Genomic DNA, 144,179 nt, shown 5'->3' on the forward strand with positions numbered 1-144,179 from the left:
TGGCTCAAGCCTGTAATCCCAGCGCTTTGGGAGGCCGAGACGGGCGGATCATGAGGTCAGGAGATCGAGACCATCCTGGCTAATACGGTGAAACCCCATCTCTACTAAAAATACAAAAAAAAAAAAAAACTAGCTGGGCGACGTGGCGGGCGCCTGTAGTCCCAGCCACTCGGGAGGCTGAGGCAGGAGAATGGCGTAAACCCGGGAGGCGGAGCTTGCAGTGAGCTGAGATCTGGCCACTGCACTCCAGCCCGGGCGACAGAGCGAGACTCCGTCTCAAAAAAAAAAAAAAAAAAAAAAAGAACATTGCAGTGAGAATACGTAAGAATGCCATAGTTAACTATGTGTGTGTTCAGGGAGGTAAAGGAAGACAAAGGTTTTTAAAAGAAGAAAATGAGAAAGATTACACAGTTGTTTCAAGAAAATTATCTTTGGCTACAAAGATCAGTAACAAGGATAATGCCCTAACGCCAGTCCAGGTTTGGGCAGACAGTTGCCGGGCAGCTGTCCCCACAGAACTATTTTTTGTTTAATGTTGCGATGGCATCTGTGTAAGGTTGTGGTTTTTCCAGAGTCTTTTTTGCTACCAGGTATACAAGTGTGAGAACCCTCTTTTCAAGGCCTCCCCGGTCTTTCTTTGTTAAGGTTTTTTGTTTTTAAGTACTAGTGACTCTATTTTGATTGTGACAACATTCACATAGGTTATCAAGATTATCAAGATTAACATGTTTCTAGTATGTGCCCTTAATATAATATATTGAAAATTATACTTTATCTGTTTTTCCTCCCAAAAATTCGGCCCCAGTAATCATAGGGAAACATTAGCCAAATCCCAACTGAGGCATGCTGTACAAAATACCTGACCAATATTCCTAAAAACTATCCAGGTCAGCAAAAATAAGGAGAGTCTGGGAAACTGTCATGGCCAAGAAGAGAAAAAAGATGTCAGAAAAAAAACAACAAAAACACCTTAGGGAATATGAATAAAGTATGCACTTTAGTTAATAATTATGTAAAAACGGGGGCGCTCGGGCTGGGCGTGGTGGCTCACGCCTATAATCCCAGCACTTTGGGAGGCCGAGGTGGGCTGATCACTTGAGGTCACGAGTTTGAGACCAACCTGACCAAATGGTGAAACGCCATCTGTACAAAAAAAACAAAACAAAAAAATTAGCTGGGTGTGGTGGTGGGTGCCTGTAATCCCAGCTACTCAGGAGACTTACTTGAACCCAGGAGGTGAAGGCTGCACTGAGCTGAGATGGTGCCACCGCACTCCAGCCTGGGCAACAGAGCCAGACTTCCATCAATAAAAAAGTGCCAGGGGAGCTCTTTTCTCTTAGAGATGTATACTGAAATATTTAAGCATAAAATAATGTCTGAGATTTATTTCAGATGAATCAAGTCGGGTGAGAGAACGTGGATGGAGTTATAGACCTAAAGTTGGGAACTGCTGAGACTGGGTAATGGGTACATGGGGTTCACTACACTCTTATTTTTATTTTTGCACATCTTTTAAAACTGTCCATGATAAAAAGTCATAAACTTAAAAAAATCTAGTATGCTAATTTATATAAATCTGGGTGCTGTAGGTGGCTATTTCCTGTCATTATATAGGGAGGCAGGGAAAAAAAACAGTTTTGGGAGAAGAGAATAAATAAGAATGAAGCAGAGATAGAAGGAGAGAAGTGGAGAGAGATGAAGTTCGAGCTGTAAAATGTCACTGTGTCTGCTTCCCACCCACTCCCTGAGACCCTGCTCTTGGATTTTGTGAGCAAAAAAAGTACTGGATACTTTTATCAGCCCCCACCCTGATCCCCCGATCCCCTCCAAACAACTCCAATGCTATGTGTTTGTGAAGGTACAAGTTCAAACAAATACTGAGAAATATAAGGCTCGCTTTGGCACTTCACCCCAGTCTAGAACTCATTCTTCTTCTTTTTTAAGCTAAAGAGTAAAGGGTTTCCCACATGGGGGCACTTAGCCTAACTTAGGGAAAGTACAATCTGCAGTAGAGGTGGAGGACCTGGGTCCTGGTTTCGGTTCTGCTGTGCCGCCATGTGACTCTGGACAAGATACGTCGGGACTCTGTGCTTGCTCAGTTGGTCTTCTGTGTTGCTGTAACTGAGATAGGAAAAGCACTGGGGTAAAGTCAAAAAAAAAAAAAAAAAAAGCTGCAAAACTTCAAAGTACTGAATTCCTATTTTTAGTAGGACTCCTCAAAGTTGCAAATCATCAGAATTTGTTCAGATTTTTGCCTCAGAGAGCACTTATTAAACCTGAACTTTGGAGCTAGTTGCTCAAGAGAAAATCACGTGAAGGAAAGTTCTTTTCTTCCTTGCCCACCCCTCTCCTCTTTTCCTTTCAATTTAAGATAAGAGTGACATGCATTTTTGCACTGGATTAAAAACAAAAATAACAACAAGGACAGTGTGTTGTCATAAAAAGCCCACCAGGTGCCTTCCTTAATCTTCCCCTACGAAATCATCTACGAACAACTAAGATGTCCTTCCATATATACATCTTAGTTGTTCGTTAGCCCAGTAATCAAGTATGGTAATCAGCCATGGTGACTGTAAAACCAGGCCAGAGAAAATCTTCGCTTAGTTATTTTAGTGACTGTTTGGGGAAGTGCTAGTGGGGCTAACTGGTCTTCCAATATTACTGTAGTAGCGGCCACATTCAGCAAGTTACTATGAAGTAGAATGCATGATTTAAAGGACGTGGAGAGAGCCCTGAAACTTGAAAAAAGCTCTTGATTTTCAAGTGTGCGCAAACATGGAAAATGTATCCCACAGCCAAGATAGTAAACACACGACTCTACTGATGGCATAATCAATCATTGTTTGTGTGACCAAGGGAAGTTCCACACTGTTCTCGATCTATAACCAACTGGATCTCATTACTTATAGTAGTTGTACTCTATTTAATCGCAGCAAACATTGAATCAGCAAATCACATTACTCCTAAGGAAAATACAGGGTTAAGTTCCTGTGACCCTCTGGTCATAGCATTTTCGTCAGCCGATCAATATATAACTTTGTTTTATGTGTGTTTCTGTTTAAAGATACCTTACTAATATATATTGTTAATTCATTAACATCAAACAGCACTATAGCTCATGCCTGAATAAAACTTATCATACATCTGTATTTTCTCCATAAGGCACACCACAGCCTTTTGGTGCTTAGGAATACTGGACGGCACTTCAGCACTTTGCTTGCAGGTCATTTTAAACAGCAAAATCACCAACAGAAATGCAAAAAACATGATCAGTAAAAGGATCACACATTTACAATATGAGAGCTAAAACAAGAAAGTGAGCATCGTCTTCTCTGACCGCAGCTGGGAATGTGGGCTTCCAGTGACTCAAATCTTTTCCCTGCTCTGTGCATGTCTACAAATGACCATGAAAGTACTGTGAGTATTGATTCGGGGGTTACAAATAAATTTTAGCTAGTAGGCAAATTCGCAGATACAGAGTCCATAAATAATAAGGATTGACTGCAAACACTACATACCAGAGCCTGCTGTAAGTTGGCAAAATCCCATTTTTTGCCCCCATTATGTGAATTTTTAGGGATGTGAGGGGTTAAGTGTGCAATGTATTCAAATATGAGTCACTCACTGTTAGATTGGATAGATTATGTAGAAAATGGTATTGCATTTAAAATAGTCCTCAATTAAGAGTTCAAGACCAGCCTGGCCAACATGGTAAAACTCCATCTCTACTAAAAAAATAATAATAATAAAATAAAATAAATTTGCTAGGCCTGGTGGTGCACACCCATAATTCCAGCTACTCAGGAAGCTGAGGCACGAGAATTGCTTGAACCCAGGAGGTGGATGCTGCAGTGAGCTGAGACTGCATCACTGCACTCCAGCCTGGGTGATGGAGTGAAACTGTATCTAAAATAAAATAAAATAAAATATAATAAAATAATAAAATAGTCCTCAAATCAGGAGCTATTCTTTCATCTTAAAGACTTGATACCCATCCTCCAAATCATGGGTTCCCAAGCTTCACTCAGTATCTCACTTTTCATCTTTGTATCAGCCATTATCTACGATAATAAAATAGGTATGTACCCTTCGACTATTATGCAGTTTTCATTCTACCCACCCACCTGCCACATGGCTCAAAAGTATCCAATCTTTGTGGTATGGAACATCCTCCACATAAAAGTGAGGTAGCCTTTCAGACAGGACCTGGATGGTTCCCATCTTAGTCCCCTTTTCTGCCCCAGGGCCCAACTTAATCTTGCACAGTCTCCTACATGAGAGCTGGCAAGCTCTGTTCTCCATCACTATCCCTCCATGATGCATAAGGAACCAAGTCCTGTTTTATGCCAGATCTATTGTTCAGGGTGATATACGAACAACACAAGCAAAACTTTTTTCTTGCTCATGCTGTGTGACCACAATTGATTCATATTATGCTTAGGTATGCAGAGAAAATGCAGCCTCTCCTTTCTCTGTGACAGATCTAGCCTTCCTCAAAAGTCTATACTTCACTGGAAGGGCAACGGCTAACTCAGTTAATACCATCCTAGTCTCTTCAGTGAAAACAGTTTTCTTTTGGTTTACAACAGTTCCTTCTTTCATGAATGCTCATTTGTTCTGAGTTGTCTTCACCCTCTCGCCTCCCAAGATGGCTTCTAGGTATGTGCCTTCAAGGGAAGGGCAGGGAACCTTGATCTGCATCATGCGGGGCCTGATGCTGCCTTCTGACCCTTGCTGGCCTCTGTGGTGGTGCGTTCCTTGCTTACCCTGGTGGCATCTGCCATAGAAATGTTCATTCAGGGAAAGAGTGATCTAGTCTGTCTTGGCTTGGTCAGCACCTAGGGGTCCTCCCAGCTGACTTGCCTGCCTGTGTAACTAAAACCTCAAGCTAGATCAGACTGTTCCAGGGATAGGCAACTGGCTGAAGCAGGGCCAATCAGAGACCCTCCCTGAAATTTTTTCAAACTGGAGCTAAGCAATCTGGTTCTTCTCTGGAGGGAATGGAAGCAAAACTATGAGATGGAAGGCTCAGTGCAGTGGGCAACTATGCTTGCTGCCCTGTAGAAGTTGATATAGGCCTGCAAGAAGAGACAGAGAATGTGAGAGCTGAAGAAACATTCAGACTTCTGGTCTAGGCTGTGTCTGAGGTCCTGTATCTCCTAATTTCTTCCTGTTTTTCTGCGAAATAGCCACACATCCTTCCAGTAAAGTCCCTGAATCCAAGCTAATTTGAGTTCAGCTGCTGACACTTGCAACTGAAATTTTAAAAACCCAAGCAGTATGTTTTTAAATGACTTAATGACCATTCTAGCACTTGTGTATTTATAATTCCCATCAACCTTCCTTTACACCATTCCCCAAAGTATACTATGTTTATAGGTTGAAAATTATTGCTGGCAAACATGAGACAATTGAGATTTTTAAAAATTTCATTGGCCAGGTGCGGAGGCTCACGCCTGTAATCCCAGCACTTTGGGAGGCCAAAGCAGGCAGATCACAAGATCAGGAGTTCAAGACCAGCCTGGCCAATATGGTGAAACCCATCCCTACTAAAAATACAAAAATTAGCTGGGTGCGGTCGCAGATGCCTGTAGTCCCAGCTACTTGGGAGGCTGAGGCAGGAGAATCACTTGAACCCAGAGGCGGAGGTTGCAGTGAGCAGAGACTGCGCCACTGCACTCCAACCTGGGCGACAGAGTGAGACTCTGTCTCAAAAAAAAAAAAAAAAAAAAAAAAAATATATATATATATATAGTGAAATGTAATACCAATACAAAAAACTGCACAGAACATATATGTAACTTGCAAGGAATCATCATGAGGTTAACACAGCCGTGTCATTATTACACAGGTAAGAAATAGAACACTGCCTATACCCTTGAAGACCATCTCATTCCCCATACAAATAGTTACCATTTCCTCCTCCCCAAAAGTAATTATGCTCCTGACTTTTATGGTTATCACTTCCTTACTTTTCTGTTTTATCACCCAAGCATGCATACTTGAATCTTTACTTGAGTTCTACCATTCTTTGAACACTATGTAAACAAAATCATACAATGTAATTTGTTTTCAAAGATCAGACTTTTGCTTTGGATTATTTGAGACTTATCTAAAATTTACTGTAGCTGTAGGTCAGTCTTTTTTGTTGCTGTTTAGTATTCCATAACATGAATGACTACTCATTTACCTATCCATTTTGTTGATAGACATTTGGAGGTTTTTTTGTGCATTTTTGGCTATTATGAATAATGCTGCTGTGAATATTCTTGGTGAATACACGCACATTTTTACTGGCCATTTACATAAGAGTAGAATTGCTAGGTCATGAGTATGTATCTTTTCTCTTCTTTTTTGAGACACAGTCTCACTCCTGTTGCTCAGGCTGGAGTGCAATGGCGCCACCTTGGCTCACTGCAATCCCTGCCTTCAGAGTTCAAGCGATTCTCCTGCCTCAGGCTCCTGAGTAGCTGAGATTACAGGTGCACGCCACCATGCCCAGCTAATTTTTTGTATTTTCAGTAGAGATGGGGTTTCACAATGTTGGCCAGGCTGGTCTCGAACTCCTGACCTCAGGTGATCCACCCGTCTTGGCCTCCCAAACTGCTGGGATAACAGGTGTAAGTCACCACGCCCAGCAGTATCTTTTTAAATGGGTAGATAACACTGATTATTTTTTGTAACTGACTGTTCCAGTTTACATTCCTACCAGCATTTTATGAGTTTCTCTTGTTTCATATCCCCACTAACACTTGTCTTTTTAATTTTAGCCATTTTTGTGTGTGTGCTGTGGTGTATCACTGTGGTTTGAATTTCACTTCTTCCTTATTATTAATGGAACTGAACACCCTATTGCCTGTTTATTGGCCATTTGTCTACCTCCCTTTTTGAAGCCCATTCTATAGGCTCTCACGATTCTCTTCTCCTCTGGAAGTCTCTTGGCCATTTTTCTATTTGTTTGCCTTGTTTCCTTAATGATTTGTAAGAGCTCTTTATATATTTGGATAAGAGACCTTTCTACATTGGATATACATATAGAAAACATCTTTCGCCCTGTGGCTTGTCTTTTCACTCGCTTAATGGTGTCTTTTCAGTAAGAGATTCTTAATTTAAATGTATTCAGATTTATCAATTGGGAGTTTAAAACAATGCATCTGATAGAGCAACTGGATTCAGTAGTGCAAAATAAAATTCTAAATTCAGCAAAATGAACTTATACAGACTCTCTGGCTAACACTGCACATTCTTTCCTTGGAATGTCATTTCCGGAACGGCAATTTTTTTTTTTTTTGAGACTTGAGTCTTGCTGTGTCATCCAGGCCGGAGTGCGGTGGTGCCATCTCGGTTCACTACAACCTCAACCTCCTGGGTTCAAGCAATTCTCCTGCCTCAGCCTCCCAAGTAGCTGGGATTACAGGCGCCTGCTACCACGCCAGACTCATTTTTTGTGTTTTTTGTAGAGACAGGGTTACACCATGTTGGCCAGGCTGGTCTTCAACTCCCAACCTCAGGTGATCCGCCCACCTTGGCCTCCGAAAGTGCTGGGATTACAGGCGTGAGCCACAGCGCCCAGCCGGCAATTTTTTAAATAATAAAAAATTCCATTATTTTACATAGCATTGAGATACACTTACAATATTTAATTCTGCCTCTTGGTGGTGCCATAGAAAACTAAGAGTAATAATTTTTAAAATTATTGTTCTGAAAGTTTGCTAGACAGTGGGATCTGACTATGAGCAAATTGAAAACTATGAACATTTTTAAAAAGTTTGTAATTCTCTTACACACTACAATGGCTGAAAATTCACTATAAAATTCCTGGCTAATAGTCAAATAAAAATAGCATTAATACTTTTTTACTCATGGAAATTTTCAAGCATTCTAAAGTGCCAATATAATATTCCTCTACCTATTACCTAGATAATAAACGTTAAAATGTTGTTATACTTACTTTAAAAAATTAAAGAAATAAGGAGAAAGTTTATGCTCCCCTCATCTCCTTTCCCCTTTTCTCACTAAAGGCAACTACTATCCAGAATTTGATGTGTTCCCTTCCAGTTTTTGTTTCTGTATTTTTAGTACACGTGTCCATTAACAACAAAAATGTTACTTTGTATTTTAAAAAGTATCCTTTCATACTATAGTATACTGCAATTTGCTTTTTACATTTGACATGGTTTGCCATGTTTATATACACATATATAGATCTAGGTTATTAATTTTAACTGCCACATTGTAATTTATGGCAAACATATACCCTGTATTTACTAATTTCTCTATTAATGAACATTGTAATGCTGCAACGCATACAATACCTAGAACAGTATCTTTAAAACATTTAAATGAAGGAGGCAGACTTTTAATTCAAGCAATATCCGCATAAAATTTCTCAGGCAGACTATTTTTGCTTCAATTTTTTTTTTTCGCTGTTCATATCTACTCTGCATGCATAGAACGAATAAATACCTGGAATTTCCTAAAGGTCTTTTACTCAGTCCCCAGAAAAAAGCTCTGATGTGGTATGTGTAATGGGGGAGGAGTGGGCGGATGAGGTGGGTAGAGACGGACACAAAGAAATGTCAATGACAATATACAGGACAGTGAAAGTTTGGAGCCGGGGCCAGTGGCAGCGGCAAAAGTTACCAATTTGGGGGAGGTCTGAGAGTTTACAGTGCAGGTGCTATAATATGCGGATAACAAAATAGCCGAATACACAAATCTTTCCATGCTTGTGAAAGACGTAACGATCTAGCGACAGACGGTTGCCATGGAAACCCGGGGCTGCGGGGAGTCGGCCAGAATTCTTGATGCGCTTAGAATGTTTCTTCTTCCGGCCCTCTGCTCTTCGCAATTATCGTCCCTCTCCTAGGTCCTACGCCCATTTTATAGGCTCTCATGATTCTCTTCCCCTCTTGATTCTCTCGTTGTGCTTTCCAGGTCGCCATCTTGGACCATGCGTCAAGATGGCGCCCCATGGTCCCAGAGGTACAGCCCAGGCATGCCGGTGACGCTACGCACGCACGTATTCGGGTGCGAAGGGTGGGGCAGTGACGCCAGACGTCGCCCCGCCCCCTGTAGTCGCTCCGCCCCCGGCCCCACTCCGCCTTCCTCCCACCCCGCGAACCCGGAAGTGGAGGAGGAGGCGCGGCGGCGGCGGTGGCCAAGCAGGCAGAGACTCCCTGAGCCGTTCCCGGGAGCGTGTCTGGGTTTGGGGGCGGGAGACAGGCTGAGCCGCCTGGGCGGCCTGGCCTGTACGGGGAGGGGGAGGCCATGGCCTCGGCTGAGTTGCAGGGGAAGTACCAGAAGCTGGCTCAGGAGTACTCGAAGGTACCCATCGTGGTCTGGGAGTAGGGGGTCCCCCGCCCTGCGGCCTCGGGTTGCCGTGGCAGCGACTTGTCGGGACCGAAGGGTACTGCGGGAGGGGCACGCGAGCGCGCCCCACCTTTCCCCTCCGCCGCCTCCGTCCACCATTACGGTGCCTCCACCTGCAGCTCCTAGGAGATGGGGCCGGGCGGTGTCTGCGTCCGTGAGCGTTTCTGCAGGAAGGAGCTGGAGTTTGATTCTTGCTTTTCACTGAAGTAGCAGGCTTGGGACTGGGATGTCAGAAATTCTGGCTTCTTGCCTCTAATGCTGGCCGAGAAGGGAAGGGAAAGGTGTGGACCACTCCTCCCCTCGCTGATTCCTCAATTTTCTCAGCCTAGGAATGGGGAAGATCAACCCTTCTCCCCTCCCACAGGGATGATATGAGGTTAAAGAGATTTATCTTCCCCCGAATCAATTCGAGAGGGTGGAGACATTCGGGTAAACTGCTTCACTAGGGATGAGTGGTTATGAATGTATTCACTGCTTTGGCAAGAGGTTGTCAGGAATGATTGAAAGCTTGAGTGCTACGGCTCTATTCCTTCTCTTGGCCCTCGGTCACCTGGAATGGGGTAGACACCGAGCAGGTGCTCAATACATGTTAAGCAACATGGGGACCTGCCCCTTTGTCGTGTTTATGGCATCAGTCTCTTAAATGATAGAACCCTTTCCTTGGAAAAGGATGCTGCAGTTTCTGGGTAGGGTGTTTCTAGTTTAAGAATATTTTAATGAAGTTATTAAAGCAGAATTTTACATCTTTGGAAATTGATTCAACAATCATTAAGCTTAGTTTTCCGTGATCTTGGCATTCATGGAGTCAATGGGAAGATAGTAATCCCTTTTTGCAATTTGGAGAAACTGAGACACATTTTATACCTTAGGATTTCATTCAACAAATAGCAAGATGAAATATTCTTTGAAAAATAAAACCAGTGCCTAAACATACACACTTAAGTCCTCACCATCAAATAGGAATATTTTGAGATACTATACTTATTTCAGTGATGCTACCATTAGCAAAACTTTGTTGCATTTCCATTTGAAATTGTCTTAACAGCCTGTGGCACAATGTTAGTGATGGCAAGTCTTCATTTTTTGAAGGAGTATTTCCTTGCTTGAAGGGCCAGAAGTTGTTTGGAACAAATCCATGTGATGAAGGGAGGTGGGTGGAGGTTGGCAATGCTCAAATTTGGCTCTACTATTTTTGGTTGAAAATGTTTCATGATCAACACCTGTGAAAAGAAGGAAAAAAATAAGGAAATGTTTCGTGAGCATAAAGGGAGGGGACTGATTTTCTTCTCCAGAGAGCCAGCAAGCTCAGAAGGCCATTCCAAATGGCCAGAGGGGCGTTCGAAAAATGTTTTGAGTAGGGATTACATTGCTGAAATAATTGTTTAGCCTCCCAAAGTAATAAAAACTGAAAAGTTTTTGGATATGTAAGCTTGTTCAACACACAATATGTGTCCCCTGTGAGCAGTCTGCCAGGGTCTGTTGAGTGAGGCAGGGTTCCAGCTTAACAAGTCACCTTTAATGGAGTATTCTAACCTAGTACATAGTTATGATATAGTATGACAAGTGTCAGTTCAGTGGGACTACCAAAGACATTGGGTAAACGTTGAGGTTATAGTGAGGATTAGAGAAGAGGAAATGAGGGAGTGGTAGCTTTCCAGGCAAAGGGAACAGTCCATGTTTGCTGGTATGAAAGTTCATTAAGATTAATCTTAATGAGCCTTCACACGGCAGAGAGTGGTGAAATGAGGTTGGAGAGATAATTTGGACCCCATCGTGAAAGGTTGTGAATGTCAAGTAAGAAGAGTGAACTTTACCTTTTGAGTAATGGAGAGACGCCAAAGGTTAAGCAGGGGAGTGACGTTACTTTTAGGACACTGATAACTGTGAAGGATGGATTGAAATAGGGAAGGATTGGTGGGGAAAAGAGCAGACAGTAGACTGTTGAAATAGATTTTGGGAGAGTAATGTAGGTTTGTATAAAGTTAATGACTTCTGGGCTGTAGAGAAGGGGCTTGATTCAGGAATTATGGTTAAAAAATGCTTTTCAGCTTTCCTTTTTTTTGAGTGCCTGCTATGTGCATGGCACTAATGAAAGATATAAGGCATTCATCCTTGCGTCTCTTTCATTTTGGGACTTGGTGAGTGTGGGAAGACTCAGAGTTGTCCCTGCAGTTCTGAGCCACTGACACAATGAGGGCCAGTGGGAAGAAGAGCCCCTTCAGAGTGAAGGGCTATAAGGGAGGTTAGATACAGTCTAGGAATTTTAGGGTTGGAAGGCACACTAAATTTGTTATTCACGTATGAGGTGATGTTGGAAGTAATGACTGAAACTTTCTAATGGAGATGGACTGACTAAAAGTCAGGACAAAGGCTAGCACTTTTGGAGTAAGTCCCATCACGATGGACTTTGAGAGTTAATTAGGGTGGAAATTGGGAAACACCTGTGGGAAGGATGTGCCTGGAGGAGGAAGAGACGCTAAGGAGACTGTAGGAGGCCTGCCAGACTTGGGGTCATCTCCCCTATTGGACCATCCCAGTTTTCATTCTTTTAATTGCAATGTGATGGGAATTTTCAGAACACAAGAGAACAGATCCTGAAAAAAAAAGATTTCTTGTGCTTTTGATTCCCTGTCAATTCTAGTAGCAGGCAATTTCTGGATAAGATCTGTGCTCTCTCCAGCCCTGTGCCTAAGGGTATTCTGCCTTTTTATTACCTTCCCTGGTACAAGTATCGTGGGCTGATGTTGAAATCCAGTTGCATAATTTTTCTGCCTTATTTAGGATACAAAGGAAAAAGATGTCCTCTTAATCTGTAGAAGGAAGCCCATCAAGAGAGCAGCAAGCATGATCTCTAAGCCAAGGACACTGGCAGAGTCTTACTCTTCTTTAATGCAGATTTCAGCCTTTGTTCCAGGAAAGGTCCCACCACTCAAAATCTTTCCTCTTGAAAAGGAAGAAAAAAAAAAAAAAAAGAAACAAATAGTGGTCTGAGGAGCTCCCATTACAGAGTGTCCAGTTAGATAAAAGATGAACTGTGGAGGTCAAAGCAGATGAGAATTGCTGAGGCAAACAGGTTGCTAAAAGAAAGTGTTATGGAAAGGTTAGTAAAAAGGGAGTTTAAGACCCAATGGTTTGGGCAATTAGAGGGTCATTTGAAGTTTTTAAAATTTCAGGTTCAATCGAGTTTTGGGAGAGAGAATGAATGTATGTAGAGGTTGGTTTTCGGAGGTGTGTGAAGTTAATAAATAACAGATGCGAGTTACCTCCTTGAGATGTGAGGGAAAGTTAATCAAGACCTCATTTGCTACGTTATGGATTAAGGATGGACAACCATTTCTGACTTGCTGTTTCTTCCATGACCTGCTCAGCTTCTGATGCTCTGTTGTATCTCATTGTGGAGAAGAGAGGCAAAAAGTGCTCAGTTCTGGCTCATTTGATTTTAGCCTGCTTTCTTTATGGGAGCACTCTTGCCTGGCACCGTGGTATGTGTGTAAGCAAGTTTCAAGTTCTAACTGTCTTCCCAATGTTTGTGTTACCCTGGGTCAGTGATTCTCAAAGTGTGGGACCTGAAACAACATCATCTGGGAGTGGGTTTGAAATGTAAATTCTTGGGTCCACCCTGCACTACTGCATCTGAAGCTAGCAGTGAGACCCAGCAATCTGTGTTGTAACAAACCTATCCAGTGATTGGATTCATGCTAACATTTGAAAATCATTGCTCAAGGAATGGTATTGGGAGAGTAGCCTTGGCAGAAATAAAGATAATCTTTTTAAAGATTTTTTTTTTTTGTTTTTTTGAGACAGTGGATGCCAGCAGGAAAGCTAAACATCCATTATTTCTCTACAGTTTACTTTGCAATTGATGCTTCCTTTACTTGCAAAGGGGATTGCCTTTGGGAACTTTTTAGACTTCTACTCTTAGTACACAGCTCCTCATATTGAGAAAGGATCAGTTTTGATCCAGCATGTTTGCTCTCCAGATAACAGGATTTGGCAGTACCTGATTTATCACCCACTTTTATAGACTCAGGAGCTGGATAGGATTCAAATTGAGTATGAGCTTTTTTTTTTTTTTGACCCTGATGTGTAGGTAGAATTCACTAGTAAAGTTGGATTGGAAAACAGGTTTGTGTTCAGTGCTATCCAATGGAAGTTTCCAAGAGAATGAAAATGTTCTGTATCTGTGCTGTCCAGCAGAGTAACCACTAGCCATGCATGGCTGTTGAGTGCTTGAAACATAGCTAGTGTGTGACTGAGGAACTGAATTTTAGGTTTTATTTAATTTGAATAATTTAATTTAAATAGCCACATGTAGCTATTGAGTACTCTGTTGGACAGTGCTAGCTTAGACCCTGGGTCTGTGCATCACAGACATAAATGTCTAAATTACTCACTTGAAGACCTTGTTAAACTGCAGATTCTGGGTTAGTAGGTCTGGGGTGGGGCCTGAGATTCTGCTTCCAGGTGATAGTATTGCAGCTGTCCAAAACCACACTTGGGACAAGGCCCTGGAAAGACAAGGGGCAACCTCCTCTTCCTCTTTAGTTTAACTGATCTACTCACCGGTTCACGGAGGGTCAGCTAAACTGCAAGGCTTGGGGTTTTGTCCCAGTGAGTTTCCCTGCATGGGAGCAGGAGCAGGAGAAAGGATGCCATTTGAGGCAGATGTGAGTTTTTTCCTGCCTCAGTGACAAAGTAACCCCAGCTACTGCATAATATGTAGCCTGCACATACTTCATCCCTGTCCTGGAATAGGAACGAGTAAGTAGGCAGAAAGAAAGACTAAGTAGGATTCCCAGTAATTTGGAATACTTAAAATGTTAGAACTGGAAGGAGTTTTAGGGGTCATCCAGGCCAGATACTGCGGCTGGGGTCTGCACATGACTTCAGTATTCTGAAGCTTTGAATCAGGGTTTTAGTGTGGCGTGGGGTTGTCTTGCACACATCACTGTATATTGAAGAAAAGACTGTATGTTTAAAGGTTTATTTTATAGGGTTATAAAATATGTATAAATGTAAAAAAAAAAAAAGTCCATTGCATGAAGACGGTCATGTAAAAGTGGTTCTAACACAGAAGATTTTGAGATTAGCTGAGAAAATGCATATGAGTGGTTCATCTCACTTTCTCCACAAATTCTTCCAACATTTTGTGATTGAAGGTAATAAATCCCCAATCTTGGGCCATTTAGCCTGTCACATATTGTCAGAGTGGCATGAGAGAAGTGATGGTGAGCTTACCACCACTCTCTGTCCTAGGAGAAACAGCTGTGTGATAGGCCTGACTGAAGCTGGGCTATTCCAGAACGAGAGTTATAGAGAGCAGGTCTGGGCACTGGTCATTAGAGAGTTAGGCTCAAGCCTTTTAAGGATTCTTGGTGTCCAATAGGACCATGAGGTTCACATTATTTGGAGAGTCTTCAAAGAGAACTGTTAAAGTAATGGCAATCTCTTATATAATGTATTACATTTAAACACCGTTATATGTGGTATAACTTATTTATTTGATTTGATTAATTTGATTAATCAAATTAACTGATCTGATTAATTAACTAAAAATTTATTGAGTTCCTTCTCTATCCATAGCATTGATCTTTCATTGCAGGCAGGAAATACAAGGAAGTATACTGTAGTCTTTACCATGGAGAACAGTTTAAGTTGGCAGGTGGGAAATGAATACAGAAATTGATTGATTGATTGATTGATTTGCTTTGTCTCCCAGGCTGGAGTGCTGTGGTGTGATCTTGGCTCACTGCAACCTCTGTCTCCTGGGTTCAAGCAATTCTCCTGCCTCAGCCTCCCGAGTAGCTGGGATTACAGGCGCCTGCCACCGTGCCTGGCTAATTTTTGTATTTTTAATAGATACGGGGTTTTGCCATGTTGGCTAGGCTGGTTTTGAACTCCTGACCTCAGGTGATCTGCCCACCTTGGCCTCCCAAAGTGCTGTGATTACAGGCGTGAGCCACCGCGCCCAGCCTATACAGAAATATGTATATTAGTAAAATGTAAACTTTACTGATTTTAGAAGTGAAATTAAAACTGAATAGTTTAATAAGAGATGTTTTGTTGTTAGTAAGTGCCAAAGGAACTGAGGCACAGACTCTCTGTGGGCCATAGGGAGTCAGGGAGTGATTAGGAAAAATTATGGAGGACGTAGGGCCAGAGGTAAAAAGCAGGATCCTAGAGAACAGGTGGGATTTAGTTGGCCAAACTGAGGAAGGGCTGTGCTTTCAAAGTAAGGGTAAAATGAATCAGAAGATTACAAAACAAGGAAATATGAGATTTAAAAGGATTAAGAGGGATTCAGAGGTACTCTTCCCCCACTGAATGGCACAGAAGAGCTTGGTGCACAGCTGTTGAAAATAAGCTCTATCATCTGCCAGAGAGTTTTTCTGAGACTTCAGGGCAATTGTTTCTCAGTTATGTCATATGCATTGGAGTCTCCATTCTGGACTCCTAGAGGCAGTAGTGACCATCTGGTAATCTTATACCTACATCTGAAAGAGAAACAGCATTCATTTGCCTCCCCTCTGTGGTGAATACTGGTGCAGAGAAAAGATAAGATTCTAAAAGACCAGGCTGGCTGGATGTGGTGACTCACACCTGTAATCCCAGCACTTTGGGAGGCTGAGGCAGGCAGATCACTTGAGGCCAGGAGTTCAAGACCAGCCTGGCCAACATGGTGAAGCCCTGTCTCTACTAAAAATAAAAAAATTAGCCGGGTGAGGTGGTGCATGTCTATAATCCCAGCTTCTCGGGAGGCTGAGGCAGGAGAATCGCTTGAACCCGAGAGGTGGAGGCTGCAGTGAGCTGAGATCACACCACTACACTTCAGCCTGGGCAACAGAGTGAGAGTCAGTCTCAAAATAAATAAATAAATAAATAAGTAATTTTAAAAAATCAGGCTAATAAGAGCAGCTCAGCATTTATTTTTTATTTTTTATTTTTTTTTCGAGACGGAGTCTCGCTGTGTCTCCCAGGCTGGAGTGCAGTGGCGTGATCTCGGCTCACTGCAAGCTCCGCCTCCCGGGTTCACACCATTCTCCCGCCTCAGCCTCCCAAGTAGCTGAGACTACAGGCGCCCGCCACCACGCCCGGCTAGTTTTTTGTATTTTTAGTAGAGACGGGGTTTCACCATGTTAGCCAGGATAGTCTCGATCTCCTGACCTCGTGATCCACCCGCCTCGGCCTCCCAAAGTGCTGGGATTACAGGCTTGAGCCACCGCGCCCGGCTGCAGCTCAGCATTTTATAAGCTACTCATTCAGTAATGCAGTAGGAGTGGCAGAAGTGATGCTGAAATGCAGAAAAACGTCAAATGCCACAAAGAGTAGTTAAAATGGCAGTAGAGTATGCAAGCTTATCATCTTCCTCCATTTCTACCTACTAAGTAATAGAAAGGTGTTTCAGATAACAGTTTCTTAAAAAGCTGCATTGTCTGTTAAATGGTTTCATTGAAACCGTGTTTGAGTTACCAGTTTAGCAAAAAATATTTTCCAAAGGAAAATCCTAATTTTTTTTGTTATAATCAGTTATATTAAATTCCTAACAGCAATAGCTTGAAAGTTTCATTTTGCTTTTTAACAAAGCAGTCTGTTCAGTTTGCTTTAAATACTCTTCAGTGTGCCTTAGGAATGAAAGATGAGGTTATTTTTCTTAAAATTAATTGCTGTCGTTCTGGTCCTACAGGAAATTATCAGTTCAGTGAACTTCAAGCTTCGTTCTTAGTCCTTGAAGTAGTCATTAGGAGCTTCTAAATACCACACAATGAAGACATGTAAGAGATTACAGATTGCAGCTAAGACAGGGATATGAAATAAAATCTAAAGACTTTAGATTTATGAAATAAAATCTAAAGACTAGGTTTATAAAATAAAATCTAAAGACTTTAGGTTTATAAAATAAAATCTAAAGACTTACTAGAACACTGCTTCATGGAAATCAACATTAAAGTGGTATTTCTCTCTTTTGAACTTCTAGAGCAGAGGTTACCAAACTCTGTAAGAGGCCACACAGTAAATATTTTAGGCTTGAGGCTATGTGGTTTCTGTTGCAGCTACTCATGTCTTCCATTGTACCTCAAAAGCAACCATAGACAGTATGTAAATGAATGAATATGGCTGTGTTCCAATAAAACTTTAAAAATAGCATGCCAGTTTGGCCCTCAGACCTTAGTTGGCCAACCCAGGTCAACTACTTGGCCAACCCAAGTAGAAGAGAATTTAGTATCTTCTACTTTTTTTTTTCAAGCAGGAAATACTAGTATTGCTAGTTATCTTTTAATATTTTATCTTCCCTTTTAAAGTGTAAGTTCTTTGAAAATAGAGACCACATCTTTTACATCTCTCCCCCATATCAATCAAGGTGTACAATGACTTACACCATGCAAACTATAATAAAGGTATCTGTTGTCATTTTGAATCTGTTCTAATCATAAGTGTTCTGTTTCCATTTGTGGAGCATTTTATAGTTTAGAAAGTGCTTTGACATAGGTTTCTTATCTGGTTCTCACAGTAGCCTCAGAAGAAGGAAGATGGGGTAAATGAATTTACCCATTCTATAGACCATATAGCTGAAGCTCAGAAAGGTTAAGTGAATTTACCAAGTTTATATCGTCTAATAAATGGCAGAGCAAAGATTTGGATCTGCTTTCTATTGTGGTAATGAACTGTCATCTCTAACTTTCTAAAAATAGAAGAATCTCATCTTTTTAGTCTGTCTTTTGCTTAAAGTGTTGAATATCCTGCAGTATTCTTGCATTTTATCTCAGAATCTTAGCTAAATTTTCCATTGAGTTTTAAATACTCAGTTTAAGATTTAGCATGCAAATATGCCTGTTCTTTTGGCACAGAGAAGGGTCGTTTCTGTTCTCTGTTCTCAGGAGACAGATCTGAGTTATGCAGAATTAGAAAGATTTTTAAAATTTTTTTATTTTTAATTTTAGAAATAGATTTTTTTTTTTTAAAGCTCATATAGAAGGATGTCTCATTCTTTCAGTTTCTCAGAGAAGAACCTGGTCTTTCATGATATCTGCACTGAGCCCTGGGAATATTAGTCTGTAAACCTCTTGCTTCAGCTGCAGTGAACTTGTATATTTATACTTAAGTGCTCTATGTTCTTTTTGCTGAGAATATTTTCCTCTTACTACAGAAGTAAATTTTATCTTTTAAAACCCTGTCAGTGGTGGTTGTATAGATGCATACATAAGTAAAAATGCATTTAGCTGCATAATTTCTGATTTGTATACTTTATTTAAAATAACGTTGTTTCTCAATATTTAATGATTAACTGTGAAAAAAAGCCCAAGTTTTACCTCTTTCTCAAAAGGCATCTCTCACCTCTCCAGCTCACTGCTTTTTTCACTTACATGTAGCTTTGTGAAATAGCCAGTATTGTCTAATTGGCATTATGACTTTGGAGTCCAAACTGGTAGAGTCTGAATCTCAGCATTGCTAATTAACTTCTCTGTGCCTCAGTTTCCTCATCTGTAAAATGGAGGTAATTAGAGTACCCACTTCATAGGATTGTGAGGATTAGATGAAGTAATACATGAAAGTACTTAGGACGGTGCCTGGTTTGTAGTGAGCATTCAAATGTAAGTGGGTATTATTATTAACTTCTGAATGGAGCCTGCTTCTTAGTTGCTTTTGTATACTGCCCCAGCTGATGCCTGAAGCCATTGTCGATGATGACATTTGCATGTCTAATATTAGGCACAGTCTCCTGCTGGGTATGGTGATGCCCCAACATTTTTATTTTCTGTGGAATTCTTACTTAATAATTAGTCCAGTTGTATGTATTTTACAAATGAATTGTGTGTCAGAATTTCAAGGAACATGGCATATTCAGTACCCTATTATTTATTGTATTAGTTTTTATTTAGGGATGGGACTTGGTTTTATAGAAGGAATGACACACTAGAATTTAGGAGACTGGATTGTAGTCCCAGTTTTGCCATTGATTTTTGTTATGTCATTGGGCAACTCAGCCTGTGTGTCCTTATCTGTAAAATGGTGAATTATTCTATCTACTACCCTCTTTGGGTCTAATACATTTTTGTTCTCATATATTTGTGAGAAGCTACTTAGTTACTCAGTGTAATGTAATGTTGCCTGTAAAATTGATGTGATTTCCTTGATATAACCAATTGCTTTATATGAAAAATTAATTATTGCTTTCTCTGTTTTCAGCTTCGGGCTCAGAATCAGGTTCTGAAAAAAGGTGTTGTGGATGAACAAGCAAATTCTGCAGCTTTAAAGGTGGGCAACAGGATATTTGTGTTGTGAGGGTTGTTAGCATTTGGTGTTGCTCAAAACAGGTTCATTGGGTTTTCTGGGTTAAAGTTCCAACTCTGACACTGATTCACTAGGGATAAGGGACAGTAATACAGTTTTTTGTGGTTAATTTTCCTACTTGCTTAGGTAAGAATATGAGGTACTTTACTTTCCTTAGCTAAAAATTATAAAAAAGATATGTGACTTTGTCTAGTGCCTTACTCCTGTGCCTCAAGGCCTTCAATTAGCTCAGTTTATCTGGATTATTGAGGCTTCTTATCAGTTGTCATCAGACAGCTCTCTGAGGGAGGCTATGTCGTATTCCTATTTGAATCCCTCTCACTCAGCAGATGGGAGGTCTCTAATAAGTAGATTCCATTGTGTGAATCATTTAGTCCCTAAATCTTGCCTTTAGTTGAGCTATTTAATAGTAATAACCTGTGTTAATCAGGATACTCTGAGCGATACATTTTACCGTCAGCACTTTTGTTAACTGAGGGGAGAAATATGATAGACGAAGGCATTTGTTTCTGCCTCATTTCTAGTAGGCATGTAGTAAATATTGCTTAGTGATATTTTTAAATGGATAAATTAATCCTAGGATTTGGATTTCTTCTTGGCCAAGTTTCAGTTAAGTATACTGTCTAGCTCACTCTTTTGCTCTTTCCCTTTCTTGCTCCCTCTGCTCTCTTTAGACAGATGGGATTAGGATTCTTCTTACTCCCATCTCTTTCTGGAGAAGCCCCTGATCAGTAATATGTCTAAGGTGGCTCCACTTAGGCAACTAAGCCACAGAAATTGTCGTTTTACGTAGCCAGTTGTTGGATCCTATAGGAGAGAAATCTGTCTCTGAGTGTCTCCTCCTTAGGTGCGGTTAGCACAGTCTCAGGGCTGAGATGGTTCTGAACACCCCACCCATACTTCCAGGCTCTCTGCACCCAAGCCAAGATGATTAAAACAGAGGCTTTATAGTCAGGATTTATTAGTCAAGTTATTATTTTACCAAAATTGTTGAAGAAATGATCATTATATCTCCCAATAATATTTAAACTTATTGCTGGGGAAGGTCTTTCCTAGTTTGTCCTAGTAGCCTGCACTGGTGTTTCATACCCTCCTGTTGCTGGTTGTGTTTGATTAACTCTGTGATGGCAGCAATGGTAGGAACAGTGGTAGGAATGGTGACAGCTGGTTCTATTGATTGAGCACTCACTATATACCAGGCATTGTGCTAAGTACATTATATCCATTATCTCATTTAGTGTTCACAACAACCCTATGAGGTCAGATAACATTATCATCCCCATTACAGAAACTGGAGTTTAACGAAAGGCTGGGATAGATGTTTTCTGAAATTAATGATTGGCTAATGGGGTTGGAGTGTTAGTTCATTTTAAGAACTAGAAGCATAATTGTATATTATAATTATAAGAATATAAATTATGAGAAAAAATAAATTATTTTTTATTTTAATATTTATTACAGTAGTCATTGTAATTATAGTACACCAAGTGACAATATGCCAGTTTGCTAGACAGGAATATTAGGATGTCCTGTGTTACAGTAGGCTTTTAATTTTATTACTGGGTTTACCCCTTCAGTGAGGTATAATCAGTGTTCATTGATTTGAAGTTTTAAAATTTGAAAGACATGATGGTTTGGACATGGGCTCGGCCTAAATTTACCTTTGAGCTACAAGTGAAAATTAAGGTTTTACTAAACAAATGTAGGAAAAAAATGATTTTCTCCTTAACAGGAGCATATTCTATCCCTCTAGCACTGTTCTCAACATGCAGGTAATGTCAATAGAGTGTAGACACTAGTCTGTGGTTTTTAGGTTGCTGTTCCTTTTTTTTTTTTTTTTTGAGACAGAGTTTTACTCTGTCACCCAGGCTGGAGTGCAGTGGCACGATCTCGGCTCACTGCAACTTCTGCCTCCCTGGTTTGAGCGATTCTTGTGCCTCAGCCTCCTGAGTCACTGGGATCACAGGCATGTACCACCCTGCCTGGCTAATTTTTGTATTTTTAGTAGAGTCGGAGTTTTGTCATGTTGGCCAAGCCAGTTTCAAACTCCTGACCTCAAGTGATCCGCCCACCTCAACCTCCCAAAGTTCTGGGATTATAGACGTGAGCCACTGCACCTGGCCTAGGTTGGTGTTTCAATATAGTTAAATCATCTGTTCATTAAAGCATGACCTTCATGTTTTATAATTGTTTCAGTGACACTGGTAAACATACAGTTCTTTATTTTTTTATTTTTTATTTTTTTAAATAGAGATGAGGTCTCACTATGTTTCTCAGGCTGGTCTCCAACTTCTGGGCTTAAGCAGTCCTCCTGTCTTGGCCTCCCAAAGTGCTGCGATTACAGGCATAAGCAACCGTGCCAGTCCAGTTCTTTAAATATACAGTATTATATGGCCATCTGTGTTTGATAATCAGTGAATAAAAAGTTGTCAGAACATTGTAAGTAAAATATAGTTAGAATAATTCTTTTAAAAAATAGAGTAAAAGTAAATATTTCTCATTAGTTTCCCATTTTCTTACCCCATTATGGCATAAACAGAACAAAGTGGTCAGCAGAGGGTGTGTCAAAAAGGTTAGCAGAATATTTTAGATTTTGTTTCTATTGTCATTTAGCTTTAAAGTGAATTATTGTAGGACAGCATCTGAAAATATTTTTGGTATGATACTGATTTTTATCTTTGATATGTCAGAATAGTTGAAGAAAAATTAAGTGTGTTGCAAAGACTTTATTTTGACTAATTTAAATTTAGGGAGGATTTACAGAAAAACTGGAATACAGATATATTTCTTCCCATTCTTGTTCACTGAAGGGAATCATCAGTAAATCGGAGGTTCTTTTTAAATACCCAAGTTCGGCCAGGCACGGTGGCTTGTGCCTGGAAACCCAGCACTTTGGGAGGCCGAGGTGGGTGGATCACCTGAGGTCGGGAGTTTGGGACCAGCCTGGCCAACATGGCGAAACCCTGTCTCTACTAAAAATACAAAAAAGTTAGCCAGGCGTGGTGGTGTGCGCCTGAAGTCCCAGCCACTTGGGAGGTTGAGGCAGGAGAATCACTTAAACTCGGGTGGCAGAGGTTGCAGTGAACCGAGATTGTGCCGCTGCGCTCTAGCCTGGGCAATAGAGCGAGACTCTGTCTCAATAATAATAATAATAATAATAATAAATAAGTAATGTCTAAGTTTATAAACTTGTAGCCTCAATCTTTGTGTCTGTTCACTGTCACAGGATGTTTAGTTGATCATGATCTGTTACTTTAGTATAGTTGCTCTTATTTTTATGTTTACTTGGTTTAGCCAAAAGATTATCTTTTCACAAAGTGCTAAAAACTTAAGAACTGAAATGATGTATATACAACCTGAATTTCCTAAAGCAAGAGGTTTTGATTATATTTTGGTGAAACAAAAATAATTTTTAATAAAATTTCTAAACCTTACAGCTAAACTGTGAGGACCAATCTGTTTTCACTTTGATATAGGAGCAACTGAAAATGAAAGATCAGTCATTGAGAAAACTACAACAGGAAATGGACAGTTTGACATTTCGAAATCTGCAGCTTGCCAAGAGGGTAGAACTACTTCAAGATGAACTAGCTCTAAGTGAACCACGAGGCAAGAAAAACAAGGTAGGTTCAAATACAGGCAAGTTAGTGTGACCTTGTCATTAGTAACTGACACCTACAGGGCATCCTGGTTTTAACAGAAGACCCCACTGCTGAATTATTTGTTTGTTTGTTTGTTTGAGATAGGATCTTGCTCTACCACCCAGGCTGGAGTGCTGTGGTATGATCTTGGCTGGCTGCAACCTCTGCTCCCAGGCTCAGTGATCCTCCCATCTCCGCTCCCAGAGTGGCTGGGACTGTAGGTGTGCACAACCATGACCGGCTAATTTTTGTAATAGAGATGGGGTCTCACTATGTTGCCCAGGCTGGCCTTGAACTTCTGGACTCAAGCGATCCACCTGCCTTGGCCTCCCAAAGTGCTAGGATTACAGGTGTGAGTCATCATGCCTGGCCCTGATTTTTTTTTTTTTTTTTTTTTGAGACAGAGTTTCACTCTTGTTGCCCAGGCTGGAGTGCGATGGCACCATCTTAGTTCACCACAGTCTCCACCTCCTGGGTTCAAGTGATTCTCCTGCCTCAACCTCCCAAGTAGCTGGGATTACAGGCATGTGCCACTCCCAGCTAATTTTGTATTTTTAGTATAGACAGAGTTTCTCCATGTTGGTCAGTCTGGTCTCGAACTCCCGACCTCAGGTGATCTGCCCGCCTTGGCCTCCCAAAGTACTGGGATTACAGGCATGAGCCACCATGCCGGGCCCTAGCCCTGAATTTTTAATGTTCCATTATTACACCTGGATATTAGGTTGAGAAAGCAGACATTTATTATTAATATATATTAAATGTTAGAAACATTTTTATATGATAGTCAATTTTAAATAATTTATTAGGAGCAAATATACATAGTTGGTTAGTGACCGAGAAGAGACAATGGAATATCTTACATTGCTAAAATTGTTGACGTCTTTTGGTTTTACCAGGTTGCCATTAATCCAAGGTTGAGCAAATAGAATGAGGGAGATTGTCAGTGTTACTACTCTTATGAAAGTAGCAGTTGAAACACTCATACCTTAGGTTTGTAAGTTTACTGCAGATGTAATTTCTTAGCATTTATTCTTATGAGGCCAGTTTGGTGTTCTCGTCTTGAGGTTTAGAGATGAGTTTTTTTCCCTTATGGTTTTATATGGTGAGGCAAGATTGTTATTGCTCTAAGGTGGATAATCTGGTACTTTTGAACGCTGTGATTAAGAGGTTGCTGCTTTTTTTTTTTTTTTTTTTTTTTAAGGGGTAGAGGTACTGATTGAGTCTTTAAGTCTTGTATGTATATAGACTAACACTCCACAAATGTATGTATTGAGGCAGTAACAGTAGAATGGGTAGAAGGGAAGGAGAAGGCACACAGTGACTCTGAAGGAGTGCAGTATGGCCAGAAGAGCACAGGCTTCAGATTGAAGCCCAGGCTTGAATTCTTTGGTTGCCTTTAATAAATCTATGATTTTCGGCACAATTTTTAACCTTGTAATCTTAGTTTCTCCATCAGCAAAGTGACAATGAGCCTTTGAGGTTTGTTGTGAGGATTCTATGGGATCATGTAAAAGTGCCTAGAGCCATATTTCCCATGTAATGAGCAGTTGCCATAGTTATATGTTAATAGTTTTCCTATATACATTTTCCTACATAGAATAATTTGCTAGAGTGTTAATGTTCAAATAAAGGAGGCAACAGAGAGGGTATAACACATATGTGTTAGAATCACTCGGGAAACTTTTTCAAGATACACGTGCCAGGCCGGGCACAGTGGCTCACGCCTGTAATCCCAGCACTTTGGGAAGCTGGGGCGGGCGGATCACGAGGTCAGAAGTTCGAGACCAGCCTGGCCAGCATGGTGAAACACTGTCTCTACTGAAAATACAAAAAATTAGCCCGGCATGGTGGCGGCGCGGCTATAATCCCAGCTACTCAGGAGGCTGAGGTGGGAGAATTGCTTGAATCCAGGAGGCGGAGGTTGCAGTGAGCCAAGATTATACCATTGCACTCCAGCCTGGGCGACAGAGCAAGACTCCATCTCAAGAGAAAAAAAAAAAAGATGTACATGCCCTGGAAATTCTGAAAGACCCTTGGGGACACAATAGTTATTTGTACTTCAAACGTGTTCTTCAGATTCTTAATATCCCTGCCTAGGACTGTTGAGCAGAGGTTTGGGTGTGATACTTAAGAATTAATTTTAATTAAAGCTCATCAAATTTGGAAGCACTGAGGACCCCGAATATGTCATTCTGCAGTGTTCCTTATGCACTTGTTGTTTTTCAAACATGATGGATATTTAATTTCTTTTTATATGGCTACTCCATTTTCAAAGGGCTTTTAAATCACTGATTCAAATTAGATTAGTAGATGACTTCATTTTAAGTGAGAAGTGAGACTACAAAAAAAGCAGAGAAAGGGTGGTGACTGATGTTTGAACACAGTTTCATTGTTAGGCTGTTCCTTGAATAGTCTCAGTTCTATGTATTACATGAAAACAAATGCTTATTATTAGATCTTTTAAATAGTGCTATTCTTCTATGTAGAATGAGTTCATATTAGTAAAAAATTAAAAGAAAGGGATTTTTAAATAATCTTTGAGAATTTTCCCATTAATTTATAATAGCTTTATTTTATATTTTTTTAACTTAGAAATTTGTATGAACTTTTGTATAAACTTACCTTTGTGGATGCTGTTACAAAATTTATTACAATTTCTTATGGAGTTTAGCAACTCCAACTCATGAAATTGCTGTAACTCTGATTTCCCAAACCAAAAGATCAAATTGAAATTATATTTATGAGCTTATTTTATATTGCTGGAGCTTTCTAGGTCTGCTCCGTCCTCCAACAGAACTACTCATGAATTCATCTGCAAAGAATAGTAAGCCTTATCTGTTCTTTTCCCTCTCTTTTTAAAGCTTTCCTGCTCATTACAATATTTGCAGTTTCAACTTGTGTCACATAGGAAAAGTTAAATGATGAACTGTATACCTTTTGCAGGATTGTTTGAGAATGGTGAACACGTAGAAGAGACAAGCTTCTAAGGTGATAGAGAATCTGTGTACCTTAGGATGTTTCTCTAAAGGATGAAAGTTATGTGGACATAACTTATTCTTTCCATCAGAAAAGTGGAGAATCTTCTTCTCAGTTGAGTCAAGAACAGAAGACTGTCTTTGATGAAGATCTGCAGAAGAAGATCGAAGAGAATGAACGGTTGCATATACAAGTGAGAAAATCTGGTTTTCCATATGAATTAAAAAATAGGTCTGTGATCTGTTAATGTGGAAAAGCGAATGCAGCTGGAGTGTTTCGTGTCTGCGTGGGTGTTTTAATGTCTTCTGTGATCTTCAAGTATATATGTCAGTGTCACTTATTCATCTCTTAAATATCACACAATCTTAATGTGGATGTGTGCTTTGAAGTATATTCATTTGTTCAGAAGACAGCAGAATGGCTTTATAATTTAACAGTGCAAAAGTATACTGAGCATTATTCATTTTATATAGGAAGTGATTACATGTATCATTTAAATGGGAACTTACCAATAAGTGGCGTTTGCTTTTTTCCATCCCCGCCCCCCCCCCCCCTTTTTTTTTAACTGATGTTTAGGTCTTTAATTTACTGGTGTTTAGTTGGTTTTTATCCCTACTCCTGTTAAACTGTAAGGTCTCTGAGGGTATGAACCATGTATGTTCTCTGTGTCCAATCCCTGGACAGTGTCTTACTTATGTCAGGTGCTCAGATATTTATGGAATGTTGGAAAGTTAGTGCCTGCCCCCAAACCATTGAGCATATTCTAAGATTCATAGTGGGCCGGGCGCAGTGACTTACGCCTGTAATCCCAGCACTTTGGGAGGCCAAGGCGGCCGGATCATGAGGTCAGGAGATCGAGACCATCCTGGCTAACATGGTGAAACCCCATATCTACTAAAAATACAAAAAATTAGCTGGGTGTGGTGGCAGGCGCCTGTAGTCCCAGCTACTTGGGAGGCTGAGGCAGGAAAATGGCGTAACCCAGGAGGCAGAGCTTGCAGTGAGCCGAGATTGAGCCACAGCACTCCAGCCTGGGCAGCAGGGTGAGGCTCTGTGTCAAAAAAAAAAAAAAAAAAAAAAAAAAAGATTTGTAGTGTAGTGTATCCAACTATAACCTCCTGATTTTTTTTTTTTTTGGTCAAATGGTAGGAAACACACTTTTCAGTCTTTAAATGTTAATAAAGTTTTTGACCTCAGTGTATTTTATATCTAAGTATTCATAATTCCTTATTAGTGTTGGACTCTAATTACAGGAAAGAGCTTTACCTGTTTTAGGAATAACACCTGTTTTAATTTTGATTATTTTATGTGAAAGTTAGCTTAGTAGAAAAGTTATACTCTGATCAATTGAATTCTATGTATGCCAGACATTGTTTAAAATAGAAATTCATGAGACTAAGAGGTAGGAGGTGCAGGCTTTAGAGTAGGTTTCCTGTGTTCACATCTAAGTTCTACTATATTTTAGCTGTGAGACATTAGACTAGTTATGTAACTCGTTTAAGCTTGAGTTTCCATATCTGTAAAGAGGAATAACAGTAGCTACTTCTGATATACTGTGAGGATTTAATGAGATAATGCCTGTGTGGGTTTAACATAGTCAGTGTATGGAACCATATGGAAGTTGCTCAGTGAATAGTCACTGCTGTTATTTTTCTCATTTATGTATATTAGGATATTGTGAGAAGAGAAAATGGTCTTCTCTTTTTAGTTTTTTGAAGCTGATGAGCAGCACAAGCATGTGGAAGCAGAGCTGAGGAGTCGGCTGGCCACTCTGGAGACAGAAGCAGCCCAGCACCAAGCTGTGGTTGACGGTCTCACCCGGAAGTACATGGAAACCATTGAGAAGCTGCAGAATGACAAGGCTAAACTAGAAGTAAGCCCCATTGTGAGAGCACACTAAAAAATAATTACGACTTTTATATTAATAAATTGTCTGTGCACTTAGAGTTAGTCATTTCTGGTGAGACTATTGCCTGCAAGGTCTTACTAAGTGTGTTCCTGTCTGTAGCCTGAGCCATCTACTTTTCTTTTTCTTCTGAAATTCAGGTAAAATCTCAGACTCTAGAAAAGGAAGCCAAGGAATGTCGACTTCGAACGGAAGAATGGTATGTGGAAACTTGAATTCCAAGAGGGTTCTGAAGCAAGACTCAGAAGACATGAGTTTTGGTTGTAGCAGCTCCTCTGTCCTGTCTTACATTTAAAAGGAGGAAATGGGAGTCATCTCCAGGGTCCTTTTCAATTCTGGGATCTCCGGGGCCCTAGGCGTTCTTGATAGGGTGGCCTGTGTATTAGTCCTCAGCCTGCAAAGGTTTGGGGCTGTGGCAGATAGTGTTCTGGAGCTCCTGTACTGAAGACTGGAGACTTTCTGTTTGAAACTACTCTAAACAGAAGGGGCCTCTGATAGTCCCAGGAAGGAAAACTGATAATCACCATATCAGTCTTTTAATGGTACATTTCGAATAAAAAAGAGGTTACATGATCTAATTTGGAGAGATATAAATCTTAAAATCAAAATATTAGTAATGTATGGTAAAGGTATACTCCAACGTTTATTTGATAATAATATTGTAGTTTTTAATAGGATCAACTAAGTGAATTTCTCTGATCAATTTTATTGCATTGTTAGAATTACATGCGTGATTTAGATGTGTACCTGTGTGCATAATTGAACCAAACCCAGAAATTACCAGCTTTTGAGTTCAAGGGGAAAAGAAGGCTAATGTAATATGTACTTAAAAAAAGAGTCTACAGTGATACTAGGGTGAATACTTACGTGTTGTAATGAGAACATTTGTGACTTTGAAGTGGCTCTAAGATTACTTTGAGCTTGGGGAAATAAATGTAAGGTTGGCTAAGACACTGGAACCATGATAAATTCCTCCAGACTTCCACATCATTCTCCAGAAGTCCCTGGGACTTGAGAAGCCAGGTTAGCATTTTTGTTATCTTCATCTTTTAACAACTCTCTGCCAAGAGTATCCCAAATGTCAGGTGCAGTTCTCTGGAAGTCTACTACCAGCTGTTGAGGTAACAGATAAATGGGGATTCACTCAATGATTGGTGATAATGTGGTTTTGTATTTTTTTCTTGCAGTCAATTACAGTTAAAGAATCTTCATGAAGATTTGTCAGGTAGATTAGAGGAATCCTTATCAATCATCAATGAAAAAGTACCTTTTAACGATACAAGTAGGTATTATATATAGTTTTCCATTATTTGTAACTTTGAATCTCTCTGTGGTAGCCAACTAATTAAAATTTCTGATCTTTTGGGCAAAAAATTTAATTGGCCCAACAGAGGATTGCTTTCTTTTTGTTCATTTGATCAGCCGTGGCAATCATATTTAACAAGAAGATTTTAAATTGTCATATAACTACTCCACAGCCGGTCTGCTTGGAAGAAGCCCAAATCCACATTTTTTGATTGCATGTATTTAGCATTTCCCAAGGTAAAAAAACAACCTGCACATAAAATAGTTGAATATTTGTACAAGAAAAATTGTTGATTGGGGTAGGGGAAATGAGGCTTGGCGGTGGGAGTTAAATCTTTTCAAAGTGATGTCTTACCCTTGGTCAATTCCCAGCGATAGCTAGGAAGCTAACTTGGTTAAGCCTTGCTTCCTGTGCACCCTGGGAATGGTTTGGTAATTTACATTCCCAAGAGCAGCAAAAAAGAAGTGAAAAAATACTACTTTACTTGTGTAATAGGTGCCAAATTTGCAGCCTTTAGGTAAGAAGTCAAAACCTCAAAAGCAAAGAAAATATTTGCTTGTTTGGATTTTGAAACTTACATTCAAATTGATGCACATTTCTTTTTTCTGTAATCACATGATTGAAATTAATATTTTACTTCCCCTAAATTTGTTTAGGGAAGACCCAAAAAAAGAGGAAAAAAAAAAAGAAAAATAGCAGTTCGATTTAGGATTAAAATCAGCATGTCATCATTATATCAAAAATTTAAACTCCCCCTTGAAAATAACACCTGTTTCTAGCTTCTACATTAATGTAAATACTACTGGATTCACTGGATTTGAAACTGTGGCGTTATATTTTCCCTTTAAGCCTTGTCTCAATCATTAGGTTCTAATAATTTCCTTCTGAATCATGGATTTATCCTTCCTTTTGTAATACTAGTTGTCACCCTGTTTTAGGTCCCTTTCATGTCACATGTGGATTATTACTTTTAGTCCTGAAATATTTAAAGATCATTTGCCGAGTGCCTAGACAAGTCCGTAGCTGGTGGTGTGGTGTGGGGAAGCCTTCCCAGAGAAAGGGTGCTTTGAGCTGGGCCTGGATGTGTGAGCAGGTTTTATTGGGCAGAGATAAGGGTAAAATCTAAGGAATTACTTGAAGTATGGTATATAGGACAAAAAGTGTCATCATGCCCTCAGGAGCAGTAATCCAGTATCACAGGAGGCTTAGGGTGGGTGGGATGTGCAGGGCAATGACATGTTAAGTTCTGAAAGGTATGGTGGGATTGGACCCTAGTGTTCTGGTCTAAGGACTGGGAACTTAATTCATAAGGCCATGGGGTTGTTGGAGAAGTTTTTGAGCCAGGGAACATCATGTTGCTATATGTGTACTCACAAGGTTAATCTGGCAACAGAGTGTAGATTGCCTTGGAGTGGGACAAGGGAGTCAAAGACTATTGTGATGATAGTTCTGGTGTGCTATTATGGAGGCTTAGCCTGGGTTGTTAGGGAGACGTGGAAGATCTTGTGGAAGGAGAGGGAACAGATTGGTCCTTTCAAGGAGACAAGGGAGAAGGAGGCAGTGATGGGGAAGATGGTGATGCAGTTGACTGAAAGAAAAGAGGTAGACAGGAACAGGTTTGTGGGAGAGACGAGGTTAACTTTGTTGTTGTTTAATGTTCTGACAGATGGGTTCATATGTATCTATATAACTGTTAATGTATGCCTTTCTAAATGAAAGACTAGACTTCAGGAGAGAAACTGATGTCAACACTATTGGGCTGGAGAAGCCCTCATGTTGGGAGTGGTGGGTGCACAGTGCAGTCAGGCTTGTGTAGGGTCCTTGGTGAGTTCTCCATCCCAGTGATCAGGAGGCGGAGAGGAGCTGTGGAAACGGGGTGAGGTAGAAGCTGGAGAAGGGAGTTTCAGCAGTTTCAGCCTGATGGTGCAGGTCATTCTGCACATTGCTGTAGAGAGGTCAGAGGGTGATGCAGCAAGGCGACTGGGTTTGGTGACTGGATTTTGTGGCCTCGAGAGGACTAGTATACTTTGTGAGGAGCGCTTCTATGCAGGGTGTAGGTTGACACTAGATTGCCAGGACAGGGAGTTGAGGTGAGTGGGTGCTGAGGAAACAGGCAGAGCAATGCTATTTTTTGAGCAGTGGGAATGAAGGAAATGAAGCATGAGAGCCTGACAGGCAAAGTGAAAGAAAAGGCTGCATGTGCTGGGGACAGGAGTCAGGGCAGAGAATTAAGTGTGATTAGTAATGGAAGAGACTCACTGTGGAGACAGAGTTAAGTGAGCTGCAGCAAATGCTTTATTTGTAATGAGGAGATACTGAAGATAGAAGCAGGGAGTGATTATGTCCTAAGGTCCTGAGGGGATCAGAAGCAGAAGGGCCCAGGAGAACGGTTAGCTGAGGAAAGAATATGCAAGCAGTAGACCAAGGTGGAGGGTGAGGAGTGTAAGAACTCTTTTGCTTTGGCTGTGATTTTTTTGGTAGAGTAGGGAGAGGCTATCCTGTCCATTGGGTAGCAGGGAGTAGAGGAGGAATGATATTAGGAGCTTAAAACAGAAAAGGTTTGGGATAGATGTCATGGGAAATAAAATAGGCACACGGCAATGAAATTGTGGATTACTGAGTAGAGTTGAAGCCCCCTGGAGTTAAGCAGAGTAAGTTGTAGTGGACCTTACTTGGGATTTGTGTTAGCAAAAGCGTTGTTGAAATAATGGACCAGGCTGGGAAGCAAAACAAGCAAGGCTGAAAGATGGCTGATAGAAGTGTCCTGAGGTGTTGGTGGACAGGAGACCAAGCTGGTAATGCATAGCCCAGTGAGTAGCAATGGAGACATAAGAGGGAACTGTGTGAGTATGCCACAGGAACATTCCGAATCATATTTTTGGCACTGGGGTCATTCTGACTGAGAACCTGGGCAGAGAAGGGCAGGTTTGAGTGGCTGAAGGGATGAGTAGAGATGAGGAAAGATGCAGCTCATTAAGGAGGAGGTTGAGGAGGTATGGCTAGGTGTGAGGAAGCTACCAGAGGTTAGCGACAGACCAGGATAGAGAGGAAGACTGAGAAAGATAGTGATGCCATCCAGGAAAGTTAGGATTGAGTCATTGAGATCCACAGTGGCAGACAGTGATAGATTTTTCCGGTAGTGTAGTGTCAGGAAAACAGTGGTATTTTTTGCTGATGAGTGTGGTGGCTTTGTGGAGGGTTATTTTAGAAGGGAGAATGACTGAAAACAGCAAGAACATCATGAGCCTTTCTAAGTAGTCTTGATAAGCCCGAAAGCAGTGTTTGAAATGATTTCTTAGAAATGGAAACACCGGATTTGTTTGGGTTTTTTTAAGCCTGAAGTTAAAAAAAGATGGGAAGTATTACTTTATCTGAGAAACCACTGATTCTATGTAAATTCTGTTATTCTGTATTGTTCATTATTTTAAATTCTTATGCAAAGCTGATTTTGCTTCAGAGCATTCATTATATTGCATTTAAGCTATTTTCTGGTATATGTGAAATGAGAGACTTAATGTACATTATTTTTCTTTTGTAGAATATAGTCAGTATAACGCTCTGAACGTTCCACTCCACAATAGGAGACACCAGGTAAAGAATGAAGTACATGTTTTTATTTTCAGTTATGTATACATCAGACTTTCCAGAAACAAGAATTAGTTGTTTGGACCTCTGTTTAGTGCATTCAGTCATTGCGTTTAACTGTTGCTTTACGTGTTTCTCATACATTTATTCAAATGTAGCTTGCTTTTTATTACATTCATAAGTAAAACAGATTTTTGCTCTCTTGTCTGATAACATTAGAAATAAGTAATGAGATGCATTAATGGTTTGAGCCATACTTTCTTGTAGGTTGGTACACCTATATTATACTTAAGTGTTCTGGGTTAAGTACAGGAGGTGTATTTGCCAAACTGGTGGCTTTCTAATTTAGTTAGATAGGAATATTAAAATTCAAGTGGGAGCAGATGAATTTAAATTAAGGAATAATCACACTAGGATTCAAATGTTTTCTCCAGAAGAGACTGAATAAAGTTCTTTTCGGAGAATAATTTGAGAGTTGGCCTTAACTGTGTATTTTTCATTTTAAAGCTGAAGATGCGAGATATTGCTGGGCAGGCCCTGGCTTTTGTTCAGGATCTTGTGACGGCTCTTCTAAACTTTCATACCTACACAGAACAGAGGATTCAGATTTTTCCTGTTGATTCTGCCATCGACACTATATCTCCATTGAATCAGAAGGTAAATTTAATTCAGAATACATTTTGTTTGCCCTGAAAAAAATAGGGAGATATTATTTGTTTTCGGACCTCTTCTGTGCACCATCCAAGAACTGCAAAGGACATGAAAAAAACCCAAAGTCATAGTTTTTACTCTCAAAATAAAATATGGCAAAAATGGAGATTCTTAAGAAATTACATACTAGGGAAGTGTATTAGTCCGTTTTCACACTGCTGATAAAGACATACCGGAGACTGAGCAATTTACAAAAGAAAGAGGTTTATTAGACTTAACAGTTCCACATGGCTGGGGAGGCCTCACAATCAAGGCAAGGAGGAGCAAGTCACATCTTTCGTGGATGGCGGCAGGCAAAAAGAGAGCTTGTGCAGGGAAACTCCCATTTTTAAAACCATCAGATCTCATGAGACCCATTATCTATTGTGAGAACAGTGCAGGGAAGACCCACCGCCATGATTCAGTCGTCTCCCACTGGGTCCCTCCCATAACGTGGGAACTATGGGAGCTAGAAGATGAGATTTGGGTAGGGACATAGAGACAAACCATATCAGGGAGGTTTTTTTTTTCCTTTCCTTTTTTTTTTTTTTTTTTTTTAATTGAGGCAGAGTCTTGCTCTGTCACCCAGGCTGGGGTGCAACAGTGTGATCTTGGTTCACTGCAGCCTCCGCCTCCTGGACTCAAGTGATCCTGCCACTTCAGCCTCCCAACTAGCTGGGACTACAGGCGTGCACCACCACACTGGCTAATTTTTTTTTTCTTTTTTTCCCTATTTTTAGTAGAGCCAGGGTTTTGCCATGTTGGCCAGGCTGGTCTCAAACTCCTGACCTCAAGTGATCCGCCTGCCTCAGCCTCCCAAAGTGCTGGGATTACAGGTGTAAGCCACTGTGCCTGGCCTTAGGGAAGTTTTTAAAAGACCTCATTGTGAGCGAGTGAGTGGTATGGCCAGTAAGTGGTATGAGATCACCAGGGAATGGAAGTCGCTGTAGGCGGTTCTGTCTGGGAAAGATTCTTTGGGGATTTGAATGGGTCTTGAAAAATTAGCAAGGTTTGAATAGGGGAGGGGAGAAGTGGGATACGCTTTTTCCCCCGGAAGAGAATGACATGAACGAAATCATGGAGCAGGAAAGCATAGGGAGTGTGGGTGTTGGGAACAGGGGAGGCATGCGGAGGGAATAATGAGCAAACTGTCTTGACTGGAATGTGAAGTCCTCGGAAAGGGAGGAATGGGAAGTAAGGTTGAAAGAGAAAAAATGGCTCCAGATTCTAAAAGGCCTCTAAGGGCAGGCCAAGACATAGACCTTTACTTTGTTTGTAGGATTGAGGCCTCTATAGCTTTTTGATCGGGGGTGACATAAAAGTGCCATTTTATTGTTGGAAAAATTAATTTGCTGGCATTTCTCTCCCCGATGTAGTGTAACTTTCATCATTGGGCATGTTTAGGAGTAAAACAACCTGTGTGGTATAGTTGACCTTTTTCCTTCCTGCTGAGTTATGGAGTGGGAGACAAACTGCTTATCCAGTTGAGCTTGGGGGGCATTTTCAGGGTTTGTGAAGTTCAGACAGGGTTTAAAAATGTCACTTCCTTCAGTCTATGTGCTTTTTTTTAGCCATTAGATTTTGCTTCTTTTTTCTCCCCTGCTAATTCTAAAAAACAATAAAAGGTAGCTTACAAAATTTCATTTAACTGAAAAGGATAAAATAAATGTTGTGAGTATATTAGCTATGTATTGCTATGTAATAAATTACCCCAAAACTTAGTAGTTTAAAACAACAAACATTTACTATCTCACAGTGGCTGCGGGTCAAGAATGGAGGAGCTAGTTAGCTGGCTCATGATCTCTCATGAGATTTCAGTCAGGATGTCACTGGAGCTGGGGGATTTGCATCCCAGGTGGCCCACTCACATGCCTGCTGAGTTAGTGCTAGTTGTTGGCTGGGAACCTCAGTTTCTTATTGCCTGGCTCTTTGAGTGTCCTCATAAATGGCAGCTAGCATTTCTCATAGCGAGCGATCTAAGAGCAAGGTGGAAGCCACAATGCCTTTTATGACATAGCCTGGGTAGTCACACATCATCACTTCTCCAGTATCGTATTGGTCACACAGACCAGACCACCTTGAAACAATGTGAGACGGTAGTACACAAAACCAAAAATACCAGGAAGTGGGGACAATTGAGACCATCTTAGAAGCTGACTCTCACAGGGTGGAAATTGAGGGAAATTGCTATACATGTGTGCTCTAAGTGCCTCATGATGTGGCAGTCTGAAATGTGAGTCATGCCGTTCGTCCTATGTAACCTCATTCTTATTCCCTGCTTCTTTTGTGCATCATGCAGTATTTTCAGGGTTTGAATAGTGTTTATGTCTGTGGTTCCCAAGACTTGGACTTAGGAGTCAGACTTCCTGGGTTCCCAGTCCATTTCTGCCACTTTCTCAGTTATGTCCTCTTGGGAAATAAACTTACTCTCTCTGCACTTCAGTTTTCTCATCTTTAAAATGGGAGATAGAATACCTGCCTCACAGGTAAGCGTATTTGAGGATTTGATAAGATAATACATGTAAAACACTAAGAACAGTGCGTGGTGTGTAGTACTAGCACCCAATAAAGATTTGGTCTTAGGATCATCATCGTTATGCTTTACACATAGGAAGCCATCAGTAGGTGCTTGGCTTTCATGTTTTGGTCTGACTCTACACATCTATTGAAGTTTGTAAAAATTAAACAGTGGGCCTTTGAAATGTTCTTTAATATCACTGTGGGAGAAAGCTTTCAGAAGACCTGGATAGGGAAGACAGTACTGCAACAATTTAATGTAGTTATGCTTTCTTTTATACTTCCTGTAATATTAAAAAATATTTTCTGACCAGACACAGTAGCTCACACCTGTAATCCTAGTACTTTGGGTGGCTGAGGCGGGTGGATTGCTTGACCTCAGGAGTTCAAGACCAGCCTGGGCAACATGGTGAAACCCCATCTCTACAAAAAAATACAAAAATTACCCAGGTGTGGTGACTTGTACCTATAGTCCCAGCTACTTGGTGGGCTGAGGTGGGAGGATCCCTTGAGCCCAGGAGGTAGAGGTTGCAGTGAGCCAAGATCGTGCCACTGCATTCCAACTTGGGCAACAGAGTGAGACCCTGTCTAAAGAAAGAAAAAATAATGTGTGTGTGTGTGTGTATGTAAAAGTCCATCTTCACGCTGCAGATAAAGACTTGAAAGACATATCCAAGACTGAGAAGAAAAAGATTTAATTGGACTTATAGTTCCACATGGCTGGGGAGGCCTCAGAATCATGGTGGGAGCAAAAGGCACTTCCTACGTGATGGCGGCAAGAGAAAAATGAAGAAGCAAAAGCGGAAACCCCTGATAAACATGTCAGATCTTGTGAGACTTACTCACTATCGTGAGACTTACTCACTATCATGAGACTAGCCCAGGAAAGACTGGCCCCCATGATTCAGTTACCTCCCGCTGGATACCTCCCACAACATTAGGAATTCTGGGAGATACAATTGAAGTTGAGATTTGGGTGGGGACACAGCCAAACCATATCAATATATTGAATAGTGTATACACACACACACACACACACACACACACACACGCTAACCAGTGTTGGATAGTATATTCCATCCAATACTGGTTCTTTGTCCATTATTGGAATTTTATTTTAGCTTGTTGCCATGTTATACCCACATAGTGAGAATCAAATATATTAATCTTAATTTGTTTGAAACATTTCATTACTTTGAATAATTCATATATTTCTCAATACTTTACCTTTGGTGCTTTGACCTATAACATCCTATGTGATTTTTCTAATAAGTCTATATTATTGAAGGAGTTTCAGAAACCATTTGTTAAAAGACAACTGGAGTGCTTAAACCTGTTCATAGCATCATAAAATAGACTTTTAGACTTGTAAGCTTAGAGTGCATTGTGTTATACAGCTCTAAAGATTGAAGCCCAGAGAGATTAAGTAAGTTACCCAGGGCCATGTATCTGTGTAGTTTGTAGTGGATGGGGTCAGTTGAATCACATTTCTGCAAAATAAGATCTTATATTTCTATACTGAGAAATTGAAATTTGAGCTATTATGTAATATTAGATAATTATTTAATAAATGAAAATAATCTTTTTGCCTATAAATTTTCCAAATGCCTATAGGATTTTTTTCTGAAGCTATTCTTCATACTGAATTAGTCCCTTATAAATATTAAGGTTATCAGTGACAGTTACAAAAAGTTTTTAAGCTGGGCATGTTGGCTCACACCTGTAATCCCAGCACTTTGGGAGGCTGAGGTGGGTGGATCACCTGAGGTCAGGAGTTTAAGACCAGCCTGGCCATCATGGTGAAACCCCATCTCTACTAAAAATACAAAAATTAGCTGGGCGTAGTGGTGCGCATCTGTAGTCCCAGCTACTTGGGACGCTGAGGCAGGAGAATTGCTTGAGAACCCGGGAGGTGGAGGTTGCAGTGAGCCAAGATCCCACCACTGCACTCCAGCTTGGGGGACAGAGTGAGACTCTGTCTCAAAAAAAAAAAAAAGGTTTCTATATCCTCATTTTGATAATTACATCCTTGGAATTTGTTAACCCCAAATATTGTATACATTTAAAATAAGCTGTCCTCAGTAGGCTTGTTTTTTAAAAATTGGGTATACAACACAAACATTTTTGTCATACAGTCTTGATTTTCAAGTCTTTTTTGTTTGTTTGTTTTTATACTGGGACCCCTATGGAGAAGTGGGTGTTCAGGGAAGCTGACCTGTTGGTCCTAGGTTCTAATGCAATATTCCCTCCCTATTTCCTCTGATGCCTGGTTATTAATTGTGTCACCCCTCTTCTGGTTCCTCGATTTAGAATGGGATAGGGACTTGGGGGTATCATCTGGGACTATCAGAGGGGAGCATCTGTGTTTGGCTTTTAAGCCAGATTTCCAAAAAAAAGTTTCCAAAATTTGAGCACAGGAGTTTGAGGCTGCAGTGAGCCATTATCAGGTTTATAATTTAGGTTTATAATTTGGTGGATCCATTTAGAAATGTGTTGATGTTTGTTACTTTCCAGTGATTTAATTCACAATACTTTCCCTCCTGTTTAGTTCTCACAATACCTTCATGAAAATGCGTCCTATGTCCGCCCTCTTGAGGAAGGAATGCTTCATTTATTTGAAAGTATCACTGAGGATACTGTGACTGTCTTGGTAATTTTCTTCCTTGTTTTACTTCTGGGAGCTGGGAGCTCCTCTTTGTCCAGTAGCACTTTTAACCTTGAAATTATTTTTCTTTTCCAGGAGACAACTGTGAAATTGAAAACTTTTTCAGAACACTTAACCTCCTACATATGTTTTCTTAGGAAGATTCTTCCCTATCAGTTAAAAAGGTAGTTACCCCCAGAGGCCGGGGAACTTGGGAAATTGTGGGTGTAACCTGATCTGGGCTGGCATTAATAAAATAGTAAAATGTGCCTCTTGTCATCTGCCTGACTTTTCTGCTCCACAGTTAATTCGCACTTCTGTGAAAAAGGAAAGCATGGTTGAGCAGCATAAACTTAAATTTAAGAAAGTTGAATTTTAGCCTGTCAGTTATGGATTTTCAGTTGTTCTGTACTGTGGTTACCATTATTATTCTTTTGCAGTTGACATCTAGATGGGCATTAATAATAGTTTCCTTCTACGTTAGGATCTATAAACTTTAGGTTTCTTTGAAATGGCATATTTTCTTGTTTTTGTTATTAGTGACTTGTTATATACTAAAAACCTTATCTACTCTAGCCCTTATAGGATATGTCATTTAGTAACCTTTGATATTCTACCTTGAGTATTTCTAGAAAGGCAGAAAAGATAATACATATTTTTGGAAATTTGATAATATTGCTTGTAAGTTTTGATACTTTTGGTTTAAAACTACCAAGACACCTATTTCATTTAAATCTTTCCATTCTAAGATTTAGCCCTTGTTTAAAAAAAAAAAGGTCAGGCACAGTAGCTCATGCCTATAATCCCAGCACTTTGGGAAGCTGAGGTGGGTGGATCACCTGAGGTCAGGAGTTCGAGACCAGCCTGGCCAACTTGGTGAAACCCCATCTCTTCTAAAAATACAAAAATTAACTGGGCACTGTGGTGCATCCCTATAGTCCTAGCTACTTGGGAGGCTGAGGCAGGAGAATTGCTCGAACCCGGGAGGCAGAGGTTGCAGTGAGCCAGGATCGCGCGAGTGCACTCCAGCCTAGGCTACAAAGTGAGACTCCATCTCAAAAAAAAAAAAAAAAAAAATCAAAGAACAATACAACTGGAACATAAGAGAAGTAATATTTTATAATAAAATAAAATTTAGAAAATAAGTAGGTTGGCCAGGTACAGTGGCTCATGCCTGTAGTCCCAGCACTTTGGGAGGCCAAGGAGGGTGGATCACCTGAGGTCAGGAGTTTCAGATCAGCCTTGCCAACATGGCGAAACCCTGTTTCTACTAAAAATATAAAAATTAGCTGGGAGTGGTGGCACACGCCTGTAGTCCCAGCTACTTGGGAAGCTGAGGCAGGAGAATCACTTGAACCTGGGAGGCAGAGGTTGCGGTGAGCCAAAATCACATCACCGCACTCCAGCCTGGGCAACAGACTGAGACTATGTCTAAAAAAAAAAAAAAAAAAAAAGATTAATTACTTAAAGATACTGAAAATAGGCCAGCATGGTGGCACATGCCTGTAATCCCAATACCTTGTGAGGTCAAGGCGGGAAGATCACTTGAGGCCAGGAATTTGAGAACAGCCTGGGCAGCATAGGGAGACCTGTCTACTGAAATAAAAAGAAAACTAACTGGCGGTGGTGGCGTGTGCCTGTAGTCCTAGCTACTTAGGAGGCTAAGATGGAAGAATCACTTGAGCCCAGGAGTTTGAGGCTGCAGTGAGCTATTACTCCAGTCTGGGTGATAGAGTCCCTGTCTCTTTAAAAAAAAAAAAGAAAAAATATATAAGTAATTATATCATAGCTCCTTGTAAAACTAAAATAGTAAGCTTAGCGACTCAAACATAAAATTTTGTTAAAAAAATTAATATATATTAAGAGACATCTCTCCTAATTCTAACCTTACAAGGTATTTCAGTAACCAAATTCTATGATTTGTACCTATGATAGGATATTGGGAAATACTGGGAATCAGATAATTATGGCTTAAACTAATCATTATGAACTAATAGTTTTATTTTAGATCTTTATATGTTATAGTTCAGTATAAAGATTTTTTGAAAATTGACTCTAGAAGTTTAATATTAAAGTTGAATGTAACTTTGATTTGGCTTATGTTTAGGAAGAATCTGTTCAAGAACCATTGCACAAGTATTTACTATTTGAAAGAGTTATGAATTTTATCTTGCTTCATTTTTTCCACGATTATATTTTTTAAAACACTGTATGAATTCTTTCTTAAGCTAAGATTTCTACTTTTGGAATGTTCTGCCCCATATGCTTTCAGCCCTGCTTCATGAATTATTAATATTTTTCGGCAATTTTGGGGGCATTGGTTTAAATACCACTGTAATTGACAAGAGGACCTGTTGTTTATCAGTAAATGGGCTTAGAATGGAATGAAGCTATCTGCTGTAAATAAAGTAGAAGAGAAGTTGCAAGGGAGAGGAAATGAATATGATTATGGTTCCTATGTTACCTTTTCCGGCTTTGTCTAAAAACTTTTTTTTTTTTTTGCTTGATTACCTCCACATTTTAAAATGAATAGCTAAGATACTACATTTTTAAAAAACCTTATAATTAAGTTTTCCCAAGTAACTACTTAAAATAAAAAAATGGTAAAATGCATTTTATGAATGTTAAGCATTTACTTTTAAGTTTGAGCCTCTAGATTGTAAATCTGTCTGGCTTTTGAAAAACTGTATATACTGGAAAAGATTTTCTAGATTCTCTTGCTAGTGTAAGTGTTAATAATACCAGTTCCTGTTTAATTCATTTTCTTTAGGAATTTAGTCTGTGAAATTTTTTTCCTGCAACTATTTTAATGATTTTTAACATTTAGAATATTTAAAAATATGGCCGGGCACGGTAGTTCATGCCTGTAATTCCAGCACTTTGGGAAGCTGAGGCGGGCGGATCATCCGAGGTCAGGAGTTCCAGACCAACCTGGCCAACACAGTGAAACCCCATCTCTACTGAAAGTACAAAAACTAGCTGGGCATGGTGGTGGGCACCTGTAATCCCAGCAGCTCAGGAGGCTGAGGCATGAGAATGGCTTGAACCTGGGAGGCGGAGGTTACAGTGAGCCGAGATTGTGCTCCTGTACTCCAGCCTGGTGACAGAGCGAGACTCCGTCTCAAAAAAAAAAAAAGAAAAAGAAAATTAAAAATATTCTAATGTTTTGTGCTGCTCTCAGGATGGAAAGATAATGGACATGTGCCATTTTATCTGTTACTCCATTTAATTCTCTCTTATTCCATTGGTATTTGCAGCAAACAGTGTATGTATCATGATGTAAAAAAATGGAGCCATACAAATGAGATCAAGTTCCTTTTTCTGCAGTTTGTCTCTTTGGATACAGTTATTTGAGAATTCAGTTGACTGCTAATAGCTAATTGAAAATTGTTTAGGTTGCTCACTTCTTGAAAATCTGCCTATTCCTAGTTTAGAAGAAGAATGTGAATCCTCTCTTTGCACATCTGCGTTAAGAGCCAGGAATCTAGAGCTGTCCCAGGACATGAAAAAAATGACAGCTGTGTTTGAGAAGCTGCAGACTTACATAGCTCTTCTTGCCTTGCCAAGTAAGTATGTTTGTTGCTTAGGGGTCAACTTCAAGGACTTAAGAGTACAAGAAGCTGGAAAAGGGAGATGGTTTAGCTAAGTAGAGTGAGAGGAGCATAGGATCTGGTGTCAGGAAAACTTGAATTCAAATACATTTATGACCTTAGGCAAAACTCTTGAGCTCTCTGGACTTCTGGTTTTCCATTTGTATGATGGAGTTAAATGTGGTGATTATTGAGTTAAATTAAGAATGTACGGTGGGGCCAGGTGACTCACACCTGTTATCCCAACACGTTGGGAGGCTAAGGTGGGAGGATTGCTTGAGGTCAGGAGTTCAAGACCAGCCTGGGCAACACAGGGAGACCCCACCTCTACAAAAAATTTAAAAATTATCCAGGTGAGGTGTGGTAGCACTTCCCTGTAGTCCCAGCTACTCTGGAGGCTGAAGTGGGAGGATCACTTGAGCCAAGGAGGTCAAGGCTGCAGTGAGCTATGATCACACCACTGCACTCCAGCCTGGGCAACAAAGCAACACTGTTTCTGATATAAATAAGTAATAAAAAGAAAGTGTGTAAAATGTCAGGCATTGAACATGCATTAAATATTAATTCCCTTCCCTTCCTTCCTCTTTTTTGTATGGAAAGGAAAAAATCATAAGAATTTTTAGTAGCTTTCCAACAAGTAGCATAGGGGAGCTTTAGTAGTAAAAATGCCATTTGTTCCTGTTTGGCCTAACTTGGAAAAAAAGTATTTTCAGGGCTGGTCGCGGTGGCTCACGCCTGTAATCCCAGCACTTTGGGAGGCTGAGGTGGGCAGATCACCTGAGGTTAGAAGTTCGAGACCAGCCTGACCAACATGGAGAAACCTTGTCTCTACTAAAAATACAAAATTAGCCGGGCGTGGTGGTGCATGCCTATAATCCCAGCTACTCGGGAGGCTGAGGCAGGAGAATCGCTTGAACCCGGGAGGCAGAGGTTGCAGTGAGGTGAGATTGTGCCATTGCACTCCAGCCTGGGCAGCAATAGCGAAACTCCGTCTCAAAAAAAAAAAAAAAAAAAGTATTTTCGGGTAACTGAATGGAGCTCAGTTTAAATGACATTTTTAAAAATGCCATAATTTTTCTGATACTATGATTTTTTGTTTAACAGCATTATTGTGATGTAATTTACATACCATACAATGTATTAATTTAAAGTTTACAATTCAGTGGTTTTTAGTATATTCACAGGAATGTGCATTGTCACTACAGTAAATTTTGGAACATTTTTATCACCCAAAGAAGAGACCCTGTGTATTTTAGCTGTCTCCCTCCTATTCCCCTGTTCCACCTCTCCCTAGCCCGAAAGCCCTAGTAATTTACATTCTGTCTATATATTTGCCAATTCTACCCATTTCATATAAATGGAATAATATAGTATGTAGTCTTTTCTGACTTCTTTCACTTAGCATCATGCTTTTAAAGATTCATAGAAGTTGTAGCATGTATCAGTACTCAATTCCTTTTTATTGCAGAATAATATTACATTTTATGCATGTATCACATTTTACTTACCCATTTGTCGTGTAGTGGACATTTGGGTTGTTTCTACCTTTTGGCTATTACAAATAATGATGCTATTGACATTCATGTACAAGTTTCTTTGTGGACATCTCTTTTCATTTCTTTGGGGTGTATAACTAGGAATGGAATTCCTGGGTCATGTGACAACTCTGCTTAACTCTTTGAGGAGCTGCTGGAGTGTTTTCCAAAGTACTGTACCATTTTACATTCCTACCAGCAGTGTTTGAGGGTTCTAATTTCTCCACATCCTCTTCAGTGCTTGTTATTACTTGGTTTTTTTATTTTAGCCATTCTGGTGGATATTAACTGGTATTTCGTTGTGGTTTTCACTTGCATTTCCCTGATTGCAAGTGATGTTGACTATCTTTTAATGTACTTATTGGCCATTTGTATATCTTCTTTGGATAAATGTTTATTGAGATCTTTTCTCCATTTTTCAGTTAGGTTGTCTGTTTATTATTGAGTTGTAAGAGTTCTTTATGTATTATACATACAAGTCCCTTACTGGATATTTGATTTACAATATTTTCTTCCATTTTATAGGTTGTCTTTTAACTTTCTTGATAGTGTCCTTTGAGGAACAAAAGTGTTCAATTTTGATGAAGTCCAATTCTCCATTTTTGTTGTTGTTGTTGTTGCTGATGCTTTTGATGTCATATCTAAGAATCCACTGTCAAATCTGAGGTTATGAAGACTTACCCTATGTTTTCTTCTAAGAGTTTTATAGTTTTAACTCTTACACTTAGGTTTATGATTAATTTTGAGTTATTTATTTATTTATTTGTTTATTTATTTTTAGACAGAGTCTCACTGTGTCACCCAGGCTGGAGTGCAGTGACACACTCTCAGCTCACTGCAAACTCCGCCTCCCAGATTCAAGCAATTCTCCTGCTTCACCCTCCTAAGTAGCTGGGACTATGGGTACGCACCACTGCACCTGGCTAATTTTTGCATTTTTAGTAGAGATGGGGGTCTCACCATATTGGCCAGGCTGGTCTCGAACTCCTAGCCTCAGTTGATCTGCCTGCCTCAGCCTCCCAAAGTGCTGGGATTACAGGTGTGAGCCACCACACCAAGCCTCATTTTGAGTTAATTTTTGTATATGATGCCTGTGGCTATGCAGTTGTCCCAGCACCATTTGTTAAAAAACCTATTCTTTCTTTATTGAATGATCTGGGTACCCTTGTGGAGAATCAGTTGACTGTAGATATATAGATTCATTTCTGGATTCTCAGGTCTGTTTCATTGATCTGTCCTATACCAGTACCATAATATCTTGATTATTGTTGCTTTATACCAAATTTTGAGATCAGGAAGTGTGAGCCCTCCTACTTTGTTCTTTTTTTCCAAGATTGTTTTGGTTATTTGAGGTCCCTTGCAATCCCGTATGAATTTTAGAATGAGCTTGTGTCGATTTCTACAAAGAAGTCAGTTGGGATTCTGATAGGGATTTGCATTGAACTTGTAGATCATTTTGGAGAGGGTTGTGAGTTGAATTGTGTCCCCCAAAATAATATATGAAGTTCTAACTGTCAGTACCCGTATGTGTGATCTCCTGTGGAAATAGGATCTCTGCAGATGTCATCAAATTAAGATGAGGTCATACTGGATTAAAGAGAGTCCTAAATCCAATGAATGGGATCCTTATAAGGAGAGAGAGATTTGGAGACAGAGACACAAAGAATTTGGGATTTGGAGACAGAGACACAAGGGGGAAGGCCATATGAAGACAGATGCAGGGATTGGAATTATGCTACCACAGCCAAGTAACACCTAGGGCCAACAGAAGCTGGAAGAGGCAGGAAAGAATTCTCCCTTAGCGCCTTTGGGGAGAGTGTGACCTTTGCCAACACCTTGATTTTGGACTTCTGGCCTCTAGAACTGTGAGAGAACAAATTTCTGTTGTTTTAAGCGAACTTGTTTGTGGTACTTCATTAGAGCAGCCCTAGGAAATTAATACAGGGAGTATTGCCATCTAAGCTTAGTCGTCTGATTCATGAACATGGTATGTTTTTCCATTTATGTAGCTCTTTAATTTCTTTAAACACATCTTCTAGTTTTTAGCATATAAGTTTTGTGCCATGATGTTGCTTCTCAGAGGATTCAGCCTTGGGCATGCACACAGTCACCCTGGGATGACGATGGTGGCAGGGCTCTCCTTCACTGTCTCCTTCCTTGATCACACCCAGGTTTAAGCTCTGCTGATTGCTGATTGATTGCTCTCATTTTCAATATGCTGTGGGGCATCAATTGTCTATTCAGGGAATCAATTAAGTTTGGGCTCTTTTATAGATATACTTATAGACCTAGCGTACACCTAGCAGGGATAGTTTTTTGAGATCAGTGTTTGAGCTTCATTCTGACCCCAGGAGGGCTCTTCTTAGCTATTTCTGTTTCTGGTTCTCTCTGGTAAACCAGCCAGCCCACAGTTTAACTTATATCTCTAATAAGTCTATCAATTTCTTCTTCATTGCTTTCACCACAGCTGTAATTTTTTAGAGTACACCCTTAGGCTTGAACTTCTCCACACTCTATTACAAATTAAGTCAGTTCCTTAAGAAGAGATTCAGAGCTCTTGTTCTAAGGCTTGCTTATCTCCTGGGCTAAATCTCTGGGGGCTGGGGACAGTGGTCATACTTTTCTCTAAGTGGCACCCCCTTGTTAGAAACTGAGCACTTAGTGGAGGGGGTAGGCAGCAGCCTCCGGTCTCCTTGGTCTGCCTCTTTCACGGTGGAACTCCTGTTGATGAGCTGGGGCAAGGGTGATCAGGGTGATCACTTTTCTTGTCAGCACCATGCCCAAGGTAGAGCCTCCATCCTAGGAGTAGGGGCTGGGTGAAAGAAGGGGAACGTTCCCCACCTCTGTCCACACTTGCTCAGAATTTAGCTTCAGTAACAGGTAGCTGGGAGCAAGAGGAGAAATCCAGACCTCTCTAGGAGTTGGGAGAGAGGAAGTCCTGTATTCTTGGTTATACCTGTTGGGAATGGAGTTTCTTTCTCCCTGAGCTGTGGGAGGGAGGTAGTGATTCTTGGTTTAAATACCATAGACTCTCACTGTTATTACTGAGTTGTTACAGATTTTCTTGAGTAAATCATGTGCTGTGTTGCCCTTAGAACCATTTCCAGAGACTTTGTCCTTTTTGCAAATTTTACCAGTTTTGCAGAGGGCAAGCAGGTCCACAGAGCTCCTCATTGCTGACATGGCAGAAGCAGAACTCTGTGATATTTGGGTAAGATGTTTTAGCGACGTTCAGCAAATAATGTGTAGGGAATGAAAAATGTCTTATGTAATAACAAGGTAAAAATTCACAAAGACTTTCGTTTTACAAAGAATCAGGACAGACTTAATCCTGCCTAACAACTGAATTTTGTTTCTCAACTATTAAGAAATATTTGTGGACGTAGGAGATACAAATCATTTAGATGTGTTTATGTGTATCACCATTATGTCTGAATGTATCTGCCAAGATTTTAAGAGCCATTATTTCTAGCATATGACAAGCAATCTTCATTCTCTATCTTCTCAAAAGTAGAGGGGTACAGTGGGCAGTCCATTTTTCAGAAAAATGCTTAGATTTGTGATTTTGATTTCCTAGGTACAGAGCCAGATGGACTCCTTCGGGCAAACTACAGTTCTGTGTTAACAAATGTTGGTGCTGCTCTGCATGGATTTCATGACATTATGAAAGGTAGGCCTTGAAAAAGAACGTAAGCTTAAAACCTTTGCCCGACTTCCTTCCATCTGCCTGAATAAGATTTAAACAAACACTGCCAGGGGTAATAGACCCCAGATAAAGGCTTAGTAGCATTCGGCTTATGTTGAGTGCACAGCTCACTGCCTTCTGCTTTTCCCTTCTGCTTTATTTCTGGAGGTAAACAAAGTGCTGAAGAGAAATCCTTGTGTACTTTAGCCAGAAATACATTACACTGACTTTAGGCAGGTGTGTGAATTGTACGAAACCAGACATGCTGTTCAGAGGCCTTTTGCAAAATACATTGCACTTCTTAGAGCCCAAGCACAAAGGAATTGAGGAAACCAAGGCTTCAAGTCCCCAGAAGGAATACACTAACTTTCCACTATCCTGTGCATTTTAATGTTTTAAATGCCTTTTAAAGTCCTGTCTTGTTGGGCATAGCCATAAGAAAGGAAAGTCTGGTTTTACATTTTGGTCAGTTTTCAATTGCTTCTGTGCTCCTAAAAATGTAGTCTGCTGAAAGGCCAAGGGGAACCTTTTAAAGCATTTCATATGCTTCTTAGCGTGTGATTCTGAGTCCTGACTAATCTACAACTTTGCAATTGCTTGTAGGTTTTTTTCCCTTCCTTTTCCTTTTAGAGACTGTTGGGGTAGGGAAAGCAGGGGAAGGAGAAGAGGGACAGGAGCAATCATTAAGGACTGTTGGAAATAGTCCAGGTGCCTAGATGATTCATTGTGTTTAGTTAACAATTAGTGACCAATTACTAATTGCACAGAATTTAAAAATTATTTTTAAAAACCTAAAGCTGTGTTTCGTAACATGGAAAAGAGGGATATATTGGGGGACCTGATCTGTGGCACTGGGATTCATTCTTAGTCTCAGCAGTATTACCAAGCACCAGTTTACCATTCACACTAAAGTATGGGCCTTTCTATGGCTTGTATTCAATTATAAGGAACTTTATAATTTTTTTGAGATTGAGTTTCACTTTATTGCCCAGGCTGGAGTGCAGTGGTGTGATCTCTGCTCACTGCAGCCTTTGCCTCCTGGGTTCAAGTGATTCTTCTGCCTCAGCCTCCTGCGTAGCTGGGATTATAGATGCACACCACCATGCCCGGCTAAGTTTTGTATTTTTGGTAGACATGGGGTTTCGCCATGTTGGCCAGGCTGGTGTTGAACTCCTGACCTCAGGTGACCCACCTGCCTTGGCCACTGTAGTCCCAAAGTGCTGGGACTACAGACATGAGCCACTGTGCCTGACCCCAATTATAAGGAACTTTGAACGTCACTGTACTTACAGAATTAGCCTTGGTTTCAGAAATCACAAGTTGGATAGGCAATATGGGTGGTAGTTAATGATATTCAACTCCCGTCCTATGGAATTTAGTTTGGTCTATAGAAAAATCCAAGAGATGTTGCTTTTTTCCTGTGCGGCTTTTGGTTTGAGGAGCTAAGACTTAGTTGTAGTCCTCTCTTCCAGAATTTTACTTAGCCTAGAACCAGGCCATTGAAACCTCAAGTACCTCTGTAGCTACAAGTTTTTTAGTTTTGTTTTAAAATTTTTCCTCTGCTGGCTGGGTGCAATAGCTGACACTTATAATCCCAGCATTTTGGGAGGCCAAGTGGGAAGATTGCTTGAGCCCAAGAATTTGAGACTAGCCTGGGCAACGTAGGGAGACCCTGTCTCTACAAAATGAAACAATAAAGTGAAAAAAAATAAATTTTCCTATGCTAATACAGGTTGAGCATTCTTAATATGATAATCTGAAATCCAAAATGCCTCAAAATCTGAAACTTTTCAAGTGCCATCATGACACCACAAGTGGAAAATTCCACACTTGCCCTCACGTGACATGATAAAGTTGTAGTCAAAACTTAGTTTCATGCACAAAATTATTAAAAGTATCGTACAAAATTACCTGCAGGCTATATGTATAAGGTATATATGAAACATAAATGAATTTCTTATTTAGACTTGGATCCCATCCCCAAGATACCTTCTTATGTATATGCAAATATTCCAAAATCTGAAGAAATCTGAAGTCCAAAACACTGCTGGTCTTAAGCTTTTTGGATAAGGGATTCTTAATCTATTGGATGATAGGTTGGTCTCAGTGTAAACAGAGGAATTTATAAAAATATGTATCCTACATGGAATTAAAACAGAAGTGACTTAATTGTTTAACAAGTGGCATTTTGTTTTGTAAAAGAGGAGTATATGTAGTCACTTCCAAATGTTGGAGGAGCTGAGAAACCAAAGAATGAGGCAGACAGATCCACTTCGTTGGTATAGGGTGATTTACTGGGGTAGCTTATAGACAGAAGAATGGTGTTGAGGCAGTCATAAGATAAGAAGGTCTTTGTACTGCAACCTCCCAGGCACAGGGCTTATATCTTGAGGGAAAAGTACATGTGCTCTGGAAGGAATGTGTAAGTGGGTATAGCATCACAGCGTATGATTTTTTGTAACAGTATCAAGGGTTGTTTTGGAGGAAACTTATAGTGAATACATGTTTTTATATAAAGAGTAATATATCAACTAGACATTTTGGAGGTATTCCCAGACTCGGGGTTAGCCAGAAGTTATATAGCAGATTAGTATTTAAAAGAAAGACACTGTTTGTTTGTTTTTTTTTTATGATTTCTACTTTATTCTAAAGTGACTATAGTATAGTCTGTAGTTGTAGTTATGAAAATATATAGACCAATGTTTCCCAAAGTTTAGTATGTATACACATCATCCAATGACTCTTTTTTCCCCCCCAACTTTTATCTTAAGTTCAGGGGTAAATGTGCAGGATATGCAGGTTTGTTACATAGTTAAATGTGTGCCATAGTGATTAGCTGCACAGATCATCCCATCCCCTAGACAGTAAGCCCAGCATCCATTTGTCATTCTTCCTGATGCTATCCCTCCCCCCATCCCCCACCCTCCATCAGGCTCCTGTGTGTCTTATTCCCTGGCATGTGTCCATGTGTTCTCATCATTCAGCTTCCATTGACAAGTGAGAACATGCAGTATTTGATTTTCTGTTTCTGCTTTAGTTTGCTGAGGATAATGGCTTCTAGCTCCATCCGTGTACCTGCAAAGGACGTGATCTCATTCCTTTTTATGGCTGCATAGTATTCCGTGGTGTATATGTATTACATTTGCTATAAAATAAAGATACTTTTTTTTGAGATGGGTCTCGCTCTGTCACCCAGGCTGGAGTGCAGTGCTGTGATCTTGGCTCACTGCAACCTTTGCCTGTCAGGTTCAAGCGATTCTCCTGCCTCAGCCTCCTGAGTAGCTGGGACTACAGGTGTGTGTCACCATGCTGACTCATTTTTTTGTATTTTTAATAGAGACGGGATTTCGCCATGTTGACCAGGCTGGTTTCAAACTCCTGACCTCAAGTGATCCGCCTGCCTCGGTCTCTCAAAGTTTTGGGATTATAGGCGTGAGCCACTGCACCTGGCCCAATGTCAAAATCCTAAAATTCACAGGAAACCATAAAAGGGGCCTGAATAGCCAAAGCAAACAGCTCAAACAATAAAGCTGCAGGCATCACATTAACTGACTTGTACTGCTTTATAAAGTCATTTAGCAAAGTAGTGCACATAGTATTTTACCCTTCTCTGCCCTCTTCCTTGTAATGTACAATGAGAAACAGAACAGAGTACACTTTGTTCCAACCCAAAGTGCTGGGATTATGGGCGTGAGGTACCGCACTGGCCAAGAGTGTCTTTATTTTAAATTTTAATCCACCGTGTAACTTCTGACTAACCCTGAGTCTGGGAATGCCTCCAGAATGTCAATTTAATATATTACTCTTTCTTATTTTTTATTTTTAAAATTTCTTTTTTTTTTTTATGGAGGTGGGGTCCTTCTGTGTTTTCCAGGCTGGTCTCAAACTCCTGGACTCAAGTGATCCTTCTGCTTCAGTCTCCCAAAGTGCTGGGATTACAGACATGAACTACCGTGCCCAGCCTAATGTATTACTCTTTATATAGGAATACCTATTCACTGTAAGATTCCTTCAAAACGAACTTTGACGCTATTACAAATCATAGGCTGTGACTCCTGTAGCCACCCACACATTCCTTCCAGAACACGCAAACTTTTTCCCCAAGATATAAGCCCTGCGTTTGGGGGTTTGCCATGCAGCGATCTGTTTTGCAGCCACCGAAGGCCATGCTTCTGTCTGTAAGTTCCTCCTAGTAGATCTTCCTATACCAATAAACTGGATTTGCCTGCCTCGTTCTTTGATTTCTTGGCTCCTTCAGCATTTGGGGGTTGTGTTGCAAATACAGCCCTTTCAAGGAACATATTCTAAATGATAATAGTTTGATCTTTAGTCTCAGAGGTGTAAAGTTGGTAGACTCATGGGAAACGTAAAAGGAAAAATCTATGGTCTAAGCCACATGATTCTTTTGTACATTTTGGAGTTAAAATTTAATGTCAAAAAGCACTCTAAATAATTAAACATAAACTTTTTTTTTTTTTTTTTTTGAGACAAAGTCTTGTGCTGTTGCCCAGGCTGGACTATAGTGGCATGATCTTGGCTCACTGCAACCTCCCACTCCTGGGTTCAAGCAATTTTTGTGCCTCTGGCACCCAAGTAGCTGGGATTACAGGCACATGCCACTACACCCAGCAATTTTTGCATGTTTAGTAGAGATGGGGTTTTGCCATGTTGGCCAGGCTGGTCTTGAACTCCTGACCTCCAGTGATCTGCCCACCTTGGTCTCCCAAAGTGCTGGATTACAGGCGTGAGCCACTGCATCCTGCCAAGAGTAAACCTTTTGATTGCGAGAATGACTATAATCAAGCTACAATAGCATTGTTCTTAGGATTGTACTTTTTTCATGAGTACCTTAGTTACCATCAACCAAGATTGCTTACCAGCCAAATTGTATTATTATAACGTTGTATACTTCCAGTAAAATATTGAGTAAAACTGATGTGTAGAAAAAAAATGTCTGTTAGGGATGAGCAAGTTCTGTATGCAAAAAGCATTCAGTACTTATAGACTGTTGGTGGGATGTCAATTAGTTCAACCCCTATGGAAAGCAGTATGGAGATTTCTCTCATTTTTAGAGTTCTAAAAATAGAATTACCATTCGACCCAGCAATCCCACTACTGGGTATTAACAATCCCACTACTATGTTCACCATTTGGCTGATGGGCTCAATAGAAGTCCAAACCCCAGTATTACACAATATGCCCGCATAACAAACCTGCACATATACTCCCTGCCTCTAAAGTAAAATATAAAAAACATAACAAAAAACATTCAGCATCCTAATTGAATTTTTATACACTTGGACATCTTATGACTATATTGAGGATAATAATTTCTTTTCAAAAATATATTGAATGTAATAGTAATGTGCCAGTTGGTTGGTTCCTTTTCTGTGACAGCTGTACCATAGTAATATAATATGTTAACAATAGGAAAAACTGGCTAACGGGTATAATGAAACTCCATAACTTTTCTATAAGTCTAAAACTATCCTAAATCAAAGGTGTATTTATACAAGTGTATATAAATATAGGAATATATTAATTATTTTTAAATTCCCTAGTTTTAAAATGTTAGTGAAAATAATCTCATTCATGGACCATAGTAATTTTGAGTTAAAATATCATGATCATTTCAGGTTAAATCTCAAATACTATTTCTTTGCAAATAGTCTTATTTCCTCCATTAATTATCTATAGTCTAAAATCAACTAAATTTCTTGATTCTGAATGAATGATATTCTCTGTGTACAAAATGGCTATAAAAATTTTCATGTTTTGTGATTTACATATATAAATATATATAATTGTATATATTAGCTAATATATACAATTGTATATACAATTAATATATTAACTAATATATGCAATTATATATAATATAATTAATATATATGTGTATATATGTATGCCTCTTTTATGCTTTCCTAACTACAGGCCTTTATTGTAATATCCTTGGACTGGAGACAGTTGCACAGGAAGCCAGGCACTGGAGTATCCAATCCGTATTTGGCTGTGCAGATATTTCTCATTGCTGGTTAGGGTGTGCACTAGAAAACTAGCTATGGTCCAGTAAGGATTGTGAGACATTGTGGTTGTGTTGGCTATTCCTTTCCAGCCTCATGGGTTGTTTATATAAGTACAAGATCATTTCTCATTAATGCCTATTATACTATCAAAACAGTGGTTTTTAGCTGGTAAATACTGGTCAGGATCATTTACCCAATGTTAGAATTAATACTCCGATGAGGAAATCTTGGTAGCTGTAGTAAAGACAACCAAGATGGTGTTCAGAGATCCTTACTTCTCTCTGTTCTTTCCATGTAGATTTGTGACCTAATTGATACTCAGTGCAATCCTGACACTTGCACTTCTTTGTCAAATTTACTTTATAAATTTAGAAGAACAGATGTGAGAAATGAATGGGCTGGTTATCTGTATGTGACTTACATATAGACAATAATGAATTTTCATTTAATTGCTTTTATAGATATTTCCAAACATTATAGTCAAAAAGCTACAATAGAGCATGAACTTCCAACAGCAACACAGAAGCTGATAACAACTAATGACTGTATCCTGTCATCAGTAGTGGCATTAACAAATGGAGCAGGAAAGGTAATTCTTTTCTGGCTTGTATTGATGTTAAAACTCTTAAATATGTGCTTTTTTTCTGAATGACATAGGAAAATGGATCTGTAAAAGGATTTTGGAGTATAAGGGTTTAAGGTAAAATAAAGCTGTCTCCCTTTCCTCTGCTTCCTACCCAGTATTTACTCTGACGTATTATTTTAAGAGTGGGATTTCTCGCCATGTTGCCAGGCTTGACTCAAAACTGCTGGACTCAGGGGAGTCTCCTGGGTGGCGGGGACTATAGGCACATGCACTGCATGCTGCTTCCCTACCTAATGTTTAAAGCAATATGACAGTGACTGTTGAGCATTTGTCTTGAGTGTGTAGATCAGTCCCTGTTTATGTTTTAATGCAGTATTGGATGATTAGAAGATTCTAGGTAGCCTCAACATAGATCCTTGTGTATATGAAGGGTCTGCCACATACAACACTGGGAACATACAAAAAAAGAAAACAAACCCACCACAATATACGTTCCATTAATATTTTGTTTTTTTCCTCCTAGTGTTTTTGTATATATATATTTTTTGGTAATACTTGTGATAATACTACCTCTGTGGTTTTGTATCTTAACAAGCACTTTAAAGTGACTTCAACATGTGTCTTTTCGTTGAACCTTTAGTAGTAGGTCATGATCGTCTGGATCATTAAATACTTAATTTTCGCTGTAAACTGACTAAAGTGCAGTTTCTTTAAGAATCCTTTGATAAGCCAGATGCAGTGGCTAACACCTATAATCCCAGCACTTCGAGAAGCTGAGGCGGGAGTATTGCTTGAGCCCAGGAGTTCAAGACTAGCCTGGGCAACATGTCAAGACCTCATCCCTACAAAATTAAAAATTAGCCAAGCATGGTGATGTGCGTCTGTGGTCCCTGCTACTTGATTGACCCAGGAGGTTGAGGCTGCAGTGAGCCGTGTTTGAGCCACCACACTCTAGCCTAGGTGACAGAGCAAGACCCTATCTCCAAAAAAAAATGTTTTGATCATGGATTTTCCTGTTTCAGCAGAAGTTATATTCTCAGAGTATGCGTTCATGTGGCTGTCATCAACAACTTTAATGATTAAGATTTCTCTGAGAATGTCCTACATGTATAAAACCAAAAGGACTGTGTTCAGAACTATCTTAACCCATTTATTTCAACAGACTGAGCATGATTTCCAAAGGAAATGCTTATCTCTGTGTCTGTCTTTATATACTATTCTGCTTCTGACAGGTTGACCATAATAGGAACAAATATTCTTCAAGTGATTTACAAGTCAGAAATGATCATAGATCATGTTAGACATTCCAGTGTCATCTTTTTCAAAGTTGGACTGGTCCTGTGACCACTTGCTATACTGTGGGGTCGTGATTAAAACGTGTTATCTTCAGATTCCGTCAGCTTACAGATCTATGTGGACAGAATTCCTGAGCCAGAGGACCATCCCCTCTACCTTCTCTTTCACCTCCTTCATCCACGGCATGCCAGATGCTTTCGGAGGATAATCCTAACTTTGATTCAGTTGAGAAAAATTCTATAAAGAGAGAATGTTGGTATTTTATGAGTCTCTGTGTTTGCCAACTGTTTTGTTTTTTTTTTGAGACGGAGTCTCACTCTGTTGCCCAGGCTGGAGTGCAGTGGCGCCATCTCAGCTCACTGCAAGCTCCAGCTCCCGGGTTCACACCATTCTGCCGCCTCAGCCTTCTGAGTAGCTGGGACTAAAGGCGCCCACCACCGCGCCTGGCTAATTTTGTTTTTGTATTTTTAGTAGAGACGGGGTTTCACTGTGTTAGCCAGGATGGTCTCGATCTCCTGAGAACTCTGAAATAATTAAATACTTGTATATTTCATATTTTATTTTAGCTTTACTTTGCCTGAAACCATAAAATGTCATCTCAAGGAAAGGTATTTGATCTTCACTCTGGAATTTTAATAAATGGTTTTCAACTAAAATATTTGAACTAATGTTAGTTGGTGTCAGCTTAATACTAAATACTTAGCTGATATGATTTGATTAACCTAATTTTACAGTTCGTAATTTCCTTAAGAACCCAGTAGAATAGTGTAGTATATTCATATTAAAGAAAGTCTGGAAAATGTAGAAATATTAGAAAAAAGAAAATAAACCTCACAATATACTACCATGATCCAAATGCAAACACTGCGTGAATCCATGTCATTCACAAGGACTATATAGCTCAAGATTTTTGGAATCCTTACTTTATTGAATTCTACCTAATATAGAATTTCATTTGATAGAGTAAAATATCAGTGAAAAATATAACCTTTCAGACCATTAGTAATTAATTTTTGACCAATTTTTGCCAAAGTAGAATACTCTGTTTTACAAATTACTTTTTAAAATTTACCAAACTACAATATTCTTTAATGTATACAAGACTGTAACTTTTCTGGCTAAAGCATTTAGCCAGAATGGGAGGCTCAGGCAAGAAGATTATTTTAGTCCAGGAGGTTGAGGCTGCAGTGAGGCCTCCTACCTCAGTCTCCCAAGTAGCTGGGACCACAGATGCACACCGCCATGCCTGGCTAATTTTTCAATTTTGAAGAGGTGAGGTCTTGCCATATTGCCTAGGCTGGTCTTGGACTCTGGGCTCAAGCAATACCCCCACCTCAGCCTCAAAGTGTTGGGATTACAGGTGTGAGCCAACGCACCTGGTTTATCAAAGGATTCTTAAAGAAACTGCACTTTGGGCTGGGCACAGTGGCTCACGCCTGTAACCCCAGCACTTTGGGAGGCTGAGGTGGGTGGATCACGAGGTCAGGAGATCGAGACCATGGTGTAACCCCGTCTCTACTAAAAATAAAAAAAAAATTAGCCAGGTGCGGTGGCAGGTGCCTGTAGTCCCAGCTACTTGGGAGGCTGAGGCCGGAGAATGGTGTGAACCGGGGAGGTGGAGCTTGCAGTGAGCCGAGATCGCGCCACTGCACTGCAGCCTGGGGCGACAGTGTGAGACTCCATCTCAAAAAAAAAAAAAAAAAAAAGAAAGAAACTGCACGTTGGGCTGGGCACGGTGGCTCACCTGAGGTCAGGAGTTTGAGACCAGCCTGGCCAACATGGTGAAACCCCATCTCTACTAAACACACAAAATTAGGCCAGGTGCGGTGTCTCACGCCTGTAACCCCAGCACTTTGGGAGCCCGAGGCGGGCGGATCACGAGGTCAGGAGTTCAAGACCAGCCTGACCAACATGGTGAAAACCCGTCTCTACTAAAAATACAAAAATTAACTGGGCGTGGTGGTACGCGCCTGTAATCCCAGCTATTGGGCAGCTGAGCCAGGAGAATGGCTTGAACCCAGGAGGTGGAGGTTGCAGTGAGCATAGATTATGCCACTGCCCTCCAGCCTGGATGACAGAGCAAGACTCTGTCTCAAATGAAACGGACAAAAATACAAAAATTACCTGGGTCTGGTGGCAGACATCTGTAATCCCAGCTACTCAGGTGGCTGAGGCGGGAGAATCAGTCAAACAAACCCAGGAGACGGAGGTGGCAGTGAGCCGAGATCGTGCCACTACACTCCAGCCTGGGCAAGAGAGCGAGACACCGACTCAAAAAAAGAAAAAAAAAAGAAACCACACTTTGGTCAGTTTGTAGTGAAAATTAAGTATTTAATGATCCAGATGATCATGATCTACTATTAAAGGTTCAATGAAAAGACACATGTTGAAGTCACTTTAAAGTACTTGTTAAGATACAAAACCACGGAGGTAGTATTATCACAAGTATTACCAAACACTATAGATTCAAAATCATGGCTCAGAAAGTTATAGCAATAGATCTTTGTGGCTGCTTACACAGAGTTAACAAATGTTAAATCTATAAATGACAGTCTACTGAATTTTCAGTCTTTCTTTTCTGTATTTGTAATTTATAAATTGAGATTTATAGAATTAAATTTAAATGGAGGTTACATATTCAAGATACTGTGCTATATCTTCTGTTAGAATATGAAATATTCAAAGTTAAAATACAAATGGAATCTAGAAATCCAAACATGGATATTTTAAGAAGAGCGGCAGAAATCAATGAGGTAAGGAGCTCATGAAAGTCACCTACAGAATCAATGAGTATCAGTCTTGGTTTTCAGGAAGAATAGAAATTGTCTAGAAAAGGACATGTCAGAAATTTGTTCTATTTATACTGGTGTCCTCTTTTTATTATAATCCATTGCCTAGGTATTCTCAAATAAATAAATGTGGGCTTTGGGGCAGGTGTTGGAATTTCATTTCCATTTCCATTCTCAACATCTTTAAACTTTGCTGCAAAAACTATTAGATATATATTTTAGATATATTGTTGGAAAACAAAATCTGTTTTCTTGTCACACTTTGTTTAGATTGCATCCTTCTTCAGCAACAATTTGGACTACTTCATTGCTTCACTGAGCTATGGACCTAAGGCAGCGAGTGGATTCATCAGTCCTCTTTCAGCTGAATGCATGCTACAGTATAAGAAAAAAGCTGCTGCCTATATGAAGTCTTTGAGAAAGGTTTGTTAGCTGCTGTTAATGGTTAAATCACAGGAAACATCAGGAATCATTCTATAGAATGGCAAGAGTTTTTCTGCAGTTTATATTGCTGGCAGCATTTTATACGATATTGGGGTGCAGGTTGTTGGTGGGTGTTGGGGGAGGACTGTGGGGAAGAGGAGGTGACAGGACCCGGACTTTACCTGATAAGCAGCATTGCCTATATTCATAGGCCATGTTGGACTCATGTCCCAAGTGCCTGATAAAGTGCCTGGGGTGAGGTAGCCAGGCAAACAGTAAATACTGAACTTCAGAAACTCTTAAACTTGTGGAAACAGAAAAAAGGGAAATATGTGTGCGACTTTTTTTCTGAATAAGAATATGCGTTTGTTGCAAAAGAAAAAAAAAAGAGAAGATACTACAGTACATTAAGAAGAAAATTGTGGTCACCTGTAATCCTACCACCCAACTGTAGCTACACTTGACTTTGTTAGAAAACAATATATTTATATCCAAAAAATGTTAGTATATGTTGTGAGTGCACGTGCACACACATACTATAAAAAGAATGTATTTAGGTGCATGGACTGTTTTAGAATTTTTTTTCTCTTAATGCATTGAGGATATATTTATGTATATCTCAGAAGTGGTATCTATAAAATACATGACTCAAGGGACATCATTAAAAAAGAATAAAAAAATAGGAATAATAAAATATAAAATATAATATAAATTACTATTATATATTTTTATTTTTTAGCTGCTCCTTGTGGAGCAGGGCTAACTTATAGACAGTGCACCCAGAGCTGCCAGCTGTCATCATTATTTATAGTGTTTCCTTCTGTAAATGTATAATTTAATTCATTGCTGGTAGATATTTAAGTTGTTGCCTGTTTTTCACTGTTATAGTGGAGTGCTACAATGGATATTCTTGCACATGCAATTTGTGCATTTTACTTTTTTCTCATTGCTTTAAACATTTCAACTATGCAGTGCATAAACACGTTCTTATATTAAATTCGATCATTACAGGTAAATTATAATCCCTAATTCCAGTTCCTCTCTAGAGGTAACCATAGTTACCAGTTTGATGTGTAATCTTTCAGGCTCTTTGAGCATTTATAAGCATGCAATCTATAAACACTACACAGAATTTTTCTTCCTTCTTTCCTTCACTTTTCTTTTGTTCTTTTCTCTTTTTTTCTTTTCTTGTCTTTTTTTCTTACCAAATGCATGTTTCATTGTACAATTTGCTTTTTTTCTTTAAAATAATGATTTAGAGACTGTCTCTATCATTACATGTGGTACTCACTATATTCCTTTTAGATATGGCATAGAATTCTATAATATAGAAGTTCCATAGTTTGTTTAGGTTTTCCTTAATTGGTAGGCATTTAGGTTAATTCCACTTTTTTCCGTTACAATAATACTGCAATGGATAGCCTTGTAAATGGTTCCTTGAGCACATGGGTGGAATATGAGAAGTAGAGTGTTGTAGGCCATGTGGCTTGTACATTTTAAGTCTTAATAGTAGTTGCCAGTTGTCCTTCAAAATGGGTACGCTGAAGGATACTTCCCACAGTATAAAAGCTACCTATCTCCCTATGTGAATTGCTGGTTCAAAGTCTGTGAATGTTTCAAATTTTGGCATGTTTTTCCAGACTATACTCCAGGGAGGTTACCTATTTATAGTTTGCCAGTAGTAGAAATATGAATTTAACCCATGCATTTAATATTTGTCCATCTCAGAAGTTTCTTGCTGTTGTTTTGGTTTATGTATCTTTGCTTGTTAATGAGATGGAACATCCTTTCATGGTTATCACTTGTGTTTATTGTATAAATTCTCTATTCAGGTCATTTACCAATTTTTAAATAAATGTTTCTAATTAGGATTGAAAGAGCTCTCTCTAGATTAAGAATGTTAATTTTGTGTTTATGTGGGAAGTATTTTTCCCTAGTTTGTTGTAGTAGTTTTTCAAAATAGAAGTTTTTATTTTTGTATCATCAAATAGATTTTTTTCTTCATGGTGATCATTCTTAGCCAGGGTTACTTTCCAAGGTAGTCACCTCTATTTTCTTCCAGCATTTTGCAGTCTAAATTTTTACATTTGGACAGGCAGCCTGTAGTAGCTGGAAAAAAATATATAAATAAATAAATTTTTAGATTTGGATCTTTAATTCAACTAGAATTTATTCTGATACAAGATGTCAAAGAAGGATCTACATTATTTTTTTCAATAATTAGCTGGTTGTTTTTGTATCATTTATTTAGTCCATCTTTTCTTCAGTCAGAAATGCAATATTTGCCAGATAATAAATTTTTATGTATGCTTTTGTTTGTTTCTGGATTTTCTATTCTGTTCTTCATCTGTCTATATTGGTGCAAGTCCATATGGTTTTAGTTAGTGTAGCTTATACTGATGCCCCGTGACTTATGATGAGATTACGTCCTGATAAGCCCATTGTATGTTGAAAATGTTGCAGCCAGGTGCAGTGGCTTATGCCTGTAATCCCAACACTTTGGGACGCCAAGGTGGGAGGATCACTTGAGCCCAGGAGTTGAAGATCAGCCTGGGTGACATAGGGAGACCTCGTCTCTACAAAAAAAAAAAAAAAAAATTAGCCTGGCATGGTGGTGCATGCCTGTAGTCCCAGGTACATGCTTGGGAGGCTGGGCTGAGGCAGGAAGAGCCCTTGAATCTGGGAGGTCAAGGCTGCAGTGAGTCGTGATCACAGCACTGCACTCCAGCCCAGGGTGACAAAGTGAGACCTTGTCACAGAAAAAGAAAAAAGTCAAAAATGCATTAAATGTACCTAATCTACCAACCTAGCCTGCCTTAAATGTACTCAAAACATTTACATTAGCCTACACTTGGGCAAGTCATGTAACATAAAGCCTATTTAATTTTATTTATTTATTTATTTATTTATTTATTTATTTATTTATTTATTTTTGAATCAGAGTCTTGCTCTGTCACCCAGGCTGGAGTGCAATGGCACGATCTTGGCTCACCACAACCTCTACCCCCTGGATTCAAGTGATTCTCCTGCCTTAGCCTCCCACAGGCTCCTGCCACCACGCCTGGCTAATGTTTTTTGTATTTTTAGTAGAGACAGGGTTTCACCATGTTGGTCAGGCTGGTCTCAAACTCCTGACCTTAGGTAATCCACCCGCCTCGGCCTCCCAAAGTGCTGGGATTACAGGCATGAGCCACTGTGTCTGGCCTTATTTATTTATTTTTGAGATGGCATCTCACTCACTCTGTCACCCAGGCTGGAGTGCAGTGATGCAACCTCTGCTCACTGTAGCCTCTGCCTCCGGGATTCAAAGGATCCTCCTGCCTCAGCCTCCTGAGTAGCTTGGATTACAGGCATGAGCCACCACACCTGGCCTATTATTTTTCTTTTAAAAAATTATCTTTCTTTTCACATGTACTAAAGAAAATAGTCTACTTTGACATACATCTGAATTTATTGTCATATCTCGTTTAGCATTCTTTGTGTATGTTGGATGCAGGGGAGGGGTGATACAGTATTTTTTCTTTAATTCTTATGATGCTTTTTTCATAGCCCCTCTTGGAGTCTGTGCCTTATGAGGAAGCACTGGCAAACCGCCGCATCCTTCTCAGCTCTACTGAAAGTCGAGAAGGCCTTGCACAGCAAGTATGGCACTGGGAAAACCATGGAAATTGTTAAAGAACAGAAATGTTAAATCCCCCAAAGAAAGTTTTTAAGATATGTAGAATGATTCAAAAGTCTGCATAAACATGTGAAATGAATTGTTTAATACGTACTAAAAAGCAAATAGACATAATTTGTTGAAAAACATGTTTACACTCTAAGTCATCTTGATTCAATTGGTGTTATAATTGGAACTAAAGTACTATCAGCATACTTTGGCCATGATGATTAATTCTTTTTTTTAGGTACTAGATTTAAATGTCTGAAATACTAAAGTACAAGAGGGGGCAAGAGCTAGTGACTCTGAGTTATTTTCATTTCTTAAAGGAGCAGGAATGAAAAATTTGCAGTATTTAGTAGTCAGTTGAATTTGGGGAGTGGGTGGGAGTGGGAGGCACCGTCTTTTTCAGAAAAAAAGGAAAGAAAATATATATGTATATATTTGTCCATGGTTTCTGGCTCATAACTCCCATAGTCCTTGTTGCAGTAAATGGAATCTCTCTCTCTGATCTTCTCTTGCCCTCTTTTTACTTGCCTAAGGCAGGACTCTAATCTGACTATATGGCATTATAGGGCATAAGACCTTCATTCTAGAGGAGGTCTTGCCCCGTACCTTAGAGGAAGAAATGCTGCTGCACAGAGAAGAATCTAAACTGACAGGGCTTATTGGGTTTTGTGGGGTTTTTTTGACATGGAGCCTTGCTGTGTCTCCCAGGCTGGAGTGCAGTGTCGTGATCTCAGCTTGCTGCAACCTCCGCCCCCTGGGTTCAAGCGATTGTCCTACCTCAGCCTTCAGAGTAGCTGGGATTACAGGTGCATACGACCATGCCTGGCTAATTTTTGTATTTTTAATATAGACAGGGTTTCGCCACATTGGCCAGGCTGGTCTTGAACTCCTGACCTCAGGTGATCCCCCTGCCTTGGCCTCCCAAAGTGCTGGGATTATAGTCGTGAGCCACTGTGCCCAGCGGGACTTGTTGGATTTAGATCCCGTCACATTTCTTCATGGTTGTCAATTATGCCTATCCAGTTCAGTCTTCATAAAATGCCCAGGAGGGCAGGGTTTGGGAGCTTCTGAATAGCTGAACACATAGAGGCTTTTAGAGGGTGGCATGCCCAGGAAGGGCATGGAAATTCTGCACACCTTCCTCTGCTTCACTCTAAATCTCTTAATCTGTATCCTCAGTAATAAGCCAGTAAACATGTTTCCCTGACTTTTGTGAGCCACTCCAGCAAATTAATCAAACTCAAAGAGGGAGTTCTCAAGGTCCAGACTTGAGACTGCTGTCTGCAGGGGAGGCATTTTTGGGAACTGAGCTCGCAATCTGTGGGATCTAACACTATCTCCATGTAGATAGTGGTGGAATTAAATGGGAGGACATCCAGCTGATGTCCACAATAAAACTGACTACTTGTTTGTTGGTGGGGAAATATCCCCACATATTATGGGGTCACAGAAGTCTCCTGTATTGATTGTTAAAGTGTGAGAACAGAGAAAAAACGATTTGAGAGTTTTTTGTAGCAAAGATTTACCTTAAAAATTACTAGGACCTTAGAAGCCTTCCTCATGCCCATTTCCAGTCACTACTCTCCTCTCTCCCAAAGGTAGGAGAGTAGTGACTGGATACTCCTGATACTGAACTTTTTTATTTTTTATTTTTTTTTACCCGATACTGAACTTTTTATTAAATGCAATTACGCTCTTTCTGATCTGGCTTTTTGCGTTCAGCACAGTATATGGTATTAGGTTGGTGCAAAAGTAATTGCAGTTGTTGATACTACTTTTGAATAAATGGCAAAACTACAATTACTTTTGCACCAACCTATAGTTCTAATTGTCCACAAACATGCCCATTTTTGTATTTATTTTTTCTATTTTAGTTAGGTGGATGGTTGAAGTTGCTGTGCTTTGATAATTAGTGACATTGCATACTTTTTAATTTGCTTATAGTCTTGTTCAAGTCTTTTGTTGGATTTTTTTTTCTTTTCTTTTTTTTTTCTTTGCCTTTTTCTCTATTGAGTTGTCTATCTTACTGGTTTGCAAGAATTCCTTGTATGTTCTGGTTATTGGATAAATGCTTGGATAAATGCTTTACAGATTCTAATTTGATTTTGAGTTTTCTTTTCACTCTTGATGTTTTTCAATGAGTAGAGTTTTCTTTTTGTCTTACTATAGTTTAATTTCTCGATTTATGATTGTGCTTTTTATATCATGTCTAATAAATCTCTCCCTATTCTAGGGTCAAGCTTTATTATTATATTTTTACCTCTGTGGGGTAGTTTTGGTTTACATTCTGTAAAATAGTTTTTGGCCACTAAGTTTTATCTATATTAGTCTCTAAGATACAACACTGTTATTTTTCAAGGTTCAACAGAGTTTGGAAAAGATTTCTAAACTGGAGCAGGAAAAAGAACATTGGATGTTGGAAGCACAATTAGCCAAAATCAAGCTAGAAAAAGAAAACCAGCGAATTGCAGATAAGCTGAAGAATACAAGTAGTGGCCAGCTGGTTGGGCTGGCCCAGGAAAATGCTGCCGTGTCAAATGCTGCTGGCCAGGATGAAGCCACAGCTAAAGCTGTGTCCGAGCCCATTCAGAGCACCAGTCTAGTAAGTGTCTTCTTGGTTGCCCTCAGTTTTCTTTTTAAAATGCTGATTGGTAAGGATCTAATATTCAACATTAACCATTGTCTTAGTTCATTCAGGCTCCTATATCAAAATACCATAAACTGAGCATCTTGTAAACCACAGAAATTTATTTCTCACAGTTCTTGAGGCTGGGAAGTTCAAGATTCAGGTGCTGGGAGATTCACTGTCTGGTTAGGGTCTGTTTCCTGGTTCATAGACAGCAGCCTGTGTGAGATTGTAGGTACTGTCATAACTCCGTTTTATAGTTGAGGAAACCAAGGATCAAAGAGAAATAACTCACATGAAGTCACACACTTGATAAGTGATGTGATGTCTCATCCCATCCTTGCCCTCTTAACCAAGATAGCCTTGTGTCTTACCCATGTCAGAAAACAGATTAGCCAACATAAACTCATTTGTTAGCCGGGTGTGGTAGCCCACACCTGTTGTCCCAGCTACTCCGGAGGCTGAAGCAGGAGGATCTTTTGAGCCCAGGAGTCTAAGGCTGCAGTGAGCTATTATTGTACCACTATACTCCAGCCTGGACAACAGAGTGAGGCCTTGACTCTAAAAACAAAAAACAAAAATAAAAATCAAATAAACTCATTTGCTTACTGCTTGCCTTACTGAGGTGCTGGAATTGGTAACACTGGCATATATATATTTTTTATAAATTAATAAAAATTTTTAAATGTGGATTGCTTCATGAATTTTCATGTCATCCTTGAGCAGGGGCCATGCAAATTTCCATATCGTCCCAATTTTAGTACATGGGCTGCTGAAGCAAGCACAATGCTGGTATATTTGAGTTGTTAATGTCAATTGCTGAAAGTTTAGAATTATCTTTTTATTTGAACATTTTCAGTGGAAAGCCCTATTCTTACATATGTAAGTGAAAACAATTTCTAGGGACATGAAAAATCTTTAGTACTGAACACTATTGGGCCATGAGTGATAATGACCTTAGTTGGGTTTGGTGACTTTAGAAGTTGCTATTTAAATCAACTAGTTAGTGTAGGGGTGGAGAGGACCTGATACCTTTCCTCTCCATCATAAGGGTCACAGCCAGCACTCCTATAACAAAAGACAGGTTAACTACCAACAACAGATTTCTGCCAAAAATAACCTGGCGTCTTGCCTTGCACACAGTGCGCAACAGAAATAAAAAGAGATGGAGTTTTCTGCTTTCCTTGATGTTTCTACTTTTCAGCCTTTCTTTTAACCCCTATGTCCTTTAAGTGACCTTAAGGGAACTAAGTGTGTGAGTGTGTATGTGTGTGTGTCTTTGTGTCTTTTCTGTCTTCTTCCTCTTGGGTGCTGGGAGCAAGTCTGTGCTCATTTCAGTGTTAATTGATTAACAGAGGAAGCTCATCTTACCGGGAGATTACTTTGGTTCAAACAGTTTGAGGCAGAGGAAGTAACCTCAGATAGAAACTTATTTCTAACTCTGTAACATTTCAAGAGTAAAATGCTTGTAATTTTTAGCAAGATCTCTAGTATTATAATTTGAATATTCAGCCGTCTATTATATATTATAAAAAAAGACAGCAATAACCTTAAAGTAAAAGCACAAAACAATACACATTTCTGTTTTTTGCTGGAATTGAAAAGCATTGCTTAAATTAATAGAATTTTTAAACATATATTTTAAGTATAAAAATGACATTATCCTGAATAATCAAGCCACCAATGTTATCATTTTTTTCTACTAAATTTCATATACAGTTGAGATTGTACTACATAAAATTTCAAATCTTTTAGCAAAATGTGAAAACATAAACCTCCTGTTATGAGAAACTTAGTATAAACTAACTGATTTCATAGTATTCCATATCTCTCATACCTTAGTTTACCTATGATTAGACATTAGTGACAACTTTTAAATAATGTCTCATTTTTATGTATAAGATTATTTCTGCATGTTAAATGATTACCTCAGGATGTATTCTCAGGGTTGGAATTACTACATCAGAAGGCATGAATATTTTCAAATTCCTTGATCTTTATTACCAAATTATTTTTTAAAAGGACTGTATCAGTTTATACTCTTGTTAGTATCATATGAGAAAATGTTGAAGTAATCTGTGTTAAGAGTTTTCCTTGCATTGCTGGGTGTGGCGGCTCACGCCTGTAATCCTAGCACTTTAGGAGGCCGAGGCAGGAATTCGAAAACAGCCTGGCCAACATGGTGAAACCCCATCTCTACTGAAGATTAAAAAGAAAAAAAAATTAGCTGGGCGTGGTGGTGGGCACCTGTAATTCCAGCTACTCAGGAGGCTGAGGTAAGAGAATTGCTTGAACCCAGGAGGCGGAGGTTGCAGTGAGCTGAGACCGTACCATTGCACTCCAGCCTGGGAGACAGGGCGAGACTCTGTCTCAAAAAAAAAAAAAAAAAAAAAAAAAAAGCAAAAAGTTTTCCTTGCATTTAAACAATACCATTCCTTTGGAGGACTTGGTGCTGTACCACATTTTCAGATCATAACCCGGGAGTAAGGGGGTGAGGATGAGCAGGTGAAATAGATGTTTCCTTGCAGTTTATTTTTATAAACTACAGTCATATTTGAATATGTAAAATTAAATGACTGGAGTATTATTCCAAGCAATTTTTAACTAAAAGAGAGTAATTGCTACTTCTGCTTCATTGAGTAGAAAAATTATAGCTCTTCTATTTTGAAAGGTCTTATCGAAGACTCTTTTACAGCCAGGTGGGCATAACATTCATTAGTACACATTCAGTTTATATACTCTCAGTGTTGAGAACAGTACTCCAGAGAATACTATTTAGAATACATTAAAACTGTCTGTTGACTGGGCATGGTGGCTCTTACCTGTAATCCCAGCACTTTGGGAGGCTGAGGTGGGCGGATCAGGAGGTCAGGAGTTCAAGACCAGTCTGGCCAACATGGTGAAACCCACCTCTGCTAAAGTTACAAAAAATTAGCTGGGCGTGGTGGCATGCGCCTGTAATCCCAGCTACTTGGGAGGCTGAGGCAGGAGAATTGCTTGAACCTGGGAGGTGGAGGTTGCAGTGAGCCTAGATCACACCATTGCACTCCAGCCTGGGCAACAGGGTGAGACTCTGTCTCAAAAGAAACGAAAAAACAAAAAAAACTGTTCATTGAGTATAATCTCTTATTTACAGAATCCATTGACACTGAGTTTCCATTAGTTTCCTTGTCATTGTACCCAAGCACATGCCCCTCCACCTTGAACAATAACCAGAATTAAGTAATCATGACCATCTGTTTTTGAAATCTTAAACTATAGAAACAAACTTTTAAAAAATCTAGCAGCACCCAAGCACGGTGACTCATGCCTGTAATCTCAGCTACTCAGGAGGCTGGAGATGGAGGATCTCTTGAGCCCAGGAATTCGATGCTGCTGATTGCACCAATGTAATGCAGCCTGGGCGACAGAGGGAGACCTGTGTTTAAAAAAAATTAGAAAAAATCTAGCAGCATTTTAATGTGTTTAAAATTACATTTTTGTTTTCATTAATTTACATCTAAAATTTATACTTACTCATGTCATAATAACATTATATCAAAAGTGTATTTATTTCTTCTCTCTCCTTTTGAGCTTTCAACTAGAGTGTTTATTATTTGCATTTTCTGTTTCGAATGTTTAATTATTATAGTCACCGTAAAACTGTCTTTACCCCTTCTTGGCTACTGGTTTGGAAATAGGCGTAGAAATGGCAAGCTGTGGTTAAAAGCTGATCTCCTCTCTCCTGGATGATTTGTTGGGTTTCAGTGAGAATGACTAATCAGCATTTTGATAGAAGATTTAGTGATGATCATTATTGGTTACTGCCTCATGGCAGAAATAGTAAATGCGGTTAGCTATCTTCATGTCCTTGTAGTAAGAGACAGTCCGAGGATGATCTTCTAGTACTGTACCCTCAATGCTCTGTAAAACGGTGTGAACGGAGAGGAGAAAATATTACAAGTGTTTGACCTACTGTGCTTGAAATGTACACATTCTGTTCTAAAAGATTTTTCCCCTTATGTTCTAGATTGGCACTTTAACCAGGACATCGGACAGTGAGGTAACGTGTGCTTGTCATCATGTTGTTTGTTAGTAAATATCTGGCAGCGTGTTTGTCGACAAAGTCCTGTAAAAGCCGTCTTTGTCCAATTGTTGTTGTTGTTTTCTGACACTTCTAGCAAATGTGGAGCCAGTGTTTTCCACCTTCATTGATGGATCCATGTACCTTTTCTCTGGTTCTGTTTTGACAGTCACCAACAAATTATAGCCTGTTTTTATAGTTGCCTTGTTGACTGACTTGCCATGGAGATTTGACAAGGTGTGGCTCCTGCTTGGGTCTTCATTCGCTGGCATGCTACATGAGGCTGAGAGCTGTGTTAGTCCTCGCAGTGGGCAGCCAGGAAAGCAGGGCTTAGCAAGGGCTATCCAGGGCCTTGACTAAGTACAATATACTTGGTAGCTGTTTCCTGCCCTCAAAGCAAGTGAACCCAGGTCAGATTTGGCCTGTCGGATAGGTTTGCACTTTTGAATTTTGAAATAATCTAAGATGTAACCCTGTCTGTCTGTCTGTCTGTCTGTCTGTCTATCTATCTATCTATCTATCTGTCTATCTGGAGACAGAGTCTCATTCTATCGCCCCTGCTGAAGTGCAGTGGCATGATCTCAGCTCATTGCAACCTCTGCCTCCGGGTTCAAGTGATTCTCCTGCCTGAGCCTCCCAGGTAGCTGGGACTTCAGGTGCATGTCACCACACCCAGCTAATTTTTGTACTTTTAGTAGAGACAGGATTTCGCCGTATTGGCCAGGCTGGTCTCAAACTCCTGAGTTCAGGTGATCCACCTGCCTCGGCCTCCAAAAGTGCTGGAATTATAGGTGTGAGCCACTGTGCCCAGCTGCTTTAAGATGTAACTTTATAAATAACTGTTAAATAAACACCAAAGTCATCCAACTGACCACTCAGTATGGCAAACTGGTTAATATAGTTCAAGTAAGCTTGTAGATTCTTTGATTTCTGTATTTATTCTTGTAATATAGATAATCATGAACTTCTGTGTGTGTTTTTAAACTAAACTCAACAGGGTGTCATTGTTTGAGTAACTAGTAGAAATACCAGTCTGGGACAAAGGCCACAAACTCTTCAATATAGAAATAGTTTAATTTATTAGTATGTTTACAAGTATTAGTGTTGTCTTAAGATAATTTTGGAGAAAACAAGAATGTTTGATTTTAGTGGTTCCAATAAATATGCCCCTTTCCCCTGCCCTCTTCCAGTTGGAGGAGGGCATAGGAGTCAGACAGATGGACATTTTGAAAGTCAGGTTTGTGTTTCGCCGGGTGCAGTGGCTCACGCCTGTAATCCCAGCACTTTGGGAGGCCGAGGCAGGTGGATCACGAAGTCAAGCGATCGAGACCATCCTGGCCAACATAGTGAAACCCTGTCTCTACTAAAAATACAAAAATTAGCTGGGCATGGTGGCGCGTGCCCATAATCCCAGCTACTTGGGAGACTGAGGCAGGAGAATCGCTTGAACCCGAGAGGCGGAGGTTGCAGTGAGCCGAGATCATGCCATTGCACTCCAGCCTGGCAACAGAGTGAGACTCTGTGTCAAAAAAAAAAGAAAGTCAGGTTTGTGGCTAATAAAAGCTGGATGGAGGGGCATGGTTCCAGTGGGCTTCTCAATACTTTAGTTCTGTTCTCTTGAAGCCATAACTTCATTCTGAAATAGAAAGGATGCTAAATAAAATAAATTTGAAATATACACTTCCCTGCTATGTCTGAAGTTTCTTTGAGGGGTAGGAGAACAGTGATTCCTCATCAAACTTCAAGTGAAAATGTACAAAATGTCTTTTTTTTTTCTGGAAATGCTTCATCTCACTGGTACTTGTTTATTTATGTGTATTTGTGTTCTATTTAGGTTCCAGATGTGGAATCTCGTGAAGACTTAATTAAAAATCACTACATGGCAAGGATAGTGGAACTTACGTCTCAGTTGCAGCTGGCTGACAGTAAGTCAGTGCATTTTTATGCTGAGGTGAGTGTAGATTTAGATTGGTGGTTTTTTCCCTAACCCCTGCAGGTATTAGATCACTGTCCTGTTTTCCTACTACTCACTGTAAGAGAGAAGTCAGTTTCCCAAGTAGTTGGGACTACAGGCATGTACCACCACACCTGGCTAATTTTTTGTATTTTTAGTAGAGACGGGGTTTCACCATGTTAGCCAGGGATGGTCTCGATCTCCTGACCTTGTGATCCGCTGGCTTCGGCCTCCCAAAGTGCTGTGATTACAGGCGTGAGCGGAGTTAATATTGACTAGTCTGTATACCAACTAAAAATCTCTATTTCAATAAATATAAGACTGATTTGAGCCAGGCGCGGTGGCTCACACCTGTAATCCCAGCACTTTGGGAGGCTGAGGCAGGCGGATCATGAGGTCAGGAGATCGAGACCATCCTGGCTAACACGGTGAAACCCCGCCTCTACTAAAATCACAAAAAATTAGCCGGGTGTGGTGGCAGGCTCCTGTAGTCCCAGCTACTCGGGAGGCTAAGGCAGGAGAATGGTGTGAACCTGGGAGGCAGAGCTTGCAGTGAGCCGAGATCATGCCACTGCACTCCAGCCTGGGCGACAGAGCAAGACTCCATCTCAAAAAAAAAAAAAAGTCCCCGCCTCCTGGGTTCAAGTGATTGTCCTGCCTCAGCCTCCTGAGTAGCTGGGATTACAGGCACCCGCCATCATGCCTGGCTAATTTTTGTATTTTTTTAGTGTGGGGGTTTCACCATGTTGGCCAGGCTGGTCTTGAACTCCTGACCTCAGGTGATCTGCCTGACTCAGCCTCCTGAAGTGCTGGGATTACAGACATGAGCCACCACCCCCGGCCAAGACTCTGCCTTAAAAAAAAAAAAAAAAAAGTTATTCCACTATGCAATATCATCTATAAAATTGTACATAATTAATAGAATTGAGGGGGGAAATGAAGATAGAAAGTAGAGATACCAAGGAGTAGGAAACAAATGGTAAGATAGAATGGCTGCTGCTCAACGTGAAAGAATGCCTTCAGGGTCTCTGACTTGAAACTTTATATTGAAAGGTCAGTTATGGATAGCAGATAGATAATTATAATGCTTAAAGTTGTTAAATAAATTGAAAAAGAAAGGAGAAACCTTTTATTGAGACCTGACTTTTTGATTTTCTTTTATACTGGAGTTGAAGAGGTTGATAGGAGGCCAGTTGCTAAAAGTGAAGAGGGGCTTTGCATCTATTTCCTGCTAAAATAAGTCATGTGCTTAGCTCAGTGTTGTTCACAAGCAGCCATCGCATACATGTTTGATAAGCTGATCAGTAGTGACAGCTTGTTGGAATGCAGGAAAGCGGGAGGACAGCAAACTGAATGACTAGCAGTAGAAATGCTGAATCACTAAGCCAGCAGTCCAGCAGGCGTGGATCCTCATTGTTTGATTCTGAGTTAGTGTCTCAGACTCGATTGTCCTTTTCACAAGGACCTGTGCCTTGCATGTCTGTCTTCCTCTTCGTCAGGTTCATTGCTGAGCACAGAGTAGATGTTTGGTTAGTAGGAGGCAGTTGATTTGGTTGGCTGAACTGCCCTGAAATTTTGTGAGAAATGAAATGAGTAACTGAGGAATTTTTTTAGGCTGTTTTATTTCCAAGAGATTTGGTTATTTTAGTAAATATCTTCTGTGCAACTGTGATTCAAGAATTTTTAAATTGTCCTACTTTTTCCTTATTGGTAAACAGGAAGTGGTGACCTCCCCCCCCACATGACTTTACTGCTCTGAGAGCCTTATGATGACATAGCATTTGCTTGTGTCTCAACAGATCCTCCTTGTCAGTAACCTTATCAGAAAGTTTAGTGAACCTTTTAATCTCATACCCTCTTTGAACAATATTGTGAAATAGGATTTTTCTTTTATCGTTTTGATCTGCACACTCTCTGGATAGAGTTGGTTTTGGTAGAACCCCTAAAGAAAGCAGCCTGGAATTTTTGCAATCTTATGCTCATTTTTTCCCTTGGAAGTAGTGCATAATAAAAGTAAAGCTTTTATTGCTCCTATAATGTGGTCTCTAATGAAGGACTTTTAAAACACAAGAAAAGTACCTTAGGATCCGTAGTGCATGGTCAGGAGCTCCTGATAATTTTCGTAATAATCACTTTTCTTTTTATCTAGTATAAATATAAGTGAATCCTAGATAAATGTAGAAAGTTCTTATGTAAAGAACGGGTGCTGTGGCTCATACCTGTAATCCCAGCACTTCAGGAGGCTGAGGTGGGCAGATCACTTGAGGTCAGGGGTTTGAGACCAGCCTGGACAACATAGTGAAACCCGTCTCTACTAAAAATACAATACTTAGCCGGGGGTGGTGGTGCATGCCTGTAATCCCACCTACTTGGGAAGCTGAGGCAGGAGGATCACATGAACCCAGGAGGTGGAGGTTGCAGTGAGCCAAGATCATGCCACTGCACCCCAGCCTGGGCAACGGAGTGAGACTCCGTCTCAAAAAAAAAGAAAAAAGAAAGTTCTTATGTATTATATATAACCACTGGTCATCAGGCTAGAGCGAAGAAAAAAACATTGATCTTAAGGTGGTAGACTTTTTTCCCCTTACTGAAATGACAAAGGTGGGGGCCACTTCTTTCTTACGTGTACTCTAATGTGTGATACAATGCCTATAGGTATTCAACAGATTATTTGTGGAATGAATGAGTAACTTTGCCTTTGGGAAGTGTTTTTAACAACCTTTCCTGAAGCACATTTAGTTTTAGAAAATGCTCCCTTAGTAATGGAATGTTTTCTGATTTTACAGTGCCGAGCACTCTCTAAAAGACTGGCCTTGGCTGAAAAGTCTAAGGAAGCATTGACAGAAGAAATGAAACTTGCCAGTCAGAACATCAGCAGACTTCAGGTGAGTTAAGTGTTACCTAAACGGTTTTAATGTGTTTTCATTCAAAGTTCTTTGGTAGCAAAGCAGCATTTCTTTTCCAAAGGCATTTGATCTCTAGATATGCTTTTTAAAATAATCACTGTATTTCTAATTCATTAAAAATAACATCACATGTTAGACAGAAAGTAGTTGTATTGTTTCTCTGACTTGATTCTAATTTTAAATCATTTTATAGTCAGCATTTGCTTAAATAATACTTATTTACCCAGAATCTTTCCTTCCTGGTACATACCCGTCATGGTGAGCTGTAGGCTTGTTCTGTACATATTACTCTGTTCCTTTTCTTTCCTGTGTCATAAAACGGATCTAAACTGAAAGGTGGGGCTATAATATATTCTCTTTTACTCACTGCCTGGTTTTAAATCTTTGTTTTCAGAAAGCCTCTGTTAATAAAAACATGATGCCAGGCAAGGAAAAAACACAGCACTACAGCAACACCCACTTCCTCTTTGCTTCAGATTCATTTATCAGATTAATTAGGCACACAGGATTAGATTTTAGGCAGCAGAAGAGAGCATGGGAGATGGGAAGAGAGATGAAGGGTGCTTCTTTCAGGGACGGTGCTGCCGGGAGGGCTGTAGGCCATTGAGGCGTAGGATGGAGGCAGTGTCTTGTAGGCCTCACCTATGGCTCAGCAAAACCTAAGGGAATTTGGAAAGATAATGATGGCTTTTCTTATAATTTTATACCTGGCATAGAAAGAAACCCTTAAATTTTTGCAAAGAAATTATGAACATATTTTGAAGACTGAGAAAAACGTTTTCCCATTTCTTTTAACTTTGTTCTCTTGTTAGGCCTGTGCCTTAACCTTCATGTTAATTGATCAGATAGACCATCTTGATAGGTTGCTTTTCCAGTTAAAAGAATTTTTTAAAAAATTGATGTAAATAGTTGTACGTGTTTTGGGGGGATGTGGTATTTTGATTATTATGATACCTTTGTACAATGTGTAATGATCAAGTCAGGGTAATTTGGATGTCCAGCACCTCAAACATTTATCTTTGTGTTGGGAACATAACAATTCTTCTTTTGTAGCTATTTTGAAATACACAGTAAATTATTGGGAAACTATAATTTCCCTGTTCAATTTTTCTTTTGTGAATTAAAAAAGCTTCAGAGTGGTATGACTAGTGGGATGTTGATTTTTCTCTTTTTCTTTGCTATTTAGGATGAACTGACAACTACCAAGAGGAGTTACGAGGATCAGTTAAGTATGATGAGTGATCACCTGTGCAGCATGAATGAGACATTATCTAAACAGAGAGAAGAGATTGACACACTAAAGATGTCCAGTAAGGTATGTGAGGTGAGGTGAGGTAGTCTCTCTGTAATATAATATTTAATATGAGGCATTTTATTGTCATGCATTTCAGGAGCAAGAGGACATAAGATTTAAAGTGTAAAGGCCAGGTGCAGTGGCTGAAGCCTGTAATCCCAGCACTTTGGGAGGCTGAGGTGAGAGGATCCCTTGAGGCCAGGAGTTCGAGAGCGGAGTGGGCAATATAGTGATACTTCATCTCTATAAAAAAAATGAAAAAATTAGCCAAGCATGAGGGTCTGCGCCTATAGTCCCAGCTACTTGGGAGGCTGAGGTGGGAAGATTGCTTGAACCTAGGAGTTTGAGGTTACAGCAAGCTATGATTGTGCCACGGCACTCCAGCCTGTACAACAGAGTGAGACTCTGTCTCTAAAAAAGAAAAAAAAAAGTATCTATAAATAATTTTCTTTAATATCATTTGTCCTTTTTTCCAGAAGTATTAAGTGTCTTTGGCTGAGTTAAAAGCTGAGAAAGTCTGGCCTCTAAGGCTTTAATACTGTATCAGCTGCTTTTTGGCATTTTTGGCATTTCTCCTACTGTTGCATAAGAGTTAGGGGGACTCACAAAACGCTTGAAGAAAGGGATTGCTCTTCATTTATGTAAGACCTGAAATGGTACTGTTGAAGAGTAAACTTGAGAAAATTTATTCTCATAAATATTCATATAACCTTGGAATGTCTTACCCTTTTAACTAGATTTCCTTTGATTTCCTTTCCCATAATCCCTCTGCTTGCCCAGACTGAGAGAGTAGATGTTGGGTAGTAAGTTGAGGCTGAAATGCAGATCCACATACCGTGTCCATATTACTGTAACAATGTATATACCATTTTGCCATGAAAGGTAAACTTTGGGAGGCCAGGGGCTCACTCAGTTGGCATAATCTCATGTGCTTAGCCCATTTTCATAACAATATTATACCACCACCAGCTGGGATTTACCATCTCCAGCCTGCACTCTTTGAGATCTGCTGCCACCCCTTTTTGATTCAGCAGGCGTTTATTGAGTTCCTGCTGTGTACACTGGGGAGAAATAGAGGTGAAGAAACCATGGCTTTATTTTAGCATCTGCTATTGGTGTAAGGACAGGATTTTGTTCATTTAGGGTCTTGGAAAATATATCATGTTACTGCATTAGAATCTGCATTATATGATTTTGTTTATCAACATAGTTTCTTGATATCCATTGATTGTGCTGCTTTGGAGGCTGTCTCTGATGCTTTTCTGGCTGTTTCTGTGATTCTTGTTACCACCCAGTATGGTTCTCATTATGGTTCTCCAGTTACTTGTGGTTCAGGAAACTTGAGCTTGGGGGTAAGGGAGTTGGGGGGCTGGTCCTTTTAAGGAAGCCTCCCTTAACCTTTTGGTTTCTTGATATTCCATATTCCAGCAGAGCAATATCTAATTCACAAGTTACATTCTTAGTAATGGTAGAAAACACACATTGAAGAGGTAGTGTTTTGGGTTTTCTTGTGGTATGTATAATTTGTTTTAGTGTAGTAGTATGAGAAAGTCTGTTTTAGCACCTAAAATTTGAAAAGAAGTAGCAATAATTTTTGAAAACTTTTCAATATCTGGAACTTCAGAAGTATTTGGTTTTGAATTGAGAGGGGTACATGTTGAGTACAGCAAACCTCATTGTCCTGAAGGTAATTGGATTGCAGCTACTTCAGAAATTAGGGAATTTTCAAGTGTCCTCTGACTTTTTTTTTTTTTTCTTTGATGGAGTCTCCCTTTGTCACCCAGGCTGGAGTGCAGTGGCGAGACCTTGGCTTACTGCAACCTCCACCTCCCAGGTTCAAGAGTTTTTCCCACCTAAGCCTCCCTAGTAGCTGGGAGTACAGGCATGCACCACCACACCCAGCTAACTTTTTTTGTATTTTTTTTAACAGTTTCACCATGTTGCTCAGGCTGGTCTCAGACTCCCATGCCCAAGTGATCTACCGGCTGCAGCTTCCCAAAGTGCTGGGATTACAGGCGTGAACCACTGCGCACAGCTTCTTAGAGCTTGTTGATAAAATACCAGCCATTAATAAAACTCTAAGAGACCCTTCTTCAGTTTGAATTGATATCATTAACCTGTCTTTGATCATTCTGTAATCCTATATTTTGCTTTTCCCCCGTTTAGTAATTTACATTACTGTAGCATCATCTTATGGCTGACATTGTCTCCATTGGATACTAAGTAAACACCTTCAACCATTTGTTTGCTATGATCTTGCTCTTAATGTTTGTATTCTGCAAGCATTTCTTCCATGAAGAAAACGTATTTATGCCTAAGAGTTAAATACAGGCATTTAATTAAAATGTATTCCCAAGAAGGGAGCCTCTCCAGAAAGAAGAAAAATTACACAAAACTAGAAAATTCAAATCTCCATATTTGAGGAAATGGAGTAAGTTGTCTTCCCTGATTTGTTCTCAGCCAGTATCCAAGCTGACTTTTGACAGATAATCCGCGCCGTTTGGGTGTTAGTTGGCACATATTCAGAGTTCTTACCTATTAAGACCTTTAAAAGGTGTTTATTTAAACAATGACGAGACATGTTTAGGCTAACTTTTTTTTTCAGCTTCTTGAAATCTTAGACTCTCTTGTCTTTGGAACAAAATGAATGTTTGTAGTTTTGATAAATCCAAGATAGTAGCTTTCTTTTCTCTCTTTATTTCCTGTCCTCAGCCCCGAGAGGGATAGGGTCTGTAGAAGCAGAGAGGAGAGAGAGTATAACAAACTGCTTTGTGATTATTGAATATAAATTAATGCAAGGTTATCAGCTATTCTCCCATTTGGAAGTGTTCCAAAGTGAAATATGGCTTTCAGACAGCTTGGTTTAGAAACTATGTGAGTTATTTTTTTTATGTTTGTGTTCTTATTATTGATATTTTTCTTTGCACAGGGGAATTCTAAAAAGAACAAGAGTCGATAGTTTTCAAATAGCTGGTTGGCGACTGTTCTTTCCAGACCTGCTCCTGCTGCACAGAGCTGCGGGGCTGAGACCACGTCCATGCTGGCTGCCTTCAGGAAGCTGAAGTATTGTCGGACCTAGTAGACTAGTCAGTGTTGGAAATGGCCTTGAAATATTTAAAACATACTTGTAACCAATGAGGCAAATACAGAAGTTGATGTCGGCAGTAATTGGAAAACAATACATATATCATGGATATTGTAGGTTTCCTTATGCTGTTTTTACTGTGCACTTTTTAAAATTAGGTTTTAATTTCAGTATGTAAGAACAACAAATATTTTGTATACTTTCAAACTCAATTATATGGTAATCGATTTGGTATCTATGGAATAGATATATGTTTCTGGAAAAAAAATGCTTAAATTGTCAAACTGTCATTACTTCTTACTATAGTTGAAGGCATTCTCCAGATTCTTTTTAAAAGATTTGTTCATATTTCCCTCTCTCTCTTTCTTTCTTTCTGTCTCTCTGTTTCTCTCCTTTCTCTCTGAGGGGGAGGGAGCCCTGCAAACTTCAGATCCTGTGGGTTTAGTATCATTATCTTCAGCTCTTTGATACCCTGTGTTAGAGTAATAGCTAAAGGAAGTTCATGTCAATAAATTCATACTTATATCACACTTTCAGTCTCTCTATGAAAATTTGATAAAGGAAACTGAACCCTATTAAAGTTGGCTTTTACAAAACATATCAAATACCAACCGACTTAGGTGTAATCCTCTGATTCCTCAAATTGGAATAATTCTACAGTTAATCCTTTAGTAAGGCTGTTGAGTTTTGCCTTGAAAGCTACTTAAAACCACACTTCAAGCAAAAAGCCTGAGCCCTTAAGGCTCCCCTTGGCTTACATCATAAACATTGTGTTGTATCAGTGTCAGGAGTGGCTCTGCCAGCACTCTCCACTCCTACTCCTGAGGCCCTAAATATATTACTCCTTTCTGAACTGCTTACACAGGCCCATTTCACCCATGTCCAGGTCTCCACATTAGCTGAGGGGTTCCTGAAACCCCCTTCTCCTTACCTCTCCACCTGTGGCACCATCTTTCTTGAGGCTACTCTCTAGACAGTTGCGAGTCACCCTCTGAAATGTTTTATTCCGGAGTTTACCTGAGAGCCCATCACCGGCTTCCCTCTGTGCTCAGCACAAAAGCCAACTCCTTGGCCTCTGCCCGAAGTCCTCAGCAGCCCGCCATGCAGAGAGACTCTGGTTATTAGGCCCAGTCCTCACAGTGAAAGCATTCGGATCCTGAGTTGGGGGATCTCTGGGTTGGTTCAGTTCCGTTTTTCCCAGCCCTTCATGTCCCTAGCCTACTTGCCCTTTCTCTTTTCTCTGCCCTGTGCATTGTTAGTTTCTATCAACTCAGCCAGCTGTTTTCACTGCAGCTGTATGTAGACCCCCAAACACTGTGAAGGAAACATCAAAGAGCCATGCTGGGCCTGGCACAGTGGCTGACACATCTAATCCCAGCATTTCGGGAGGCGGAGGCAGGTGGATCACTTGAGGCCAGGAGTTCAAAACCAGCTTGGTCAACATGGTGAAACCCCATCTCTACTAAGACTACAAAAAATTAGCCAGGTATGGTGGCATGTGCCTGTAGTGCCGGCTGCTTGGGAGACTGAGGCAGGAGAATCACTTGAACCCAGGAGATGGAGGTTGCAGTGAGCTGAGATAGCGTCAGTGCACTCCAGCCTCAGTGACAGAGTGAGTGAGACTCTGTCTTAAAAAAAAAAAAAAAGAAGAAAAAAGAGCCATCCTGATTAGCTCTGTCAAGAACTTAGGGTTTTGAGCCCCCGCCAGCCTTTCATTGTTCCAGGACAGTCCTTGGGGTATTTTTAGTCCGAATTTCAATAATGGCTACACCACTTCTCTCCTTAAGGACTGCCCCCTTCAGTCTTAGGATCTGTACCATCTGTACCATCAAAATCACTTCTCAACTGCCCCACTGCTTTGCATATTTACCCATGCTTCCCATTCTCCCCTGCTTCAGAGGCGGAAGCGTCTCTGCTACCCTTAAAGCTAGGGTATTTCTGATGCTCTGAATGCCATGCTTTTTGTAGTGCTTGTTTTTTCACTTTTAGATCTTCAGTGTCTCACTCTACTGATTTTCTCTCCCTCAGCTTCCAAATAGACCGAACTTACCCCATACTTTTTTTTATTAATTGAATTTTTTTGAGACAGGGTCACACTCCGTCACCCAGACTGGAGTGCAGTGGCGTGATCACAGCTCACTGCAGCCCCAACCCCCTGAGCTCAAGCAATCTTCCTGCCTCAGCCTCCCAAGTACCTAGGACTACAGGCATGTGCCACCATTGATACAGTTTGCTGACAGATTTATCTAAGATGGCAACTCCTTTCCCCCGCACTTCTATTACTTTTCTCTGCTTTATTTTACTCCTTAGTACTTATAATCTAACATATGATATATTTTGCTTATGTATCTTATTTATAACCTGTTTCTCCCACTAGATGCAGCTTCAAGAAGTCAGGTGTTTTTGTCTTGCTGCGTTCCCTGTGCTTAGAACACTGTCTGGCATCAGTGAATATTTGTTGAATGAATGTTGATTGGACGGGATGTGGGGTGTGAGCAGAAGAGAGGAGTCAAAGATGAAGCCAAAGGCTTTGGCCTGAACAAACTTGACTGAGCATGAGGATTGAGGGAGGAGCAAGTAGCTTCCACCTGCTTGTAATGGAAGCCAGAGACCTGGAATCACTTTTGATTCCTCTTCACCTCACACATCTCGTTGGTCATCTTATTGAATCTTCCTGTCTTTGCAGTGCCACTCACTTCTGATCTCTCCTTATTCAGCACCTTAAATTGAGCCCTGGATACCAGTTGTCTTCCTGTACTCCAGTCCTTCCACCCCTTCTGCCAGGCCATCTTTCTTTCTTTCTTCTTTGAGATGGAGTTTCACTCTTGTTGACCAGGCTGGAGTGCAGTGGTGCAATCTCAGCTCACTGCAACCTCCGCCTCCCAGGTTCAAGCAATTCTCCTACCTCAGCCTCCCAAGTAGCTGGAATTACAGGCTCCTGCCACCATGCCTGGGTAATTTTTGTATTTTTAGTAGAGATGGGGTTTCATCATGTTGACCAGACTGGTCTCGAACTCCTGACCTCAGTTGATCCACCTGCCTCGGCCTCCCAAAGTGCTGGGATTACAGGCATGAGCCACCGCACCTGACTAGGCCATCTTTCTCAAACATACCTCTGCCATAGCCATTCTCCATATGGAAAGCCTTCACAATGGCTCCTTGTTGTCTGCTGGGCAAAATCTAGTAGTAGTGTGTATGTGACACTTGCTTAGCTTACTTTCTCCTCATTCTCTTCCATATACACAGTGTACCCTCCCTCTACTTTTACTGCTTACAGTAAAAACTCTCAGACCTCTGGATCAGGAAAGTTTCATGTCTCCTGGGCAATGAGCCTGTTTTTCCCTTAGAGACAATGTGAATCTTGGGATTGTTTCCCTATTTGCCTTGGTGGCTGAGAGTTGTATCTCCCACCATCTGTGACAGCTGTCAGAGTTCCCAGACCAGACACCTCCATTGTCTTGCATGGTGTGTGGCCCTATAGGTTCTGAGGCAGTGCTTGTGGACTGCTTGGCCATTTTGTAGGGGACCGTTCCCCTGGGAGCTTTCCTAGGGCTGAGGGATAGGGCAGGACTGTAGAGGGCACAGTTGGATCCCTGGCAAAATTGTGCTCTGCTGACTTAACTTAGGTCTTTGCTCTCTTGGCAGTCACCTCCCAAAGCATATAATAACCACTGTTTATTAATCACTTACCATAAGTTGGGCATAGGTCTGACTTGACATGTATTACTTCATTTAGACTTCCCAGCAAGCATATCTCATACATACTATTACTATGCCCAGTTTACAGATAGAAAGCCAAGGCTTAGAGGGACTAAGCAACTTTTCCACAGTCACACAGTACCTGTTGGAGCCAGGATTCAAACCCAGCCTAGCCTGACTCAGCTTGGATTATTCACTACTATGCTATGAGCCTTTTAAATTGGGGGTTTTCAACTCCTTCAGGTTCTGTATATTTGGAAGACAAAATACTAAATTTTGGCGGGGTGTAGTGGCTCATGCCTGTAATCCCAGCACTTTCGGAGGCTGGGTCAGGAGGATCACTTGAACCCAGGAGTTTGAGACCAGCCTGGGTAACATAGTGAGACCTCATCTCTACAAAAGTTTTTTAAAAATTAGCTGGGGGTGTTGGTGCACAACTGTAGTCTCAGCTACACGGGGGGCTGAGGCAGGAGGATTTTTTGAGCCCAGGAAGTCAAGGCTGCAGTGAGCCATGTTCACACCAGTGCACTCCATCCTGAGTGACAGAGCAAGACCCTGTCTCCAAAAAAAAAAAAAAAAAAGGAAAAAACCTACATTTCTTAGCAACTCCAGCAGTGTTTCATTCAACATCCCCTTTCTACATCTTCACTAAGTGCCCCGTGCCTCCTTTCAGTCAGCTTTTAGTGAACTTCTTGGGCTAATTTAAAGTCCCTGGCATATGGTTTGCCTTTGACATAATTTTTTTTCCGATCCCTCATTTTTATGTACATATTCCTTGTTACACCAGCCTTGCTGAACACCAGATTCTGCATTTTATATATTTATGCCATGATGCCATCCCTTCATTCTGGTCCTCTTTCTGTGTAAATGTCCTTGTTGTTACTGTTTTATTATGGGAATTTTCTAACATGCACAAAAATAGACTCATATAAGCCCTATGTCCCCATCACTCCTTATGAACATTTTGCCAATCTTGTTTTTTCTTTTTTCCACACTTCTTTTTTTTCTGGAGTATTTTAAGGCCATTCTCGGACACTGGGTCATTTCGTCTGTAAATACTTGAGTTCTGCGGGTGTTTGTAAAGATGGGAGCCTGTCTTACCCATGTCACCATTCATTTGGCAAGTGGGTGCTGAGTGCCTGCTGTGTGCTCAGTGCTGAGCAGACTGTGGCATGCACACCAGACGTGCTGACTGCCCTTGAGAAGCGCTTACAGCCTGTTTTTAGTGAGACAAGGGAGTGAACATGCAAATTATAATCACGAACTCATTTGTTCACCCTGTCCTGGGATTATCTCAGAGCACCAAGGAAGAGATAATACATGGTGGCTTTTTGATAGGGCACCGTGGCTCACACCTGTAATCCCAGAACTTCGGCAGGCAAAGGCAGGCGGAGCACCTGATCAGGAGTTCGAGACCAGCTTGACCAATATGGTGAAACCCCGTCTTTACTAAAAATACAAAAATTTGCCCAGAGTGGTGGCAGCCTGTAGTCCCAACTACTCAGTGGGCTGTGACAGGAGAATTGCTTGAACCTGGGAGGCAGAGGTTGCAGTGAGTTGAAATCATGCCACTGCACTCCAGCCTGGGTGACAGAGTGAGACTCCATCTCAAAAAAAAAAAAAAAAAAAAAAAAAAAAAAAAAAAGAGGCTTTTCTTTTTAAAGTAGTATCTGTATAAATGTGTGTGTGTGTGTGTGTGTGTGTGTGTGTGTGTGTGTGTGTGTGTATTTTTGTTCTTCTTGTTTTGACAGGGACTCACTCTGTTGCCCTGGCTGGAGTTCAATGGCACCATATCTGGTGGTACCCCCACCTCCTGGGTTCAAGTGATTCTCGTGCCTCAGCTTCCTAAGTGGCTGGGATTACAGGTGCCTACCACCACGCCTGGCTAATTTTTGTATTTTTAGTAGAGACGGAGTTTCACCATGTTGGTCAGGCTGGTCTCAAACTCGCGACCTCAGGTGATCCACCTGCTTCAACCTCCCAAAGTGCTGGGATTACAGGCGTGAGCCGCTGCACCCAGCCTGTATCTGTATTTTTAATTAAGTTTTGAACTTAGTTTGCATTAGGCTGTTCTTAAACAGTTCTTACTAAGATAAAATAGGGCAAACAAACAAAATAGACCCCTGATCCTCCTGCCATTTCATGTTCCCCACAGAAAAACCCCTTCCATTCACTATTTTGTTATCTATATTTCCAAATGGCATGCTACCTTTGCTCTTCTTGTTAGGCATTATTAATTGAATTTACAGTTGGAAGATGAGTATTTGTTTCATCTGCCTCCCCTTTGCATCACTCACATACACATACATACACTCACTGTTTAAACTAGTTACATTGACATTTGGGTCTAGCCCTGTGGCTCATGTCTGTACTCCTAGGTACTTAGGAGGCTGAGGGGGGATGATTGCCTGAGCCCAGGAGTTCGAAGGCTGCAGTGAGCCGTGATTGTCCTACTGCATTCTAGCCTGTGCAACAGAGTGAGACCCAGTCTCTAAAAAAATAAAACTAAAGGCCAGGCATGGTGGCTCACACCTGTAATCCCAGCACTTTGGGAGGCCGAGATGGGCAGATCACTTGAAGTCAGGAGCTCAAGACCAGCCTGGCCAACATAGTGAAACACCGTCTCTACTAAAAATACAAAAATTATTCGGGCATGGTAGCGTGTGTCTGTAATCCCAGCTATTTGGGAGGCTGAGGCAGGAAAATCACCTGAACCTGGGAGGCGGAGGTTGCAGTGGGTCAAGATTGCGCCACTACACTCCAGCCTGGGCAACAGAGCGAGATTCCGTCTCAAAACAAAAAGCCAAAAACATTTGGACTGGGTCAGTATTCAGCATGTACTTCATTATGACTATTCAAATACTGGTGATAGCTGAGTCATGTAATTTACTGTGATTAGTTTTCCTTTCTTGTACAACTGTTTTCCCTGGAGTCTTTTTTTAAAAAATTATTCACAATGTTTTCTATGGTACTTATCACTAGTTTATTCCTAACTTCTCTCCCGGATGTATAACGCTCCTCGCAGTGTGGTCAAAGTCAGTTGGGTGTTCAGCCAACTTCCATCTTCAGGAATTCTCTCCCAGAACCATCTGACCTGCTCCAGACTGTCTCATTTGATCTCTGGGATGGCAGCACTGCTGTTGTCTTGGGATCTGCCTTCCTCAATATCCTGGGCATCAAGTGCCTCTCATCCTTAAAACAACCCTTTCTCAACTCCATAAGCCCTTCTAGTGACTGCCCTGACCCTCTACTTGTGTTTACAGCCCACCTCTTGAACAAATTCTCTCTCTCTCTTGTCTGGGCCTCTTGTGGCATGGAAAGTGAAAGAGGAGATCGGCCAGGCGTGGTGGCTTATGCCTGTAATCCCAGCACTTTGGGAGGCCGAGGCAGTGGATCACCTGAGGTCAGGAGTTTGAGACCAGCCTGGCCAACATGTTGAAACCCCATCTCTACTAAAAATACAAAAAATTAGCCTGGCATAGTGGCGGGCACCTGTAGTCCCAGCTACTCAGGAGGCTGAGACAGGAGAATTGCTTGAACCTGGGAGGTGGAGGTTACAGTGAGCCAGGATCGCACCATTGCACTCCAGCCTGGGCAACAAGAGTGAAACTCCGTCTCAAAAAAACCCACAAACAAGAGGCCGGGTGCGGTGGCTTATGCCTGTAATCCCAGCACTTTGGGAGGCTGAGGCAGGCGGATCATGAGGTCAGTAGTTTGAGACCGGCTTGGCCAACATAGTGAAACCCTATCTCTACTAAAAATACAAAATTAGCTGGGTGTGGTGGCACCCACTTGTAGTCCCAGCTACTCGGGAGGCTGAGACAGGAGAATCACTTGAACCTGGGAGGTGGAGCTTGCAGTGAGCCAAGACCACAACACTGCACTCCAGCCTGGGAGACAGAGTCTGTGTCCCCTCCCCTGCCCCCAAAAAGAGGAGATTCTCAGTCTATGCACAGAGTAGGGATTGAAATCTGCATAGGAGTGAAAAACAGAAAAAAAAAAAAAAAAAAGACTTTTAATTAATCCTTCATTGCAGGCCAGGAGTAGTGGCTCATGCGTGTAATCCCAGCACTTTGGGAGGCCAAAGCAGGTGGATCACCTTAGGTCAGGAGTTCAAGACCAGCCTGGCCAACATGGTGAAACCCTGTCTCTACTAAAAATATAAAAATTAGCCGGGCCTGCTGGTGCACTCCTGTAATGCCAGCTACTCGGGAGGCTGAGGCATGAGAATTGCTTGAACCCAGGAGGCAGAGGTTGCAGTGAGCCGAGATCATACCACTGCACTTGAGCCTGGATGACAGAGTGAGACTGTGTCTCCAAAAAAAAAAAAATCATTCATTGCTTTCTGGAGAAGATGGAATTTTCAAAATTGAAACAAAACTTCCTGCTTTTTCCTGATTATATATTACACACCTATTGTTGAAAATCTGGAATACTGGGCCAGGTGTGGTGGCTTACACCTATAATCCCAGCACTTTAGGAGGCCGAGGCAGGAGGATCGCTTGAGCCCAGGAGTTTGAGACCAGCCTGGGCAACATAGGGAAATCCCATCTCTATTAAAAAGTGTATATTAAAATTTTTTAAAATTAGGAAAATGAAAAGTATCAGGAGCAGAGATTTAGCTATTAACGTTTTTGCTTGTTCCTGCTTTTTATTTCATGCATATATAAATATGCTTTTAATTAAAGTGGGCTTACGTTACAAGAAATTCCGAGTGAGAAAAAAAGTTGGAATTGTGTTATAAGAAATTTCAAATGAGGCCTGGCTCAGTGGCTCATGCCTGTAATCTCAGCACTTTGGGAGGTTGAGGTAGGTGGATCACTTGAGGTCAGGAGTTCGAGACCAGCCTGGTCAACATGGTGAAACCCTGTCTCTACTAAAAATGAAAAAATTAGCTGGTTGTGGTGGCGAAAGCCTGTAATCCCAGCTACTGAGGAGGCTGAGGCAGGAGAATTGCTTGAACCCAGGAGGCGGAGGTTGCAGTGAGCCGAGATTGCCTGGGCAACAGAAGGAGACTGCATCTCAAAAAAAAGAAAAAGAAAAAAGACATTTCAAAGGAGAAAAAAAAGGTATTTAATAGGAAGAGGGGGAGTAAATTACCTGGTTGCACAGCTCTGGAGGGCACCATTCACACTGTGTTCAATAGCAAACCCAGCGATCTTGGGTTGAAGGGGTAAGAGCCTCCAGGCACACTTTAAGAAACTGTTAAAAAACCGTTGTTTTGTCATATCCTTGGTTGCCACCACCCCCCTCCCCCAATTTAGTTGTTACACACAATACTCAATTTGCAAAGCTGATACAACTGGATTCTCCATTGTTTTTTGTAAGAAACTGTATCAGTTCAACTAACACAGATACTTTTTTTGGGGTGAGGGAAGCAAGGAGGGGGAGGCAGGGGCAGAGTCTTGCGCTGTCACCCAGGCACCCAGGCTGGAGTGCAGTGGTACAATCTCAGCTCACTTCAGCCTCTGCTTCCTGGGTTCAAGGATTCTAGTGCCTCAGCCTCCTGAGTAGCTGGGACTACAGGTGGATGCCACCATGCCTGGCAAATTTTTTGTGTTTTAGTAAAGATGGAGTTTCACCGTGTTGCCCAGGCTGGTCTTGAACTCCTGAGCTCAGGCAATCCACCCAATCCACCCACCTTGGCCTCACAAAGTGTAGGATTACAGGCATGAGCCACCATGCCCGGCTTAACTAACACAGATACTTTTTAACAACACAACCACTTTCTAAGTTCATTACCCTTTGAAACAAAACAAAACAAAACTCAGCTACACCATTTCTAAACAAAAGTGAAAAATAATTGAAGACCCAGTTAGCTAAGAAAGCCACCAAAAGAGTTGGAACAAAAGGCTCTCTCCAAATGGCTATGAATTTAAGCCTTTATAATTCATAAAGAACATATGAATTCAGAAAGAAAAACGTGCAGTTTATGGTTTGATGTAGCATTAACCCTGGAAGTTGCTCTCAGATCTTAAAACGCTTCAAACTCTTCTGTTACTTTTACATATGAAGATAGCGACATATTTGATGATGGCTAAGAAAACATCTGGCAGAGCCATATTAACAAGGGAATAGTTTGTTTTATGATAGAAGAGGAAGCTTCTGTTCTCGGCTAAGAGCCATGTCCTCAGATACCATGGCAATAAATGGAAAGCTTGTCAGTAAGTGGTTGCCTCTTTGTCTTAAATTTTTAAGCAGTTTAGTAGTTAGCTCCAAATTAGGAAATTAACTGGCAATCAAAGCATTGGAGCAGGAAAACCCATTATAGCTCTTCCAAATCTCCAAAAAAAAAAAAAAAAAAAATGGTTAGAGAGCATTAGGATAACTCTTTATAAGAAGAGGAATATGCAGGGCGTGGTGGGTCACGCCTGTTAATTCCAGCACTCTGGGAGGCCGAGGTGGGGGGATCACTTGAGGCTAGGAGTTCCAGAGCAGCCTGGGCAACATGGCAAAACCCCGCCTCTACTAAAAATGCAACAACACCAACAACAAAACTAACTGGATGTGGTGGCACGTGCCTGTGGTCCCAGCTGCTCAGGAGGCGGAGATGGGAGAATCACCTGTGACCAGGGAGGTGGAGGCTGCAGTGAGACAAGAGTGTGCCACCACATTCCAGCCTGGGTGACAGAATGAGAACCTGTCTCAAAAAAAAAAAAAGGGGGGATTAGAAGAATCAAAATAATCGACTGGTAGATGGAAACATACTGGAATTTGTTGGCTTGTTTGCAGGTATAGGGGCCTCAAAAGGTATCTCCTCATATAGAACCTTTGTGTTTGTTTTACCAGTGGCTTTAATTATCTCTCAGCTCAACCCCACTGCTTCCCTAAACACTAGATAGTAGTGGAATAACTTAGTGGTGACATCTTATAGGCCCAAGAATAGAAATAGCACGGATCAGTTAAGAACAAAATGTCATTCACATACGTCTTGCTGAGATGGTGGAGAATGTTCTTCCTTTCTTCAGCTTTCCTATATTTCTTTAGGAGACCTCTTGTATTGTGGTAAATTGTCAACATGTCTCATGTAGTTATTCTCATGCATGCCATCTTCCTTAACAGCAACAGATGTGAGGCAGGAACTGTGCCTTATACTTACTCCCCCACAGTGCCTAGGAGAATGTCTTGTACACAGTAGGGTTTCAATAAATGAAAGCTGGATACATTTTAGGAATCAAGCCAAGGGACTGGCCAGCTGTAGCAATGATCAATGTGGCTCAACTACACTCAAGAGTATCCCATCTCAGGACAAAGGACAGTCAAAATCTTGAGCCATTCTGAACTGATTATCATACTCCTAAGTATCATTGATTTCATTTGGCATTTTCAGTGAAGATGTGGGCTTTTTATTTATCTTTGGAATTTTCCATCCAAAGAGTATTTGGGTTTACTTATAGCTAAAAAAAATAAAAATAAAAATAAAAAAAAAAACTGTGTGTGTGTTTGTCAAACATCAGAGCAAAATGCACCATGTAGTCAAGATGGTGATTTTTAAATTTTTTTGATTTCATTTTAACTATTTTAACTATAAATATATATATATATATATATATATATATATAGAGAGAGAGAGAGAGAGAGAGAGAGAGAGAGAGAGAGAGAGAGAAAGACAGAGAGATGAAGTCTTGCTCTGTTGCCCAAGCTGGACTACAGTGTTGTTATCTTGGCTCACTGCAACCTCCGCCTCCTGGGTTCAGGTGATTCTCCTGCCTCAGCCTCCTGAGTAGCTGGTATTACAGGCGCCCGCCACCACTCCCTGCTAATTTTCGTATTTTTAGTAGAGATGGGGTTTCACCATATTGACCAGGCTGGTCTTGAACTCCTGACCTCGGGTGATCTGCCTGCCTCAGCCTCCCAAAATGCTGGGATTAAAGGCCTGAGCCACCATGCCCAGCCAAAAAACCATAGTTTGAATGAGTGTTATAATGTAAATAGAGATTTGCTCGTGCCAAGTTTTTAGAGAGGAATGTTCCTACGAAGCATTTAGGACTTAGCCCTCCCCTTGAATGTATATTAAATGATCCTGACAGCTTCAGCTGACGTGAGTTTTGAGGAATTCCAAGCTAATCACCTATTAGGTCATTATCTACAGATACTTTGGGGATGTCTCGTTAAACAGTTGGGAAGTTCTAAATATTTCCATGAAAAAGCTGCCAGGAAAGAGAAATCTGCTAATAAAAAGGAGAATGACATAGTTTGAGGGTCTACTTATTGTAAAGCAAGAGACAGAACAGTAACTGGAGTAAAATGAGGTCACAGCTGTGATGAACGGCTGTGGTGGCTTAACTATTGAGGCCAGGCTAAGCTGTTTACCACCAGATTTTGATACAAAGGGACACTACCAGAAAGGATCCTTTGGAAATACGTGGTGGAGTTTCAAGAAATAAATCTTCATTCATGAAACTGGCAACCTTTGGGGCAATGCTGCATCACACAGAGGGGGAAAGCCTGTCCTTTGCAAAAGACAAAATGGTTTTCAACCAACTGTATTTAGTCTTTAGAAAATTATGGGCCTATTTGCTTTGCAGAAGTGTCAAAGATTCCAAAAGAGATTTCTTTCACCAGGTGGCTACCCACTAATAAAGGCCCTACTGCTTCTTTCAAAGATGACAGAATTTAAAAGGTGCATACAGAACGCTGTAAATGCAGTGATGATTACTGTTTGTCAAATGTGGTGTTGCTTCCTGCATGAGTCCTGTCTCCAGTTAGCCGTGGTGGTTTCTGAGATGAGCTGACCTCTGTGGAAGACCCACTGGTGAAAGGTGGGCTGGACATAGGACCCAAAAGGTTCAATTTGGGGGTTCAATTTGGGGACCCCAAAATGCCTGGGGTCAAAGCATGAGGACAACAAAGAGGAGTTGCCACTTCTCTTTTTCTTCCCTTCCTCCTCGTCCTGCTTCCTGTGTCCTTCTTGCTCCACTTCTCTCAGCTCCTTACCAGGGTCCAGTACCTGTCTGTTTCCATGGAACAATCTCTGACAAGTTAACCAGCCAGTCAGTTGACTTCCTATTCCCTAGGCTCTCACCTGCCCTTCCTCAACTCTTAACCATTACTGGAAGGTAGCTGGAGGAAATGAGAAGCTGAGGAGAAACCAGTGCCTTTTTCTGTGTTTAGGATATATTAAGCATAAGCACAATTAGTAGTTTTATCTGAGAATAAAAGTATCCTAAATAGATCCTGGCTGTGTGATTTCAGGCTTTCGAGAAGTGCCCTCTTGGAATGTCACTTTCCTTCCTCAAAGCCCTGAGGGCAGGTTCTTAACACTGGCTGGGGGTCAAATAGGGTACTGACTATATTTCCATTTCACCAGGGAACTCCAAGGTCAAAAACAAGGCTACACCTGAAAGAACATTTAAAAGAGAATTACACTGCTATGCAAATACAAGGAAGTGTTCACTCATTTTCACCAACTCGATGCACTGCCTATGAGTTAGCTCAGCTCCTCAAGGAAATTTATGATTAAAAAAAAAAAATTCATTTCCTTTCCACTTTCCAGCATAGTACTTCAAGTTGAGATGCTCACCGGGACCTCCTAACCCCTCTCCTTGGATGCAACCGCTTTCTTCCCAGGTAGTCCATCCTGCACACTGTTAAACTAGTATTTCTTATTTGTTATTTCGAATCCTCAAGGATTCACTGGGTGCCTATTGTACACCTTCGCTTAAAAACTTTCAGGGATTTCCTATATTCTGCTTCATTCCCAGCTCCACCTTCCCATCTAAACATTGCCCACTTCCCCTAAGCCTTCCAGTCCTGCCAACCTCCAAAGCACCATGCCCTGGGACCTTAAATGCCCTTTTCTCTCCCCTCTGAGCCTGTTCAAACTCAGCTCAGTCTCCCGTCCTGGGTTTTGGGGAGGGTGCCTTCATTCTGACTGGCTCCCACTGAGGCAGCCCCACTTGAGGAAGAGGCTGAGATGCCAAGTGACTTGCCTAGAGTCATTTGCCAGCAGGTGATGGAATAGGGACTACGAGCCACCCTGCAGCCTCTCCTGGGAGGACAACGCCCCTTCTCCCTCTCCCTGCACCCTGCAGGCAGCACAGAGGAGGCATCTGGACGCGTTTACCTCCTCCCCGCCCCCACAGCTTGGCCCTCACTAAGCTGTCTTGTGTCCTTCCTCCTGCTGTGATTGATTCGCCCAGGAAGGTGGGGCTTTAGTAATTCTTAGTTCTCCTAATCACAAGGTGGGGGGTAGGGAGTGGGGAGTGGGGTGAGGCGGGGGGTACAAAACAAAACAAAACTCCATGAAGCAACTTAGAAAGCACGACCGCAAAGGCCCTCCATCATCCCCACCCAGAGGTAAGGACAAGGTCTGGGGGTGCTGGGTGACTTCAGACCTCCCAAGGGTCCAAGCTATCTGCTTCAAGGGGGCATCGAAACGTAACTCATATACTTGCCCCCCCGCTCTGCCCCCCGACTTTTGCGGGAGGGAGCGATCTCCCCTCCTCTGGGAGGCTGGAGACTCGGGGACAGAAGATGCGCTGGAGGGAAGAGAATGGAGCGTCGGACACCAGAAAAACTTGGGGGGATTCGGGGTGGGAAAGAAGGCGTGAAGAGAGAAGGGAGGCTCAGCAGGGGAGGAGGGGCGGGGGCGGGAGCGGGAGGAGTCACTGAGCTGCGGCCGCCCCTCCCCGCCCTCCACTCGGCGGCCCCGGGCCCTCCTCCCCCTCCTCCTCCTCTCCCTCCTCTTTCTCCTCCTCCCGGTGTGGATGGCTGCAGCCAGAATCGGAGCTCCAACCGCGCTGCTGGTGAGTGACCAGCCCCGGGGGACAGAGACGGAGAGGCCTGGGACCCCCCTCTCCAGGGTGGGGCCTCCTGCCGTCTCTGGGAAAGTTTGCGGGCGCCCCGGGACACGGGCGTCTCCAGGGCCGCTCGGCGCCTCCCCATCTCCCCGCGCCCGCCCTGGCTGCCCCCAGGGGCGCCCTGGGGCCCGCAGAGGGGTGGCCCCCCGGCAGGGACTCCTCGCCTCCCCTCTGTTCTGAGGCTGCTGCTGGGACCGGGGTCTGACTCTAAAGAGAAAACTCAAACAGCAAAAAAAAAAAAAAAAAAAAAAAAAAAAAGAATATCGACTAAGTTCCGTGGGCGAGGGCCGGGGCTCGTTCTCACCCGCGCGCGGCCCCTCGACCTCTCGGACCCGGGCCACCAGCTCTGCGTCCTTCACGCCTCCCTCGGGGCCTCTGTGTCTCTCTCCCGCCCCCAGACTCCCTCCTCTTTCTGGCTGCTGTTATTTGGGCTGCTGCCCCCTTCCCGCTCCCTGGGACCTCAGCTGGGACCTCAGCCGGTGCCTGCAGCCCGGAGTCCCCACCTGCCTTGGAAGGCAGGCAAGGAGTCAGGCCACCGGGCCACAGCCGCGGGGGCACCACACTGGCCCAAACATTTCCTGCAGGTAAGACCATTCACTGGGTATCGGGGTTGGGTCCCTTGGGCCCACAAACCTCGTGGGTACAGGGAAAAATTAAAATATATTCCTCCTTAGGAATGCACTGTTTCTGTTGGTTTGGCATCTTTTTATTTTTAACCCCTCTAACTGTGCTTTCTTCTAATAATAATGATACTTCATGTAATTAGCGTTTCTAATATCTAAAGACAGAAGAAGGAAGAAAATAATAAACGGAAGAGAGAGAATACTTGCTAAAAATACTAATTTTTGACTTCAGTCCACACCCGACTGTTTTCCTGGGAGATAGAAGTTCAGTGTAGTTTGTTTTCAGACTAACCGCAAACACGATTACAGCCTCCTCCAGGCTAGAAGTTTTAATTTGCCTGACATGCACCACACTGTTGGTATTCCCAGCCTGGCATTCCCGTCTGCATAGCTCCAGTCTCCCTCCCAACTCCCCCACTCTCACTTTCTTTCTCATAAAAGGGAGCTGTGAAAACAAGGCAATGGGAGAGGCTCAAATGAGCTGGACCACATAATAAAAACAGCCCTACTTATTTTAATCCTGAAGCTATGGCCTCCCCTAGACTCTGATTGGGTGGAAGAAATGTTTAGTTCATTTATGTGGTTTTTATGTCAGTAGTTATTATGATTGAATCAGTGTTTCCATGACAGGCTTGCTTCTCTGGGCACGATGGGGAGCCTATTAATTCTCAGATGGGTCTGGACAGATCAAGTCTGGAGTCTGGAGAGATTTTTCAGGGCTTGACCTGGGGCTGATATTGCAAACCTCTGCACACTCAGAACCAGAGCAGCCTGGAGCAGCCTGAGCTGGGGTTTTCTTCCACGTGAAGTGGGAAGAAAAAGCTCTACCAAGGAGCGAACTGTGTGAGCGTGGTTGCTGGGGGATGTTGAATTTTTACGTTTTTAGGAAGAACACACTTCTCAAAACTTTAGCCACTCCTGTTTCCATACAAACAATAAATGTGGTAGTAACAAATGTAGTAGATCATATTCTGAACAACTCCTTAAAAAACAGGTCCAAGTATTGGACCATTTGGAAATAAAGATTTTATTTTATTTGAGTTCTACTGGAAATAAAAGTTTATGTTAAAAAGGATGTAATTCACTTCTCTCCACTGATTCAGTTTGACAGTTCCCCATTGGTATGAATCAGTTATGTTTTACTGTGGTCTCAAAACATTATTAAGGCAGGGCACGGGGACTCATGCCTGTAATCCCAGCGCTTTGGGAGGCTGGGGCAGGCAGATCACTTGAGGTCAGGAGTTCGAGACCAGCCTGGCCAACATGATGAAACCCTGGCTGTATTAAAAATACAAAAGCTAGCTGGGCAGCATGGCGGGAACCTGTAATCCCAGCTACTCGGGAGGTTGAGGCAGAAGAATCGTTTGGACCTGGGAGGCGGAGGTTGCAGTGAGCTGAGATTGCACCACTGCTCTCCAGCCTGGGCGACAGAGCAAGACTCTGTCTAAAAAAAAGAAAAAAAATAATAATTGATAGGCAAATGTTGTGACTTCCATTCAAAAAGTAAATCCAAAAAAAAGAAGAAAAAAAAAAGTAAGTCCATAAATTCTGAACTTGTTTGGCCCTGTTGCTTAGAAAAACAATGTACTGTGCTCAGATAAAAATCTTTAGTCTCTTCCTCTTCCTGAGAATTTTTAATAGTTCACTTAATATCCTGTAAGTCAACCTTATACAGTTTAGAGAAAAGTTGCCTTTCTGCCTTGTCCAGCTTTTGCACCACCTCATGAAATATTGTTAAACTGGATGGTTTGCCATGGGCACAAGAGTCTGCCCAGCAGTCCGAGGAGAGGCTGGGGATGTAATGAAGGCCACGGGGGCCTGGACCTAAGGAGCAGGTGGTCAGGATGGTGAGATGAAGGCTGTATCTCCAGACAGCCACAGAAAGCAGCCACTGATCATCTGGACAAGTCAGATGAGTTGGAAATATCAATACATGAAGTGTGGGACTGGTGGAGAACAAGGAAGGAAGAGATGGTTAAGAAGCAAAATGATACAAATAAATAAAAAAGGAAAAGGCCAGGCACAGTGGCTCATGCCTGTGAAGTGCCAGGTGTGGTGACTCATGCCTGTAACCCTAGCACTGTGGGAAGTGGAGGCCAGAGGATCGCTTGAGGCTAGGAGTTAAGACCAGACTGGGCAACAAAGTGAGACCCCATCTCTTAAGAAAAAAAAGATGGGCTGGGTGCAGTGGCTTCTGCCTGTAATCCCAGCACTTGGGGAGGCCGAGGCGGGCAGATCATGAAGTCAGGAGTTCGAGACCAGCCTGGCCAACATAGTGAAACCCTGTCTCTACTAAAAATGCAAAAATTAGGTAGGCATGGTGGCAGGTGCCTATAATCCCACCTACTCAGGAGGCTGAGGCAGGCGACTCACTTGAACCTGGGAGATGGAGGTTGCAGTGAGCCGAGACCATGCCACTGCACTTCAGCCTGGGCGACAGAGTGAGACTCCATCTGAGAAAAGAAAAAAAAAAAAAAGATGTACACCGGGCTCAGTGGCTCATGCCTGTAATCCCAACATTCTGGGAGGCCACACGGGTGGATCACCTAAGGTCAGGAGTTCAATACCAGCCTGGCCAACATGATAAAACCCTGTCTACTAAAAATATGGAAAATTAGCTGGGTGTGGTGACAGGCACCTATAATCTCAGCTACTCAGGAGGCTGAGGTAGGAGAATCGCTTGAACCTGGGAAGTCGAGGTTGCAGGGAGCCAAGATCGTGCCACTGCACTCGAGCCTGGGCAACAAGAGCAAAACTCTGTCTCAAGAAAAAAAAAAAAGGAAAAAAAAGAAGATGTAAAGTAGCCCAAAGGAATACTATGTGACCTTTTAAAATCGTGTTGTATAAGAATGTTGAATTACACAGGACTTTTGTGTGTGTGTGTGTATGTGTGTGTGTGTGTGTGTGTGTGTGTGTGTGTGTGTGAGACAAAGTTTTGCTCTGCTTGCCCAGGCTGGAGTGCAATGATGCGATCTCGGCTTATTGCAACCTCTACCTCCTGGGTTCAAGCGATTCTCCTGCCTCAGCCACCTGAGTAGCTGGGACTACAGGCATGTGCCACCACGCCCGGCTAATTTTGTATTTCTAGTAGAGACGGGGTTTCTCCGTGTTGGTCAGGCTGGTCTTGAACTCCCGACCTCAGGTGATCCACCCGCCTCAGCCTCCCAAAGTGCTGGGATTACAGGTGTGAGCCACTACGCCTGGCCTGGAGTTAATTTTTAAAAGCAAATTATAAAATAGAAAGCACTATAATTTTACTCTTTGAAAAACTTCCAGAAAATACTGGAATTATATGCATCAAAATGGATGGTGAGAGTATAGTTGTTTTTTTATTTTCTTCGTACTTGCATTTCTCAAATTTTATAATAATAATAGCTAACATTTACTGATAACTAAGCACTTACATATGGTATTTCATTTGAAAACTCTTTGAGGTAAGTAGTACTATTATTTTCATTATGGAGTTTCAGAAACTAGAACCAGAAGGGTAACTCATCCGAGGTCACACAGCACTAAGTGCTGGAATCAAGTGTTGAATTTAGGTCAGTGGCTAAAGTCTATGCATCTCTATCACTACTGTCTACCATCTCCCTGCACATGTATTATTATTATTTTAATTATAAGGAGAAAGTAGAAAAGGAAAGTGAAAATGTTTCATGCATTAGTAAGAACTGATGGGCACCGTGGCTCGTGTCTGTAATCTCAGCACTTTGGGAGGCTGAGGTGGAAGGATCACTTGAGTCCAGGAGTTCAAGACTAAGTAGGGCAAATTAGTCAGGCATGTGGCACATGCCTGAGTCCCAAGTACTCAGGAGGCTGAGCTGGGAGGATCACCTGAGCCTAGGAGATGGAGGCTTCAGTGAGCTATGGTCACGCTACTGCACTCCAGCCTGGGCAATAGAGCGAGACCCTGTTTCCTAAGGGGTGGTGGGGTGGGGGTGGGACGGTGGGGAAACAAACAAAAGCAAAAACAAAAACACACTGATATGTAAAATGTAAAATGCCTCCCATCTCTTCCAGCTCCCCCAGTCACTTCTCTTAAGAAGTCTTTGGTAACTGCTCCAGATTTAGAGGTAGCTCACCCCTTCCTTGCAAGCTAGCTCTACTCACCAGAAGAATCCAGAATTCCATGGAGGCTTCCTGGCCAGCCTGGAATTCCAGGAACCTTAGGGATTCTGGATCAATCCTCAGTACAAGGCAAGATTTTTAAAGTAGATCAGGCAAATTATGTCTTTAGAGCTCTGCAAATTACAGGGTGTCATTGTTCTTTGCGGCGGCAGGACAGTGTGATGGGTAGAAAGACCTGGGGAAAGCACCCCCAGGCTTAAATGTACCTGTGTGTTACATGGAATGTCAGGGTAAGTCAAGGGTTTACCATGGAATAAGAAAGAGAAAAAAAAGCTCATTGCTGGATGCTTATTACTGTGAAAACACAGCAACAGATTATCTTTTGAAAGCTTGGCTATGTGGATGATCCCATGCATTGGTGAGTTTGACTGATTGGGTGAGATGGAAATATTTAGTGTGAGCGATTCTGGGGAGAGCTCTGGGGAAAAATGCTGACATCCTCTACTACCATGTCCCCTCATAGGCAAGCTCCTCCTTGAGAAGGGATCACTCATCCATTCTCTTTGTGGAAGGTACCTTGAGATCCCTAGAAGGATCAGCATTCTTAGAGCCCCTGGCCCATTACATAACAAACATGCCTTAAGAGGAAGGCTTTCAGCTGGGTGCGGTGGCTCATGCCTGTAATCTCAGCACTTTGGGAGGCCGATGTGGGGGGATCAACTGAGGTCAGGACAAGAAATCTGATCACATATGGTTGTCACTTTATTATAATCTGCCTTCTCCCCGGTAGCTTATAAGATTTTCTCTAAAATGTTCCACAGGTATGTCTAGGTATGGATTTAGAAAATTTTATCCTACCCAGCAGTCAGTGAGCATTTGTGATTACACAAATTTGTGTAGCTGGGCATGGTGGTTCACGCCTCTAATCCTAGCACTTTGGGAGGCTGAGGCGGGCTGATCGCTTGAGCACAGGAGTTTGAGACCAGCCTGGGCAACATGATGAGACCCTGCCTCTACAAAAAATATAAAAATTAGCTGGGGATGGTGGCGTGCCCTGTGGTCCCAGCTACTTGGGAGGCTGAGGTGGGAGGATAACTTGAGCCCGGGAGGCAGAGGTTCCAGTGAGCTGAGATCAGGCCACTGCACTCCAGCCTGGGTGACAGAGCGATATCCTGTCTCAAAAAATAAATCAAAAAGCCTAAAAAACAAATTTGTGAGGATTTGTGATTACTCAGTGAGCTGTGTGACCTTGGGTAAGTTGACAGTTTCTCTCAGTCTCATCTATGAAATATAAATAATGATAGTATCTATGACAAAGATATTGTGAAGAGATAGTGCATGAAAATGTTAGAGTAGGTCAGGTGTGGTGGCTCATGCCTGTAATCTCAGCACTTTGAGAGGCCAAGGTGGGCAGATCACCTGAGGTCAAAAGTTTGAGACCAGCCTGGCCAACATGGTAATACCCCATCTCTACTAAACATACAAAAATTAGCCAAGCGTGGTGGCAGGTGCCTGTAATCCCAGCTACTCGGAAGGTTGAGGCAGAATAGCATGAACCTGGGAGTCAGAGGTTGCGGTTAGCCGAGATCGTGCCATTGCACTCCAGCCTGGGTGACAGAGTGAGATGCCATCTCAAAAAAAAAAAAAAAAAAAAAAGTTAGAATGATACCTGCTATATAAGGAAGAACACAAAAATTGTTAGCTATTATGATTACTTTTATATTTTTTCAGAATTTCTGAGCCATCTTGGATTTGACCAGTTTATATAAACGTTAGTTTGTCTAGTTGCACACACATAGAAAATCCTGTTGAGATTCTCTTTGAAATTGCGTTCAATTAATACTGACATCTTTTCAATGCTGGCTCTTCCTAGCTTCTCATTTTATTCAGGTGAATGATTACTGGTGATTTCCCCTATAAATGTCTTCTACAACTTTTGCTGTATTTACTTCTTTTAGATTTTGTTGATATTTTAAACAATACCTTTTGTCCTAGTATATTCTCTAGTTTACTTGCTGGCCCATAGAAGCAAACATTGCTGATTTTTTATTTTGTTTTTTACCCAGCATCCCAGCTGATTCTCTTATTAGTTCTAATAGTCTGCATATAGATAATTCTTGAATTTTCTATATAGACAATCATAAAACAACAATAATTTATCTCTTCCATTTCTGTGACTCCTACCTTTTTCTTACCTTATTGCATTGGGGTAGATGGTCCAGGACAGTGTTCAATAGAACTGTGGTGGCAGGCACCCTTGTCTTTTTACTGTCTTTAACTTTAACTGCTCTTAAAGTTTCTCCATTAAGCATGAAGTTTGCTTAAGGTTTCAGTAGATAGTCTTTATTAAATTAAGAACTTTGCTCTTTTCTTAATATTTTATAACAAGGTAAAAATTATATCATGACTGAGTATAGATTTTACTTAATACTTTAATGTCTTTTTCATAACTATATGAGATGATCATTTTTTCTTGATATTACAATGTGATAAATAAGTGTATTAATTATGTTGAAACATATGTACATAAATATACATATACAGGTATATTATTCTGCAGGGTATCAGTTGCTAGTATTTTATTTAGGATTTTTGCAAATGTTCGTAAGTGAAGTTGTTCTAGAATTTTCTTTTTAAAATATTGCTCTGGCTGGGTGTGGTGGCTCACGCCTATAATCCCAGCACTTTGGGAGGCTGAGGCGGGCAGATCACCTGAGGTCAGGAGTTCAAGACCAGCCTGGCCAACATGGCGAAACCCTATCTCTACTAAAAATGCCAAAAATTAGCTGGGCATGGTGGCATGCACCTATAATCCCAGCTACTCAGGAGGCTGAGATTCGAAAATCACTTGAACCTGGGAGGTGGAGATTGCAGTGAGCTGAGATTATGCCACTGCACTCCAGACTGGGCGATAGAGCAAGACTCCATCTCAAAAAAAAAAAAAAAGAAAAGAAAAAGAAAATTGTTCTTACATTGTTTGGTATCAAGCTTGTATTACCCCTATTAAGTAAGTTGAGTGGCTTTTCCTCTTTCATATATGTTTTTCTTTTTTTTTTTCCTTTGAGACGGAATCTTGCTCTGTTTCCCAGGCTAGAGTGCGGTGGCACGATCTCTGCTCACTGCAACCTCCGACTCCTGGGTTCAAGCAATTCTCCTGCTTCAGCCTCCTGAGTAGCTGGGATTACAGGCATGTGCCACCACACACAGCTAATTTTTTGTATTTTTAGTAGGGACAGAGTTTCACCATGTTAGCCAGGATGGTCTCGAACTCGTGCCCTCATGATCCCCCCACCTCAGCCTCCCACAGTGCTGGGATTATAGGTGTGAGCCACGGTGCCTGGCTGGCATATATGTTTTTCTTAACTAGTTTGTAAGAGATAAAGATTATATGTTTCTTAAAATTTGTTAAAACTCATTATGAAATCATCTGAACCACTTATAAAGGATATATGGGTTGAGTTTTTGGTGATTCAGTTTCATAAATGATTAGTGATGAATTCAGGTTTTCTTTTCTTTTTTTTTTTTTTTTGAGACAGAGTCTCACTCTGTCACCCAGGCTGGAGTGCAGTGGCGCAATCTCGGCTCACTGCAAGCTCCGCCTCCCGGGTTCACGCCATTCTCCTGCCTCAGCCTCCCGAGTAGCTGGGACTACAGGCGCCCCCCACCACGCCCGGCTAATTTTTTGTATTTTTAGTAGAGACAGGGTTTCACCGTGTTAGCCAGAATGGTCTCGATCTCCTGACCTCGTGATCTGCCCGTCTTGGCCTCCCAAAGTGCTGGGATTACAGGCGTGAGCCACCGCACCCGGCTGGATTTAGGTTTTCTATTCCTTCTTGATTCAGTTTTGATAATTTAGTTTAGATGATCCATTCATGTGTTCTTAGACTTCTTAGCATAGTTATTTGTAATTTTCTCTTAGGGCTTTATAAATACTGCCTCTATCTTTTTTGTTTTTTAATTTTTTTAATTACCTTTCCTATGGTGCTGAGAATCTAGCTTATATTTCTTATTATTTATTTGAGACAGAGTCTCACTCTGTTGCCCAGGCTGGAGTGAGTGGTGTGATCTTGGCTCACTGCAACTTCTACTTCCAAAGTTCAAACAATTCTGTTGCCTCAGCCTCCCGAGTTGCTGGGATTACAGGTGTGTGCCACCACACCCAGCTAATTTTTTTGTATTTTCTGTAGAGATGCAGTTTCGCCATGTTGGCCAGGCTGGTCTTGAACTTCTGGCTTCAAGTGATTCGCCTGCCTCGGCCTCCCAAAATGCTTGGATTATAGGGATGAGCCACTGCTCTCGGCTTATTTATTTATTTTTTAGAGACAGGTGACAGCAGTGTCACTCACTGCTGGAGTGCAGTGACACCAACGTAGCTCACTGCAGCCTCAAACTCCTGGGCTCAAGCTATCCTCTTGCCTCAGCCTCCCTAGTAGCTGAGACTACACGTGTGCACCACTATGCCCAGCTAAGTTTTGTATTTTTTGTAGAGATGGGGAGGTCTTGCTATGTTGACCAGACTGGTCTGAAACTCCTGTCCTCGAGTAATCCTCTTGCCTCAGCCTTTGAAAGTATTGGGATTACAGGCATAAGCCACCACTCCTTGCCCTTTTATTATTCTTAATATTGTTTATTTGTGACAACTCTTTTTCTTTATTAATATAGAGGTCTACTACTTAGTCTTTTCAAATAAACAGCTTGTTCTTGTCTATATTTTTTGTTTTTCATTATTTTTACTTTTATCTACATTTCTTCTGTTTCTAGCTACTTGAATTCATGCCTAGCTTACTTTTTGTTTTTCAGTAAATTTATTTAAATCTATAAATTTACCTCTAAATACTGCTTTAGCCACATCATACAAGTTTTAACATGTGTGTGGTGTTATGATATATGTTTTCTCTTTTGAGATGAAGATGGAGTCTTGCTCTGTCACCCAGGCTGAAGTGCAGTGGTGTGATCTTGGCTCACTGCAACCTCTACCTCCTGGGTTCGAGCGATCTTCCTGCCTCAGCCTCCTGAGTAGCTGGGACTACAGGGGCATGCCACCACACCAGGCTAATTTTTGTATTTTTAGTAGAGACAGGGTTTCGCTCTGTTGGCCAGGCTGGTCTTGAACTCCCAACCTCAGGTGATCCACCTGCCTTGGCCTCCAAAGTGCTGGGATTACAGGCATGAGCTACCTTGACTGGTCCTTTTTTTTTTTTTTTTTTTTTTTTTTTTTTTTTTGAGACAGGGTCTCAGTCTGTTGCCCAGGCTGTACTGGAATGAAGTGGTGTGATCATGGCTCACTGGCTCACTGCAGCCTCGACCTCCCTGACTCAAAGTCATCCTCCAGCCTCAGCCCCCACAAGCAGATGGAACTACAGGCACGCACCACCACGCCTGGCTAATTTTTGTGTTTTTGTAGAGACGGGGTTTCACCATGTTGCCCAGGCTGGTCTTGAGCTCATGGGCTCAAGCGATCCCCGGGCCTCAGCTTTCTAAAGTGCTAGGATTACAGGCGTGAGCCACTGTATGCATTTAACCTCATTTCTTACATGTACTACAAGCCTGATTTCCAATTTTATAGGCCACTCATTTTCTACTGTTTGCCCAAGCAGATGACAAGCTTTCTGGCTGTTTTCTCAGATTAGTAAATGATGTTCCTCTAGACCTATTTCACATATGGAGTAGCTTTTTATGACCTCCAGCTTTTTGTAAGTGCCTCACTGACAGCTCATGGTGTAAGGTGACCATCTCCTGGACCCCTCTCACCGCACATATGGTCATTAAAGCCCCAGCCCCCAGCTATTCAGGCCTCTTGCTGCTGTGGATTTCTCTGTGAGCCCCTTGGCCTCAGCTTCCATGCACTGACCTAACTTCCACTTCCCTGTAGTTCTGGTACCTGGAGATTTCTACTTTATCTAAGTTTTAGATGATATTTTTGTTATCATATTTTTGTTCAGTGCTTTGAAGTGTTTGGATGGGAGGATATGGTGTTATGATATATACTATTTTTTGTCCATGGTTCCTGGCTCATAACGCCCCATAGCCCTTGTTACAATTTTTTTGTTGTAACGTTGGATGTGTTAGGCCTCAGAGGCAGCCCTCTGAGCTTCTCCTGCCCTCCTTTCACTTACCCCAAGGCAGGAATCGAATGTTCTGCCTATGACAGTGTTACGCCCAATGCCCTGGAGGAAGGAATGCTGACATTGTGAAGCTTCCGTAAAAACCCGGGAGGACTGGGTTCATGGAGCTTCTGGATAGCTGAGCACAGGGAGGTTCCCGGAGGATGGTGCACCCAGGCAGAGCACGGAAGGGCCGTGCCCTTTTCCTCATACCGCCCTACACATCCCCTCATCTGTATCTTTTGCAGTATTCTTTATAGTAAACCAGTAAATCTAAGTAACTTTCCCTGAGTTCTGTGAGCCGCTCCAGCAAATTAGGTGAACCCAAGGACCACGGTCTTGAGCCTCAACTTGAAGCGGGTCAGTCAGAAGTTCCTGAGGCTTAGACTTGTGACTGGCATGTGGAGAGGGGCAGTCTTGGGAACTGAGCCCTCAGCCTATGGGATCTGACACTATCTCACGGTAGACAGTTCATTAGAGGACACCCAGCTGGTGTCTGTTGCTTGGTGTACTTGGAAAAAGCCCCCACACATTTGGTCACAAGAAGTCTTCTTCTGTATTGGTGATTACTATGGTGTGAGAGTAGAGGAAAAACACGGTTAGAGAGTTTTTCCTATATGGAGGGATATTTCTACCCAATCTGTCATACTGACTGAGATTCTTAACTCCTAATTTAAACGTTTCTTTTGGGCTGGGTGCGGTGGCTCACGCCTGTAATCCCAGAACTTTGGGAGGCTGAGGTGGGCAGACTGCTTGAGGTTAGGGCGTTCAAGACCAGCCTGGCCAACATGGCGAAACCCTGTCTCTACTAAAAATACAAAAATTAGCTGGGCATGGTGGTGTGTGCCTGTAATCCCAGCACTCAGGAGGCTGAGGCAGGAGAGTCACTTGAACCTGGGCGGGGGCGGAGGTTGAAGTGAGCTGAGATCCTGCTACTGCACCCCAGCCTGGGAGACAGAGTGAGACTCCATCTCAAAAGAAAAAAAAAAGTTTATTTTGTTATATGTAAAATAGAATACAGCGAAGTAGGCCAGGTGCGGTGGCTCACACCTGTAATCCCAGCACTTTGGGAGGCTGAGGCAGGTGGATCACTTGAGATCAGGAGTTTGAGATCAGCCTGACCAACATGGTGAAACCCCATCTCTACTTAAAAAAATAATAATAATACAAAATTAGTCGGGCATGGTGGTGCACACCTTCAGTCCCAGCTACTTGGGAGGCTGAGGCAGGAGAATCACTTGAACCTAGGAGATGGAGGTTGTAGTGAGCTGAGATCACACCACTGCACTCCATCCTGGGTGACAAGAGTGAAACTTCATCTCAAAACACACACACATACACACACACACACACAGAATACAGCAAAGTAAATACATGTACATTGGCTCCTGCATGTGAAATCTCCTGCTACTAAGAGAATGCGGCAGAGAAGAGGTCTGAATAAATAATACTGTGTGCCACTGCCACCATCTGAAACCCTGCACCCTTACTGTGGTGTCTCACCCTCAACTGTCCAATGTTTTCAGTCCAGAAAAGTCCTGAATTTCCCAACCATGCTTTCCAGTCCCTAAATGCTGTCCTTTAGATTCTCTATAGTAGATCAAAACCTCATGCTCAACTACCATCTTAACTTACATCTATGTTGAAAAGAAAAAACCTGTGGAAAAATTCCTATTGTCCTTGGATGTGAAGATGATGTTCTGTTTCTGCTGGGCATGCATGTGTACGTGTGTTTCTAACAGTGCAGACGTTTACATTGAGCAATTGATTCTTTACTTGTGGCTGATTCCATCTCTGGGATTGTTGATCAATATTAGTGGAGCCTATTTATAATGCTGAAAGAAGTCTACACATATATATTTTCCCCATAGTCCTTGGCCTTCTCCTCTGGCCCTTTTAACAGCTTTATCAGTGTCCCTCTGTCAGTGACAATGGGAAAGAAATGGGCTTTGGAGTCAAGCAGATCTGGGTTTGAATCCAAGCTTTGCCACTAATTAGATACGTGACCTTTGGCAAGTTACTTAACACCTCTGGGGATAAATTGTCTTCTTTGTAAAACAGTAATAACAAAATCTACCTCAAAAGGTTCTGAAGATTGAGATAACTGGAAATAATATAACCTTATTGTAAGCATTATGTTAATGCTCACAAATGTTAATTTCCTCCCATCATCTCCACTCCCCTACTCTGATTCTTTCAAAGTAGAATTATGTTTCAGGAGGCCTAATCAGGCTAGGCATGGTGGCTCAAGCCTGTAATTCCAGCACTTTGGGAGGCCCAGGTGGGTGGATCACTTGAGGCCAGGAGTTCGAGACCAGCCTGGCCAATGTGGTGAAACTCTATCTCTATAAAAATACAAAAATTAGCCAGACTTGGTGGTTCACGTGTGTAATCCCAGCTACTCAGGAGGCTGAGGCACAAGGATTGCTTGAGCCTGGGAGGCGGAGCCAATATCGCACCACTGCACTCTAGCCTGGGCGACTATCTCAAAAAAAAAAAAAAAAAAAAAAAGGTCTAATCAGAGACCTTTTGGGGAGTGGCCATGGTTACTCCTAATATCTTGACTTTTTTCTTTTTTGGGAGACAGAGTCTCACTCTGTTGCCCAGGCTGGAGTGCAGTGGTGCAATCTCCGCTCACTGTAACCTCTGCTTCCCGGGTTTAAGCAATTCTCCTGTCTCAGCCTCCTGAGTAGCTGGGATTACAGGCACCCGCTACCATGCCCAGCTGATTTTTGTATTTCTAGTAGAGACGGGGTTTCACCATGTTGGCCAGGCTGATCTCAAACTCCTGACGTCAGGTGATCCACCTGCCTCGGCCTCCCAAAGTGCTGGGATTACATGTGTGAGCCATTGCACCCGACCATATCTTGATTTTTTTGGTAATCAATTTAGATTTATTTTGGATGAATTTCCTGAAACTTTTTGGACAGCCAGTTTATTTTGCTTCTGTACAAGCTATTAGTAGGCCTCCCAGTCTATTGCTGGATCTTTCTATAAAGTAGCTGTGTTGTTACTAAGAACCATGTCCCTCTTAACCAGAAATAGCTCTTTGCCTTATTTGTTGGTGCTCCTGCCTTTTAGGAGATAAAAACTCTTTATTTCATTTTTAAAGATATCTTTTTTTTTTTTTTGAGATGGAGTCTTGCTCTATCGCCCAGGCTGGGTGGGATCTCGGCTCACTATAACCTTCTGTAACCTTTGCCTCCTGGGTTCAAACAATTTTCCTGCCTCAGCCTCCCAAGTAGCTGGGACTACAGGCATACACCACCACACCCAGCTAATGTTTGTATTTTTAGTAGAGATGGGGTTTCTGCATGTTGACTAGGCTGGTTTTGAACTCCTGGCCTCAGGTGATCTACCCGCCTCGGCCTCCCAAAGTTTTGGGATTTCAGGCATGAGCCACCGCTCCCGACAAAAATAACATTTTAAATGCAAAGACCCCAGAGAGACTATGTAACATGTAAATATCAGCTAGATCCACTTCTGGGACTAGGTTTTCCCAGGAGGGATCATGAAGTCCCCAAGTGATTGAGGAGTAGGTGGGGGTAGGGAATCAGCAAAGGGGTGGCTGGAGGAGATAGAAAAACTGAAGGTATTTTTTTGAGAATTTTACAAGACCTAAAATCTGCCTGTTTTATAGCAGTCATTTATCTGGGCCCTGTGGAATCTGTATTTGGCTCAGAGCATGTTGCTTTTTGCAAGTGTCTCATCAGAAATAATAATAATGACGATAGCTATGACTATTCTTTTTTTTTCTTCTTCGGATTGTGTGTGTGTGTGTGTGTGTGTGTGTCTGTCTGTCTGTCTGTCTAGACCTCTGATCATGACTTCTTAAGTAGAGGAAAAGGCTATCATGAAAATAAAACATAATTGGAATTATGGATTTGCCTTCATGTAAATATCTGTGGCTCAGAGCACAAAAATAGCTTTTCCATTGCAGAGCTAAGTCAGGAGTTTCATGAGAAATTGAGCATTGATAATCTAATTTAAAACAGCTATGGCCCAGAAATTCAGAGAAAGGGCTGACACGTTGGCCTCTGTTCATACCTTTGAATGTTTTCTTCCTAGTTTATGGTAACTCTTATTCAGGGACAGTTTGGAAGGATGATAAGGCCATAAGGTTTTTGTTTTGTTTTGTTTTGAGACAGAGTCTTGCTCTGTTGCTTAGGCTGGAATGAAATGGCATGATCTTGGCTGACTGCAATCTCTGCTTCCCGGGTTCAGGCGATCCTCCTGCCTTAGCCTCCCTAGTAGCTGGGATTATAGGCGCCCACCAACATACCTGGCTAGTTTTTGTATTTTTAGTAGAAATGGGGGTTTCACCATGCTGGCCAGGCTTGTCTTGAACTCCTGACCTCAAATGATCCACCTGCCTTGGCCTCCCAAAGTGTGGGGATTACAGGCATGAGCCACTGAGCCTGGCCATAAGGTTTGATGCTACAAACCTTGTTTTTGTTGGCTTCCGTTTAGTGTTAACACGAACATAGAGAAAAATTTTAATCTCAATCCTTTGCAACCAGGAATCTCTCCTACTGCAGCTCCCGGCCTGTTGCTCATTTGTGGCTTAAGGCAGAGCCTTAAACATCTTGTGAAAATCCCGATGCCTCTGTTAGTCTTGGCTTCAGCAGAAGGTGCCTAGTTGAGGTCATTCTCAGTAGAACACTGGTGGTCAGGTGCTCCTGATTTTCAGAAAAAATTACCTTGTTAAAAAAAATGTGATCAGGCTTTCCTGGGAATTGTCTCATAGGCTCGGACTTGCCTAGGTCAACATTTTTCTTCAGTAAGGCAGGAAATAGTTATTTTGGGCATCTGACATCATCTTTATCAATCATCTGACTATAAACTCCAAGCGAGAATGGCTCTATACCACATGTGATGGGGTTTCGCCAGCTTTCAACAGCCCCTGCTTGTCGGTATTGGCCTCCTCCGCACCCACATATTCCCATCCCTGCCAGATGTTCTGACTTAACTGCTCATATGTGCGTACCCACACGGGTGTGCAGACCCTGGCCAGCCATGTGTCCCTGCTGCAAACTCCTGCCCCTAGTGGCCGGCTTGCTGTCTGTCTAACCAGGGGGGCCATCTTTCCGTGATTCTCTGAGGGCTGCCTCAGTCACTCTCTGCCTTCGGAGATGGAGACACACAGAATCTCCTCACCAGACAGGCACTGGCTCCTTTACTGGTTTCCTCATCTGCCTGTGCTCCTCACTCCATGGCTGTGTATCACCTAGTTCCTTTAACCTTATCCTTCCTGGAAATTTTCTGTTTGTCTTCTGATTTGTTACTTTGCTTGGACTTGACTTCTCTTTCCTTCCCGGCAGTGACCTCACTTTGTTTAGGACTTCTCTACCTCCACCCCCTTGTGATGTATATGGCTCACACCTTTAACCCCACTTACTGAGCAGCTGCTCTGATTCAGGTACCTACATATCACGATTGGTCATGATGCTAAGGCTGCCATCACTTTCTGGGGCCACCAAGTCACTGTGAAGAATGATGAGGGTGATGTTGCAGTTCTGCAAAGCTTTGGGGAAATTTCCCCATGCCATGAGAGATGTATATGAAAAACAATTCCTTCTCTCCTCTTATATTTCTTTTTTTTTTTTTTTTTTTTTTTTTTTTTGAGACAGAGTCTCGCTCTGCCGCCCAGGCTGGAGTGCAGTGGCGTGATCTTGGCTCACTGCAAGCTCCGCCTCCCGGGTTCACGCCATTTTCCTGCCTCAGCCTCCCGAGTAGCTGGGACTACAGGCGCCCGCCACCTCGCCCGGCTAGTTTTTTTGTATTTTTTAGTAGAAATGGGGTTTCACTGTGTCAGCCAGGATGGTCTCGATCTCCTGACCTTGTGATCCGCCCGTCTCGGCCTCCCAAAGTGCTGGGATTACAGGCTTGAGCCACCGCGCCCGGCCTCTCCTCTTATATTTCGTACTTAAAAAACAAATATGTGGGGGCAGAGTTGTCAGGTTTCAACCCTCGTGTCTTACCCGAGTTTCTGCCGTAGCCTCCTATCTAACATTCTTGCCGTTGGCCTTGCCATCCTCCAGTCTGTCCTCTGCTCTTTCTAAAATTCTGATTTGATCCTGTTTATTGTCTCTTTTAAGTCTTTTCACTGCATCCTCATTTTCTTTTGGATAAAATCAAGCTTTAACATGAGACAGAATGGCTTCTTCGACCTCACTTGCCTGTAGTTCTCTCCCTGTGTCACCTGCATTAACTCCTGGCTCCAGCCCGGCTGTCTCTCTGCATTCAGATTCTCTCCTCCCTCCCTGTCTTTGCACACACACTCAGCTCTGTGCACTCTGTTCTGCCTGAGCATATCAGCCTTCAAGATTTAGCTCGGAAGCTCATGCCTCCATGAGGTCTTTGGAGTCCTCCAGGACCTGCAGTTTTGTCCCCCCATCACAATTATGGACACTTGCCACCATCATTCCTGCCAATTTTGATAAGGCATCTGGCTTTGCGTCCCACAGAACACTGGATTTGGCTTTATCACATGAGCAAAGTACTTCAGAATTGTCTCCTAGACAAAAAATGCCCTAAGCTAAAGGACTATGATGTGTTTTTACTTGTAGCAGTGTATGGCATAGTTGTAAGAGTTCTCAGTTATTGCTGTTGAATGAATGCATGAAAGAATTATTATTTTTAGAGATGGGGGTCTTGCTATGTTGCCCAGTCTAGTCTCGAACTCCTGGCCTCAAGCAATCCTCCTGCTTTGGCCTCCCAAAGTACTGGGATTACAGGTATGATCTGCTGTGCCTGGCCATACAAGAATCAATTCACATACACCTTTCACCACTCTGCATGAACACACACCAAGACATAGATCCCAATGGGAAGCTTACTTCAAATCTTACTGAGAATATTTACAAAGCACATAGTAGGTGCTTAGTGAGTTTCTGTTGAGTCAAATAAAGAATGAATGCACATCCACACAGACTATGGAAAATTTACTCCAAAATACACACAGAAGAGAGGCATAATATAACCTTACTTCCTTTTAACTACAGTGTAAAGAATATGGGGCTAGAAAATAAGATTAGAGCTCATGTTTATCTTCTCAGCTATGTTACTCCAAATGAATCAGTTGATCTCTCTGTACTCTTATTTCCTCATCTCTCAAATGAAATGTTAGAAAAGATAATATTTAATGCCCACTGAACATTCTAACTTCAATTATTATTAGGCTTAAAGTCAAATGACCAGTGCTTTACAATCAGTGACGTGAATTTGGGACTCTGATTTTTAAGCCTCACCATGCAGTGTGTTCATGACAGGCCCTTAGCACAGGGCAGAGCTGCAAAGATGAAACCAAGAGATGGACCAGAGTTTGCCTAAAGTGAGGCAGGAGGCCATGACTTGGTTGTTAAGCAAACACAGAGCTACGGGGCATGGCCAGGATGAGAAGCCCTGAGGCAGGGACAGCAGTCAGTGTCCCATGGTAGTGTGGGGTCAAAGCTGGCCTGAGATCACCAGGAAACAAGCATGGAAGCGAGCTGGGCAGTGTGCTTTCAGGGATACACTGAAAATGTGCCCTGATCTCAGGGAAGACTTCTAGAAATCTCAGTGCAAACCATCAATGCCAGCTGTTTATCTCAAGTTATCTGAAGGATGGGTAAGTGAAAAGTGTTTAGATTTAGTTGATATCTCCCAGAGCATAGATAGAAGCCAGGAGGAGGTTAATTTGGGGTTAATAGGAAGGAGAAGAGTTTAATCTTGTCTACAGGATAATGAGATGAACTCACGTATACAGTAATGAGGTCTCCATCATTGGAAGAGTTTACGCAGCACAGGGTAATTCCCCATCAGGGACGCTGTATTAGGGATTCCTGAATTGTGAGGGTTGGACTAGATGCGGCTTAAAGTTTTTTTTCTGCTTCTCATGTCCTTACCAAATCAAGTCTAGGTAAACACTTTCAGATCCCGTAGCCCTTCCTTTTGTGAAATGATCTCAGCATGCCCTGATGTCCTGGTGACCAGCCTTTGGTACCTCTTTAGTCTTTGAATGTCCCCCTTAAAGTGGAGCTCCTTGAATGGGACCTCATTTGCCAGGATGTGGCTTGGCCAGGGCCTTTCTAGGGACATAACACAATTTTTAGAGGTAATGGACTTCGTTTATTATTTCCTTATCTGTTTTCTTGCTCTGAGCTGAGCTGTAAAAGCACATAGCATTGAGCCTCGGCTGCTTCTGGTACATGCTTATGCCACCTCAGGTGTTGGGAGACTTCCTTTCCTTCCGTTCCACTTTTATCTGCTGGAGAACCTGGGGTAAATGTAATCTAGACACTGACTCTGAGGCTCTGTACTGGGAACTTCCATGGCGTTCCATTCTTGCTTTCTCAAGAGCCTCATACTTTACACAAAAATGCTTGCTTTCTCTGTCTTTTCTTTTCATCTTTCATTTTTCATTTTGTTTTTCTTTCTTTCTTTCTTTCTTGAGACAGATCTCCCTCTGTCGCCCAGGTGGAGTGAAGTGGCACGATGTCAGCTCACTGAAGCCTCCACCTCCCGGGTTCAAGTGATTCTCAAGCCCCAGTCTCCCGAGTAACTGGGATTACAGGTGCACACCACCACACCAACCTAGTTTTTGTATTTTTAGTAGATATGGGGGTTTCGCCATGTTGCCCAGGCTGGTCTTGAACTACTGACCTCAGGTGATCTGCCTGCCTTGCCCTCCCAAAGTGCTGGGATTACGGGCATGAGCTACCATGCCTGGTCTCATTTTTCTTTTTTATCTCTTCTTTCTCAACCCTCCATTCCCACTGAATACTACAACATCTTTACTGTGCAGTGTTTTTTTTTTTTTAATTCTTGGCCCTCTTGGTATCCTAGTGAATAGGAATGTGGGCGGCTTCTAAGCTCCTTTGTGCACATGAAGAAAAACGCCCAGAGAAGTTAGTGACTTGCTTAATTTACTGGCAGAGTCAATGAGCCCGGAACCCAGATTTTTTGACTTCCCTCTCAGCCTCTGTCCTGGAGATCACAGTGCATTTACTAATAGCACTGGAGTCACAAAGAGCAGCAAGCTGTTTTCCCTCTGTGTGGTCATTGTACCAAAAGAATTTAACTGGGAAACAATCCCAGGCCTCCATAGACTTAGTAAGACCACACTGAAATAAACTAAAAAGAGTAAAAAGAGCAGTAGAATTTATCAAGTGCTTCCTATTTTTCAAAGAAGCTTTCAAGTCCATCACCTTATATGATGCTCCCTGAAGCACTTAAGGTAGAAGAACCCATAGGAACCTCCTTTTGTAGGTAAAGGTCAAGGATGGAGTCCAGGCCTGGAGTGGGTAGAGGAGGCTGCTGGTCCACAAACCTTCCATGAAGCTATGCTTCAGAAAACCAGGGAAAAGGGAATGAGTTGTTTCCATCTGGTATCAAAAGTGTGGAGGCCCTGAGGACAGACCTAGGGTTCTGGTTTGTCAGTGGTTCAAGACGCAGCCTAGGCCGGGCGCGGTGGCTCACACCTCTAATCGCAGCACTTTGGGAGGCCGAGGAGGACAGATCACTTGAGGTCAGGAGTTCGAGACCAGCCTGGCCAACATGGTGAAACCGCTTCTCTACTAAAAATACAAAAATTATCCAGGCGTGGTGGTGGGCTCCTATAATCCCAGCTACTTGGGAAGCTGAGGCAGGAGAATGGCTTGAACTCAGGGGGGTGGAGGTTGCAGCAAGCCAAGATTGCGTCACTGCACTCCAGCCTGGACGACAGAGTGAAACTCTATCTCAAAAAAACAAAAAAAAAAAAAGAAAAGAAAAGAAAAAAAAGAAAAAGCAGCCTAGTTCCAGGTTTGGAGGTAGGAACTTGGCTGGGGGTAGCCGGGGTGGTGGGGCAGACCCTTGTCCTCAAGACCAGGCCAGCTCCAGTTGAGCAGGTTGGGAGATTATAAGTCCAGACAGGAGGGAAGAGTGCTGGCTTGGGAAACCAGTTGTTAAGACATGGGGCAGCTGGGTAGTGGCCCCCAGGCAGTGAGGTAGCTTCTAGGATCCAGTAGATGCTCTAGTTGGGGATTCTGAAGTGTGGAGCAAGACTTGCTCTCACCACATGGGAGTCTTGTCAGAATCTTAGGTTACTCAGACATTTATTCAACAGCTATCAACGAGCACTCACTGAATATAAATATATCTCAAACATATTTATATACTGGGCGCTGTGGCTCATGCTTGTAAGCCCAGCCCCTTGGGAAGCTAAGGGGAGTGGATCACCTGAGGTTTGTAGTTTGAGACCAACATGGTGAAACCCTCTCTCTACTAAATACAGAAAATTAGCTGGGCGTGGTGGTGCATATGTTTAATCCCAGCTACATGGGAGCCTGAGGCAGGAGAATTGCTTGAACCAGAAGGCAACGGTTGTAGTGAGCCGAGATTGCACCATTGTACTCCAGCCTGGGCAACAAGAGTGAAACTCTGTCTCAAAAAAAACAAACAGAAACCTCACATATTTATAGTATTTCTTATGAGAATATATGTGTGTGTGTGTGTGTATATATATATCATATATTTATTCTTTTTAATGCACATAACCAAACCATGGGAATATATAATATTATCCTCTATTTTATGGATTAGGAAACGAGGCTCAAGATGATAACTGGTTTGCTCAAAGTCCAAAGTCCCTGTTTTCTGAATTATTTCACTGGTGTTTATAGCTGCTTTCCACATGTTAAGCAGTTCCTAAATTTCAAGGTGTATGCCTGGAAGAAAATAGAAAAAAACACCTTCGCAGTTACTGCTCAAGGCGTTACTTTATCTTTAGGGACTGGAAAACCTAAATACAGAACTGAAATTCAACTTGGGTCCTTTTTGTTAAATCTCCAAGTGAGCATTTGTATGGTTGGCATTCACTCTTTTTCTTTTCTTTTTACTTAAAAAGATTTTTTTTTTGGTAACTATTTTTTCTTTATTTTACTGGTTTCTGTATTTTTTATTATTATTATTTTTTCAACTTTTAGATCATTTTAGATCTAGGTGGGTACATGTGCAGGGTTGTTACCTGGTTGGCATTCACTCTAAGTCAAACCTGGAATTAGCAGCTATGCTCTGGTGTGTCCTGAGCTGTGTCAGGCACCCTAGTTATGTGGCCAAGCAGAACATCGCAACAGGGAGAGTGGGTTGGGTTGTAGATGGGTGTTTCCTGGGTAAATTTGGTATGGGTGAGAGGCTTGGGGACATAATGCAACTAATCTGAATCCTCCTGCAGTGAAGGAAGGTCACTGCCCCAATGCTGCCAGGGCTGGGGTATACAATTGAGCTCATAGTTCAAGTACCTTTCCCTACCTTCCATGCCTGTGCCATGATCAAGGACCAAGCCCCTCTGACCCTGCCCCGTCCCTGGCCTTGTCCTGTTGGCTCAACTTGATGCCCTAGATACCTTCCTAACCTCCAGATGGTAAAGCCTCTGCCCCCTGTGGCTGCCTGCCTGATTCTGGGGGCAGGGGCGCTTTGATGGAGATCCTGAGCTGTCTGGCAGTGAATTTTTCTCTGACAGAATGTCCTTTTGCTGCTTCCTCTCCCTTTCTTTCCCAGCCAGAAGCAGCTAGTTTCCCGCTCTTTCCTTGGCATGGTTCTTGCCTTGCAAGGAGCATGTAAAAAACTCTGGGATGAGTCAGAACCTGGCCGAAGTGTCAGGTACATTTACCAAACGTTGATTGGACTCCAGGCCCTCAGCCTATGCCAGGGCAGAGAACCCAGGCATGAATAAGATCCTACCATCCCCTGTGCTGGAGTTGCTCCCAGCCTAGAGACCTGAGGAGACACCCAGCCGACTGTGACAAGTGCTGTTGAGAGCTCCAACCTGGATTCCTGGTCAGTCACCAACTTCACTTATGCTGAGGGTTAGTTCTTGGTGTCCTGTGTTTTGGGTGGACTCTCCAGGTCCTGACATCTGCCGTGGGAACCCAGCTCTGCTTTCTGTGGCTGCATTGCCTGCTGCTCCAGTGATCTGTTGTTGCAGAGCAGCTATTCCAAAATGTGGAGGTTTTCATCAACAGATGAGTAGAAAAACAAAATGGGGCATGTCCATACAATGGAATATTATTCAGCCTTAAAAAGGAATGAAATATTGATGTAAGCTTCCGTATGGATGGGCCTTGAAGACATAATGCTATGTGAAATAAGCCAGACACAAGAGGATACATACTGTATGATTCCATTTATATGAGATACTTAGAGTAGACAAATTCATGAAGACAGAAGGTAGAATGGTGGTTGCAGGGGCTGGAGAGAAGATGAATGAGGAGTAATTGTTTTATGGGTGCAGAGTTTTAGTTTGGAAAGATGAAAAAGTTTTAGAGATGGATAGTTGTGATGATTATACAACGTGAATGTATTTAATGCCACTAAAGTGTACACTTACAGGCCGGGCATGGTGGCTCACTCCTGTAATCCCATCACTTTGGGAGGCTGAGGTGGGCAGATCTCCTGAGGTCAGGAGTTTGAGACCAGCTTTGCTAACATGGTGAGACCCCATCTCTACTAAAAATACAAAAAAATTTAGCAGGGTGTGGTGGTGGGCGCCTGTAATCCCAGCTACTTGGGAGGCCAAGGCAGGGGAATTGCTTGAACCCGGGAGGCAGAGGTTGCAGTGAGCCAAGATGGCGCCACTGCACTCCAGCCTGGGTGACAGAGCAAGATTCCATCTCAAAAAACAAATAATAACAACTAAATAAAAGTGTACACTTACAAATGGTTAAAAGGGTAGATTTTATGTATGTTCTATCACAGAAAACATATAGAGGTTGAAAACCACAATTGAATATTTTCTCTTCTGGTGCTGTGGGTTGTATGGGCTAGGCTGAGTGATTCTTGCTTGAGGTTTCTCATGTAGTTGCAGCCTTATGGCAAATGGACATCCAAGGTGGTGCCTTGGAGTGGCTGCTCCATGTGGCTTCTTTATCCAGCAAAGTAGCTGGGCTTCTTACATAGCATCCCAGACTCTGACAAGTCAGAAATGGAAGCTTCTGGGTCATTTCAGGGCTCTGACCAGACTTGTCACAGCATCATGTTTGCTACATTGTACTGGTCAGAGCAGTGACAGGGCCCACCAGGTCCAAGAGGAGGGGAAACACTCTTCCTCTTAATGGAAGAGGTGCAAGGTGACATTTCAGAAGAGCAGGGGATGAAAGATATTGTTGCTGTGCCTTGAAAAACCTCTGGCCTGAAGGCTCAAGAGTTTAGGCAGAAAGGCAGCTTCAGGGGGCACATACTTCTCTGTAGGCCATTCCCTTCCCTTCCCTTCCCTTCCCTCCCCTCCCCTCCCCTTCCCTTCCCTTCCCTTCCCTTCCCTTCCCTTCCCTTCCCTTCCCTTCCCTTCCCTTCCCTTCCCTTCCCTCCCCTCCCCTCCCCCCCTCCCCTCCCCCTCCCCCCTCCCCTCCCCCTCTCCCACCTTCCCTCTTCCCCACCCCTCCCCCTCCCCCACTCCTCCCCCCTCCCCCACCCCTTCCCTCTTTCTCGCTCTCTTTTTTTTTTTTCCCCCTGTGCTGTCCTATCCTTTCCTCTTTCCTTTTTTTTGAGGTAGAATTTTGCTCTTATTGCCCAGGCTAGAGAACAATGGCATAGTCTCGGCTTACTGCAGCCTCTGCCTCCCAGGTTCAAGCGATTCTCCTGCCTCAGCCTCCCAAGTAGCTGGGATTATAGGCACACGCCACCATGCCCGGCTAACTTGTATTTTTAGTAGAGACAGAGTTTTATCATGTTGGCTGGGCTGGTCTCGAACTCCTGACCTCAAGTGATGCACCTGCCTCGGCCTCCCAAAGTGCTGGGATTACAAGCGTGAGTCACCGTGACTGGTGGTAGACCCCTTCTTAGGAGAATTGACCCTCATAGATTGTTTGAGTTTGAAGGGACCTTGGAAACTGCTTGCTAGCAGTGACTTGTTCAAACTTACAAAGGCAGAGAGAAGTAGAGTTAGAAGAAAACCTAAATACTGGCCTCATGGTTCCTGGGTCAGGCAAATAACTGTGGGGATTTCACCCAAAGGACTTATGTGTGCTGTGAGCAGGAGTACAAAGTCTGTTGGAGTGATGGGTGTGGGGAGATAGCAGAACCCTGAGTGGTGTCCAGTGGAGACCAGCCATCACCTTAGAGGTGGTGTGAGCCCCTAGTTCTGCTGGGCTGGATCTGTTGGGAGCTAGTTTGCCTTGCTGGGCTGGTCTGTGCAGAGGCACCTGAGATAACTTGGGCTTCCTGAGGAGGCTGGGTGTTACTCCTTTATTTTATTTTATTGATTGATTGATTGATTTTTGAGACAGAGTCTCTCTCTGTCGCCCAAGCTGGAGGGCAATGACACAATCTCAGCTCACTGCAACCTCCACCTCCCGGGTTCAAGCAATTCTCCTTCCTCAGCCTCCCAACTAGCTGGGATTACAGGTGCGTGCCACCACGCCCAGCTAATTTTTTGTATTTTTAATAGAGACGGGGTTTCACCACGTTGGCCAGGCCGGTTTCGAACCCCTGACCTCAGGTGATCTGCTCGCCCTGGCCTCCCAAAGTGCTGGGATTATAGGCGTGAGCCATTGCGCCCAGCCTTTTACTTCTTTAAATTGGACTCAGAGTTGGGAGGAAAGAGGTTAGCTTGCCAGGAGCTCAAGTGCCCAAGGTTGAGAGTTAGAGATCTGTAAATTTACATATAGGCTAATGTTGAGAATGTCAGTTGGCAAATCCAGTCACTGGCTCCCACTTATGTGTTTCTACTCAAACTTTAAGTGCAAAATTCTTTGTTAAAGCCTTTGGTGGTCTTTGAAATTCAATAAAGTTCATAAGTATTTTGCAAGCACTCCCCATAGACTTAGAGACATGAATATTATTTTTTTGTGGGCTGAATTCTGCATTCGAGACTAAGAGATTACTAAAGTAAATGCCAATCTTTTCTAACTGGTTTGTATATAGGACCTTAATAAAGAATTTAAAAAATCTGCTAGGTTGGGTGGCAGCTCACGCCTGTAATCCCAGCACTTTGGGAGGCTGAGGTGGGTGGATCACCTGAGGTCGGGAGTTCGAGACCAGCCTGACCAACATGGAGAAACCCCATCTCTACCAAAAATAAAAAAATTAGCTGGGTGTGGTGGCACATGCCTGTAATCCCAGCTACTCGGGAGGCTGAGGCAGGAGAATCACTTGAACCCGGGAGGCGGAAGTGGCGGTGAGCCAAGATCGTGCCATTGCACTTCAAGCTTGGGTGACAAGAGTGAAACTCTGTCTCTAAAAAAAAAAAAAACTTTCTCTGTTTAGACTATTGTTCAAGTTGTTACGTATTTATACACATATATATCAATGGAATTCCATGGAAGTAGAGAGGAATAGAAGCAAACATGCTGTTGTTATGTTATCTGTAATTCAGCAGTACTTGCCTGTGTCCACAGTGATGTGGACATTTCCAGGTGAGCATGATGGTCAGCAACAGCCTAGGACTGGCCATGGACAAACCAATATGCATTTGATTTTGTGACACACACACAATACTGCTAATCTCTGCTCAGTGATTTGTGGCCCAGTTTGGGCAGCCAGCGAAGAGATCTGCCATAGCTATGATCATAGTGTGTGTAATTGGATTTTGTATCTGCTTACTGGCGTGAATAAAGCCAGGTGGGAGAAATTTTTTTACACTGGTGTTAACTGGCACATGACCCAAATCAGCAGAAACATGAGCAGAGGGTATAGTGGCGAATGACTGGTTTGCTGCCTTATCTTTACTCAAGCAGATGTCCCTTCCCCATGAAGCCTTCCTTGCTCCTGAGCCAGGGCTGTGTGTGATACTGTTCATTCCTAACCTCCCAGTGCGCTTTAGCAGAGGAGGATGACCACATTTTATCTTTCATTTGTTGTTTTCTCTGGCCTTTCCTACCAGGTTATAAAAGCCTCGGGAGCAGGAATCTATACAGGTTGAGTATCCCTAATCCAAAATCTGAAATCTCGAAAGTTAGGACCTTTTTGATTGCTGACCTGAGGCTGAAAGGAAATGCTCCTTGGAGCACTTCAGATTTTGGATTTTCAGATTAGGGATGTGGAACTAGTAAGTGTAATACAAATATTTCAAAATCTGAAAACCTCTGAAATCTGAAACACTTCTGGTCCCAAGCATTTTAGATAAGGGATATTCAACCTGTAGTAACAGGAGCTTCTATTTAACATCTCTTCCATGTTCCTAGCATTTTACAGATGTTACTTTATTTAGTGTATGCAAGAACCCTTTAACATAACTGTCTTACTCCCTTGAGGTTGCTATAACAAAAAATAGCTTAGATTGAGTAGCTTATAAGAACAGAAATGTCTTGCTCACAATTCTGGAGGCTGGGAAGTCCAATATCAAGGCTCCAGTGGACTTGATGTCTGGTGAGGTCCTCTTCCTCACAGATGGCACCTTCTATGTGTTCTCAGATGGTGGAAGGGACGAACAAGCTCTCTGGGGCCTCTTTGATAAAGACACTAATTGTGTTCATAAGGGCAGAGCCCTTATGACCTAATCACCTCCCAAAAGGTCCACCTCTTGCTACTGTCACATTGGGGATTAAGTTTCAGCATATGAATTTTGGAGACATAAACATCCAGAGCATAGACATAACTAATGTTATCTTTGTTTCACACCTGAGAAGACAGAGGCTCAGGGAACTGAAGTAACTTGCTAGGCAGTGGCAGGGCTAGGATTCAAACACAAATCTCTCTAACTTCTAAGCCCTTTCCCTACCATACCACCAGGGAATTAGACCTCTGCGATTTCCATGGTGCTTAACTCAGAACCCAGCACTTAGGGGATGTGGTCTTTGCTGAATGAATAAGCCTGGGATGTGTGAGACAAGCATTTGTACCAACATTTCCCCAAGGCTTAGCATCCAAGGATAGAGATCCTGGGTGACTCTCTGCAGATGGTGGTCCTTCGCTTCTCATACAGGCCATTCCAATCTGAATGCAGCTTGTTTAGTGCGTGGGAAGGAATTACATTTTAGGGTATTAAATATCCTTTCTGGGCCATGTAGTTACCTGTCTCCTCTCAAAACACTAAAAGTAGTTACATAGTAATTGAGATAAATTACTTGACCAATTTTCATAGCAAAGTGATTGGTTTCACTTATCCCCCCACTGAACTGTTAAGACCTGAGGGAGATCCTTTTTATAGTTCTTTAAACTTCCAGGACTTTCTGCTTATCTTCAGGAAGGACAGGGGTGGGCCTGCAGGGGAGAGAAGGAGGAGATTTGAGTATTTAAAATGTGTGGTCTGAGCCAAACGCCCTTCAGCTAACTTTATCTCACATTATTTTTCCAGCTTCCTTTGAGAATTCAGAATCAAAATCCAGGCATCACCATCTAGTGACCACAGGGCCCTGCACCCCAGCCCAATCCTGGAGACCCCTTGGGGATAATGCCCTTTTTCATTTGTCTTTGAGTGCCCTGCCCTTTCCACTGAAGAGCCCACGGAACACAGATGCCAGCAGGCAGCCCTGAAAGCAAGCCTTGTTTGCAGGTCTTTGCCTGAACGAAGGCTGCTTGTCTGTCTCCTTCTGAAGGCCAGGGGTGGGCTACATTTTTTGGAGAGTAGGAAGCCCTGGGGTCCTCTTTGTGCTGCTCCTGAGAATAGAAGGTAGGTAGGGTATGAAGAGGCTGGGGCTGCCAGAAACCAGTCCACCCGGGAAACAACACAGCTCCACAGCTGCAGTGAGCACAGCTGCAGAAACCCAGGAGCTGGGTGAGAGGGTGGAGGGTAAGATCCAGGCCTCTGCCCTGGGCCGCAGCATCCATGCTGGGCGAGAAGGCCACGTGCTCCCTTGCTTCCAGACTGGCAGCCTGGCCTGCTTGAAATTGACCCCCACTCTATCCCCACCCACCTAATCAGCAAGCCCCAAAGTCTCCCCTTGTCTCTGCTCTCTGCTGTTCTTCAAGGGCCCATGAGGAAACTTTTCTGCCTCGGGGGCTCCTCCATCTCCTGGTTTCACTTTAGCCTTTCTGGGTGTGTCTTACGTTCTCCTTTTCATTTCCTCCTCTTGTAAAATGTGTGGGGCTTTTCCCATTGTCTTGCATTCAGCTCTCACTTAGCCCTGAAAGACCTCCACTCTATAGCTCGAGCCCTTGGTTTTCTCTCTGGGTACTGTCTCTTGTGTCTAGCTTCTTGGATGAGGCTTCCATGTGGATGTACCTCAGACCTGACCAATGTGCATAAAACCAGCTCCCTGTCCTGTCTCTCCTGTGGCTCCACTAGTCCAAGGGCCAGATGCCCCATTCTCCTTTGTTTTCTAGATTACATTTGGTGTCCAGGTCCTGTCAAGTCTTTAAAAATATTCTTTTATCTGCCCTTTCCCCCTTCCGATTTCCATCTTGGAAGTCAGTATGCTATAGGGCAAAGTGTAGAATGTAGGGCTATGGACAGGGTTCAACTCTGACAGCATCATTTTCTGATTGTGCGAACTTTAGGAAAATTGTCAAATAGAAGCCTCTGATACATTATCTACAAAGCAGATGCATGCAGAAGGGTGGACCCCAGCTCACTGACCTCCATGCTTTTGACATTTTGGGCTGGAAAATTCTTTGTTGTGGTGCTGCCCTGTGCATTGTAGAATGTTTAGCAGCATCTCTGGCCCCTACCTACTGGGCGCTAGTAGCATCCCCGACTCTTAGTTGTGACAAAGAAAAATGTCTCCGGACACTGCCAAATGTTTCCTTGGGAGTCAACTTGCTCCTGTTTGAGACCCACTGGTGCAGAGTAATACTAAGTCCTGGGTTGTGGGTAATGAATATGAACCCAGGTTTTCAGGTGTTCACCTTTCAGACGTCAGCCATTTGTATGAAGTGCCCACATTACTTTTTTTATTTTTTATTTTTGAGACAGAGTCTTACTCTCTCACCCAGGCTGGAGTGCGATGGTGCAATCTCGGCTCACTGTAACCTCCACCTCCCGGGTTCAAGTGATTCTTGTGCCTCAGCCTCCTGAGTATCTGGGATTACAGGCGTGCGCCACCATGCCCAGCTAATTTTGGTATTTTTAGTAGAGATGGGGTTTTACCATGTTGGTCAGACTTGTCTCTAACTCCTGACCTCAAGTAATCCACCCACCTTGGCCTCCCAAAGTGCTGGGATTACAGGTGTGAGCCACCGCACCCGGCCTCATGTTACTTTTGATTAGTCTTTTTCCCAGTTAGTTTTGACATCTCTAGGTGCTGTTCTGACTTGCTTGATTAAGTAGTTCCTTTCATTTTACACATTTTTCAATTCAGGATACACTAGGATTGAACCTCGATATTCTGTTGTTGGAGAATGAGAGACCAATTCAGAGTTGTACAGAAACCTCAGAACTCAGTGGGGACGCCTGCAGGCTTGGCACCGCCTTGCTGCTCAGGGCTCCCAGGCTTGTAGCAATGACGAATGCTGATTTGACCACCCTGCCCATACTTGCGACAAACATTTGTTTAAAGTGCCTACTATGCGGAATTTTACTAACATTAATTTCTTTGGTCCTTGTGAAGTAGGTGTTACTTATTTTCACTTTACAGGAGGAAATTGAGGCCAAAAGATATGAAGCAACACTGCCTCAGAGATACTAAGTAGAAGAACTGCCATGAGAGGTCAAGTGACTTTGGCATGAAAGCTGATGATGCTAAATCTCTGTGCTCTTCTGCCTTCTTGGGTTGAGCCTTTGCTGTGGCTAGAGCACAGAAGCCTACGAAGGAGCAGCTCCTTTTAATTGGGGTTCAGAAGTTGCCCATCTTGCCACCTATAGGTTCTGTGGGTGGAGAGCAGACCTATAGTCCAGACAGATGGCTGGTTGAGAACATGAGCCCCAGCACTGTGTCCAGCGCAGGGAAAGCCCCCATTAAGGGAGCTTCCTCCTTGATAACTTGGAGAAGACTTGGTTGAACAACACACTGGGTGCTCACTTTCCCCAGAGAGAACAGCCCAAGAGTTCAGTGCTACTTACTCAAATTGTAGATGAGACTGACTGACCTCGCCCTCTGTAGTGGGAAACTGAGGAGGGTTCCCAGAGGCCTGTGAAGGGCAGGTGACCAGTAGTGGCGACATGGTAAGGTTGAGTGGAGACAGACTGTGGCCCCATGGCCCTTGGCAGAGTGCACACTGGGCATCCTGCAGCATTGCAGAGACCCATTCCCATGGGAGATCCCCACCTTAGCCAGGAAAGGCCTGGGGCCTATGGGTGCAAGGCTTGAGAGTTGACGGTCAGAGGGGCTGTGACGAGAGCTGCCAGGTGTCACTCTCAATGTCCAGAGGATGCTCTGGGAAGAAAGCCCTCACATGTTTGCCAAGGTCAAAAGCAAGAGCTCATACCAGTCATGGTCTGTGTGGAAGCTCTTTGGTCTGCTGTCTGGGAAAGCAAAGGCAGGAACGTCCTCCTGTGAAGACTGCTGTGGCTTTTACTTGTCCTGAGTGATGCTAAGACCCTGCTAAGTGAAAGAAGCTGCTCTAGGCACAGAGCCAGTCCCCATGGTCATAGCAGATAGTGGGCAACAGACTACGAAAGGCCGAGGGGTCCAGAGGTCCAGAGGTAAAGGTGGACTGTGTGTTCCCTAGGCTCAGACTCTTGTATCTTCAGCATGCTCCTGATGGTTCTGAGGCAAACCCTCCATGTAGGTTTTTGTTGTTGTTTTTGAGACAGGGTCTCACTCTGTCATCCAGGCTGGAGTGCAGTGGTGTGATTTCAGCTCACTGCAGCCTCAACCTTCCAGGCTCAAGCAGTTCTCCCACTTCGGCCTCCCAAGTAGCTGGGACTACAGCCACATGCCACCATACCTGGCTAATTTTTTTTTTTTTTTTTTTTAACTTTTAATAGAGATGAGGTCTCACTATGTTGCCCAGGCTGGTCTTGAACTCCTGACTCAAGCGATTTACTCATTTCAGCCATTCAAAGTGCTGGGATTACACGTGTGAGCCACCGCACCTGCCCTTCACATGGGTTCTTAAGGAAAATTACCTGTTTCTTCCTCCTCTTAGAGGCCTGTGACAGGCTCTGGGAAGGATTGCCATGAAGAGACCTGTAAACCCTTTCCGATAAGGATTTCTCAAAGGCATTTTACCATGGGTATTTTCTCCACAAACCTATTAACTTTTCTCCATTTTGAGAGATGGTATCTTCAAGAATGTCTTCAAGTTTGAGCTACTATCACAAAATACCATAGACCAGGTGGCTTATAAGCAACAGAGATTTATATCTCACAGTTCCGGAGGCTGAGGTCTAAGATCAGGATACTAGCATGGTTGGGTTCTGGTGAGGGTTGCAGATGGCTGATTTCTCAAACTCATTACGTCCTCACATAGACCGGGTGGCTTATAAGCAACAGAGATTTATTTGTCACAGTTCTGGAGGCTGAAGTCCAAGATCAGGGTACTAGCATGGTTGGGTTCTGGTGAGGGTTTCAGATGGCTGATTTCTCATTACATCCTCACATGGCAGAAAGAGAATGTGCTAGGTCCTCTGGCCTCTGCCTCTGCCGCTGCCACCGCCACCGCCGCCGCCGCCTCTTCTTCTTCTTCTTCTTCTTCTTCTTCTTCTTCTTCTTCTTCTTCTTCTTCTTCTTCTTCTTCTTCTTCTTCTTCTTCTTCTTCTTCTTCTTCTTCTTCTTCTTCCTCTTCCTCTTCCTCTTCCTCTTCCTCTTCTTCTTCTTCTTGCCTCTGCCGCCGCCACCGCCGCCGCCGCCGCTGCCGCCGCCGCCTCTTCTTCTTCTTCTTCTTCTTCTTCTTCTTCTTCTTCTTCTTCTTCTTCTTCTTCTTCTTCTTCTTCTTCTTCTTCTTCTTCTTCTTCTTCTTCTTCTTCTTCTTCCTCCTCCTCCTCCTCCTCCTCTTCTTCTTCTTTTTCTTTTTCTTCTTTCTTTTTCTTCTTCTTTCTTCTTCTTTCTTTCTCTTCCTCCTCTTCCTCCTCTCCTTCTCCTTCTTCCCTTTTCTTCCTTTTTTTGCCTAGGCTGGAGTACAGTGGCACAATCTTGGCTCACTGCAACCTCTGCCTCCCAGGTCAAAGTGATTCTCCTGCCTCAGCCTCCCGAGTAGCTGGGATTACAGGCATGCATCACCATGCTGGGCTAATTTTTGTACTTTTTAGTAGAGACGGGATTTCACCATCTTGGGCAGGCTGCTCTCGAACTCCTGACCTCAGGTGATCTGCCCGCCTCAGCTTCCCAAATTGCTGGGATTATAGGCATGAGCCACCGTGCCCAGCCTGCCAGCTTCTTCTTATACAGATACTAATCCTATCCATGAGGGCTCTACACTCATGACCTCATTACCTTCTAAGGGCCCTGCCTCTAAATATCATCACGTTGGGATTTAGGTTTCAACATAGGAATTTTGTGGGGACACAAACATTAAGCCCATAACAAAGGAGGATCCCTGAGCAGGGAATTGGGCACAGGGATCTAAGACAGGGAATTGTATGATCAGATCCCCAGGGTAGAATAGAGGCTTGGTCATAAGTTAGGCAGAATGGAGACACAGTTCTAGAAAAGGATTCGTAGCAAGTTGTCTTGATGATAAACCAAGGTCCAGAGTTGGGCCTCTTTAACTTCCTCCTGACTGGAGAAAGCAGGTGTTCTAAAGGCTAGAGTAGGGACAGAGGAGGAGAAAGGAAAACTAACATATATCGAGTACTTTTATGAGGCAGTTTATGTATGAAGTAAAATTAATATTACCATTTTACTGATGAGGAAACTGTGGCTCAGTGACCTGCTTAGCAAATTTCTATAGCATCTATGGCAGTGACATGAATATGGTATGGATACATCATAGAAAAGTCATGATATTAAAGATAAAATTCTAAAATCTGAATATCCACCCAACTCCAAATCTTTTCTTTGTGCATGTAATGACCATTTTCTGGGACTAGCCAGTTTGGGTTGGATTCTGTTCATATTACTGTCAAAGATAAAAGCAGCTGGACATCAGTTAAAGTGCTGAGAATAGATTTTAATTGGTAATAACTATTGCAACAGGGAAAAGAGTCTAGCTTGAACCAAACTTAATTTCCACTTGTGCAGAGGTGACTGGGCATTTTATTTTTTATTTTTTTGAGATTGAGTTTCACTCTGTTGCCCAGGCTGGAGTGCAGTGGCACCATCTTGGCACACCACAAGCTCTGCCTCCCGGGTTCAAGTGATTCTCCTGCCTCACCCTCCCAAGTAGCTGGGATTGCAGGTGTCCACCACCATGCCTGGCTAATTTTTGTATTTTTAGTAGAGACAAGGTTTTACCATGTTGGTCAGGCTGGTCTCAATCTCCTGACCTCAGGTGATCCGCCCACCTCAGTCTCCCAAAGTGTTGGGATTACAGACATGAACTGCCACACCCAGCCTGTGACTGGGCATTTTAAAGAGTGAATGAGCTCAAGGGAGTTGGGGAAGTGACAAATTACAAAAAGTGGGAAGGAGGGGTTGGTCCATGTGAAATCCATCTGGGTTTGCAAACTGGCATTTATCAAAGTTGGGCTCCTACCCTCCTACTCAGGCTGGAAGGCAGAGACCCTATCTTCCGGCGTTGATTGAAACAAACATTGAATTCTTCAGGCAGCCTTGCGTTTTCACAGGCAGGCACTTTAAGAGAGGCTGGTGTTGTAGTGGTGTGGCCTCGAGCCATTAGAAGCTATATTAGTGTTTGTTCAAGTTGTTACAGGCTGAGGTTGAAAGGCCTGCTCAAGAAGCAGGCTCCGAGCCTGGCTAGAATTTGGTCAAAGAGAGAATCCATGTCACTATTCTCTAAATTTAGGAAATGAACAGATTATGACAACAACGTAAAAAAAAAAAAAAAAAAAGATGACGGTTAAAGGTCATAGGGAAGGGGCAGTGTTGGGGAATTGAGCTGGAACCAGCACTGACAATATTTGAAGGTATGGTTAGGTTTCGCTGTGGTTTAATATTTTACAAATGTTATTCCCTGTCACATAGCTGAACTAAATACCACACATGTTTGCGATGAAGCATTGTGAGCTGTAGAACATATGTGCTAATAATATGGTTCATGCAGCCTGTGGGCACTTCCCCCATGACCTAAGATGAAGGCGAGGCTTTTTAATTTTCCTCAAGGTATTGTGTTTTCTGATGGTTCCTTTTTGTTCCAAACTTTTGCTTTCCCCTTTAGAAGGAAATGGATTTTATTTTTATTTATTTATTTATTTTTGAGACGCAGTCTCACCCTGTCACCCAGACTGGAGTGCAATGGTGTGATCTCGGCTCACTGCAACCTCCGCCTCCCGAGTTCAAGCGATTCTCCTGCCTCAGCCTCCTGAGTAGCTGGAATTATAGTGCCCTTCAATGTGCCTGGTTAATGTTTGTATTTTTAGTAGAGATGGGGTTTCTCCTTGTTGGCCAGGCTGGTTTCGAACTCCTGACCTCAGGTGATCTGCCCGCCTGGGCCTCCCAAAGTGCTGAGATTACAGGCGTGAGCCACTGTACCTGGCCAGGAATGATATTTGAAATACTGTCATAGCAAGCCCTTAAGAAAATGCTTCACAGCTGCATGTTTACACACTGGCTTGTCCCTGACTGGCTTTGTCTCCAGGATGTACAGTTGTTTCTGGAATGCACAGTAGCTGGATTGCAGCCCTCCAATCATGCAAAAACAGACTGAGGGTTTGGAAATGCTGCTCCAGTCTGGGTACAATGTTGCTCTTGAGGAGTCTGGCGCTATAGGGAGTCTGAGAATTCCTTATTTGAGAAACAGCCAATGGAACCACACAGACACACTGACATTAAGACATTCTTTCTCTAGATTATGCAGCATTATTACAGAGCAAAGAGAAGCCACAGGCATGAAGTACTCAATTCAGCCCTCTGCTGAAGGACAGGGTGTTCCTGAGGCTTAAGTAGGAACTGGCCCAACAGGGACAGTTTGGTTGGGCTGATACCCGGAGGCTACTGAGAGGTGTTGATGCCTTCCTGAGCTCTGCTGAATACCTCCCCAGCATCAGTCCTCCCCCGACATCTGGCAGAAACAGCGGAGCCAGACACTAGGGACCACACTGGAGGGTGCTCTTCCCCACAGATGCATACTAAAGTGGGGACAAAGTCTTCAGCTGCAAATGACCTGGATTGCTGCTTCACCTATCACATGCATCTAATCTGACTTCAACAATCTACAGAAGGCAGAACTTCATATTTGCATTTTATTTGAGTGGTTTATGAAGAAGAGTAGAGGAAAACTGCAAAGAATGGCAGAAGTAGACCCTTGAGGATGGAGGAGAGTAGGGGGTGATGGTGTGGGAGGGATGGACTTTGCAGGGAGTTACACAAAGTTTGGAAAATTACACAGAATACCAGAATCACCACTAAAAGAGAGGCGGGGCACCTAAATATATTTATTAGACAACAATTCTAAGAAATTGGTCATCACTAAGGGTGGGACAGCCAGTTGATGCAGTCAAGAAGGGGCAGGAAATAGGGCGAGCTGAGTTATGAAAGCCATTCTCAGAAATGACCCAAATTTATACTGAGCTGTTGTTCTTGAGCAACCTTGGGGAAAATTATCGCAGAGTCTGCTTTTCCCACAGCCTGATGTCCAAGGGGCAGATACATGTGGTGGGCTTGCTGGAGAAATAGGCTCTTCTCAGGTGAGAACAGCATCCTTCCAATGTAGAGCTCCCGGCTCCAGGAAGTGGTGGTGGCTCTGCCCTGGTGCTGTTTCATTAGTAAAGGGTGGGGTGGTGGAAAGTGCAGAAAAGCCAGGACCCCTGACACCAGCAAGGCATTGGATCTCTCTGGATCTCCAGGGTGATGGACCTGGTCACAGTCTAGGTTCTACGTCTTACTGGTCGGGCAACTTTAGGCAAGTAACTTAACTTCTTTGAACTTATTTTCCTCTTCTACAAAATAATGATAATATTGCTTCATGAGATTGTGAGTATTAAATGAGATCATGCATATATAGCCTACAGCCCTGAGCACACCATGAACACATAGTTATTTGATAAATGTTTGTTAGTGTGGTTAATTGAACAGAATGCCTTCAATGTCTTCCTAACCCTAAAATCCAGTGATTCTTTGAACTGGGGAGAGCAGTAGAGAGATTTAATTTGTGGAAAAACGAAAAAACCATTTAAAATTATTCAATCAGAAATGTATTAAGCTTTGTGTATTTGTGTCAGGCATTTGTAGACAGTGTGGAAAATGTCTTATCCAGTGATTCTTTGAACTGGGGAGGGAAGTAGATTTAATTTGTGGGAAAGTGCAAACACCATTTAAAATTATTCAATCAGAAATGTATTAAGCTTTTTGTATTTGTGTCAGACATTTGTAGACAGTGCGGAAAATGTCTTAATAAATGAGACATGCTCTTTCCTTGAAAAAGCTTCAGTCTGATTCTCAAAGAATATATTAATTTTTTCCTATGATAGCTTGAAAGATTTTATCTTTAAATTCCTTTTTGTGAGATTGTTTTTCCATACCAGTGCTTCTTATTTATAGGGCTTGTTGCAAGTAATTTGCAATATTATTACAGGTTGAGTATCCCTTACACCAAATGCTTAGACCAGAAGTGTTTTAAATTTTTTTGGATTTTGGAATATTTGCATCCCCAAATCTAAAATGCTGCAGTCAGCTTTTCCTTTGAGTGTCATGTTGGCATTCAAAACATTTTGAATTTTGGAGCATTTCAGATTCTGGGTTTTTGAATTAGGGATAATCAATTTGTAATAATATTTAAGGTATTGCTGTTTGTGAAAGATGTGTTTTTAAACGATTTAGAGTCAATTCATGATAATCTCCATAATACTCTTACAAGAATTCCAGGCTGGGCATGGTGGCTCATGCCTGTAATCCCAGCACTTTGGGAGGCAGAGGCAGGCAGATCACTTGAGGTCAGGAGTTTGAGGCCAGCCTGGCCAACATGGCGAAACCCCGTCTCTACTAAAAATACAAAAATTAGCAGGGCGTGGTGGTGTGCATCTGTAATCTCAGCTACTTGGGAGGCTGAGGCAGGAGAATCACTTGAACCCGGGAGGTAGAAGTTGCAGTGAACTGAGATTGCACCACTGCACTCCAGCCTGGGTGACAGAGTGAGGCTCAGTCTCAAATAAAAAAAAATAATAATAATAATTCCAATATGATTTCTTAAGTGGGAGAAAGGGGTGGAGTGTACGAACTATATGCGAATGCAGCCTTTGTTCATGCTTCGTGTGAACCCTCCTATCACCACTTAAAATGGTAGGGACAATGAATTAGTTCAGGGCTTCCCTAAATATGGGGAATGCTAAATTCCAGGTACATCCAAGAGCACGTGCTAGGCTTTTGAATGACATTTGTCTCACACGTTGAGGTCTAAGGTTGCAAACCATTGTTTCCTAGATCCTTGGTATTCCTGGTGTGAATAGGCATGTGTGTCTTCTTTTAATTTCTTCTTGAGTTCAGTACTTTGAAAACAGGCAGCTGAAGAAAATGTCTAATAGTCTAAAGAGGAAGCAAACACTTTCCTAGAAACCTTTGAACCTCCAAAATGGTTTTCTAGAAATTCTCACCATAATACATTCTCCTTTTCTTTCTGGGCTTCATTCAGAGTCTTGATGTCTTGGGCTGTCTCTAAGTTTTTTTTTTTTTCCTTTACCCAGACAGAGTATTGCTCTGTCCCCTAGGCTGGAGTGTAGTGGAGTGATCTTGGCTCACTGCAACCTCCACCTCATGGGCTTGAGCGATTCTCCTGCCTCAGCCTCCTGAGTAGCTGCGAGGAGCAATACCACACCCAGCTCATTTTTGTATTTTTGGTAGAGACAGGGTTTTGCCATGTTGGCCAGGCTGGTCTTGAACTCCTGGCCTCAAGTGATCTGCCTGCCTCGGCCTTCCAAAGTGCTGGGATTACAGGCATGAGCCACCGTGACTGGCCTTGTCTCTGAATTTTGTGTGCAATTGTCCTCTAGGAATTTGCAGGGTATTCCAGATTGAAAACAGACCTTTGAAAAGTATGGGGCATGCAGGCTGGGATGGAGTCCACAGCTGAGGGAAAAGCCAGGGACTCAGAAGAGAGGAATCTTTGCTTCAGAGGAACGCAGCTGGGGACTTGGTGCCAGGAGTCCTTGGTTCCCAGCTCTGCACTAACTGGATTTGAGACTTTGGGGAAAGTGCCCAGATGCTGTGGTCTGCTCTGGATTGTCATGCAGTTTAAATGAGATGTTGCCTGTGAAGGGCTTTCTGGGAGGAACAGTTGCATATCTAGACCAACCCTACTTGTAATGCAGGAACAGAACAAAACAAAACTGAAGTTACATAGATGCTGCCACTTGAATACTCTTGGATTACAATGTCTCAAAGTGCATAGGGTAAAGTAGCAGATGACTGAGGAAAATGCATCTAAACTTCTCTGAGCCTTCTTATCTCTCGGAGACCCAATAGGCTTCTAACAGACCAAGGCCCTGGACAGGGTGTGGCCCTCTTTCCTACGAGAGGATTAGGAGGGAAGGAAAGGGAAGGAAGGTGATGCATGGAATTGATCTTAGTTGTTGACTTTGTGCCAACTGGCTGGTGAGTTTTGAGACCAGAAGAGAAAGATGAAGGCATAGAGAAGGAGGAGGTGAAAGAGGTGAGAGAAATGGAAGCAAGTGTAAAAAGGATTGATAGGCTGGGTGCAATGGCTCATGCCTGTAATCCCAGTACTTGGGAGACTGAGGTGGGTGGATCACCTGAGGTCAGGAGTTTGAGACCAGCCTGGCCAACATGGCGAAACCCTGTCTCTACTAAAAGTACAAAAATTAGCCTGGCGCGGTGGCAGGTACCTGTAATCCCAGCTACTTAGGGGGCTGAGACAGGAGAATCACTAGAACCCGGGAGGTGGATGTTGCGGTGAGCCAAGATCGTGCTACTACACTCCAGCCTGGGTGACAGAGGAAGATTCTGTCTTGGGGAAAAACAAAAAGGATTGATAAAGGAAGATAGCAAGAGATTGAAGAGGGGAGGAAGAGGAGCACAGTGGGAAATAGGCCTCCCCTCCACAATGGGGAATCAGAGCTGCTGACTCCAGAATAGTATCAAACTTCTAGGATAAAGGTTTGGGTTCCTATTGGGTGTCATGTGAAGTTCCATTTGGTTGAATAAAACTCACATCACATTTGCTGACTGCTTCCTTTGGAAGAATCCTGGACAGGGGTGAAATGTGGACAGTGAGGGGGTAGGAGTGCACTTTGCATAGATCTGGGGTTCAAGTTAGGAGATTTTTGTGTAAGGTTTGCTTTAAAAAAATTCAGGACTGCTTACAAAGTAATGGGCTTGATTTCTTTTGTCTTGCTTATGGAAATCAGTTTATTTGTCTCATAATAAGCAAAAACTGAAGAAACCAACACCACTGTTGCTAATTTTGAAGCTACAAGGAAAACTGATGAGGTGAAATTTTTGGCATACATCAGAATCTTATTTGGTCTGAAATGGAATTATTTCCTCTTTTCCTTTTCTTTTTAATAAACCCAACTAAAGTAAATATTTTCCTGAGCTGTCATCCCATAGGAGGAGTTATTTTGGCTGGATGCCTTCTGAAGAGGGTGAGAAATAGTGCTGCTGATTTCCCACCTCTGAGCCTCCTGGTGCGTCCCAACGAAGCCCTGCTCTCCCTGCTCTGAGGGAAGGTGCTTCACAGCAACTTCAGCCTGAGGGCAGTTGACAGTGAAATGGCCTCCAGAGAGCCAGCAGCCTGGGCTGCCCTCCGCTGTGTGTTTTTGTGCCCTCAGGAATGTGTGGATGCAGCAAATGACAACAGTGAGTGCTCTGTCCCTAGCGGAGCCCCAGGCCCTCTCACTCTTTATGTTGGCTGTTTTCCAAGGTTGAATGATTGCATTGGTGGAAGCTTCATTATCCACAAGGGGAGGCAAGACAGTGGGCTGGAGAGAGAAAAATAGGCCTTTCCCAAGGGCATGATTCCAGCAGGGTTTGCATTTTTACATCAGTAGATCTCAGGGAGTTTCATTTTCTGTCAGTTTGGACGTTAGCGCTATCCTAGCTACTTGGGAGGCTGAGGCAGGAGGATCACTTGAGCCCAGGTATTTGAGACCAGCCTGGGAAACATAGCAAGGTCCCACCTCTGAAAAATAAATAAATAAATATCCCAGCACTAAAGCCCATGTATTTAGTGGTAATACAATTTCTGCTTTTCACAAAATTTTCCACTGGATGTCAACTACCATAGCATCACTTTGCAGTTGGAAAGGACCACAGAGCTCATTCTAGTGTAATCACTGAATGTCTGGAGAGGCTGTGCACACAGCTAGTGAGTGACAGAGCAGTGCCTAGAATTTGGGTTATCCAAGCCCCACATCAGTGTTGTGGTCCTTACACTTCATTCCCTCTGGTGTCATTAGATTAATTTCAGTAATTTGTGGTATCAGGTTGAGCTGAAGTGACCTGTATTCAAATCCTGTTTTTTCTCACACCTAGGTGTATACTCAAGAGAAATGATCACACGAAACTTATACACAAATATTCAGAGCAGCATTATTCAAAATAGCTAAAAAGTGGAAACAAACCAAATGTCTATCAACTGATAAATGGATAAACAAAGTGTGATATTTCCATGCAATGAACTACTATTCAGCCTTAAAAAGGAAGGAAGCAGTGACATATGCTACAACATGGATGACCTTGGAAACATGCTAGGTTAAAGAAGCCAGACACAAAAGCCATGTGCTGTATGATTCAATTTATATGAAATGTCTTGAATAGGCAAATGCACAGAGACAGAAAGTAGTTTAGTGGTTTCCAGGGCCTGTGGGAAGGGGAGTATGTGGAGTGACTACTAATAAGTATACAAGGTTTATTATTGGGATGAAAAGAATGTTGTGGAATTTGGCCAGGCACAGTGGTGCACGCCTGTAATCCCAGCACTTTGGGAGGCTGAGGCAGGTGGATCAATTGAGGTCAGGAGTTCAAGATCAGCCTGGCAAACATGGCGAAACCCCATTTCTACTAAAAATACAAAAATTAGCCAGGTGTGGTGCTGTGTGCCTGTAATCCCAGCTACTTGGGAGACTGAGGCAGGAGAATCAATTGAGTCGAGATCGTGCCACTGCACTCCAGCCTGAGCGACAGAGCGAGACTCCATCTCAAAAAAAAAAAAAAAAAAGAATGTTGTGGAATTTGATAGTTGTGATGGTTGCACAATTCTGTTAACATACTAAAAGTCACTGAATTGACACTTTTTTTTTTAAAGGGTGAATTCATGGTATAGGAATTATATCTCAATAAAACTGTTATTTAAAAAATTCTGGCTCTACCTCTTACTGGCTGGGCAACTTTAGGCAATGAACCTGAAGCCAAGGCATCTCGGCTATGAAACAGGAATAATAATACACTTTACAGGGTGTTTTTGATAAATGAGATTGTGAATTTGAAAATGCTTCTAAACTGTAAACCTCACATATTTTTGGACTGTCAGTGGGTTATAAGTTCATTATAAATTGGATTTTTAATCTTCTCCTCCTGTGTTTTTCACAATACTAACAAGGTCTGGGTACATAGTGATCACTCAGATAAAGATTTATTGAGTTGATTCGAATGTATTCCAGTTTTATTCAATTGTGGCAAATGAAACTACGTAACAGGAGATCTACTCTCTTAAAAGTTTTTAAGTGTACAAAACAGTATTATGAACGATATGCACATTGTTGTACAGCAAATCTCTAGAACTTTTTCATCTTACGTAACTGAAACTATATCCACTGAACAACAACTTCCTATTTTTACTTTCTCCCAGTTCCTGGCAACTACCGTTTTACTTTCTGCTGTATGAGTTTGACTACTTTACATACTTTGTATAAGAGGAGTCATATAGGATTTGTCCTTCTGTGATGGGCTCACTGCACTTAGCATAATGTGCTGAAGGTTCAACTATGTTGTAGCCTGTGTCAGAATTTTCTTCCTTTTAATGCTGAGTCATATTCTCTTGTATGAATATACTGTATTTTCTTTACGCATCCTTCCATCGATGAACATTTAGGTGGTTTCCATCTGTTGACTATTGTAAATAATGATGTAGTGAATATGAGAGTGCAAATATTTTTTCACGACCTTGTTTTCAATTTTTTGAATAAATACCCAGAAGTGGAATTGCTGGATCATACGGTAGTTCTATTTTTAATTTTTTTTTTTTTTTTTTTTGAGATGGAGTTTTGCTCTTGTTGCCCAGGCTGGAGTGCGATGGCGTGATATTCCATTCACTGCAATCTCCGCCTCCTAGGTTCAAGCGATTCTCATGCCTCAGCCTCCCAAGTAGCTGAGATTACAGGTGCCCGCCACCATGGCCGGCTAATTTTGTATTTTTAGTAGAGACAGGATTTCACCATGTTGGCCAGGCTGGTCTCGAACTCCTAGTCTTAGGTGATCAACCTGTCTCAGCCTCCCAGAGTGCTGGGATTAGAGGTGTGAGCCTCCAAAGTTGGCCCTATTTTTAATTTTTTGAGGGCCTTCCATATTATTCCTCATAGTGGCTGCACCACTTTACATTCGCAGCAACAATGCACAAGGGTTCCGATTTCTTACATCCTTGCCAAGATTCGTTGTTTTCCTTTTTTTTTTTTTTGAGACAGAGTCACACTGTGTCTCCTAGGCTGGAGTGCAGTGGGATCTCGGCTCACTGCAACCTCTGCCTCCTGGGTTCAAGTGATTCTAATGCCTCAGCCTCCTGAGTAGCTGGGATTTCGGGCACCCGCCACCACACCCAGCTAATTTTTGTATTTTTAGTGGAGATGAGTTTTCACCATGTTGACCAACTGGTCTTGAACTCCTGACCTCAAGTGATCCTCCTGCCTCAGCTTCCCAAAGTGCTGGGATTACAGGCGTGAGCCACTGTGGTTGGCCATGTTATCATTAAAAAAAAAAAAAAAAAAAGAAAAAAGAAAATAAGGTATGAAGGTATGAGGTGATACCTCATTGTAGTTTTGATCTGCATTTTCCTGATGATTAGTAATGTTGAGCATCTTTTCATATACTTTCTGGCCATTTGTATGTCTTTTTTGGAGACATGTCTATTCAAGTACTTTTGCCAATTACTAAATTGCATTATTTATTTTCTTGCTGTTGAGTTTATTGAGTTCCTTATATGTTCTGGGTATTAATTCCTTATAAGCAATACCGTTTGCAAATATTTTCTCCATTCTTTATGTTACCATTTTTACTCTGTTGATTGTTTCCTTTGCTGTGCAGAGTTTTAAGTTTAATGGTGTCTCACTTTTCTGTTTTTGCTTTTGTTGCCTATGCTTTACTGTCATATCCAAAGAATCATTGCCAAGACCAATATTATGAAGATTTTCCTCTGCGTTTTGTTCTAAGAGTTTTATAGTTTTCACCGGACGCAGTGGCTCATCCCTGTAATCCCAGCACTTTGGGAGGCCAAGGCGGGCAGATCGCGAGGTCAGGAGTTTGAGACCAGCCTGACCAACATGAGGAAACCCCGTCTCTACTAAAAATACAAAAATTAGCTGGGCGTGGTGGTGCATGCCTGTAATCCCAGCTACTCAGGAGGCTGAGGCAGGAGAATCGATTGAACCAGGGAGGCGGAGGTTGCAGTGAGTTGAGATCCGACCACTGCATTCCAGCCTGAGTGACAGAGCGAGACTCCCGTCTCAAAACAACAACAACAACAACAGCAACAAAAAACAAGAAACAAACAAAACCCCAGAGTTTTATAGTTTCAAGTCTTATGTTTAAATCTTTTATCTTTTTTTTTGAAACGGAGTTTCACTGTGTTGCCCAGGCTGAAGTGCAGTGACACAATCTTGGCTCACTGCAACCTCTGCCTCCCAGGTTCAAGAAATTCCCCTGCCTTAGCCTCCTGAGTAGCTGGGATTACAGTTGCATGCCACCAGGCCTGGCTAAATTTTTTGTATTTTTAGTAGAGATGGGGTTTCACCATGTTGACCAGGCTGGTCTTGGACTCCTGACCTCAGGTGATCCACCCACCGTGGTCTCCCAAAGTGCTGGGATTATAGTCGTGAACCACTGTGCCTGGCCTTAATTCTTCTTCTTCCAACGTGGCTGAGGGAAGCCAAAAGATTGGACATCTCTGGTGTAAGATTACAGTTTAGTTTCACTCTTTTGCATGTGGATATCAAGTTTTTTCAACATCATTTTTTTTTGTTTTGAGAGAAAGTTTCTCTCTTGTTGCCCAGACTGGAGAGGAATGATGCAGTCTCTGCTCACTGAAACCTCCGCCTCCCAGGCTCAAGCAATTCTCCTGCCTCAGCCTCCTGAGTAGCTGGGATTACAAGCATGCACCACCACACCCAGCTAATTTTTTGTATTTTCGGTAGAGACAGGGTTTCTCCATGTTGGCCAGGCTGGTCTCGATCTCCTGACCTCAGGTGATCTGCTCTCTTCAGCCTCCCAAAATGCTGGGATTATAGATGTGAGCCACTGCACCCAGCCCTCTTTCTTCTTCTTCTTTTTTTTTTCTCTGAGATGGAGTCTCGCTCTATTGCCCAGGCTGGAGTGCAGTGGCACATTTTGGCTATAAAATTCCCTCTGAGTACTGCTTTTGCTGCATCCCATAAATTTTGGTGTGCCATGTTTTCATTTTCATTTGTCTCAAGATATTTTCTAATTTCCTTTTTTATTTCTTCTTTGATCCATTGGTTGTTCAAGAGTATGCTAATTTTCAAATATTTGTGAATTTTTTAGTTTTCGTTCTATTATTAATTTCTGGTTTTATTCCATTGTGGTTAGAAAAAATGTTTGTGTGATTTCAGTCTTCTCACATTTGTTAAGATTTGTTTTGTAACCAAACATGTGATCTGCTTTGGAGAATATTCTGTGTGTGCTTGAGAAGAATATGTGTTCTGCTGCTGTTAGGTGGAATGTTCTGTATTGGTCTGGCAGTTTAGTTTAGTTTATAGTGTTCAAGTCTATTGTTTCTTTAGTAGTCTTCTGTCTGGATGTTCTGTGTATTGTTTAAAGTATGGTGTTGAAATCTCCAATTATTAATGAGTGGCTATCTGTTTCTCCCTTCAATTCTATTAATGCTTGCTTCATATATTTGGATGCTCTGATGTTGGATATATAAATATACATATATTTTGAGATGGAGTTTCACTCCATCACCCAGGCTGGAGTGCGGTGGCATTTTCTCAGCTCACTGCGACATCTGCCTCCCAGGTTCAAGTGATTCTCCTGCCTCAGCCTCCTGAGTAGCTGGGAATACAGGTGACCACCACCATGCTTGGCTAATTTTTGTATTTTTTTTTATAGAGACAGGGTTTTCCTATATTGGCCAGACTCGTCTTGAACTGCTGACCTCAGGTGACCCGCTTGCTTCGGCCTCCCGAAGTGCTGGAATTACAGTTATGAGCCACTATTCCCAGCTGGGTTAATATATATTTATAATTGTTATGTCTTCCTAGTGAATTGACTCTTTTATCATTATATAATGTCCTTCTTTGTCTCCTATGATAGTTTTTGACTTAAAGTTTATTTTGCTTAAGTATGGCTACTCCTGCTCTCTCTTAGATAACATTTGCGTGGAATATCTTTTTTTATCCTTTCGCTTTCAGCATATGTGTGTCCTTAAATCTAAAGTGAGTCCCTTATAGACAGCATATAGTTGGATCATGGTTTTTTTTTTTTTTTTTAAATACACTTAGCCACCAACAGAATTACAATTTTTAAGCATTTCTTTGAACTTGGTTAATCTGTAAATCTGGGTGCTTTTACATCCAAATATTTATAGAACTAAAGACCTCTAGTAATGATTCCCCCCTTCATTTTGTATGCCTATTTTCTCTTTATTTTATTTTTTTTTAACAGAGACAACCTATTTGATTTCTTGACAAGACCACAATCTGATCCCAAAGATGTGCTCCACAAACCCAGGCAACTGGGTCACCTTTGATGATGATCCTGCTTTCCAATCTTCTCAAAAGTCAAAGAATTTTCCTCTGGAGAATCAAGGTGTCTGTAGACCAAATGGACTGAAGCTGAACCTTCCTGGCCTCAAGGAATTTCCCAGTGGATCTTCTTCCACCAGTAGCACCCCTCTCTCCTCCCCCATTGTAGACTTTTATTTCAGTCCAGGACCTCCAAGTAACTCTCCTCTTTCTACACCTACCAAAGACTTCCCAGGTTTTCCTGGCATCCCCAAAGCAGGGACTCATGTGCTTTATCCTATTCCAGAATCATCTTCAGACAGCCCACTCACAATATCAGGAGGAGAATCTTCCTTACTGACTACCGGACCAACATGTTCATCCCATGCCTTGTTGCCCAGTGACCACTCATGTACACATCCAGCTCCCAAAGTAGGTCTTCCAGATGAAGTTAACCCTCACCAGGCTGAAAGCCTAGGATTCCAAAGTGATGATCTCCCCCAGTTTCAGTATTTTCGAGAGGACTGTGCTTTTTCAAGTCCATTTTGGAAAGATGAAGGCAGTGATTCCCAGTTCACCCTTGACCCACCAGGAAGCAAAAAGATGTTCTCATCAAGAGACAAGGAGATGCCTAATGATCAAAAAAGCCTAAATAAGTGTTCACTCAACTATATCTGTGAGAAGCTTGAGCATCTCCAGTCAGCTGAGAACCAAGACTCACTTGGAAGTTTGTCTATGCACTGTCTATGTGCTGAAGAGAATGCCTCTTCCTTTGTCCCTCATGCACTCTTCAGGAGTCAGCCAAAAGCTGGATGGTCTTTCATGCTGAGAATTCCTGAGAAGAAGAATATGATGTCTTCCCGGCAATGGGGACCAATTTTTCTGAACGTTTTGCCTGGAGGAATTTTGCAGATGTATTATGAGCAGGGATTAGAAAAACCTTTTAAAGAGATACAGCTTGATCCATATTGTAGGCTTTCTGAACCCAAGGTTGAGAACTTCAGTGTAGCAGGAAAAATCCATACTGTGAAGATTGAACATGTGTCTTACACAGAAAAAAGGAAATACCATTCTAAGACAGAAGTAGTTCATGAACCAGACATAGAGCAGATGCTGAAGTTGGGGTCCACATCGTACCATGACTTCCTTGACTTTCTGACTACTGTGGAGGAGGAGCTGATGAAGTTGCCAGCTGTTTCAAAACCAAAAAAGAACTATGAGGAGCAAGAAATTTCCTTAGAAATTGTGGACAACTTTTGGGGTAAAGTCACAAAAGAAGGGAAATTGGTTGAAAGTGCTGTGATAACTCAAATTTATTGCCTCTGCTTTGTGAATGGGAACCTGGAATGCTTTTTAACCTTGAATGACCTTGAGCTGCCGAAGCGAGATGAATCCTATTTTGAGAAGGACTCAGAAAAAAAAGGGATTAATATTCTTGACTATCATTTTCATAAGTGTGTGAAAGTACAAGAATTTGAGCAATCAAGAATCATTAAGTTTGTGCCTCTGGATGCCTGCCGGTGTGAGCTGATGCGTTTCAAGACTTTGTATAACGGGGATGATCTTCCGTTTTCCTTGAAGTCTGTAGTGGTTGTCCAGGGAGCATATGTGGAACTTCAGGCTTTTGTCAACATGGCCCCATTGGCGCAGAGGTCATCCCATGCTGCTTCCTTAAGGTCCTGTGACAATATAATGATACACTTTCCTGTCCCATCGCAGTGGATCAAGGCCCTTTGGACCATGAACCTCCAGAGGCAGAAGTCTCTGAAAGCCAAAATGAACCGCCGGGCCTGTCTGGGGAGTTTACATGAACTTGAATCTGAACCTGTCATTCAAGTCACTGTGGGGTCAGCAAAATATGAGAGTGCCTACCAGGCAGTGGTATGGAAGATAGATCGGCTTCCAGACAAAAATTCAAGTAAATATTCAATACCCCAAGTTTATTTTCATGGGAAATAGCTTAAATATTCTCACCTTCCTCTTTGGATTGAAACCAGATAGAGACAGATGGCAATTTGTCAGCTGAGGCCACGCTTTGGGGTGGGAGATGGAACATTTAGCTCAAGAGCTGGTTTATTTGTTTCCTTTTGCACCTATTCCTACCAGATAAGTTTAACTGTTTAACATTTTTTTAATGTCATATGAAATACCATGCTAGGCTAGGAATTTGTTGCAGATGGTGGCACTAAGAGAAAATTCGTTGATATCCATGGTTGAGATTAACTCATCAACTTCAAATGTTAAAAATGTTTCTAATATAGCTGAGATTCCCTAATTAATCTTTAAAGATCTATCATCCATGAATATACCTGAACTTTTTTGCATTCTCAGCCAATACCATTTCTTCCTTAGGTTTACTCCCTGCTCTTTGAAATAAGACTGCTTTCCTTTTTACCCAAATTGATTTTTGTTGACTGAATTCACCCATTTGGCCATCTCAACTGGTATTGTTTTTGTTTTTGACGTGGGATCTCACTCTGTTATCCAGACTGGAGTGCAGTGGCACGATCATGGCTCACTGCAGCCTCCACTTCCCAGGCTCAAGTGATCTTCCTGCCTCAGCCTCCTCAGTACCTGGGACTACAGATGCATACCATCATGCCTGGCTAATATTTTGTTTTTTAGTAGAGGCAGGGTCTCCCGATGTTGCCCAGGCTGGTCTTGAATTCCTGGGCTCGAGGGATCCTCCCACGTTCGCCTCCCAAAATGCTAGGATTACAGGTGTGAGCCACCTCATCTGGCCTCAACTGGTTGTTTTAAAAGAATGAGGTGGACATATTTGAGTGTTAAAAATTCAGTTAATTTTTAAAATTTTGTAAAGAAAAAATTATCTAGAAGTCAGAACTTGAAAAGACAGTTATAGTACCACATTTATTTTGGAGTAGTAAGTTAGTAGTGGGCATAATACAATAAAGTCAAAAACCAAATTTTAACATTAGAGCTCTTCCCTATTTAGTTGAAGTTTTTTGTTTTTTTTTTTTGTTGTTGTTTTTTCTTTTCCCCTAGCAGAGCACTGGTCACTGGTCTCTAGAGTTAAACTGGGGGCAGAGTTGGGTGACCTGAGTTGATGCATTCATCCTTCTATCCATCCATCCATCCATCCATCCATTGATCCAAATTGTTTTTTCTTTTTCTTTTCTTTTTCTTTCTTTTTTTTTTTTTTTTTTTGAGACGGAGTCTCACTTTCTCACCCAGGCAGAGTACAGTAGCACAATCTCGGCTCACTGCAACCTCCACCTCTTGAGTTCAAGCGATTCTCCTGCCTCAGCCTCCCGAGTAGCTGGGACTACAGGCAGCCACCACCATGCCTGGATAATTTTTGTATTTTAGTAGAGACAGGGTTTCACCATATTGGCCAGGGTCATCTCAAACTCCTGACCTTGTGATCCTCATGCCTCGACCTCCCAAAGTGCTGGGATTACAGCATGAGCCACTGCGCCTGGCCCATCCATCCAAATCTTTACTGAGCACTTACTGTGTACCAAGTGCCACATCAAGTGCTGGGGGTAAAGATAAATAAAAATCTGATCCCTTTTTCCAGATGGCTCATAGCTGCTGTAGTCCTTCAGAGAAATTTAAGCTCATCTAGGACCCTCCAGGCTGTGGACTTCAGAGGAAGCATTTTTCTTTGGGGTGGCCTTATGGCAGTATTTCTCAAACCTGGCTATATTATTATTATTATTATTATTATTATTATTATTTTGAGATGGAGTCTTACTCTGTTGCCCAGGCTGGAGTGCAGTGTGATCTCAGCTCACTGCAACCTCCGCCTCCCAGGTTCAAGTGATTCTTTCAGCTTCAGCCTCCTGAGTAGCTGGGACGACAGGCATGAGCCACCATGCCTGGCTAATTTTTGTATTTTTAGTAGAGACATGGTTTTCCCATGTTGGCCAGACTGGTCTTGAACTCCTGACCTCAAGTGATCCACCCGCCTTAGCCTCCCAAAATGTTGAGATTACAGGTGTGAGCCACCATGCCTGGCCAAACCTGACTATATTAGAATAACTTGAAAGCTTTTAAATAATCTCAATGTTCAGGCTTCACTGCATGCTAATTAAACCAGAATCTCTGGCAGGGGTTGGGGGAGGGAGCCAGGTATTTGTTTGAAGATCTCTCCAGATATAAGGTGTAGCCAGAGGGAAGAACACTGCTCTCCAGGTGTTGTAAAGTTGTAGAACCAGAAGAGCAAGCCCCAGACTACAATTGACTTGAGGGGCAGCACTGCCTGCACCCTGGAGGCCATGGGACCTTGTCCATGACTCTCTGTTTGTTGCTTTAACATCTGTTGACTGATGAGAGCTTGAGCTATGGGCAGGATCCTTCAGGTGAGAGACACAGGCGTGGTGAGCTGAGGAGCTCCAAGACCCTGTGCGGAAGGGAAGTTCCTACATTGTCTTTCTTCCTGACACCCCACACCCTTCTTCATTAATGCCAAATTTCACCCCACAGCATTCTCAAGAATCACATTAATTATGTTCAGTTCCCCCAAACTAGCAAGGATAGCTCAGCCGTAGGGCAGAGTGAGGTGGTGATGGTGCAGCGTGGTCACAGTGAATGGCTTCAAACAGCACATTCTGATCAACTCTGCTGTGATGGGAGGGAAGGTCGGTATCTTCCATGATACCATGATATAATCCACTGAGATAATGTTTCCTGCTTTCTGTTTTTTTTTTTGAAATGGAGTGTTGCTCTGTTGC

The 144,179-nt window shown here is 42.1% G+C and overlaps 2 protein-coding genes and 1 non-coding gene across 7 annotated transcripts in view; 2 read left to right on the top strand and 1 right to left on the bottom strand.

Annotated features, from left to right (window-relative positions):
* Nucleotides 1-9,096: 9,096 nt before the first annotated feature.
* LOC105464999 (protein phosphatase 1 regulatory subunit 21) lies at nt 9,097-78,982 on the top strand. Of its 4 annotated transcripts, none has more exons than XM_011713175.2 (22): nt 9,097-9,327; nt 19,558-19,626; nt 23,100-23,285; nt 26,371-26,472; nt 27,988-28,152; nt 28,326-28,384; nt 29,373-29,467; nt 33,030-33,082; nt 33,584-33,733; nt 38,832-38,933; nt 39,024-39,112; nt 42,357-42,493; nt 47,630-47,722; nt 54,225-54,352; nt 58,705-58,857; nt 62,407-62,499; nt 64,884-65,126; nt 69,160-69,192; nt 71,048-71,164; nt 73,954-74,052; nt 75,260-75,388; nt 78,297-78,982. In XM_011713175.2, exons 3-22 carry the CDS (start codon nt 23,151-23,153, stop codon nt 78,324-78,326), a joined length of 2,205 nt encoding a protein of 734 aa, XP_011711477.1. In that variant the 5' UTR covers nt 9,097-9,327; nt 19,558-19,626; nt 23,100-23,150; the 3' UTR covers nt 78,327-78,982. The 4 variants fall into 4 exon arrangements, with proteins under 4 accessions (XP_011711477.1, XP_011711476.1, XP_070932771.1 ...); XM_011713174.3 differs by having other exon boundaries at nt 23,139-23,285; XM_011713176.3 differs by lacking the exon at nt 9,097-9,327 and adding an exon at nt 9,434-9,653 and having other exon boundaries at nt 23,139-23,285.
* On the bottom strand, nt 65,832-65,935 carry LOC112423785 (U6 spliceosomal RNA). The gene has a single exon (XR_003014336.1). It is a non-coding gene; the product is annotated as a U6 spliceosomal RNA (small nuclear RNA).
* Nucleotides 78,983-92,814: 13,832 nt separating the features above from the next.
* LOC105465000 (stonin 1) overlaps nt 92,815-144,179 on the top strand; it is a 64,613-nt gene continuing 13,248 nt past the window's right edge. Inside the window, exons 1-3 of one of the 2 annotated variants that reach the window (XM_011713177.2) lie at nt 92,815-92,899; nt 93,352-93,537; nt 139,424-141,400. In XM_011713177.2, the coding sequence (XP_011711479.2) occupies nt 139,471-141,400 (1,930 nt within the window). In that variant the 5' untranslated portion in view covers nt 92,815-92,899; nt 93,352-93,537; nt 139,424-139,470. Of the gene's footprint in view, nt 92,900-93,351; nt 93,538-139,420; nt 141,401-144,179 lie in introns of those variants that run through there. The other variant, XM_071076671.1, reaches the window with a different exon arrangement.

Source organism: Macaca nemestrina, chromosome 13 (assembly GCF_043159975.1).
Source record: "Macaca nemestrina isolate mMacNem1 chromosome 13, mMacNem.hap1, whole genome shotgun sequence".
Lineage (NCBI taxonomy): Eukaryota > Metazoa > Chordata > Mammalia > Primates > Cercopithecidae > Macaca > Macaca nemestrina.

What these genes read in the sequence shown, in the direction of transcription:
- LOC105464999 (XM_011713174.3), top strand. Translation starts at nt 9,271, where the DNA reads ATGGCCTCGGCTGAGTTGCAGGGGAAGTACCAGAAGCTGGCTCAGGAG. An exon ending in ATGAACGGTTGCATATACAA is followed by an intron (nt 26,473 to 27,987) that starts GTGAGAAAATCT and finishes TTCTCTTTTTAG; the next exon opens with TTTTTTGAAGCTGATGAGCA. An exon ending in CCATTCAGAGCACCAGTCTA is followed by an intron (nt 65,127 to 69,159) that starts GTAAGTGTCTTC and finishes CTTATGTTCTAG; the next exon opens with ATTGGCACTTTAACCAGGAC.